Below are 128,223 nucleotides of genomic sequence, written 5' to 3' on the forward strand. Positions count from 1 at the left end.
TGTTCGTATCAATGCTACTATGTTTGATCTGGATGACTCTTTTGCTCGAGAGTAAAAAAAGTAGGATCACCTGAGGCAAATTCTCTTACAAAAAGTGTTTCAAAATTTGACCTCGTGACTGCGTTGTGGTTCTTTTTGAGAGAAGATCCCTCTGCTAGCTAGTCAGAGAAACTCAGACTTCACAAATATGATAACTCTAAGTTACAGCTGTACAGCTGATATTTGCATGGCTTTTTGGACAAAGCAGATATCTTACTAAATAGCATTTTGAATCTAATTTAAACACCTCTAAAGATAAATTTGTATGTGACCCAAAATTCATCATGATTAATGAAATATGACTCAATATATTTAATTTAACAAAGGAATATAGCAAGTTTTGGGGTTTTAGAGTGGGCAGCAGCAGGAAATGGTATGTTCGGGATTGTCCACTAAAGGTGGCCTTCATACTAAGATTAAGGAGACATTAGAACCTATTGTTTTGTTCTGCATCTTTTATATGTTTTAAATGAAATTTGCTTCTTGATCTGGCTCAGCGTCAGAAACCGCCTTTCTAGTCCAGCTTGGTAGAGATTATTTTCTGTTATTCTTTCCTCTTCCCTGTCTATACAGCTAGATTGTATTAAGATCCTTCCACTTCTTTTTCTGCAGAGCTGTCTTTACCATAACTTCATCCAAATCTCTCATTTTAGCTTTTATTTTACCGTGTGTTGCTCTTTAGCTCTTGCAACATGCCTGTGTCACAGAGGCACATGCTTCCCCCCTAAAATGGGTTCAATTCAAACAATTTATTAATTTCATCATGCCACTTCTCACTTCAGATCTCAGAGCTGGTTTTCATGCACTGTCATATCCAATTTAGGGCTCTAGGTCCTTCAACACAAAGACACAAAATTACTGCTGATTTTTAAACTTTAAATTTCCTGGTATTTTGAATTCTAAAGTTAGGCTTTACTGAACCATTAACATTATTTTTGTTTCACAACAGAAAGGACAGGGGTACAAAACAACATTAAGATGGCTTGCGATAAAATTTTTCATAACCACTAGACCAAGATATGAGAAAGTTACTGATTTCTGAGGTATGAGTTCAGGGTGGGAAAATAATGACTTCCTGTGAATCAACAATATTATTATAAAATTTGAACATCCCAAATGTACTTAAACTGTAATCCTTGTCCATGAGCCTATCTCAACCTCCTGTCTTCTCACTCCCACTTTATCCTATCACATCTAAAGTTAGACTGTTAGCACTAGAGGAAGAGATCACACCTTTCACATATCTCTTTTCTTTTTTTTTAAGAGTTTAGCCTATTTTTGTTTGCCCTATAAATAACTAATAGCTAGTGTGGTGCCAGGAAAGGAAAGAAAAAAGCTACATTAGATCACAGGGCAAAATAAGACATCAACAAACTTAAAAATAAATATTTCCTTTACAAAATGCAACCACTCTTGGAAGAAATCAACGCATCCAGTGTTCTGTGAATGAAATCGACCTTTTCACTGTAGCAGCCCTGTTCCTGACTAAAGAGGCTGCCATGCCATGCAAGGGCATTTGGGGCACCTAAATGATGAGGCAGACTAGTGCTATGGGCTGAGAGCCACCTTGCAAGTCACTGGCAGGCAGTGCCCGCAGGGCCAGGGCTAGAGATGCTCTGTAGGCTGCCAGAACTCCCAATGGTGATCAGCAGTGACCCCCACCAGAGCCCAGTGGGCTCTGTCAGATGAAGGTATGCACAGCTGTGCCAGCACAAGAGGAAAGGGAGGAGCAGAGAGGAGTGGTGGGTCTGGAGCTGCTCACTGTCATCATGACTTTCTGCTTTTGTCAGCAAGGTAAGTGGTAGTTGAGCATCTCTTTGTTCCCAGTGTTAGCCCAGAGTCAACATATCACCAGCTTTAATGACTTTAAAAACACATTGATATTCATTCCCCTTAAGGTATTGGGGTGTTCAGCTTGTAATCTTACCTGATGTGTTTCCAAGCATTCAGCCGTACAAGCCTTAGCACTGCTGCAACTTGTTTGTCATTTGATGTAAAACAACTAGTTTTATTTTAATGATGCACTATTGATTTGATTTGCCTTGAGTTTTCACTGTGCCTCTTTCCTTCCCATCTAATACCTACTTAAGCTTCCTGTTTATGATATCATATTAACTTTGCCTAAGATCAAATTCTTTTAAGTGTTGTAGTTTTCTTGTCTTATCAGTAGCAAAATATAGATAAGGAACATGAACCACACTGGATTCCCAGGACAAATGTAGGAAGTGAGGAAGTTAAACACCTTCTCATGAGATCAGAAGAGAGTGTTGTCAAAAACATCTTTTTAGAAAAACATCAAAATGTATGGCTACCTTAGGTGCAGCAGGACTCTGACTGTGTAGAAGCATGCTTGGAGCTCCAAAATGCTTTTGCGAGCTTTCTGACCTGGAAATGCCGCAAAACACCAGTCAGTCCCAAGTGACAGCAGGAAGGAGAGCACAAGAGAAATTGTGTTTCAAGATGGAAGAGATTTGGCATTGTGGTGCCAAGACCATCAGTGTTCTCCACTGCAGTTGTGATTACCAACGTATTGGACAGTAGTTTATAATATCTCCATCTGTATCCTCAGGATACATTTGGTAGCTGATAGCACTTTTTATCCTCTCATAGATGACTGTGCTGTATTCATACCAGATTTATCTTGAAGAACTTCAGAAACTCTTCTTGTCATTACTAACATTGGCAGCATCCCAGTATTTCACTTTTGGTGAATGCTACCAGTGAATCTTCCACTGGAACTCTCAGCTTCTTCTCTGAGTGTCTTCCACATGTACCACAGAGGACTCTAAGCAGTCAGCTCATCTTTCTTCACACCCTTTCTCACCACAAATTAGTTAAGCCAAAACACCCAAAATGTGTAACTAGTAGCTACACCAGATAGTAGCCATCTATTTTTTCAGAGAGTTAGGGACTCTGGAAGTTGGGTAACATTTCAGCTGCCATCTTACTTCCTTTCTACACAGGCAGACACAGCTGTTTGTGGTTTTTCTCCCCTCCCTGCTGTGTTAATCTACTAACACCTGGCAAGTGCACCTGTAGGCATTTCTGAGACTGAGGAGCAAACAGCACTGAACGTGCTCACTGAGCTGGCTGAGAAAGAGCACGGTATTACTTAAAAATAGCATTTGAAAGTGGCAAATGCAAATAACCCTTCCTCAGGCTACAGGTCAAGTTGAGGACTTTTAATTTAGTCTAGCTCTGTAGGATCTGTCCCCTAAAGAATCCAAAAGATCAGAAACCTAGAGATCTAAGAGAGTGCTTAACTTCTCAATAAATACTGCTATTCTGAGCTGCCTGTGGACAATTCCTTCCTATTAATAACTAAATACACTCATGAAAAAGCTATTTTCTTTCTTGATTAGGAGGACACCAAAGGCTTTCCCAGAGTTTGAGAAGTTGTGCATGCACAGCACCAGGACAGCCCCCAGCATCCCATGTGTGGGATGGCAGTTTGATTAGGAGGGATGGTTCAGAAGATGGTGGATGGAAGCTGCTGAAACATCAGCTTGAATTTGGCTTCATTTCAAAGAGCTTTTGCCTTTAGTTTGGGGAAGGCTCCAGTTCAGAAGCCATGAGTAGCCCAGAATTAGGAAGGATACTATTTTAGAGAGTTAAAAGGTGTTTAGTTATTGTCATCGACTGTGCAGGGCTCAGCACAAGAATAACCTGTCTACACTTTTCCAAGAAATGTGTCATCTAGTGCCCTGACAACATGTGGGAGGCCAGTGTGATGGTTACATTTCTGATACTGGATGTACGCACTTGCTGTGGTACCTGAGCATGCAAGGAGGAGAAATAAAAACCTCAAACATCTCACTCACTTCTGAAGAGATGAGATCCCTAATGTTAGGACTGCATTTACAGGGCTCTCTTGAAAATGACCACTGTGGGTAGGTGAGGGCTGCATGCTCTTTCCAGGATATCTCATGGGGTGGAAGGGAATAAGCTCCCTTGAGGGAGCTCCTTGAGGAGTAAGGGAGAAGATGCTACTTTGATTTCTCTGCAGGTGTTCTGAGACACTGCTGCAGAGTTCAGGGTCTGTGATCCTTCACCTCGCTTTCCCGGAGTATAAAGGGAGAGTATGAATTTTCCACCTCTTGAAGCGGCTTTCGCTAGCATTTGAAAACACGTTAAAGATTAAAAATAATTGCTGGAAAGACTTTTATTTAATATTTAGTTTGATCCTTTATGGAAATTTACTTTTGTGGCCAGTGCTTTGCCCTCCTGAATATTAAGGCAACTGTGGTATATCTCTGTATATATATATCTATATAGTTAGTTAAATATTGGGGTATACATCAATATACCTAAATAAGCATTCTGCTGAAGTCCATTAAATGAGATATTCCAGGTGCCTGATAATTAAAAATATTCTATTAATTTAAATACATGCACTTGTCTGAAAAAATTTTAATTAAATTCAAACCAACTGATTGAAGCTCCATGTGACCTTCTCTACTCTTTGCTAGTTTAAGAACTTTTGTGCCACTTGCAAATTTTGACCACCTAAGAATTTTTTTTTCCAGGCCATTCTTTCAAAAGTCCTATCTGGAAGCTTTGCAATGTTGACACTCCCGAGCTATCCATGTCTTACCAGTGGTTTATATTGCTTATTGTTTGCGCTACAGTCTGTATAGCTCTGGCCACAGACTTTAACACATCTGTAACACATGCTGAACATATACATAAGTGCAGGAGAAAGCCTCTGTCTGTCCACCATTTCTCTTTACTAACTGTCATGGCTTTGAGTTTTTTTCTCAGCTCTTCTTTTGTTTCTGATTCAAGACAACATTTTTTGTCTTCTTCTGTCAGTGCTAGTGCCTTCCATAGACCACTGAGAGCACATTCTGTCACAGTCTTTTTCAGAATTTTAGTGTATTTTATGAACCGATTCCTTTCTCCTTTTCCTCTCTATTTCTTTGACAAAGTTAGAAAGTCCAATGCCTTAAGGTATGAGGCACATCAGACAGGTGCCTTGTAAGAATGGTTATAAACATGCAATGTTGCACAATATTACCATGTAAAACAAACAGTTTATCCCTCAGGTCCATCTGCTTCAGTGGGACTCCAGACATGTCAGTATGACAAATGTGACAAGCAATGTGGCATGTAAATCCCCACCGCCTTCTTTGCAGTGTCTCATTTTGGACAATGGCTGAAGGTGTAAGCAGCTAAAGACATTGCAGTCCCTCTAAAGAGGGAGTGACACAAAGCCCTTGGTGTGCCCTCCAACCTTGTAGAAGCTTGAACATGCATCTCAAATTTATGACTCGGTTTCCCATCAGTAGTAATTGTTGTAATTGCAGTCCAGGAGCAGTAGTTGCTATGTTAGAATATCTGAAATGGTAAGTCTCCTTTCACCGTCAGATGTGAAGCATGCAAAGGCTTGAAAGAGTGACTCACTGCAGGAAAGCCGATAACGTGTGTTGACTTATGGAGTTCTACTAAAGAACTGCACTTCCTTCTTCTGCTACCTGAACTTTATCCACAAACACGAGGTCCCAAGCCAGATGTCATTGTGACAGAGATGTTAATAGTAATTGCAGATATTACCAAGATTATTTTTTAGCATGATTTCTCATAATTACGTCGTAAAAATCCACATTTTCATCTTTCCCTACATGGTAGGGATGTCCAAGCAGAGTTGTTTAATAGCTGTAATCTCACAGTAGTTTGAATGAGCATAAGGAACAGGAAACAACAAATTTAAAAGAAGAATAAAGCAAAAGTTAATCATATGCTGGAGTGCTCAATAAAACATATTTGCTATTTATATCTCTTTTCTGAAGTAATTTGCAAGTATTCAAAAATTAATGCTCGTATCACTCATGTGGACTGAGTATAAATTTCTTTTCAGAGAAGCAAAAGTGCAGACTTGTCACTGTATGGTGGCTCATCAGAAAGGTCTTGAGTTTATTGTGTCCCACCAAAGCTGGTAGCACTGGAGTGGTTTGGATACTTTAGCTGATGGTGACTGAGGTAGGCTTGCACAGACAATGCCTATCCTCTGAGAGTGCCAGAGGCTTGAGCCAGCTGTCTGTCAGTCATACACCGCCAGTAAAAGATCCACTTTAAAAACAGGATCTTCCATTAAAAAATAACTTCCATTTCCAAACAAGCTTTATGTACACAGCCTTATCTAAAGAACTCCAGATTGCCCCCACTTTGAGGTAACAGACAAAGAAACCTTAGCCAGGGCCACATCTCAGCAGATGAAACAAGCTCCCGTGTCATAGGTGCTGCCCGCTCAAGGAGGATCTGCTCTGCATTGAACAGGATCCAGAACCTGTAAACACATGGGGTAGATGGCTTGTGCATGCCTTGAGGTACAGAAGAAATGTCCTTCTCTTCTGATACTATGGTCAAAACGGTTTTTCCAGGCAGCCTTCATCCAGATCCATCTCATTCACACATGGAGGAAAAAAGTGATTTCATGGATTCTTTTATGCCCTGTCATTTTAATGTAGTTAATTCAAAGTCTGAGATTCCTTTTTCTAATGAAAGCTTCTTCAGGCCCTAGAACCAGGTGTATATTTCCAAGCAAAGAAAGTCCATCACATGAATCTCTAAGTAGAAATACTCTTTGGCACATAAGCCTTAATGGCAGATGTTTATCATTTCACAGTTTTTGCTGCAACACATTGAAGTACATTGGATGCTCTGTAGGCAGGAGATACAGTTCTGTCTTTTGCTTTAGTTATTTCAAGTTTACACTAGAATTCATATAAAACATATGTAGAATGAATTCATTATATCTGAACTCAGTGTCACACTGACTAAATGTTAAGAGAACAAGTGCTGCATTTTAACCCCAGGTTTCTTCTCTCTCATGCCGCTATCCAAAACATGTTTAACCCTTGTCTGTTATTGTCCTTATGTTTGTAGAGCATAGTGTAAAACTCTGAGGTAGTGACTCAAAGTCAGTCTTTCCAAAAGAATTTAATATTTCTTGAAGATGACTTTGTAATTTGGATAAAAAATATACCCATTTCACAGAGAATCTCTACTGCTGTGAGAGTAAAGGTACTTTCCTTTTTTCCATCGGGCAAGACATACACCTGGTTTGTGCTTCCCCATGTGCCCCGTGCCAGCAGGAATTGCTGTGAAATGCCTACGTTGTGTTAATTTAGTGATATGATCTGTTTGCCATCGAGGACTCCACATGAAAAGCAAGTAGTTATGGCTCAGTTTCTGTTGTTTAAAGAGGCTGAGAGTTCTGTGGTGTAAAAGTCAGACCCTGGTATACATGAAATCATTGATCGGTATTAATAATGCAAGTTCAGCAAGCAATATGTGAGGATCAATTAATTTTTAATTTTATAAAAACAGAGCAAAATTCTCCCCTTTCCCCTTTTCAAGCAGAAAGTCGCGTAGCAGAATAGGTGGGGAAAAAGGTATTTACCCGGAAGGTTTGTAGAGAATGAAGCTTCAGAGAGGTGTTTGCTGGTGACTGGCTGCCTTGGAGAGGAATCTTATGACCTTCAACAGAGCATGAAGAACTGACAGTAGCCCCTGGTGAAGGGTTTTCAATTGAGACTGGGCTTTATAGAAATTCATAGGAATTTTGGTGGATTATGCCACTGGCTGAATGTTCCCAAGCTATTCTTGATACCTCCTTGTTTCCTGATCAAATGGCATGTTGTTCTGCATGAGAAGGAAGAAGACAATAGATTAAACTGTTCAAAGGTTGGTGATAAGATATTCTTAGCCATTAGTAACTTCTAGTGCTCCAGCCTCTTTGCAAACTACTACTGTTTACCTGCAGGATGCTTCACTGGAGTTTATATAAAATCTAAGTTGTTCAAAACTTATAGAACTGTAACTGTGTAATATATTATTGTATATTGTAGTGTGTAATATTTTAATATTTCTACTTGCAGAGCTTTACCTAATGGTGTTCAAGCTCACACCAAGGGAAAATATTTATTTAATACTTTCTAGTAGTAGGCACATACAGTCTATGTATCTTGACAAGATGGCAATCAAGGAAGGGTTTGGTTTTTATCACATAGACTGAGCTTTCACAGAAAAACTAGCATGTTTAGTTTTGTTAAACTGCTTGAGGTACCTCAGCTTTTCATTGAGACCATCGGCACGGAAAATTAATTTCTCCCTGGCTGAATGCCTAAAGCTACAGTCACTGATTTAGTTGTATTTACCCAAGGATTAGATCAGAAATATAGGGACCTAATACTTTTCTAGCAAACTAAACACACTAGAAACATGATCATGTTTCATGAGATGAGATAAGATTAAATTCTGTCCCCAAAAAGAGCAACTTTTCTGATTAAGAATGATGATTTCAAAATCTCTGATAGCTAAAGCAGTTTAGAGCAAACTGAAATGGCAAGGACATGGCTAATGTTCCCAAAACAGAAGTCTCTGATTAGGAACAATTTGGACACATAAGAAGAATGACAGAAAAGCTGATGAAACTGCACTGGTTACAGGCCTCCAAAAAATCCTCCAAAGATACTACCACAGAGCCTCTTCCCATCTTGTGAAGGAGTAGTAGTGATAAATTTGTTGAAGACAGTGCTTAACATGCATCCTGTTTTGAAGTCTTTCTCTGCTAAGCAGGAGTTGAACAGATCATTCAGGGTGAGCTAGAAAGACCTAATTTGGCTAAAGCACTGTCTAACCAAATTAGTTATATCTAATCACCGTTTTCTGTAGTCTTCTCATGATTTCTTTTTCTTCAGAAATACACTTATACCCATTTCCAAAGAGTTTGTAGATATCTCTCTGTATTCAGGGCAATGATGGCATGTTTCTTTGCTAGATTTGGACTCCTTGATGACTTCATCTTGTTTGAAGAATTGTTTTTTCTTAAGATTTGTGACCTTATTATTTCCCATTCCCTCTCTCTTTTCCTATCTTCTTTGTCCATGAGTGCTTTCCCTTCCCTTTCCTCGATTTCTAGGGAAAAGTCCCACCATGTTCTCTCTTTGGCCTTCTCAGTGTGTGTAGCCAAACGTTTCCTGAGTACTTTATTAAGCTCCTGAAAACCATTCTTTACTCTCTAGGTTATGGCATGATCACTTGTTTTAAAACCCAAGACTTTTTCTTTGACTTTGATAAAGTATCCGCCTTACCAAGAAATTAGTATCCTCTAAAATATATGCCACTTTGATAACCTTTGCCTTACTTGCCATGAATAAAACTATACCAACAAAAATGTGTAAGCATTGACAGCCCCTTCTGAGAGCTCCTCTCACTGCAGACTGATTGCTCCCTGGTATGTAACATTTTGCAGTGCAGAGCTTGGTGTGCTCTGCGGTCCCTGGTTCACACAGGAGACTCAGGTGGGATCTCCCAGCCACAGTAGTTTACAGCTGCTCTCATGCTCTTAAGAAGAGCAGGCTTGAAGGGAGTGAAGTGCACACAAGGAAGGCATTTTTGTTTAAATCCTAATCAGCTAACCCCCATTTAAAAGGTTGGCTATTTGTTTTATTTTTTAATCTTTCTACATTCCTCTTTTCTTCCATGAAACCATAAGTCCTGCATTTGACATCAGCTGTTACAGGGAAAAGAAGTTCATTAGTGCTCCAAAAATCCAAATTAGAGTATGTGACACACTGGAATTATAAAACAAACATTAAGTAATGGCAACCCTGTCAGTTAGAATTACAGCCCTTCATAGTTTTGGGTCTTCTTTACTAAAGAGAGGTGATGTCGCAGTTCATAAGAGAAAAATGAAGGGGGGAAAAATTGCTCTTATTTGGTCCCCTCAACTTCATCTGGCTTTGAAAGAGTAACATCAGAGCCCAGCATTTTTTTGGGTGGATATTGGAGTATGCTGGTCATGAGCCACCAGAAGGGTGCAGGGCAGAACAGGGAGCAAGTGCTGATTAAAAAATAATTAAAACCAGTTTTCTTGCTCTACAGCATGTGGAGCTGGCCAAAAACTATGAGTGAGTAACTCTGTCTACAGAGTTTTTTGGGGGTTTTTTCCCTAATTTTCATTCACCTTTTGGATATCTCAGGATATTTTAAAATTCTCCTCATCCCTGCAGGCCATTTCTTGAGCTTCAGGTTGGTTTTATTTATGGTATGTGGAGAAATCACAGGGACTCTGTAATGTGTCAAATATCACAATGGACCAGCATTCGTTATGGCAGATAAAAGCAGCTGCAGGTTACTTAAGAGGGTGTGTGCAGTGTAATGGAAGAGAATTCGACCATGGAAAAAAATAGCCTCCAGTGTTCCATCATTAAGAGGAATACATTAAAGCAGCTGCAGAATTAATAGCAGGAAATTCTTTCTTTATGATCCATGAAGTTTTCAATCTATATTATCCTATTCTTCCTAACAACTTCTAATTGCACAAGTGAATTTCCCCACTTATTAATTTTGCCACATAGTGACTTACAATTCAGAGTAAATTGCCTGAAAACAAAATTCTGTTTCATTTGACTGAACCATAAGAATCAGAAGACCACGGATTGAGTAGCATTCCCAGCAATTATGTATTCCTTTACTGCAAACAGTGGAGAGAACAACTATTGAAACCAGAGTTTGTGGCTATGGTGGTCAGAATCCCACAGAGATAGTGGTCGGCTGACACAATGAGCATACGTTTCCTCCAGAAAAAAGACCACTCACTTCCCATGAGACTGCTCTTTCCTTACTGCTGTGCCATTTGCTAGGCTGACAAACTTGTAACATTTTGTGGGTGGCAAAATGATGTCATTTTACTCAACAGCTTGTAGTAATTTCCACTCCTAACCCTTCATGAGAGGTACAAATTGCCAAAGAAAAAGGGCTATAAGCTTACAGATGGCAGTATCGCTTTTCTTTTCCATTGAGATCACAATATCCTTCTTTCTAGCTGAATGACAATTGGGCTGTCACTAAAATTACATAATGCTATGTCCCCTGAGGGGTTATAGTTTGGGATTCAAAGGACAGCTGTCAAAATACAACATACTCTATTCTGAGTTTTAAAAGTCTCTTAGGGGGTTGTACATATGTGTTTGTCTTTTTTTTTTGTCTATTTTTTTGTGGATTATAGGTAGAGTTAACAACTAGATGTAAATGAGACAACTACATTTACAAGGTAACTTAAATGATACACAGAAGATACAAATGACACACTAAAATAACTAGCGTTTGCTGTAAATTATGGAAACCAAAATCAGGGCTTATGCAAATGGCAGCACCCACCCAGTGGATTTTGGCAGCCTACAGTAAAACGGGCTTTCCTTTCTTTTGTATGCTATCACATCATACAATATGTAGTAAAATCTGCTCTGCTTTTCCAGGTTTTGTCTGGTATCTTGAAGTCAGCTGTGCTCTAATACCATTCACTAGTGTATACTGAGTGCCTGCAAATTATTATGAACAAGCATTAAATTAAACATTCTCAGTACAGTCTTGGAATGTGATTGGAGGGGAAAACCCATGTAGTTTTAGAAGATTTCAAAAAAATTTCACCAAACAAGAAGGAAAAAGAAAAGGGGGGGAGAGGAAGGAAATAGATTGGGAAAAGCATCTTGTTTTGGTTAATTGTTCTGGTTTAGCCCTGGTGGGTTGCTGCCCCCACACAGCTTCTTGTCCATTCTCCCTGAATGGGATGGGAGAGAAAATCAGAAGGCTCAGAGTCAGAAAACTCATGGGTTGAGATAAAGACAGTTTAGTGTGTAAAGCAAAATATATATGCACAAGCAAAGTAAAATAAGGCATTAATTCAGTACTTGCAATTGGTAGGAAAACGTTCAGCTATCCTAAACAAGTTGGGCTCCATCTTGTGTAATGGTGACTTGGGAAGACAAATGCCATTAGCTCTGAACTTCCCTCTTCTCCTCCCTTCTACCTTATTGATGACTTTTATTGACAAGCACATCATGTGCCGTTGTTATATCCCTCTGGTCAGTTGAGGTCAGCTGACTGAACCTGACCTCCTAGAGCAGGCAGTTCTACATTCTCCCAGTCCCTGTGACTTGGGCAGTGTGACTGGACCACTTGCAGGCAGACCCTGGAGAGGCCAAAATCTGCCCTCCTGAAGGCCAAGGTAGTGAGCTTGCTGTGCACCCTCCTTGCTGCTCTAAGGAACTCCATCATTTCATGGTCACTGCAGCCCAGGCTGCCCTTGAGCTTCACACTCCCCACCAACCCCTCCTTGCTGGTGAGAACAAGGTCCAGACATAGCACCACTCCTCGTTGGCACCTCTGTTATCAATACATTCCAGGAACCCCCCAGATTGTCTCTGCCCTCTTGTGTTGTCCCTCCAACACATGTTGGGGTTGTTGAAGTTCCCATGAGGGCCAGGACTTCGGACTGTGAGGCTGCTCCTGCCTGTCCATAGAGGGCCTCATCCACTCCGTTCTCCTGGTTGGGTGGCCTGTAGCAGACCCCCACTATAATGTCACCTGTCCCTGCCTTCCCTTTAATCCTGATGCATAAGGTCTTTGTTGGCCCTTCATCTGGCTGTAGCAAAGTCCTTGAAACAAGGGAAAATATGAGGGAGAAATGGAAAGCTGAGAAAAATTGAGCAACAGAGATGCTTCTGAGGGTCATTTTCCCTGTCTGCAAATAGTCCTCTGTTAGTTGATAGTACAGAAGAGAAAAAAAGCGTGGCACAGAGGTCTGTGCAAGTCGGTACACCTGTTTCTGAACTCTATCAAGCAGGGCAGTCTCTTGTAGATTGCTTTGGTTTCCAGCAAGAAAATCACATTTATAAAACCCTAGACAAATTGAATGCATGCATAATATCACCTTTTCAGGTCAGAGTCACAGAAGGGAAGTAATTGTCTGTGACATGAATGGAAAAGGAAACATCTGCAAAATAGTCAAACTCTTAGATTAGATGTTAGTCCTGTTTTAGAGTTGCATTTAATGTTGGGGTTAAAGACCACTGAGATGTAAAAGTGTTAGAACATTTTTGCTGCTTGGCTGTGTGGGAATGGATGAGAAGATGAATGATTGTTTTTATTTGCCAGTCTGGTTTGTGCAGGGGATTTGTGGGATGGTACTCAGGCATGAATGGGAGCTGTTGGCTTGTTTAGTCTAGCAGAACAAAGGCCGAGAAAGGATGCCACTGCTACCTCTAAATACTGTCAGAGGGGAAAAGAGTATTTCATTGAAAGGACAATGCTGGCACAGTACTGTCGTGGTATGAATGAACTATAAATAAATATAGTCTGACTATGAAAAAGTTTATAATCCTAGGAGAGGAACTAACTTTCAGAATGATGTAGGCAAAAAAACCCCAAACTGTCACGTTTTAAAATAGAGCTAAGGCAGTTTACATATAGGATTATACAATACTATTATCTGACAGAATAAGGACTAAAATCCATCCACTCTGAGGTCTTTTCTAGTCCTAGGCTCCCTTTGTCCTACAAAACATTTACATCAGACCTATGCAATGCCCAACCTTCCTGAGTACATACTGCCCGCCAAGGACTTTCTTTGGCCAAGCACAACATGTGAATAAATAACTTGTTTGTCCTGTTTCACCTCTGCTAACCAAACCATCCCCTAGGAATAAGCTGGTGCTTCTCAACCAGGAGGTGGTTGCATAGGGAGTTAAGAGGAGGTGGGCTTCGTTTGAGGGATCGGGATTATTTTTCTGCAAAGATTTTGAGATAGATTGTGCTTCCAAAACTGAGGTTGAGATCATAGAGGACCTTGGGAGATGCTATATATGTACAGAGGCTGTAGGATTCACTGGGAATCATAATCAGCTGGGACATTTGACACCCAAGGATTAGCCTCTCTTACTCATAAACAGTGCAGGCTACTTGCTGTGGGTTGGTAATTTTCTCTCAATTAGGAGGTTAGTTTAGATCACCTGTTGCAAACATCAGCTACCACCTGCAGCTTTTTTTTTCTGATGCTTTTTCCCCTAGATGTATGTTGTCACTCAGAATGAGCTGCTGTGAACTCTGATCAGTGAGGAGCAATTGCAGCAAGCATAAGCAGTGACTCTCTCCTGCTTTCTCAGCTGCTCCATAGTGGGACAGGCATCTGGAAAGTTCAGTTCCTGGGTGTCAGTCGTTTTCATCTGGGCAGAAACCTGCTGATGAGCCAGAATTGACTATCCTTGGGAACGTATGTGGGGCACAGGAGGCAGAGGCTGCTTGGCTGGAGAAGCAAGAGGACAGGTGATGTTGGGGTAGAGTATGGGTGCAAAATAAGGATAAGGAGGATTACAAGGTGGAAAATCATAACAAGAGCGAGGGAATAGGGTCTTTGTGACTGGCTGAAGTCTTCTGCATATAACCCCATATCTGATGTGCCTTCACCTTGTGTGATGGGACATGGGTATGGCTTGGGTTGTGTGAAACCTTTTGTGGATGTTCTTCCAAGTGGCCTTGGAGAGACAATTGCAATTACCACCAGGCTACTGCAAAGCTTCTTCAGCTGTTCTTCTCCCCATTCTTGTTGTATTTCCAATGCAGTTAATAGAAATAGGAGGAGGAGAGCTAAAGAGAAAGTTTATCAGCCCCAAAGGCAGAGGAAGTAGGGAGCTGGAGTGAGGTGGTGGACAAACTAATTGAATTTTAATCAAGATGCTAATCAGCAAGCAAGAAACAGTAACTTACATAGGCAGTATTAATCTTATTAACACTTCATGGAGAGGAAGGAGGTATTCCCAGAGAAAAATTTATTCTTATTGGCAGTTTTGATCTAGCAGTACTTTTTGCTAATTGACAAGAGCTTAACTGTAAACTGTTCATCTTAGGAATGTTGAACTGTTATACTCATGTTTCTACTGAGAGTGATGCTGTATTTCTGTCCTTTTTATGTAGTATGTATCTTAGATGGAAGACTTAAATTCACATATTCATTAAAAAATATTTCAAAATAGCTTTTAATTAGTCTATTTTTAATTAAGGCAAAGGGATCTTTAATTTAAAAGTCTATTTTTAAATGTGTGAAACGTACAGAGGAAAAAAGCAGACCAAAAATACACTCAGGGAAAAGAAACCAGCTTGCTTAATGAGAGGAGGTTCTTTCTGTGGTTAGATGGCTCACCTGATTGTATCAGGTCACTGTTCTCCCAGACCTGAGAATCAGTTATTCTCGTTCTCTCTGATACTGCCTTTTTATTTAGGGCTTTTGTTGGATTTTTTTTTTTATATGCTGAAGAGAAGAAATAATCTGTACTTGTCTTTTTTTTTTTTATTTTTTAATTCATGATTAGTCAATCACTTAGTTCGAAGACCTTACTGCTTTGTACTTAAGGTTATCGATATGTATTTAAATTCTGATGATTAGCTACTCTTCTGAACACTCTAGGTTTGTCTTTTTTTTTTAGCTTGGCAATAAGTGTAGTTTTAGTTTTTTGTAGTTGTTTCACATATACATAATAAGGAGTTTTGGAAGACCAGTTTTGAGGCAGATAGCTTCTGAAAGTAATGTAAAGGTTTTGAAGAAAAGAGATCTCTAATTTTAATTGTTAAGTTGGGCTTTTTTTAATAAGTGATTCTTGTTGGCTCTAGGAATGGTCTTTGAAAAGATACTGTAGCATAGAAGTGAGCTGAGTGACCAGAGTCAGCATAGGCTCTAAGCAGAAACCCGTCCAGGAAACGAGGTGGGTGTTGCACGATGAGTACATGGGCAGCACACCCAGGTCCTTCCTTGTGTTAATCCTGTGGAACAGGTGATGTTAGAGTGAGGCATTCAGAGAGAAGATGATGTGGGGAAGGAGTTTGGAGGACGCAGTTTGACATGAACACTACCTGTCTGGGCACATAAATGCTGCGAGCAGCAACTTGTCAGTGAGCAGAACAGTGCCAGTGTCTTGCTGGTTGTGAGTCCTGATATTACACCAGCACGGATCTCTGCAGGTATAAAGGTCAGCCTTGTGTCTGTGTGTATGTATGCATGACGAATTATTTAGTCTCCTGACTTTTTCGTAAAGATGTACTTTCCTGTTAAGTAAGGCGAGTCTCTATTATCCACTTCACTACCTCCAAACTCAAGGACTTGAAGTTAAAATCTAAACTGAAAATAACTAAAGTTGAAGGAATTATAGGAGTTCTCTGGAACTTCCAACACAAGAAAGTCAAGGACCTGTTGGAACGAGCCCAGAGGGGGGCCACAAAGATGATCAAAGGGCTGGAGCACCTCTCCTATGAAGACAGGCTGGGAGAGCTGGGGTTGTTGAGCCTGTAGAAGAGGAGGCTCCAGGGAGACCTTGAAGCAGCCTTCCAGTACCTAGAGGGTGCGCACAAGAAAGCTGAAGAGGGACTTTTTACAGGGGCATGGAGTGATAAGGGGTAATGGCTTTACAGTGAAGGAGGGTAGGTTTAAGTTAGATATTGGAAAGAAATTATTTACTGTAAGGTTGGTGAAGCACTGGAAAAGGTTGCCCAGAGAAACTGTAAATGCCCTGTCCCTGAAAGTGTTCAAGGCCAGATTGGATGGGGCTGCCTTCCATTCCACACCATATTCCAGCTGTCCAGAACCACAGGCACACAAGCTTGGCAACAACCCACCTCACTGAGTTGGCTTTTCGTTTAGTGCCTTCAATTCTCTATATGTGACATCACTCCTTTCAATGTATGCTACTCCTACATTTCAGGTTTGGCTTGAGCTTGTCATGCTTTAAGCAAAACCTTCTGGTTGGGACCCGAACACATAGCAGAGGAAGAGGTCTATTTTCTCAAAAGGTAAGTTGGATGTCCCACCCCCGCAAGGGCCCAGGGTCAGCTTGGAGCAACCTGGTCTAGCGGAAGGTGTCCCTGCCCATGGCAGGGGGGTTGCAACCAGATGTTCTTCAGGGTCTCTTCAAAGCCAAACCATTTTGTGATTCTATGAAATATAACCCCCTCTCCTGCGTTATATCAACTTGCAGCTATCTCATATTGATTATCTTTTCGTATTATTTGCTACTACTATTATTATTATTATTATTATTATTTACTGATTATTGTTAAAGACCTTGAACACCCTCAGCAGTGTGAGTAGGCAAGAAGTGCAGGGCAGGAGAAACAAGGGATAGAGACCTCTTCCCAGCTGGGTGTGGAGCTGGGACTGAGGACCTCATTGGCCGGGCTTTCTCCCAGAGGCACAGCACGACTACTGATCGGGCCAGTGACCCCATGCCTGCCTTTTTATCACTGATTTATTGTAAAAAAGCTTCATCACAGTATATGTGCATGTCTATATACAACAATTTTTTTAAAAAAATTATTTTAAGCTTTAATATAAACCTATCAATCAACCTAATCAATATATTATATAAAATAAATATTATATGTTATATAAATAATATTTTAAGGCCTTTATAAAATTATTTATTTCCACAAAGGGGTGTGTACGCATATAAAAATATACAATTTGTTATGATTAAAAAATTTAATATAAATTTATAGATCAAACTAATTAATAAATGATCTAAAAATAGATACGTTATATAAATAATATTTTAAGGCCTTTATACAATTATTTTTTCCCAGAAACGAGTATGTATATTAAAAAACATAAAATTTGTTATGATTTAAAAATTCAATATAAATTGATAGATCAATCCAATTAATAAATGATATAAAATTAGGTATGTTATATAAATAAAACAATATTTTAAAGCCTTTATAAAATTCCTTATTTCCAGAAAGGAGCGTATGCGCGTGTATGCAAAAAAAGTTAGTTGCCATTTAAAATTTTTACATAAATCCGTACATCAGTCTAAAACATATGTAATATAAAAATAGACATCGTGTGTTATGTAAACAGCATCTTAAGGCTTTCAGAATATCCTTTATTTCCAAGGAGGAGGGGTGCGGGTGCGTGTGCCGGGGGTGCCGGCTTAGAAGGAGGGGGGCGGCGGGGCGGGGCGCGGGGGCCGCGGGGAGGCGGGGCGGGAGGCCGGTGGCGGGCCGCCGCGGATCTGCCGGGCTTGCTCTCACGGCGCTGCCATTGGCTGCTCCCGCTCCAGCCGGGTGGTGCGCGTCTTCTCCCTGCCGTGATCGGCACGTGCTCTGCGGCCGCCCGGGGCGGGGCGGCGAAGCCGGCCCGCCGGAGCGGCGGCGCGGCGGACCCCGACGGGGCGGACTTACAGCGCGGAGATGCTGACCGGCACGGCCCGCCGCCGCCGCACTTCGTCAATGTTCTTCGCCGTGGTGCGGTACGGGGGCGGGCCCGGAGCCCGGCGCGGCCCGCCGGCGGCGGCGCTTCTCCAGCCGCCTCTTCCCCGTTGACGTGGCGGCGGGCGGCCGGGGCCGGGCGGGCGGCTGGCGTGGGGGCGGCGGGTCGCGCCGCCCCGGCGGGCGGGGGGCGCGGCGGACAGGCGGGGAAATGGCAGCCGGGGGTGCGGGGCGGCTGGGGCGCGGAGCTGCCAGCTGCAGTGTGCCCGGCCCGGGGCCTCGCGGCCGCGCTGGCGCTCCCCTGACAGGGAGCTCCACCAGAGTTCAATGGGGTTGGAAAGGTTTTGAGGTCACAGAGCGCAGCCGATCGGCGCCGGAGCCGCCCGTGGCAGCCGGCAAGTCGCCCCGCGTGAGGGGCCCGCGGTGGGAGCCGCTGCGCCGGTCGGTGGGGCTGGGTCAGCCCCGGACCCTCCCCGGGCTCTGTTTCACGCCGTTCCTCAAAGAGACCAAGAGCAGCTGCTGTTTGGCGACCGTCACTTACTTAGCCTGTGCCCCCCCCAGATGCTTTCATTGCAGACTTTATGTTCTCTGTGCAGTCATGAAATTTAAAAGCGAGTTTGCAAGTGAGAGCTGTAACTATAGTGCTGTGTCCCCAAGGCCGCAGGTATCCGAAGGAGAGCTGGGGAATTCTCAGGTTTGCAAGAGACCTGCTGGATTTCTGTCCTGGACTGGTACATTTGGCACAAGAATGGTTGAGAGGAATGAGGGAACAAGGCTTTGCTGGATATTCCTGGTTAAGAGGACAGTACTTCTCATCTCTGGGTCTTTCTAATGATTGTTCGTGGTCTCTTTTCTTCGCCTCTTCCCCCACCTTTTTTTACCTGACTTACTGATATCCGGTAGAGGTTATGGAGAGTTTTGTTGTTAGGGTTGTGTGGTTGGGTCTTTTTGTTGGTTTATTTTTTTTTTCTCCCAAGTTTTCTTTAATTTAGCTAAAATAAGAGAAAAAGTGCAAAAGTTATGTTTTGATCCAAAGTTATCTGTTGCTACACAGTGCTGTTTAGGTATATGAGAGTCTTTTGAAATCAACAGCAGAAAAGCATTTTCTTTCAAAACTGAGGAACTATTTTTGTTGTTGTTATTAACATTGACTTATTTATGCCATGTGAAAATGTTAAGTGAAAGCTTCAAAGAGCCTTTGTTCTCAGAAGATCACAAAAGTGGAGGGATGCCTGACTTGCTGGTGAAGTGCCTGAGAAATGCCCATGCAGAGCAGGAGTGCTTCTGTGGTTGTCCACACTTTGAGTGTTTCATGGGCACCCCTAAAACCAGATGAGGTTTTTTTTATCCTGCCACACTGTAAGAGACCCTGTGCCAAAAGGGCTGTTGCAGAGTCCAGTGTATGCTGCACATCCTCCATATGGATCAAAGGGAGTGCTGGCCTTGCAGATTTGGATCATGCTGTGCCTTTGGGAGGGCTAAGGATCTCTGCCCAGCTTAAGTGTGAGGGACCTATGTCGTTTCCCAGACTTGTTGAGCCTTCTCTGGATGTTCTTTTCATCCTTAGCAAATGTCCTCCAAATCTCTGTGTCTTGGCTTCAGGGCCCTTGGTCTAGACTCCTGGCTGCTGACAGGCAGCAGCAGGGCCAGATTTCAGGTCCAAGGGGAAGAGAAGGACAAAGGGAACATCCAAGTGCCTGAGAGAGGTGCTTATACACACCAGTAGTTTTATTGTCAGTGGGATCAGGGGGCAGCCTGACAGACCTGGAGCTCTTGCCCCAGGGTGATGTGCGAATCTCCTAATGCTTCTCAAAGACTGCCCTCTGTAATTACAGGGGAGAAGCCCTTCTTTTCCAGATTCTTGGAAGAAATGTTGCTGAGGACCTCACTCCCAAATGGTGGCAGTACACATGTGGTCCTACATTTGTGCCAAATATTGCAGGATACTCCAAGAAGAGAGCATTCTGAGTCATTTGCTATCAGATGTCATAAGGCTTTTATTCATAAGGCTGCCCCACTTGGTAGCTACCCTTGGGGACAGAACGATGAGCAGGTTACTATCTTGGTGGCACAAGATATTGAGTTTTTCGCCATGCCAGTTGCGTCTCTACAGAGGAGCGAGAAGGTTCCTGGTTCCTCAGTTGGAAGGAATCTGAAATGAGTAGTTTCACTACGTTATTTTGACTCATACAGATCATTTCAACATACATTCTTTCTTGGTAAGCCTCTGGAAGTCTGCAGAACTGCAGCAGACGTAATCACCGGAGTTCATTGCTGTTGAATTGAACTCTGTTGACTGGATTTTACCTTAGCTGGATTCTTTTGTCCAGAGCGAGACTGGTCCTGTGCTTTTTATACCATTATACATGTCTACATTTTTAATTGGATAAGGATTTGTGCTATATCTTGCTGTGGAGCTGCCCTTGTTGAGTGCAGAGCTGAAGCTCTACTGGTGGCTTCCAGAAATGTCTGTCCTCCCCACTGACTGCAGAGGGCTTATCAGTATCTGCAGATTTGATACATACCCTCCTTGTGTACCTGTACATCCCTTCTTGTCCTGGCCCAGGAACTCTGCCATCCAGTGTTGCAGATGAGAAATGCTGATACTGTGGGAGGAATGCTGACCTGTATGAGGCAGAACAGCCTGGTACTCTGTAGGTGCTGCTACAGCAGAATAATCTCTGAGCACGAGCACTTGTGGCACACAGTTGCTCAGAATTAAAATGGGCGGCCTGTCCTACAAACTCTTACAAATAATGTTCTTCCACCCATACCTCTTGACTTTAGTGGTGTACAAGAAGCAGGGTTTGGGGTTAGTTTTTTGGTTCTTTTTTTTTTTCTTTTTTTTGATGGGTCTTTCCTGTGGCCTTGTTAGTCTCTTTTGGATCTTCATTTGTGTTTGTAAACAGAGATTATATGCTTGCAACTTTCTAGCCCATGCAGGGAGGGAAGAGCAGGACTCATCGTTGATGCCCAGCTCTCCATCGTCCCCATTGTGGGGACCAGCCCCAGATGTGGAACTGGCAGCTCCTCTAACCCCACTGATGTAATGTAGAGTAGTAGCAGTGAAAGACTGTTTATGTACCTGGGGCTGCATCCATCACACAGGCATGTAATGTTGCATGGTCTTGCTCTTTTTCGTTTTGATCTCCTTGGTTTTATATATTTTTCAGCTTACAAATTTCAGAAAAAGTATTTTGGGGAAATGTCTTGTATTTCCTTCTGTAGAATACTGATTTTATTTTTTTTTCTTCAAACTGGGAATGACTAACCTGTCAATTACTGATTCAGATAGGAACATTTTTCCTGCTTTATTTCTCATTTCTAATTTCTAATCCAAAGAAGGAAAGGAAAGGAGCGTGTATATCAGAGATCACAGTGCTATGTATGGACAAGGCAGCTCTGTTGCACTTAAAACACAGTGGGTTAATTACTTGAGATTGCCTTACCTAGTTTTCCATGCTCTGTTCTGTAACACCAGCCAGTATTCATTCGGTGTATAGAATCACTGCATCTGCTCGGGGAAAGAACCAAGGAATGTAAAATCCTCCTCTTAATTCAAGTTCCGTGAAAGAATTGACTAGGGAGGGACTTTATTCAGAAGTTAAATGTTTAAGAAATATTTTATTTTAGTAATAATACATTGTATCCCTTCATAATAACAATTCAGAATAAGATGCCATAGGAGGTCGTATTCCTCCACATAGTGGGAGCATGTGTGACTGACTGACATTCTTTATCTTAAAGTAAATCTCAAGATTTTATTTTTTTTTCTCGTAATGGTATCAGGATACGTGGAAAGGTGTGAATCCATGCAACTTTTCTACAAGTGTATTCAAAACCATTTGTATAAGTGAAACTGTTTCAAGTGGGAGCAACTTAAAACAAAAAACCAAACAAAACTGGACAGCCTCACAGGATTTTTCTAGAAAGCTGGGAGAATGACAGTGCTTTTATTAACAGCCTCACTAAGTTCAGGGAGTATTCATAGGATTTGTAGTGTAAAAGGGTAGTAGCAAGAAGTTATCGGATCTTCCTGATTTTCACTTGAGCTGTGTTTGCAGCATGCTAAAGTTCTTAATAGTATTTGCTGTTGCTTATGTAACAGGGCTTGAGAATGGAAGACTTCTGATTTAACTGATTTAACTTCTGATTTAAAAATTTATTTTTAAATTTATCAGAATTACTGTTCTGCATATGACTTTTCCATAGATTCATTTTGCTCTAAACGTGAGCAGCTATTAAACAGTATCTCATTCCTTCTGTCACAGGTGTGGACACTGTCAGCGTCTCCAGCCAACTTGGAATGATTTGGGAGATAAATACAACAACATGGAAAAACCACAAGTCTACGTTGTTAAAGTGGATTGTACTGTAGATATTCCACTGTGCTCTGAATTTGGCGTACGAGGATACCCTACGTAAGTATAAAAGGATGTCTGCTCCTATTTTTCTTTTTCAGTTTTCCATGATCCTCTGCCAATTTCTTGAAGCTAACTTCTAAGCTATATTTTTGGTGGATTTCTTTGTAGCCCCTTGGATCTGATATGTTCATTTTAAGCCTTTTTACCATGTTGCCAAGTAGCATGTGATACATACTACTGTTACTCTTTCATTGTTTTTCAAGAAACTCTTTTATGTCTTGGACAATGTCTATGTTTAAATGAAGTCCAGAATTGTCCTTCTGTTTTCTCTGGGAGTACCTCTTTCTCAAGCAGCAGTACATTATACATCTGTGATATGCATGATAGAGCTGGTTTCCGGTAACGGTACTTTTAAAAATAATTTGTCACCAGTTTGTCAAAACTCTGCAACATTCATAATTGCAGGTGTTCTGTTAGATTTTTAGTGAACTCAGTACTCATAAAATGATAAATAGTATTACTTAGCAAAGCAGTGGTGATGTTGTACAGACTTTTTTCTAGGTAAGTTTTCTTACGTTGGTCTAGAAGAAATTAATTTGTATTTTAAGGTGGTTATGCTTATCCTGTTATAAGGGATGTGTGCCTTACTACCTCAGCTTTGGTAGGCAGAACATGATCTAGAGTATCTATGAGAGGTTGGTGCTTTGGGGTTAGACATGTGTGTTACCTTTCTAACTGCCAGGAAGGAGCAAAAAAATATTTTTTTTTCACTTGTGTCTTCTTTAAAGCTTCTTGCAAAAATGGATGGGATCCTTTCAACTGCTTTATGAAGTACTCATCTTAGTGGGGATAAGTGGAGAATGTAATAATTTCTAGCCCTTGCACAGCCTGTATTTTTCAGTTTTCTTCCCTTTGCTCACTTTGTCCAGCTACAGCCTGAACTTTTCATGCGCTCCTGGCTGCACCCACTTGGATGCAGATGAGTATGACTGAGTAGAAGTTTAGAGTTATTAATAGCAGAGTCCTTGTTGAGATAGGAATTGTCCTTAAGGGCAGTGTGTGGCTGAGTTCCACAAGAAATAACTTTTCACCAAGAAATAGTGCACATTACAGCTCTATTTTAATATCTCCAAAAGTGAGCATTTGTTGTCTTGCCATATTTGAATAGAGTAGATTGTGGTGCTGCTCCTTGTAAAACAGAAAGAGTGGCAGAGATTTTTAATAAGGAAAAAATCAATGGATGTGTAATTGCTGCATTTTTTTTCCTCTCTCTCTTTTTAAGGTCATTGAATATTTATGAATAGTTAGTGCTTGCTTTCACCTACTTGAAAAGTATAAATAACAAGGCAGTCATCTGCTAGTCATAGAAACATAGAGATGAAGGGGAATTCATGATATCAATTCTCTTCCTGTCTGAGTCAGTTTTTAACTAGTCTGTTTTTAAAAACGTCCAGCAAGGGAAATTTCACAGCTTCCTCAGGCACAGAGGTATTGTCTCAAGTCCAGGATGTGCTGATCCCTACACTGCTTTTCCAAACACCTGTCAAAGGAAAGGCTGCATCCCCTTTTCATCCCCTGAGAATCAAAGTGGCTGAGCAGGTCCCTCACTTGTTAGTACAGTTGTTTCAGGATTATTTCGTGCTGCAAAATAAATACTGTCAACCGAACCAGAGAAAACTTAACCTTGTTTGAAGAAAATAAAGGTGCAGATAGTTTTTTATGCTGTTACCCTTTTTTTTTTGTTAATTTTGAAAAGTATTTCCATGAGGTGTGTTTTAGATGTTCTTTTGTTTAATATTTGTTGTTTGCTTATTATTTTGACTTTCTGTCATCACAAGGAACATTCAAGAATACCTTAAATAGAAATGACAGTGGGAGTTCCTATCTCTTTTGCATATATTTGCATTATGTGGTTTTTCAACACTTTCATATGTTCATTTTTTCCGACTGTGGAACAAGAAGAGAAAGAAAAACATTTCAATAAACAAAAGAAGCTGTACAAAATGACAGCTTGGCAAGGGGAACTGAGGGCTAGTAATTGAAACTCTGATTTTCTATAAAAAAATAAGACTAGGTCAGAATTCAATATTACCCCTTTATCAAATATAGTTCAAATTTTAATTTAAATATTTAATAGTAGAAACTTTATGTAGTTTATGGAAAAGTTTTGATAAAAATTATTAAATGTTATAATCATGAAGTCTGAATCCCTATAGGCAGTCACTTATCTCCTTGTCCTATTGACTTGCTTCAGTGTGTTTTTAATCAGTTTAATACCGCATGAAAAGTCCTACATTCCAAGAGCAGTTGGGGAACAAAAGGTGAGAAAGAAATCTGTGGGAAAATAAGTGCTAGATATTTTTCCTTTGGTGATGAAGAGAGGTGAACAAAACAAAATGGATGCTTTTTGACCAACTGAAATCGGATTCGCAGAACTAAATGCCGCAATGTTTAATTTGCTCTTGCTTATTGATCGAAGTAATATTGAGCTATGTTGATTTTTAACATGGTATTTATTTTTTGCTGTTTTAAAAATCTCCTTTACACGGGAATGAAAAAATTCTACCCATGACCCTTTAAGCTGAGGGAGATGTCTGATGCTGATGTTAATAGTCAGGAGATCTGTTACTGCAGCCTGAGCTGCATTGCTATGGATTAGCAAAGCACGTTGGCTTTCTAAGAATGTTTCCTGTGTGAAAATTTTTGCCTCACTCTTTTCTCACATTTTGATCCTTTAGCCTAAAGCTGCTTAAACCAGGACAAGAACCTCTGAAATACCAAGGCCCTAGGGACTTCCAGGCACTGGAAAACTGGATGTTAGAGAAACTAAATGAGGAACCATCTGTAAGTGAAAAGGAAATAAGAAATGGAAATACTCTTTTCTGCAGACTTGCTTATCTATCACTTCTTTAAGTTAGGTTTCATTTTCCAGGAGGAAATTGCTCCAGAGAATAGAAGTCAGGTCACAAAATCAATATGAAACAGCTTACACAATAGTCAGAGTAGTAATTAAAACTGTCATCCTGTGACCTGACCTCTGTTTCCTGTATTTAAAACTACAGTACGTAATGCAGTTTTAATGTTTATAATTTTAACATTTTAAGATACAGTTCTTGGTGTCAATTCAGTTGACATCTGTAGGCCATAATGTTTCTAGAATAAGAAAAGCAATTTACCTGTAACGCATTATAAATTGCATTTGTATTGGGCTTACTTACCTCTTCAAACATGGATGCCCTCTTCAGCTCAGTTACTACCTGTTAATGTTGTAGCCTAAAGAAAAGGTTTAAAATAATTGGTTAAATAAGATAAGCTAATACCATCACTAGGAAAACCCTTGAGTTTAGGGGTAGTATTCACATATAGTAGCCAAGCCTTGCCTAAAATGAAATTTGTGATTGCTGTTTCTAATCAAGATAAAGCTTTATGGATTGCTGAACCACAGTTAGAATGTGATTATATTTAAACAAACATTGTGTTTTTAATAATTAAACATTAAATGCTAAACTATTTTAAGAAATGCACTTTGAGGTTCTTAAAAAATCCTTTCCAGCTCTAACCCTAGTGTCTACAAAGTATTCACTTGATATTGCTGAAGTGCCAATGAGTTTGCTGTAAGTTATACATATGAAATGTTTGCTCTGTTCCCATTGTTGCTGTCTTCATGGAGCCATTAGGTAGACAGCATTCCTTCTGGCGTTAGGGGAGCAGAAAATAGCTTTTGCACTAGCTATTTTTAAATAACCCAAAGACCACTGAAACTGGTGCCATGGCAGATGTGGCTGATGTGAGATGCTATGGAGGGACTGTTAGGTAATTTAAGTGTATTGCTGTGTGGTGATGTGAGGACTGCCATAGCATGTGCTCTGTGACTGTACTACAGCACAGTGAAAGACTGTTATTCCACTGACTGCGATAGCTCTTTTCTGTGTGGCAATCTTTTTCACATTTTGCTTTCAAATAGTTGTTTGCTAGGAAACATTAGATACCTAAATCAAGCTAAATAAGGACATTGCTTTAGGAATTTAAAATTTCAGGGTACGGAGTCTACAAGACTGTCACAGGACAGTGTGATACAGTAATCAAATGTTGTGTATTTACTGTACAAGAGAAATAAAAGTTAATTTTTTTCATTAATAGGATCCAGAATCTGATGTGGAACCACCTAAAGCCCCAGAACCGAAGCAGGGAATGTATGAACTCTCAGCAGACAATTTCAAGATGCACATAGCAGAAGGTAACTGGGATTTTTTTATAAGAGAAACTTGCTTACAGAGACATTAGTAGTGAGAAGTCTGTACCAGGAATGTTAGTTTTCAAGGGACCTCCTTCACACCATTGTTTTCCCATAATACCAAGTGAAAGAGGATGAAACTACAAAGTGTGTAAAAATATTACATATTGCAGACCATGAGAAAGTTTTAAGTATGGCACTCAGAAGGCAGTAAAATCACGGCCCTAATCACAGGGGCTTGCTCAACGAAACTGTCTCTCTTCCCAAGTTCCTTATTCAGTCACAGCCTTGCCACTTACTTTGCGTTTTTGCAAGTCCCGTTTCCTCCTTCCCTAGGAGCTGGCTTTTCTTCTTCCCAGACTGTTATTCTGGATAAGTATAATCCACCCACTTCCTCCTTACAGCCCCCATCCCACTCCAGTCTGACCCTTTATTTGATATTGTTTAGCTTCCTTTCTCCAGAATTTAATATGGGCAAAACACTTCACCTGTTTGGCCATTTTAAAAAATATTTTGTCTGGAAGCCTTAAAATTAAATCCAGGAGGGATACCTAATATGGGAGATTTTAACCCCACATGGTGGGTTTTTTAGAGAATGAGCAAAATCTTACAATTCAAGCTTTGAGCTGGCATACCACCAGATGATCTTACTATCTCTGTCTGTTATCCAAAAAGCAAAGGCTGGATTAAATTAAATGTCTGTGCCCATCTGATACCACTAGTGAGGTAGATACTAGAGCTTCTTAAAGTAACCATGAACTGATCAGAAATGTTTTCAAGTGTAAAAGAGCATTTTGTGCGTCTAACTTAAAATTTCCCAGCCTGTGGGGCTTAACACAGAATGAAATCAAAATTCTTAATGGGTTTTCCTCTAAGCCATCAGGGAGATGCTAAGCATTTATCAACTTTAATATCTTCTCAGATTGTAAAGTTCAGTGCATATACAAATGTTTTAATATTTTTATTGTAATATTTTTATTATGTATCCATTGGCCTTCATAGAGGAAACATTCTCATGGTCATATCTGATGGTTGAGGAGGTTTAGGATAATCTATAAATCTGTTGTCCTCTCTTCACTTCAGTTACAAAAAGTTCAGTGCCTAAATTTAATGGGAGGCTTAGCAGTTACACATGCAAGGTTGACTTTTGCTCTTTTAATTTGTTTTAACAGAGCCTTGTCTTGATGGGTGCAAAAATGTGCAGCATTTTGAATTAATTAATCTTAATTGAACAAAATGACGTATTCCGGTACTTTGCAATTAATATTGTACTAATTTAAACTAAACATTAGTAGGAGATAGCACCGAGACTTTCCTCTGTGTAAAACACCACAAAAACCTACTAAAGGCAGCAAATTCTGAGTAGTTGACATGAAAACAGAAAGAGCAGGACAGAAAAAGGAGAGCAGAAAACTGAACAAAATTTTTTAGGTAAATCATAGACTGAAGCATTTCTTAGGAAACACCATTTTGTTAAGTTGAAGTTTATACTTTCATTTATGCTGTTATATATTCCTTGGTAGTTCTTTCTATGCTGTAACAGGGCAACTGATTGACATGGTAGAATTAAACACTGAGGTAAATGGTTAGGCTAAAAATATCAGTTTTAATATCTCATTTGTTGGGTTGAGATTGTGAAGCTGTTTGGATTTTCGGGAAATTTGGCAATGCTGTGGGACTGCATACAGTATTGAAAACCTAATTGCTGAAGTATTTTGTCCTGGCCTTTGATTCACAGTGTTTCCTATCTTTAACTCAGGAAATACCATGATAAATTTGCAGGCTGAGATTAGTAGCTAGTCTTTAATTGCAGCCAAGTTCATTCCACATGAGTTAAATATTTCTTTTTTTTTTTTTTTAACTTAAAAGGTAATCACTTCATCAAATTCTTTGCCCCTTGGTGTGGTCACTGCAAGGCTTTGGCCCCTACCTGGGAACAGCTGGCTCAAGCCTTTGAGCATTCGGAAACTGTCAAGATTGGCAAGGTAGGTGAAGTGCTCTTAGTTGAAAACGTGGTTTGTGTCAATGAATGTTTCAGCCTAGGATCATGCTTTTTGTGCTATGATTTGCAAATAGCAACTGTTTTGTCAACCTTTAAATCCTTTTATAGTCATAGTTTCTATTTTAATTTTGAGGGTTTTTTTCTTGCACATCTACAGTTGACAGGACTCCCTCATTTTCAGCAAGGACTTGTTACAAACACAGCTTGCTCTCTGTATTTCAGAGAACTCGGAATGAGGCTAATACTTCAGATGCAAGGAATAATATTTTGAGACTTGCTTTTTATTATGTGTCTGCTTTGTCAGAATTTGCTAGACTTCAGTATTTATTTTGAGAAAGTGACTTTTAATTTGTTCTTTACAGCACTGGGTTCCTTAGCAAGCTTTAGCCCTACAGGGCTCCTTAGGATGACTTATTTCTTTGTTGGTTTGGGGTTTTCTAACTCTTTACGCCCATAACATTTTTAAAGGTTTCAGAAGGTCCTACACCTTAAAAATTGATATCTTGTCCTGCTTTACTATTTCTCTTAGGGTTGATAACCAGGTTCTGTGGTGTATTTACCATGGGAGCTTGTTACTTGTACGTGGAGTGACTTCTGTGCTGAGGTATGGAGGTGGTCTGGCAATTGTAGTTACTGGCTTTATTTGCTGACCCATACCTAAGTCCAGGTGGCTCATGATGGGAATCCCTCTGCCCACAGTGGAAATCTGACTGTGCTCAACTTCCATGTCCTTAAGCTTTCACAGTTGTTCCACTGATCAGAAAGACTGCATAATAGCAGTGTTGTCAGTACTGCAGAGGGACTCTCCCTCTGCTGTCTCCCCTGCCTCTGCCCTCACAGCACTTTCAGCTGTATTAGGGGTGATGAGCTTGACTTTTTTTTTATTCTTTATTTTTAATACTTTTGAAAATCTGTCAATTCAGGTATGCTGTAGATGTACAGAGCAGGTCCACACAGTTGAACTTTAAAGGAGACATATATATATAACCACAGTTGATCTTCAGAGAAGACATGCATACATACATACATCTCTATATATATACATATATATAATTTTGAGACCTGGTGGATATAAAATTAAAGAATAAGGTATCAGAAGCTATTTCTCCCTTATTTGAGACCTTTGTTTGCTGTCCTAAGAAATCTGTGCTCAGCTTAACTATTTTTCTGAAGTTATCATTCTCTGGTACCTGGAGAAAAATAAACAAAGAATTTTCAAAATTTCTGTTTTATTTAGTTGTCTGTCGTGTTCACAGTTCATATTATGGAGAGTTGTTATGTAATGCAGCCACCAAGATTTGTCTTGATGCCTAGGCAATTTTATGTAACTGTATACCTTGTGAAAATATTTGAAACATGTCTTGGCTAAGATTGTAAGTCTGTAAGTAAACAGGAAACACAGCTGTTTCTAAGAAAGTTGAACCATGACCTTCATCTAATCTGCAGGAATAGTGTCTTAACACTGTTTAATCTTTAGAATTGATCTTCAGTGATCTGGAGCAAAGTGTTTCTAATGTAAAATTCAAAAAACAAGTGCTGTGTTGAGCAAAGGCTGCAATGCTTAAGTTATCTTTTTTTTCTGCTTCAAAAAAGATTATAAACTAATAATGTTACAGATTGGTTTATGACGTATTAGAATTGAATGTTGCTATGCACTTGGAGCTTCCCTTGGAGTAAAGTTAACTTTCTAGTAGTTGACATGTCTTCTGAAGTCTTTAAAGAGTAGTCTTTCAAAAAATGGATGAGCCAATGTGTCTTTGCTTTAAAGCTCTCTCACATTAGTGTTTTGTGTCTCATTGTCCATGCACTGATTTTATTAGCTGAGAATACCAAGTACTTTTTAATTGAAATCTTTAATTATGTCTTCATTGTTCTTTGTAACTGCTATTACTTCCTTCTAGCCATACCTCTCTCCTAATCCCTCCTTAAAAAAAGAAAAATCACACACACACAGAGCCTCTCAATTATACAACCAAGCCACTGTTTGGAAGGCAGACATAATCATTCTCAAGACAGTACTTGGTACTGAGTTTTGCCAAGCCATGTATTGCTTGTTCCTGTATTTTTCTGAGATTTTAAACAAGGGAGGCTGTGATGCTTGTTGTATGTTTATTTTAGGCACTGAATAGTTTTGGGGTTTTTTTCCCAAAATGTAGGTCGACTGTACTCAGCATTATGAAGTCTGCTCTGAAACCCAAGTTCGTGGTTATCCCACACTCCTCTGGTTTAGGAATGGTGAAAAGGTAAGTCTGCAAGTTCAGCAAAAGATCACACCATTTTTTTCTGAATAATACTTAGACTGTACTTGCATTCTGGAAAAAAAAGATCAAGTGGGCATATACAAAAGTCTGCTTGTGAGAGAAATAATGTTGGAGGTTCAGTTGGATACTAGAAGAGGTAGACTTTGTCTGCAGGTAAAAGTTAGAGATTTTTGCTCCTTGTGTTTTGCAAATGACTGGTATAATGTTCATAAATCTGAAAGCAGTATCTCCAGTTACGCTACTGTGTGAGAGAATTCTGGGTTTACTTTATTCTAATACTTTATTTCCTGTGGAACATAAAAAACATAACTGAAATAGAAATAATAATAAAGTATGTAATTTTCACAATGTGTATCAGAAGGTTGCCCTCTGTAAATGTTGCCCATTTGCTGAGTGATGTCTAGAGATGCAAATTTTCCCTCATAAATCTGAACACTTCATATGACACTGTGAGTGAGAATCCTGTGGGCCCACTTGACGTTTTTCCTTGCAGCAGTTCAAAGAATTACAATATTCTGAAGTTATGGGGAAATAAAATATTTATAAATACCATGTACATGAACAGCAGTCAATAAGCTAAATATAAATTGTAGTGTTATTTATAATGTATTTCACAGTTTCAAGATTAATTAAATGTATTCAATGGATATTAAAAACAGGTCCACAAGAGAGCCCAGGACATTACCTGCTAGGTTGGGGGGGGGGTTGTTTTTTTGTCCCATTCATCTTGCATTCATTTTTGAACATTTACAGTATTGGAGATGTAAGTTTTGCTACTTAATCCAGTTTAGTGGCTGTTGCTTGTGGCAGTTTTCTGGCACTCTGAAGAGAAACTGGCCGCAAGGACATACCAGTGCATGTGAGGTTTGCTATGAGCATCCCTGCAAGATGAGGCATTCTAGGGAATTTAAATGAAGCAGCACCTGCATTTTTGAATCCCAGCCTGATTCACATAAGAAGTATGTGGCCTTGTTACCTCTCGAGCAGCAGTGCCTGGCACATGTCAGAAGCAGGACTGGAAGCTGAGGGAGCGCTCAAATCAAGCATGGTGGCATGTCCAAGGCAAGAGGTTTTCAGTTAATTAAACTTTTGTCTTTGTATGATGTGAGTTGGAAGAATATAGTGTTCTGCTGGTTTTTTCAGAATGGTTTTCCACCTGCTTTATTTTTATTTTTCAGACAGCTACAGATGGCAAGATACTTTGCCAGAACAATACTCTCTTGATATAGAAAAGTTAGTTTTTCCTTGACAAGCCAGATAATTTTCTGACCCTTTCTAATAATTGACGTTTGAGTTCCTCAGAGTTATTTGAATCAAGAATGCAGTGAAAGAAAAAAATCACTGCTGTTGTGTTTGGTAAAACTGAAGCTTAGCCATTAGTCTAAGCAATGTATTTCAGTTCACATCGAACTGTCTTTTCTCCATTGGCAGTGTGGTATTCCCTGGTGACATACTGCCACAGCAATCACATGTTCCTCCATGGCCTGATACAATACATTTTAAAAAACACAAAACAATCCCAAAAACTTTCCAACAGTCTGGCCCAGAAATTCCCGAAAATCTCTGGCTGCTGTGATACTGTTAAGTAAGGGGGAGAACTGCTTCAGTCATCCAGCCTTGTTATCCATGATACCATCATCCCCTTTGTCATAATTGAAGTCTGGTATGACGCCATCCCTTTTGGTTAGATGGCACAAGAACCCTGGGAGGAATCAATGGGTGCTGACCTTGCCCTGCTGAAATGGATACAAACCAGAAGGTACAGGCTTCTTGCATCAGCTTATATTATTTCCTTAGTCACCTAGAGCCAGTGCAAGGAAAGAGGCCATAGTTACAAGTAACATTATCAATGACAAAAAAAGAAAAATGTGTAGAAGGAGCTCCAAAGGTATAGGAAAGTTGAGATGTCTGTTCTTCCTTCCAGTGTATGGAAGCTTGTATGTTGTTTCTTGAGTCTTCCTGATCTGCAAGTGGAGATACATCTTGTTGCCCATGCCTCCTGGGACCACATCTCAAGAGTTCTATCCAAAATGGATATGTAGTACCTCACAGATAGATCTTGAACAAAGAAATAAGTATTAATTGTCACAGAGAGCCCTGAGGGCAATCACACAAGAGCCAGGTTGGAGAGGGCCAGCAGTGGATTTGAGATTAGAAGCTGCTCACAAGTGCTCTGATTTCTTGTTCTCTAGAGTTGTGAAAGTACCTGAAATATGGGGAAGCATCTAAAGCAAACTGTGGCCTCTCAGAGATCTGGCTTTATGGTTGACTGCTTTATGTGCAGGTTAAAAAATGGGACTTAACTTTCCTGAGAGTGGTGGTGTTGGAAATGTTTGCCAGCAGCAAGCACCTGTTGTCTCTTGCTTCCAGGTGAACTTAGGTGCCCAGAGTGTACTGCCTTACTATTTGGGTTTTCTGGAGATGTGTGACAAGTGTGTAGGCCAGAGGAGTACCTGCAGTCTGGCAACATGCAAGTTAAGGTTTTCAGCCATGTCAAAGCACCAGGTAGAGCTCACGTGGTAACAGAGACCACCACCCAACAGGGGTGGATGTGTTATTGTTCATTGCAGTAGCTTTAGGTTCAAAAAAATAAAAGCTTGAAAAAGCTGACTACAGTGAGAAAAGAAGGTCAAAGTGGAAAAGTGTCAAAAATTTGCTTCTACGTTTCTAAAATACCCTTCACTTCAAGGAAATTTTAGATTTTTCCCTTTTGCTATAGAAGAATCTAAGGTAAAACCTAAAGACATGGAGTGAATGGAATGTCATGGAGAGGTTTAAGAACTAGATAATCATATTAGTAATGTGCTTATACTTGGCAATCTTATGTTTTTCTGGTAATTATTTATTTGCTAGATTAATTGCATATACACAGTTGCACAAACTATTTGATAATTGTAGGGTGACCAGTACAAAGGGAAGAGGGACTTCGATTCCTTAAAAGAATATGTGGATTCCCAACTACAGAGCTCTGGTAAAGAGCCACCAGCAGATAAACCTGCTGAAGCTCCACAGCCACCTGCAGAACCCACCCATGTTGAGGTAAGTGCTCCAGTACTTTGCAGTGATGTTAAGTGTTCAGACTGTTTTAGCAACTTGTCCAAGTCTTCCATGCGTTTTTCTCTCTCTGATAGATTGATGATTTCTGGATGTAAACTGTACCAAATATTTTCTTGGTTATTTTTTTAGTTGTTAGTGAGTGGAATCAGATCATAAATCCTAGGGATACTTTTACTAAACTGATGAATTGGAGAAGGAAAAAAAATCTGGCTCCTTTTTTATGGTTGCAATAAATTCTTTAGATAGAGTGGCATAGATGTGGTCTTTTTGGTCCATGGAACTGCTGGTCTCTATGACAGCATATTTCATCACTATAGAGATGAACATTTCTTGCAAGATTCTCACTTGAACCAGGGATATGGTGCATGCTGCTAAGCCCCTAAAAGAAGCCAGGGTCCTATACTTAGTGACTATCTGCAAAAACAACAAACAAGCAAAGATTATGAAGACCAGTCTAGATATGGTAAGGTAATGTGTCCTGTGATAAGAAAAGTCCTTGAGGTTGGAGACTTATTCTAATCTTGGTTGTAGGAGCTACAGGCTTATAAAAGTTGCCAAGACATTGCCAGGAATAACCTTTGCACAGTTGTACTTCTTGTAATTTTCTGTCTTTTGTAATCCCTTTGGCATTTCATCTGCCATTTTGTGAGATGAATGAAAAATTGGCGAGGCTGATTTTCAAGCATAATTTTTCATGAAGTGTGGAAAACGTACTTTCTGCCTAGACAATAAGGGACGGGAATTTACACTCCCTTCTGATGTAGAATGAACTTAAGTAATTAAGCATCAATAATATTAATATAAATACCGTTTATATGTAGCTTCTTACAGGAGAATATTACCTTTCCCAGTTGATTTTTCCAGCAGCATTACCCATCTTGCATAAAGTGGCTTACCAAACATTATAGACCACATAGATTTGTAATTTTTGTACCCTTCAGTTTTTGTTGGTTTTTTTTAGTTGACCTCATAGTTGGAAGATCCTAACAAGCTGGTATTAATACAATGCAGAAAGTAATTAGTCGTCTATTTTTATAGAAATAACACAAACCACATGTGACGCAAATTCCCACTTATGCCTTGCATTCACCAGCACACACACAAACAGGAAAGGATTGTGGAGGGATTTTTCTGCCAAATAATAGTAGACAGACACAGTGTAGGACTCAGCTTGTCCTTACAACTTCACATTGCAGCTTTGGATGCCACAGCTGCCTGGTCGCTCATTTTCAGACTCCTTGATACTGGTTTTGTTTTCATGAATTCTGAAACAAGAGGCCAGCCCATGTAGCCAGCAAACACTGACTGCATTTGCTATCAGCTGAACAGAGCTGGTACCACAGGCAGCAAAAGCAATGAGTTCCAACTCCAAATTTGTGTCCCAGTGTTGAGCCCCTACATAGATTCCCCCATGTAGGGAATGTACATAGGCCAAGTACTTGCCAGCTGTTTTATGGAAGCTGTACTTTTACGTCCATGAGAATTCTCTTCCAGACATTGCTAAAATCATTCATAAATGATCCAGGTGGGTTAAGGTAGTGTGACCAGCAGATGCTCAAATTATGTGATTGCATAAGATGTCTTCTTTGAAGAAACCAAGCTAAAATTGAGCTTTCTGATATTAAATTTATTTTTGTGGTTATATAGTTCACATCAATATTCTGCTAATAATCTACAGATTTTTAAAATTTGTTTTACTGTGTGAATCATGGGGAAGATGTTACTTATGGGGTTTTTGGATTTCATATCTTATATTGTAAATTAAGTTTGGAACATCAGTTTTAGATATCCATTTAGGAATTTCAGACTGGAAGAATATTTATTTACTGCTCACTTTTTGCTTCATTTAATTATTTGTAATTATTAAATAATTAGAAAGTATAATTTCTAATTTCTAAATAATTCTTTAGAGGTAATAACACTTCAACTTAATGAGATAATTTCATGAACTAACGGTTATTTAGAGAAATGTTTAAAGGTGCTGGATAATTTGTAATGTCAGATTTCATTGTGGCTTCATAAAACTTACTGGGTGATGCGATCTTGTTTTTTCTTCTCCTTTCATTTGAACTTGAAACTTTTATAGGCATGACATTTATTTACTTGTTTTTAATCCCTCCCACCCTTAAGGGTTTCACACAAAAAATGAAGTTTTGGTTCTGTGCTCTCATATGAGACTGTAAGCAATGTGCTGTCTTCCCATCATTCCCTTGCTTCTGATGTTATCAGGAGAAAAAATTGTTCCTGGCATCCATAGAAGTGTGATATTATGACGTCCTCTTGACAGGCAAATCTGTGTTTCTGGTAACAGTTTTTTCTGTGTATGCAATGCAGAGATGTAGTGGACAGGGAGAACAGCTGTTGAGACATCACTAGTGTGCCTTGAATACCTCATTAAAATCTCAGATGGCTATTAAGTGCCTGAAGCCAACTTCTCTAAGGGCTGTTCCCTGAAACACAGTGTATTCAAATGAAGGTGATTTTCTACAACAACTGAAAATTTGGATACAGGCAAATCCCCTGAAAATAGGGAAGTTCTGTTTCTCCAGTTATGGTTGAGATTCAGTGTGAAATACAGTTTTCTCTACATTTCTCTAGGGTAGGAAAGTAGCTGAGAGGTAAAAGTGAGGTCTGCTGCTGCTACTCTTGTTTATATTACTAATAATATTATCTTTTCCAGTTTCAGTTTCCCTTTTAGGTAGGTAAAAGCTAAATTGGCTGATGTTGTATACACAAGAAGTTTTGACCTCTTTTTCTCTCTTTTTTTTTCTTTTTTTGGAGCAGGCTGCAGTGCTCTCTCTCTCTGAAAAAGACTTTGATGCAACCATTGCTAGAGGGATCACCTTTATTAAATTCTATGCTCCATGGTAAGAAGTTTGCACCTGTTGTTGCTCAGGATTATTGTTGGTCTAAGCTGTGAGGGCATTAGTCTCTGTAGGTCTTGGGAGTTGTGTGTAGTACGGTATTTGTTGTTGGAATCTAAACTGTGAATTAACTGAAGAATGTGTGTGTTGGCAAGAGTTACAGCAGAAAAGCTCAATCTGGTTTTAGCTCTCTTGGGATGCCTCTCTGTGGAAAGGCTGACAGAGATGCTTTACTGTGTCAGCTTCAAGGTAATTCTGGGGAACAAGGAGAGTGAAGCTTTCTGTGCAGGCTCAGCATGCTCCTATCCCTTGATTAGGATAAGGTGAGGGGAGTGTATCTCCAGTGTTGAGAAAGGAAAGCGTGCTGGCTTTTGGGCCCTCTCCTACCACAACCAGCCTCTCTTGGAAGCCTCCTTTAAGCACCTGAGTTTTGGTACAGGCTGTTGAGCTATGGATAATTGCCTGTTACTCTTTAAACAACTGCCAAAAAACTAATTTGCACATGTGACAATTTTAAGATGTTCTTAAGAGTGTAGGTTCATGTAGTATGTTCTTATAGTGACCCAAGGTAGAAGTGTCCAATACAGATGGCGTAGGTGTAGACACCCAATGGAAGGCACTGGAGGGGGAAATAAAGTAATGTCCTATCTGACATCTGCCATTACTGCTATATACAGCAGAGCCTGGGGCTCCAGCTGGGGTAAGACCTCAGTATTACAAACTCGTAGTACAAATATTTCTGCCTTTTTCTTACTGTTCCCTTTCTGAGAGAAAAAGAAAGTTTAACAGTTCTCTTTCTGGTTTATAGAATTCATCTTATTTGTGCCTGCATTGAATTTAATGAAACTGGCATGCCATCTTGCTCATCCATTGCCTGGTCTCTTAGCCAACAGAAGGAAGCCTAGTGTAGGGGAAGAGATTAAAATGAAGCTGTATGTCACTGTGTGGAAGATAACACATCTCTGATTTCATCACTAGCCATCCCATTAATGTAGTATATAAAATATAAAAAAATCTTTTGTTTGAGGTGGTAAAAGGCCCCATTACAAAGCAACACAAGCAAATGCAACCCATATTTAAATGTGCTCAGGCTTATCAAGATATTAACTCTGACAGTAGGCATGCATGTAGGCAAGAAGTACTGTAGGCAAGAAGTACCCAGGAATGTTTCATTTTATGTAAGCTCAATGATGCAGTCTTTTCCAGTGTTGTCACCCTTTTCACCACAGTGTGGTTTGCTGCTTGAGAGCCATTTCTATGCCTTCTCCCATCTGAAAGATCTGCTTTTGGATGTGAGCAAGGATTTTCCACCACTTGGTTAAGAAATACCCTACCCACAGTGCACACACCCCTTCACGTTTTCTGCTCTCTCCTCACTCCCTTCAATCCTGGGATTGAATCTGTGCCTGTGCTGCTACTGCGCCACCAGCAGAACGGGCTGGTAAATTCAGTTTGCACCTGTGCAAAAAGCAACTCCAGTCTGATTTCTGAACCTAGGGCTTGTTGGCATATCTAGGAGTTCATTATCTGAGAAACTTTTTCTGGAAAATTTTGAGATAAAAAACGCTCCCTTATTGATTAGTTTTTATTAATAATACCATCTCTGCATCTCATGAGATTTTCATGGGATGCTGCCATATAGATCAATGTTGGATGGCAGGCTAAGAAACAGTGGTGGTTCAGAACGTAGAGTCAAGTTCTTAAACCAGTGTGTGCTCCCTGGCTGCAATGCTCAGAAAGCTACTGTTTAGCAAAATGCTTCCTATATTTATATAGCTGGTATCCCAGTTTTAGCTCTGAAAGTCAGGCTTATGTATACAGTTGTAGTACTCTCCATATAAATGAAATTATTCTCTTCCAAGTGGATTAACTTATGTAGGGCTCAGCAAACACTATTATGTTGCTTGCTAGTTCTGTCTTTCAGTTAGTTTTGGATAAATATTAATGTTAACTTGCATAGTAAGCATAAAATCACCCTGTTCTAGTAGTTTTTGTGCGTGGTCAGAAATGCTTTCATACTGTCACTGTGTATTTACAAGGTGGTTTAAATATACACTGGCTTGCATTAAGAAAACTTTTGCTGAGACATCTTTCATTATTTTTGTAAATGCCCTGATCCGGCCTCAAGGCAATTATGGGGCTGTTTTAATAATCCAATTAAGGTGCAGCTGGGTTAGAACAGAATGAGCAATGCAGCTTTAAAATCTAAAGTGCTTTGGGAATTCTTCTTGAAGGCAGTAAGAAGTTCACGTTAGGAACTTGGCTTAGCCAAGTTCAAAATATAAACAAAATGAATACTTTACTATGCATTGGTCAAGGAGGCCGTTAAAAACTGGAAGAAATTTAATCGGGAAATTAAAATATCATTTAAATAATTAAACTCGGGCTACGTAGCTTTAGTATAACTGGCATATGCTACCTGAAAACTTAATTTGTACTACAGACATTCTGTGCCTTCCTAAAAGCATGTTTGTTTCCAAGAGATCCCTTTTTTTTTTTTGTTCCAGTTAAATATTCTCTGTGCTTGTCTTTATTTGGCTTCATATTTCTTTGTGGGGTAAAACGTTAATGCACCGACATCTAGAATACCATTCTAGGCAAGACTAACAAAGGCCAGAAAGTATTTCAGTGCTTAACTTAAATAAAATCACTTGTTTTCTTAGCTCATTTACTGACATAATAGTGCAAGGGACTTGGAGGGCCAAATCATTAGCAGATAGGAAAGGCAGCTAGTTAAAGCAATTGCAGTAAGACAGTAGAGATAAACTGGAAAGTGTATCTGCTAAACAAATCTCCCTCTTTTGTTTCTAGGTGTGGTCACTGTAAGAACTTGGCTCCAACTTGGGAGAATCTTGCCAAAGAGCAATTTCCAGGTTTGACTGATGTCAAAATAGCAGAAGTAGACTGCACCGTGGAACGTAACGTCTGCAACAGATTTTCTGTAAGTGTGGAAGATCTGAAATGAATGGGATAGTATGGTGTACCAAATGTTGGAGGCTCCAGCCAAACTGGCTGCTGCAGTCCAGGTGCCTGGTGACCGTGCTGTTTGTCAGCCAAAAAGAGGCAGTTCAGAACAGCACCTGCTGACACCATTTCCCTCCTGGACTGTTTGTTCAGACTTGGTCATTCTCATTATTGGATAAAGCTGCAGAAGTCACTATTTTAAGAAGCCTCCCTCTGTGAAAGCACCAAGGCAGTCTCTTGTGGTATCTGATGGAAAGTTTTGTTCCTAGAAAAAAAAAAGTCTTTCGGTGCTGGTAGGCAGACAATTGAAGACAGAGCTGGAGCTGCTATCCCAAGAGCCTAGAGGAACATGTATTATCCTATTCACTTAAAACGTTCAGACATTTCAGATTGACATTGGAAGTTCTGCTGTTGGTTTGGGTTTGTGTTTTTTTTAAATTAAAATGGCCTGTTGTCTCAGAGGGCTTCAGTTGCTTTTCATAGTCGGGTATATATGAGTGATGGATACAAGTCTTAACATTAATAAGAAGTTTCCTTTTTGTATGTGTCTTTTGAAGGTACGTGGTTATCCTACACTTCTGCTTTTCCGAGGCGGAAAGAAAGTCAGTGAACACAATGGAACGAGAGACCTTGAATCACTGCATAGCTTTGTCTTGCGTCAGGCAAGGGATGAACTGTAATAAAAGTCTAGATGCTCTGCCCCTGGCTGTCTTTGTACAGTGGCTGAGGGATTTCTATCTTTGCTAATTTTCAAATAGTGTATTTGGGGGGTGGGGGTAGGGATTGGGGCTTTTTTTTTTCTTTGTTTCTAGGATATTGAATGTACTAAACACTGGTATCTTCCCCTTGTGTGTGTGTTAAAGACATACTACCCTGTGTGTGAAGGAAAACTAACAAGTAGCTACTGTGCAAATTGGGAATATTTTCAGCATTGATAGTATTACTGCATTTCTGCATTCCTGCAATGAAGTGTAAATGGTTTCCTTTGAGACTAAAATACATTAAGAAAACCAACTAAAGGGCAGCAGTACAATATTTCTGTCTTCAGGTTAGATTTGGTTAAAAAGTAATCCCTACAAATTGCTCACCATTACTAGAAAGGCAAAAGTTACAGCTGCATTGACTTTTGCCTCTACAACTGCACTTAAATCCTATTTGTGTTAATATAGCTGCTGAAAAGTTGAAAACACACACACCTTTGGAAGATACCAGGCCCCCGGGAGCTGGTTGTTTCCTGTTAATCCTCTCAGCATGGGAGGTCTAGCCATAATGAAAGTGATGGTACTGTAACATGTGCCTGAACATTACTGATGCCACAGTGTACACGTGTCAGGTGGATTTTTATAGGTTGCTGCCATCCAGCTCCAGAGGTGCAACTATGCTCTACTTCTATAGAGCCAGAGTGAATAATAGGTGCTGTTATACCTGCTCCGTTAATAGTAAATGATCAGTTAGACTTCCAAGCTGATAATGTGTTTCCTTGCCTGAATCCAAACTTTGTGCTGACCTGCTCCTTATTCGGAGTACTTAGAGAACAACAAGTAGTACAATATTTAATATTTTTTCCATTCAGCTGGTCTATAGTAGTGTAAAATAGCCCCCCCCCCCCTTCTTGAGCCTTAACCTTTTTCCGAGCAGTAAGCATTGATGAGTTTGAATGCTAGGGCCACACACTTTGTGGTATCTTGGATTATAATATGAATCTATTCTTTGGTGCATAAGATGTTCCATGCTAGATTTAATGAAAGCCAAAGAATTTACACTGCAGAGACTGTCATGATACAAAGGCAACAGCAAACCAAGGACTGAATTCTGCTGTCTCACGTGCACAGAAACTCATGGAATGAGGATAGCTACAGGCTAATTTGACTAATCTGTCAAGATACTGGGTTTTGTCCATCGTATGGAGTAGGTTGGGTTGTTTTTCTTTTTTATAAAAAAAAAAAAGGCAAAGCATCTATGAACTTTTAAACCAGTGAATTTCTCCTGGTACTTCACTTCACTGTCTGTCCAGAACTTTTGATTCTGTTCAATCTAAAAATGTGTGAAGGTGAAAAAGTCACAGTGAAAGCTAAGTGTTGTACAGGCAGATGTATTGGAACAATATGTATACTTCTGCCTTACAGGAAGCCTTTATTACGTTTTTAACAACTTTCTAGTGAAGCACAATCTCATGAGTTTCTTGTATAAAATCAAAGTGGTACAATTGTTTACACTGAGATTTTTCTAAATAAAAACTTTTTAAAAAAGCAGTCTTTCTATAAATGATACAGAACAATGAATATACAGTGACAAGTGCAATAAATTATAGCTTGTATTTACAAGAAGCCTTTTAAATGCAAGTAGAGGTAAGTGCATTTAATACAAGTTTAATATTGATCAAAACAATTTGCTATTAGCTTCTGCTAGACAAAGCATGGCTACACTGCATATCCTTTAAACCAGTTTGTTAGTTGTGTGAGTTGAATGGAAAAGGTTGCAAATGTTGTTGACATTCTGTCTTCCTGTAAACAAACTGTCCAGCTAGAGAATGAATGGCTCCTAAACTTTTACATCTGAATTACAGCTTTAGAAGTGTCCTGACTTCCTTCCTGGGCAATTGGTAGTAGATGAGGCCACGTCATGAGGGGAGGGGAAGGAAGTTGCATAAGAACAAGTGTATAAAGTTGTACTGCTCAGTCAGAGAGTGAACTGGCAAGACCAGCCAGGGCCTGAGTTCCTGGTAGTGTTTCTAACACATGGTGCAGCCAAGCCATCTTATGCTTGCAGGATCAGAGTTAAACAGTGCTTGGAGCATAAGAGAACTGAAACATTTACTTTGGCACAATTTTGGATGCTTACTGTCATGACAGCTGTCAGGAGGAGACTAACAGCCTAGGCATAGTAGCTGGTCCTTCTGGGCAAAACGATCTTGCATGAGACATATGCTCTACGACCAAAGTGCCAACACTTTCTTTAGCTTCTCTGCCTCTCCCCCTCGTCTTCCCTCCCCACCCCCAAGAAAAAGACCTCACTTTTTTTGGGTGTTGTTAGCCCATTTGATAAAAATCAGCATATGTCTAAGCAACTGCTAAAGGCCAAGCTGCTATGTGAGATTAAGACCATCCCAGCCAAATAAAGCATGTGTGGGCATATTGCTGCTGCCGCTGAGCTGAGTAGCCACTGTGGCGTAGGGTCAGTCTATAAGAAGTCCAGCAGTTTGTTAACACCCCAAGGGGTGGTCTCTACACCCTGTCCCCCCACAAGGCACATACGTGGTGTTCTGAAAGGTGGTTTATCACATGCTTTTCTCTCCAAGCTCCTGAAAGCAGGGAAGGTTGTATCAAAGTTCATGGTAGCATCACAGAGTCCATGTGAAGACTGTTTGTCAGTGACATCCACAAGCTCTTACTACCATATTCCTGTATTTCTTCAAGATTACATTAGAATTATCATCAAAGTAAAGAACAGATATGGCATTTAGTTTGGTAGGTGCACAGCATGGTTTGGGAACGTAATCAGGATTCATAAGATGAACCTGTTGCCAAGAAAGAAAACACAACTGAGACAATGGTATCCTGTTTACAAATTCACCTGGTGCTTTGGCATCGAGCTGGCTGGAGACTTACCAGAGTTTGGACAATGGCATGATTGGTTGCGTTCATATGGGCATTGAGTGGGAATGAGCACTCCCCATCACAGTAGTTGGCTGCGTAGCCCTTTGGAGCGATTATCCAGTCCTTTTTAGGGAAACAAACAGAACATGATTCAACAGACAACTGCATGCAATTAAGAGCAGCTGAAAATTTTCCATTAACTTTTTTCTTGAGGGTGAAAATGTGTTTTCACTGAAACTGTTAGGCTTTTGATTGGAGTTTTGGTTTTTGGTTTTTCTTGAGCCATCACTTTTACAAGGACACACTGATTTCAATGTCCAAAGAACAGTGCACATATATGTATTGCCATGAACTAAGAGAGTTTTATCCCTAAAACTCTTGCTGGGTTGCCTTGTGGGGATTGTGGTTTGGAAGCCTTTATGTTCCAACATTTCCTGCAGGTTAGGCCCTCTGGCTGAACTACCTTTCCTAGGTTGAGTCACAGCCACAGCTGGTGCCCCCTCATGGAAAAAATCACATCCATGCATTCACACAGGCACAATTCAAGCCTGAGGGAGCTCCACAACAGGAATATAAAAAACTGGTGTGGTGTCTCACAGACACTCTATCTTATACACCCTTATACGGGGACACTAGCCTGCTAAGGCCACTGTGGGAAGTCTTAGCTGTGTAACAGCTTCAGCACATCTGCCAGACTCCTAAAGGAGGGGCAGGGCAGCCAGCCTGAGCTGCATGTGCAAACAGGTGGCCCCAGTGGCACTCTTGAGTCCCATGATGGTAGGGAAGAAGGTGACTTTTCACCAAAGGGCTCATAAAAAAATTACAGCTTCTCTGCTGCTGACACAAAAGAGCCAAAGGAAAACTAAAAGCAGCAATAATTAGCAGGAGATATTTTGCTTCCTTTGGTGTCAGGCTCTGCAGGTTATCCTGTAGAAGAACATACTGGTACACTTCACGTGCATGTAATTCTTAGACAATTTCCCCTTTACCTGACAACAATTACCTGTGTTTGCTTGAATTTTGCTACAGCAGGTCTGAGCAGCCAGACACTGTTGCTGTAGCTTTGCTAGCCAGGTTTGCTCCCACGAGGATACCTGGGCATCGCAAAAACTCCCCTTCATTTTACTGTACTAGTTCACCCATAATTTGCTCCTGGTAAACCAACCTGCTTTTCATAAGAAAATCACCCTTCTGCTAGAGATGCCAGTACAGACTGTGTAATTTAATTTGTGGTTTAATGGGCTGTAAGAATAAGGGAAGTGCTCTGCTAAAAAAAAATTAATGGATGTTCTGAAGGAGATGGCAGTGCCAAAAAACTGCAGGGGGCTGCTGCCCTGCCTTGATCATCTGCCTGCAACAAGTAGGACCTGGATTCCAACTCTTGCAATGAGCCCTGCTGGTCTGTGGCCTGCCTTTGGCAGCATTGTACCTTTCTACACCTAGAAACATGAAAGCAGTGCCTTCAAGATCAGGAACTTCACAACTGGAATCTGCCTCCTGCCTGAAAGCAGGGCAAGTAAGCTAAGGAACAGGTGGAAAAACTGTTCACAAGTGAAAAGAAATGCCACTCCCAAGTACTGGAGAACGGAGTCAGCAGGCACCCACAGTTGCAGCTAGTGGGCTGGAGTTGACATAAGTTACAAAAAGTACTGTCCCATTAGCTGAGAGGACTTCCATGTCCAGGGGCAGCACCAGGGGCAGCCCTGGCATTCTGAATTATAACCAGGTAAAAACATTAGCTGACAGAAATGGGATCTCCCCTCACAAAAGGGTTGAATGAAAGAATGAAAGAAAAATTTAAAAATTTTAAAAAAGAAAAGGTGAGGGCATTCTTTGAAATGTGATGTTTGATTACACAGTGGCCTGGTCCTAAATAACTTACTCTAAACAACTTTCTGGCCTCATGGTGTTGCAACTAAACCCAGTCTTCAGTCTACCTACCATAGGCAGTGCTAATGGTGGCGCAGGGATGGAGGATTTCAAACAATGGCCAATTTCAAACAGTGGCTGAACACTACACACAAAAAAATTTAATTAAAATCACTGCTTATCATCAGATTTTTTTTCTTATCATTAGAGGTTCACAGATATAAACCCTTGCCCGTACTGTGATTCCTGTGAGTGACAGAGAATGACTGTATACTTGAATCTCATAAAGTATCAAGCTTCCTCTGGATCTTATCAAATGTCACAACTATCAATATTTATTTGCCTTGCCCTGTCACTGGTTTTAGTGAGGAGGCACAAGGGACATTTTAAAGCACAATGGCAGACTCAAGTGGAATTACCGTGACACTGTTTAGATAACATTTCATAACAAAATGTCTAGTTTACCCAGGGAGAAACATCACACACCTGCCATCCCAAGTCTTGGAAGCTAACGTAAAGCTCATGCTTTCTGCACGCTGTTTTTAAGTCACTGCTGTTGTAATCTGTTAAAAGAAAAAGAACAAAAACAAGAATTTAGAAACTAAAACAGGCAGAGCATTGCTGGAGGGCACAGCTGGCCAAATGTGTGCGTGCTGTGGGCTCAGCAGCAAGAAATGATGAGCTCCCTCAGCAGCCAAAAGGATAAGGGTGTTGAGGGACATCCAAAGCAGGGCTGAAGCTTTTAAGATGCCTTTGGGAATGGAGGAACCCAAGTAACAGTGACTCAGTTATAATTACTTCAGCTGCCTTCAAAGTGCTTGTAAAACACCTCCAGTAAAACGACTTCTTAAAATAAATCTACTCCTTCAGCCTGGCACAGGTGACATCCCCACTGGGTGCTCAGACTCACCCCACTTCCTCAGCTGCGGTTTCCAAGGTGTGCCGCCCTAGGTGGTGAGCTCAAACCGCACACACTTACTGAAAGAATTACAGCCCCAGGAAGGTTAATCGTCACCTTGTTTCCCTGTAACAGTTAGCAGGAGTCCTTAAACAGCTAAGGTGTCCCATAGGCAGGGAAGTCCCCGTCTCTCTCTGTCTTACCCCCAGCCTTCCCCAGACATCACCCCATCCACCACCTCCACCCTTGGACCTTTACAAACCATGCTCTGAAAAACCTGTTTCTCCTTTCCATAAGCTGCTTATCTGCAGATGACACAGAACTTGACATGCTCTCACCATTCACTTGCTCCTTAGTGCCAGTACTTCACCAGAGTGGGAAGGCAGAGTGCAAAGCCCTGACCAGAGACCTTCTCCCTTGCCATGACGCAATGTATGAGGATGTTTCGACCATGCAGGAGCTGCTCCTGATGACCCCACAAAGTGCAGCTTTTGACAGAGAGTGGAATTTCCCATTTATATTTGGAAAGAGAGGTGGCTCCACATGTGAACACCTGGAACCACAGAGGAGCTGAGCCGTGACAGAGGGGCCTTTCACCTCCATGTGGCTGCACAAATCCAGCCCTGACGGGTGGTTGCTGATTTTGTCACACCTCAGGTGGCTGCTGGACCTCAGCAGAGCAGCCACAGAAACCACCTTTGCAGCAGAGCAGCTTGGCCACCAGCTACAGCTGCTGAACCCGTACTGTGCACTCGATGGGAAGCACAAGAGGAAGAGATGGCAGCAAATTCAGCCGAGCAGTGTGGGAGCCCATGTTTTCCCCGTCCATGTTTTTCTCCCATGCCTTTCCACAGGGGCCTCCTCCTCTCTCACACACCTCATTTGCAATTAAAGGCGCTTCTGTCAGCAGGCAGATGTCACAGGCTGATGTGCCTGCCTCCCATTGCCCTGGACCTTTTGGCTTACCAGCCCCCTGGTGCCCCTAACATGGCTTGAAAGGTCACCCTTCCAGTGCAGCTTCCCCCAGATGCAGCAGCTGGGATAGAAAAATATTTTTAGTGACTTTTTCCTTGGCTCTGAATAAGCCTTTCTTTTGCTTCCCTCCAGCACCCCCCCTAAGTTTGGGAACTACAAATGCAAATATTTATTCAAAAGAAAAACTATAATACTAAAAGCACATCCAACTGACATTAAGGGCAGCACAGCAGTACAGCTGGGTACAGTTAACACTGAGGGCTGAAAAAAACCCTACACCTCAAACCCAGCCTCCCAACCACCAAAGATTAGAGAGTTGTTTTTAGAAGCAGCTTGGGTTTTAAACTCTAAGGATTGCATTTCAGACTTTCAATAGCTTTGCTTCAATCACGGATTTAATCAGGTGAGCAGAGCTGGTTAACAGCCTGCTGCAGTATAAACATTCACTCTTTCAGGAGCACGCGGTAGCAAGGATGGAGGAGAGTCTCTCTATTTGAGCTTTCCACTTTCAAACCAGACATACCCAGAAGAAACCAGGGTGTGGTGGGTTTTTTTCAGATGAAGCTTTTCAGTCCCTGGCTCAGCCCAGGAGCAAATTTCTAGCATGAGATGTTTTGAAATGATCTGGTCATAATGAGGGGGAAAAAATGAGCAGAAGATACTTTTAGTGATCAAAGGCTTTCCTTTAAGTACCTGAAAACACAACTTCATTGTTCTTCAATGGGAAATATGTAGTTTGCTTAGAGGAAACCATCTGTATTTGGGAGTTACAGTGGAGTTGATCTATTCACAACTGAGTGGGCAGAATGATGCTACATTCCAAATCCAGCTATAATTTACCCAAATCTGCTACAGGAAAGGGGAGAAGGCAAGGGAGGCAGGGAAAACAGGAGTAGGAAGGAAGGCTGCAAGCAATCACAAGTTTAAGAAAACACAGGGGTGGGAAAAAAAAGCTGCTTAACAAGCTACATGAAGCAGAACATGTTATGAACATGTCCTCTCTCACACTGCCCCCAAAAATTTGCCTCTGCTCACTGGTTGGAGTCACCTGATTCACACTCTGCATGGAGCACTGGCTGCTCTTCATCCAAGGCAGATGCAGACAGTTCTATCTTCTCACTTGTCCAGACTGAGCCTTTGCTTTCTGAAACGCCAGTATATTAAACATCCCCTCTCCCTGGATTTGCACTCTTCCCTCACCCCCAAGATCCCCTGCCCTCTTTTCTTGTTATGTGTTTGTCTACTATGTCTACTTCATGGAAGCTACTTTAGCCCAACTTCAGGGGTTTTACAAACCTTTAAGCAACCTTAGCAGTGGCTTTCTGAACTGGAGAAAAAAATGCAGCAAAACAGATGCACATAGTCATGACCCACTCCCTACAGTTAGGGGCTCAGCATATGCCCTAGAGCCACGTACATTGAATGTGCATCCAGTTATGGGCCTGGAAAAAGAAGAATACACACAGTCAAGGGGTTTTGGCAGTGAGCTAAAGCTCACTGAGCTACTGAAGTTGGCTTCCACGACACAATTTCTCCAAAGCCTGGAAAGCAGCATCAGCTACCCCAGGCCAGCATGCTCAGCTGTTTTAGCCCAAATTGCCATTTGAGGTGGTTCAGCAGTGCAAGATCCAACTGGCAAGAGGCAACAGGGTTCATGTCTCTTCCTACCAGCCCTGCAGCAAGGAGCCAGGAGGGCCAAGAGCAGGCAGCTTGCAGCAGGGGGGATGCTGCAAACAACTTCCATGGGGCCAGTTTACACTGCCACAGCACAATTCGTGAGGATTGTTTGCCAGAAACCCTTAAAATCTCTCAGAGTTTAGAGAGCTGCTTTGGGAGTTCCTATAGGCTCATTGTGGGTTTAGCAAAATCATCTCTATTTTTTCCTCTGAACATACCAATTCAGAAATACTAGCTTGGCATTTACAAGGCACTGCATTTAATCATACTGCAAACTATTTTGTCCAAAACAGAGATTTAAAAAAACTCAAACCCCTAGTTCTGCACTTAAAAATAACTCCCAGCACAGTTAAAACAGCACAGTTAAGATGGCTTGTCCCTGCAGCTTGTTTGCACTGAATGTTGTCTGCTTTCACCAGGCCCCAAGTCTGACTTTCTGCGAGCACAGATGTTTCTCTTAAGGCTGGACACTGGCATGTGTGTTGCTGAAAAGGGCAAGAGAATAGCCTGACCCTAATAGTCTTCCTCCTACAGATACTCATGCACTAACCCTAGATTTCCTATAACCTCTCCCACGTTAAGTGCTGGCAAAGAACATATAAATATTTACTGAGGTCGATCCGAATGAGAACACTTGCTGCTCCCCAGGTGCCGGTTTACCAAATTCCACCCAGTAATTAATTGCTTCGTGATTCAAAATAGCTTTGACAGAGGTCTCTAAGGCCAGCCCCTTCTTCTTGGTGTTTGACTTTGGTGATTTTCCCGGATAAAGCTGGTGTAAACTGATCACACACTTAATAACAGCCCACTTCACATGAAAGTGATCTGCTTGGGTGGGAAGAAGGGGAGATGTTGGGCTGACGTGAACCCCCATGTGAAGGCACAAACAGAAATGCTGGCCACACTGCTCCAGTCTGCATCCAAGCACTATGCTGAAGGGAAGATTGGCTGCCAGATAATGAAGTTTGTTAACAAGATCCTTGCCATCACAAAAGCATTTAGCTTTATTTGCCTACAGTGTTTGTGCATACTGCCCTTTGTGATATTTGGTTCCCGTACACGTGGGGAAATCTGTCTGGTGCTATGCATGTCTGCTGGAAGGAAAGGCCACTTGGAGGGCCTCTTCATTTTTCATGGAGCACCTCCCACCAGTCGCAAGGGCCCTAGGATGGCTAAAGAGAAGGACCTGAAAAAGAGTTTTGCTTGAGTTTCACTCAGAGCAGCAAGCACAGCCCAAAGTCAGGCGTTTCAATGCTCTCCATCAGGAAGCGCTGATGGGAAGAGATATGCCTGAAGGCTGACTTGCAGAAGAGAAGGATTATCGCCATCAGACAAAGAGATAGGCCTGTGCAGAAACTGTAAATCATGGAGGTGGCTGTATGGCAGAGGGTCACCATCTGTTATGCTGAAGACAGTCCCCATCTCTTCAGTTAACCAGAGGGTCAGTGTGGAGTCTGAGAGCACAAGCTCAATCCACTGCAAGATTCAGCTGAGTGAGGGCCTCCAGATCTTGCAGACAACAGCAGAGAAACACCTGCTCACTCCTCCCACCCACCTCGTTCCTCCACGTCCTGGGCCAGAGTTGGCATGTGATCTTCTGCCTCAGCAGGTGAAAATACTTCCTTTTCTTCCTGCTTGTCCTCCTTCTACAGAAGAATTGAGCTTAGCTCCAGGAACTCTATGTCAAAGCAGTTTATAACCGTGGGGGTTATTCAGTTCTGCTTTATACAAGCCAATCATAATTACGTGTTTGTAATACAGGGAAATAATTATTCTTGGCAAAAAAATACAGATCATTGAGAATCTTATGCTACGGCCATAGCCTTAGTATCTGAGCTCTTGGTACTGACTGCAGGACAACAACTGCATGTCAAAGGGAGCATAGTGGAGTCCCTTTCCCCACACACAGCAGCACGCTTTCACCTAACCCCCGGTTCACCAGATCTGGTACCAGCCCAGCAGCACACTTCAGGCACTCAAAACTGCAGAACTTGAAATTCTTGCCATATTTAGACAGCAAATGGGGCTTTTTAAAACATACTGCCCCAAAACAACTCACAGGATCTTTAGGAAAAGGGGTTCCTTTTTGGACTGAAAAAATAAATCCCTGTGCATTCACTAACATAGAGAAAGGAAGTTTTAATCTACCAAAAAACCCATCAACACCAAACCACTGCCTTGCTCTCAAGGAGAGAAACTGCTCTCAAGCCCTGGTAGGCAGCAGCAATTCTAGCTTGAGGAAGAGCACAGAACAAAAATTTGACAAGACGTAAGATACAGCAAGAGAGGAAGATGCACACATGGGGAGATGCAACCCAGTTCTGCACCCACTTTGGGTCCAGATGCATCAGGGCACCCTCAGAAGAACTAGGCAGCCTTCAGGGTAATCCCAGGGCCGTAGATGTAGACATCCTCACATTTAAAAAAGAATTATTAAAAAATCCTGTGATCTCTTTAATGCTAAAAACCTTTATTGGTCATTGGTGCCTCTTGGGCTGTTAAATCAACCACTTCTTAAGGAGAACAGAGTCTGAGAGTCATACACTTACAAAGGAAAACAAGCTGATGTAGTCTCTCTTTTCTAAACACAGAAACCAACCAAATATACATCTTAATTTTAAACTCCTCTCCCTTCCCCTGCGCTTAACAGTCTCAACTATACCTTATTGTCTACTGAAATGCCAAATTCCAGGTTTTAAATTAAAGCTGGCTTTGAGCTAGAAGAGCCCAAAAAAACCCTTGAGATCAAAGAATGCCAGCTATTTTTTCCCTTTTTTGTCATTTTAGAATTTTATGACCTGATGTGTGGTGTAGTCAAGAAAGCAGCAATGTAAAAATGTCCCTTTTTGCCCAATGTATCTGCTCCCTCTGGAGCTTTAAGTCACTTTGCCTGATTTAAAAATATGAAAATTTTGTTTTAGCAAACTCATCACTCAGGAAAGTAACTCAGTAAGAAGCCATGATGCCCAGCTTTAAATCTGCAGTTTGGAGACCTGAAGGAAATCAGGACCAAAGCAGGTCTCAGAAATTTGGCCCCACAGAAGGTGCTGGCAGAGGGCTCTCATGCCAGATTAGATGGTAACTCCTCCAGCAATGCCATGCTGGCAGTGGCCAGCCTCCCCTGGGGAGGCCAGGCTGCAGGACTGAGTCTTTTCTCCTGCCCTTAAAATCCATGAAGCCTTATTTCACACTCACACTGGCCCTTGCACAGCATGGCATGGGAGCCCATAGTCCCTCACCATGATGGGCTGTAGCAATTTGGCTGAGTCAACACATGGCCATGCACAGACCCTGGCCACCAGCCCTGGAAGGGCTCCCATCCTGGCTCTGTCCCCTGCAGGCTCCCAGTACCATGGCCAACATGGAGCAACCTCAGGTGCAGCATGGCTCACCCACAACCCAAGCATTCAGGAGCAAGTGAAAGCCTACAGATTCACACCAGCTACGTTTTGGCAGTGCTGGCTCATCTCCCTGTGCTGCGTCTGGATATAGACTAAAAAATACAACTGCCTCTCTTCCTTGGGGTATAGACATTTCTAGAGACGGGAAGGGAAGGGATCCTATTGGAAATGAAGGGGGCAGCATAAGCAAATTAATCAAGTAAATTGGAGTAAGCTAAAATGTTTCAAAGGAAAGAAGGTACTAAATGAAGAAGGACTTGTAGCACTGTGATGGAGGGCAGAGTGGCTGGAAAACAGGTAAGACTTAGAAGACAGAAGACTCTCTCAATTTGCATAAAAATTTCAGAGTTATTGTATTGCCCCACCAGCCCACAACAGCACTCATAAGGCTGCTGTAAAACACCTGCAACATGCAACCTTTCCACAGTAAACAGGAAAACTTCTTTGCCTGTCTGGAAATATGCTTCACCACATATACACTGATGCTCTCACAAGGTTAAAAAAAAAATCTCGAGCTGTTCTACCACCTTTTTTCCAAAGAAATCTGAAAGAGGACTCTGCTGGGAATGCATATGTGCAATACCATAAATCTCAGTGTACACAGAGATTGAGTCTTTCAAATATTGCACTTCACTTCTAGGGCATAATCCTAGACAAATACTGCATAGCAAACAACCTACAAGCACAAGAGTTGTGGCTAAAATATCTCATCCCCTTGAAATAAATGGGCGCAACTTCACATGGGGGTCTGGACTCCACCCTGGATTCAAGAGGACTCCTGTAAGTCTATTACGTGAGATCTCCTCTTCCAACCCCTTGCAGATGTAACCTATTACCCCAGGGAAGAGCATCCCACCTTACAACCCTCTTCTTGCTTCTTTCAACTCCAAAGCAAATGAAAACCTTACAAGTCACCCCAGCTTGTGCTGCATGATTACCTGTGTTACATGATTACCTGTGACACTTGACACCCTGGAAACGTCTTGAGTCTGGGTGGAGCGGTTCCGACTCTGCTGCCTGCGCCTGCTTGTCGCTGACCTAGTGGTCCGTAGGTGAACTTCGCTCACTTTGAAGAAGGCCACCATGAAAGGCTGTTTGTCATAAGGGCCATCTCGCCCTACAAGGCCTGCTTCTCTAGGATTTACACTGAAACCTTCAAACCAAACAGTAAAGTGAATGTTAGAAAAAAGAGTGCAGGTGGATTGCTCCTTTCAGCATCACAACATCCCCATAAGCAGTGTCTCTTTTCTTCTTGCTCATACTCTTCTTTAAACACTAAACATTCCTTTCCTGCCACCACGGCCTATGGGCATTGTTACGACAGCACTCCATCCTGGACAAGAGACTTCATTGCAGCATCTGGCTCTTTGGTATCCCTTTGGCATCTCTATTCCAGTTTAGGATTTTTGTACTCTGTATAACTATAAAGTTAAAAAAATAAACTCTCTATTTTCTCTACTCTGTTATAAAGAGTTATATACATAGATATATACAACACAATGCCCAGATGTGTCACGAAATTAGTTCTGCTGCCTGTGAAACACAAGAAGCAGACGTGAGATTAGGAGACCTCTAGGGAAAGCAGACGGCAAAGGGATGGTGTGCTTTTGTCAGGAGCAGAGGAATGGGCTCTCAGCCCAACTGGGGAGGTAGAGGCTGGTACTAACATTTCCTCAGGGAAAACAGGGGACAGCCCCTCTACTCTTACTTCACATCACAGGTGTACCAAACTCCAGCATGAAGTGACAGAAAGAAAACAAAGTTGGAGACTACCCCAACCCACCTCCACCAGCTCATCCTGGTACTGTCTAGAGATACCTGACCTCACTTATGTGGAAAGACATGACCATCGTGGGACAGCCAATAACTGACAGCCCACCACTTATGCCCTCAGACGCCCTGCTCGTGGTGTTGGCTAGAGCTGCTTAGGGTGCCCAACCCCCACATCCCAACTGGGTTCTGTTAGCACCACTTCTAGACAACATCCAAGGGACTCAAGAGGTGACTAGTGTTACCTGGCCCGTAACCTACCGTCCCGGGTCACCACGCTCAGCTGCAGTCCCATGTTGTGCTGAGGGTTCATCACCCACATGTTACTGGTTGCAGTGACATCAAACTCCAGCCAGCCCTCCTCTGATGCCCACACTGCCCGCGTGTCCAGCAGAAACAGGTCAGAGGCCCTGCAGAGGAGAAGCGTAATGAGAAGACTGTGGTGTCAGCGATCTTCTACCCTGGCTTTTGCTGTTACAGAAACAAAACCTGAAGTAGTTATAAGTTATGTTAATAGCTAGGAGAAAAAAGAAAAACACAATGCCCCAAGTCTGCTAGTGTGTATCCAGAGTTTTGCCATGAGATGCACATGCTTTCACATATGAAATTCAGGATTACATTTTCTAAGAGGAAAGCCACCCTACTCCTCAGGTCTGTCCACTTCTCCACCAGCAAGGGATTAGTAAGGCTCTCTTCTTCTTGAAGAGTGTAATGCTAACCCTGGCAAGACAGTGGTCAAACTACCAGCATGTCCAGGCATTCGATGGCTTTTGTCATAGGGGTTTCATGGTATCAGCCTGCCACATGCAGGCCTACCAAAACTGACAAAAAACCCCCTAAAAATCAACTAACAGCCAAGCATCAAACAATGAAAGAAAATGAACCTCTAAAGGGCTCTAAAGACATTGTTTTAAGGCTTATCAACCAGGATTAGAGTGCCTTGTTCAAAGGTTGCTGGTGCTGCACTTCCTTCAGCTTCAAATGCTTTTAGGTCTATACCATTTTTGCAGCATCAAATACTCACCCAAACTCAGGTCAGTGAAGTCAGCTGCAGAAGCACACAGAGAAATCCCATGTACATGTTCTTGCTGTATTACAGGCATAAGTTTCCTGTCAAGAAAGCTGCAATTCCTATCCTTAACCTGTGGCTATCATCACAAAACAGATACCAGGTGTCAATCCCATCTTCATCTGTCTTTCCCTCCTGCACCTTTTTTTCTAACAGGAACAATGGAAATGAGAAAACAGAGTACCTGTCCCTCCTACCCATCAAAGGTTAACTTCAGAAAAAAATCATTTTGATTGAGTTGTATTTTATTTTTGGCCAATTGCTATGTCATGCTGCCCAGCAGCTTGGCTTGCATGAGATCACACATGGAAAAATAAGCACTTAAGTATATTAGGGCTCCTAGTGTAGCTATTTTTACAGCATGGAGGCTTTCCTCCACCTCACTGGTAGCTGCACACTCTGTGGTTGACTCAACAGCCTTTCCCACAGGAGTCTTTGCCACCACTCCTCCAATGGAACAAGGGTTCAAGCTCAACTCTGACCTTCACCTCCAGCAGCAGCAAGCAGCTAAGGCTGGCCAGCTGCTACATGTTTTGGAAACCTTAAGGTTGAGAGATTTGGGCTTTCCCAGGCAGAGTATATAAACTGAAGTGTTGCTTAAAGACAACTGCAAGCAGCAGCTGCAACCACTCGTTCCCTCTCCAGTTTGATGAGAGGAATGAACTGCTAGATCATTCCCACCTCTGAACATGACTTACACTTCAGGCCTCTCCAATGGACAATATCTGAAAAGGGGTTTTCCTAGCACCTGTTCTGACCTTCCCCCTCACACCAATTGCTTTCTGATCTCTGTAACAGGGTAACTCTGTGACAGAGCTACTCTAACTGCTCTCTACAGGGAGCTCTGTAAGAGTAAATGCTCCTGAACACTCAAACACATGGGAGTAGTCAGGTCTACAAAAACATGAAGAAGAGGCTGGGAGCTTATATTCCCATTGCCTTGCCCTTTGGAAAGGCACTTGGACAGGGGGGAGCTGTAAAACCAAAATGGGCCACATGGCATCACGTAGCCCATTCCCCTGAACTCCAGGCAGGGTCAGCTGCATCCCTATCATTCCCAAAAGGCATTTGCCTCACCTGATCTTACAGGTTGCCAGCCTCCAGGGCTCCATCATTTTCCCAGGAAATTGAATGGGTTTCACTTGAAACATTTCATGTTCTTTTTTTAATTTTTTTCTTTTTTTTTTTTCCTCTCCCTCTATTATCTAACTTAAATGTCACAACAATATCCCCTTCTTATTAAAACAATATCTTCAGTCTCTCCTTACAAGCCATGTTTTACAGACTTTGACTATTCTCATTGCTCTTTATCGACCCAGCTCAGATCAAGATCTCACTGATGCTGAGTACAGTGAAAGGATAATCTTGATGTGTCTCACAGACTGTGCCTCTACTCATACATCTCAGGATATGATTTTGGCTTCTTCACAATACTCACACTGTTAACTCACGTTCACCTTGTGATCTACTATAATCCTTAGATTCATGCTGCTGAACCACAAAGGACCCAGTCACTTCCTAGGGTGTATTTACATTACCGATTTTTCATGTCCCAATGAAATTGTCCTTTCTCCCAAATCACATTCCCTTCCCACCCCCCCCTCCCCTGCCCCAGACTGAACCTCCACCATTATTAGATCACTTAAAACACAGACTTGCCTTTCTATCGGTGTCCCCCATTTTAGTGTCCTCCACAAATATAATAAGCAAACTGTCCAACCAAAGTACAATCGTACCAAACAAGAATGATCCACTTTATCCCAGTCTTTCACATTCACTTTGGAGAGATTTCAATTCCTTCGCAGCATGAAATAAAATGGACAACTGGGTTTTCCAGTCCAGTTAACTCTTTGCAAAAAGTCTCATACAGGACTGATTTTCAATCAGCTCTGCTATTCATAGAATCATAGAATCAATCAAGTTGGAAAAGACCTCCAAGATCATCAAGTTCAATCCTTGATCCACTACCACCGTGGTTACTAGACCATGGCACTAAGTGCCACATCCAGTCTCATCTTATAAATCTCCACGGACAGTGAATCCACCACCTCCCTGGGCAGCCCATTCCAACGTCTGATTAATCTCTCTGTAAAAAATTTCAACTGATTTTTGCATTATTTGACTGGATGAAGCCAATGCTGAAGGTTCACCCCACAAGTACTTTAGGTCATAGTAGATGTATAGGTAACACATCTGAATACTTTCTGTTTAAGCCTGTTTTTAATTAATATTTGTCACCCAAACCTCACCACGCTGCACAGAATTGCATATAGTTTCTTACGAGTTTTTATTTTGGCATGAAGGTTTTAAAAGAATATTCAGCCATCTATTTCCAAAGACAAAATTAGGGAGGAAAGAAAGAATTTACTCACATAAGAAAGAATTCCAACTATTTAACTGAGAGCCTCTAAGCACTTCCTTTATTTTTTCCAGAATAGAAATCTTGTACGTCCCTCCCCCTTTAAGAAAGTCACCTCAAATTTGGCCAAGCAGTAAGTACTTGAAAATTCCTGCCCAAAAAGGTTTAATAGAGATTCAGAGCTTAGCAACAAAGTTCTCTGGACTTCTTGTATTCAAGGAACATACTTTCCCCTTCTTTCTCCCTTGGTAAACCAGATACCATGCATCACCTGAGGGGAATCTGCTCTTTCCTACAAGCTATGTGTCTGAGAAGACATATCCCTGCTACTTCTGCAAAAAAAGCTGTATGGTGTCTGATCTTGGAACAGAGACTGGGAGATCTCCCAAGCTAGCCTTTGGTCAAAGGGAAAAGGGAAAGGACGTCAAAAGGAAAGAATATCTCATATCTCTCTCTCTAGTCAAAGGGAAAGAATATTTCATTAGATGGGGAAAGGTGGAGGATTTTTTGTAGTCATCATTGCATCACATGCAAGGAATAGATGGAAAGACCCTGAATAACAGGAAACATTCTGCAGAGAAAAGGGAGTAGAAAGATGTCCACCACACCTCTGTGAATTAGGCCCATTATTCCCAACTCAGCATCTCTCTGCTTCTAGAAGTAGTTGGGAAACTACTGGCATCTTCCCGCACTGATGGCTCCCAGAGGGCTACTCCTGCCATTTGTGGCAACACAGCTGCCAACAACCATGCTGACAGATGTCAGTGATGAGAATCTACCACTTCCACTCTTGCCCCAACGTTCAGAGGGAAACACACATACGCAACTGCACTTTTTTTCTTCACCCAGTTCTGCTTTCTGAAGACTACAGAAAACCCATTTATTCCACTCCTCTCCTAATAGGACTGCAAAAGAAAGACAGGAAACATGAAAGCTAAAGCTGCTGCACAGCCTTATTACCAGTCCTGATGCTGGATTATTGGCTGATTTTGGCAGTGACCATTTTTGCCAACAGTGTTTGCTTAGCAGGTCCACACCCTATGGCCCAACCTATTACAAAAGTTGAAGCGCATACAACAGACGAGCAGGGGTTTCCTGCAAGCCAAAGGGCAGTGCTGGAGAAAGGAAAAAATAAACATCTGAAAGTGGCAACTAACCTACTGGAGGAAGTTGATCCTCACCAGTATATGCATGACAAGAATAAGGCCTTACAGCCATGTCCAAAAAAGAAATAATTTAGGAAGCAGTCAGACATCATGCTGAAGAGCGCTAAACACAAGTAGATGCAAGCCCACAGTGAAAGAAAAATCTAAGAGTGGACAAGAAGGTGAGAAACAGATCATATACTGAGCAAGCCACATAAAACAAAGTATTGAATTTCTAGTCATTAAGTGATGACATTGATCCCGTGCAGTGAGGCAGGCAGTGACCCTCCAAGAGGAAGCATGCAACTGAGGACATGGTCATCTTAATGGCAGGATATTTGAAAACTTCAGCATTTGAGAAAAACAGAGGCAAGATGGAACCCGAGGGAAACAGGAAGGGAACATGAGGAACAGGAAAAACTAGAAAAAGAAAGGCTGGAAGAAATGTTTGAGCCAGCATCACTGAGGAGACAGGAAGAAGCATAGGCTGAATAAAGCAGAGTCAGTCCAAAGGTTGCATGCCCAAGCAACCTCAGATGTCAGAGACATCACAAGACCTCTAGCACCTCCACAGGTCTTTAAAATTCAGTGTACAGAAGATAAATTTCATCACCAAAACAGGCAGTTTCTTAACACTCTCTCTGCCTAAACCTGCCTCTGGGTTTTTACAAAGTTACTGCCATCTCATTGTCACTAAGGTGCCCAACAGCCTCATCTTTCTTTTCAGTGTGCTTAACCATCTGCATGAATTCAGTTAATGATTTCCATAATAATGCTGCTGCAGGCATAATATGTATTAATCTCAGATTATTAAAGGGAAACAAGTGAATGGGAGAAACTGAGGCCGTGAGCTTAAACAACTTTCCTGATACAAGAGAGGATATTAAATACAAAGATTCAAATTAGAAACTCCCAACTCGAAACAGGAGTTCTTTGTTCTGGATTAAGGCCCTAAAGTATGGACTCAAGTACCCGGAAATAAATGGGAGTGTTTCCATGGCCTTCAGAAGACTCTGGAGAAGGATGGAAAAGCAAAGGTCAACAAAGCAATCACAAGTGGCTGCAATAAACAGAAAGGAGAACACAGTTTACCGGAGAAATATGGCCTGTGTAATTCAGAAGGCAGGATTTAGCTCCAGCGTCCTCAGAGAGTGAGCCGATTTGTCAGATATAAATATCAAATATAGCTACTATTCTTAACGCCAGCATCCCAACCATGTACTCAGGGCATTTACAGGCGAAAAAGCTTGCATTTAACTTCAGTGCTTTTCCCCCCTCTAAGATAAATATTTTGTTAACTGAAACCTCTGTGTAAACCTTTCAACAAAATGTCTCTAGGTGTTAATTCTCTTTAATTGAACACTAATTAGATTAGAATTCAGTCAAATTAGTAACCAGGTCAAGTGGTTTCTCTTACTTACTATACTTAGTGAAATGTTCACATTAAAATAATTTTTCTGTTCTGGATACACATTACAACATGGAACTTTGCTACAGGAAAAACACCAAAGCTATAAAAAGCTAAATTTAAAGAAGCATCTGTTGAACTAGTTTTTTTAGTTTCCCACCCTCCCTGGTCTTCTTTCCCTGACCAGGCAGAAGTTTTACCAGGGAGACAGTGAGAACAAACAGAAATCTCACCTTCAAAATGACTAAGTTAAAGGTCTCGCATTTTAATTGCATATCTTGGAACAACATTTTTGGCCCAACTTCAAAGCCTGCAATTACCCAGGTGTTTAAAGGATTGTTACGCATCAACAGCCATTTACCAAAGCATTAATTACTATAAGTCTCTAAAACTTTCCTCGGCTGAACCTTTTTGTTTACTTTTCTTCAAAGACAAGTTGACATAATAGTCTAGACTGCCTAGCAGCAGTTTCTCAAAAGGGAATTTTGCACAGAAGTGTGGAATCTACATTTTAATTAACGTTCTTTCTAAATACTCCTCTGCCCGCCTCAGGATCAGAATCTTTAGTTTGCACTGACATCAACTTTCTGTAAAAATTATCCTATGTATAGCAAGCTAGCAAAATTATTCCACTATCCACTATCGAAGGACATATAAATCTACTCGCAACTGACTCAGTCTTAGAGAGTTAAACAGAACTCCACTTAGATAAAACTTTGAAATCGCAGCCTTTTCAAACCTCTGCATCCACCATCTTGCAGTAGATGTAATTCCTACTTCGAGTTTAAAAGTATTACTTACAGAACGAACTTTATGTGGAGCTCCCACAGGATGAGGTATTGCCAAGAGATGCAATACAAAACCTTAACAACTAAATGACCAGTAGTCCAAAGATTCAAATGCACCACACAAAATTTAATTAATCAGTGCTCCTTTGTACAGAGACCCACGGGCAGGGAAATGCCAGCCCCTGGAATGAGCTGCCATGGAAAGCAAAGGCAGTCTCTACTGGAAAGCAAAGGTAGTCTCTATTGTTTCATGAGAAGTAAGGCTCAGTTTAACTATCTTGAAAAAGTTATGCCATCTGTGGGCCAGAGGACCAGGAGAGACATGCACATCCTATAAGAGCTTCTTAGAAACCAGGAAGGAAATACAAAGAAATGTCAACTTACAAACGAAGTTCCTTCCAAGGTGGAATAGAAGACCATCAGCTGGGCACTAATTTGCAAGGATTGCCAGCCAGCAGAGGAAAAAGCACAGAATGGAGATGCTGGGAGACACTCTGGAGGGGGTTCTGCAATTCAGGACAGAGAGAGGAAAGCCATCCTGGATGTATCCAGACATGGGGACACACAAGAAGGGATAGGTACGCTCAACCTCACACCTCCACTTCTCTCTCTGAAAAGAGTTGCCCTGGGCTGAAAAGGCTGCCCTTTATCACTGCATGCCTCATCCTGGCTGCAAAATCTGCAAAGGCAGGGGGTTAAGTCTTCCAGACTCACCGGAAGAGTAGCAGGGTGAAACATAGGTTTTAAGGCTGAATGTGGCAAAGACTGGAAAATCATAGCCTAGACCTACAGGATGTGGTCTCCCTACACCAAGACTATGGGAAGTTCAGCCTACAGGTCTGTGATAATCCCCAGAAAAGCCAATACAGATATTTGAATGCAAAGGTGTCCCCCTATTTCCAGCTTAAGGTCTTGAGCTCCACAGATCTGAGGAATGAACATTTTACCAACAGGAGCGGTGAAAAAAAGAAAAAATCATCCTAAATCACAGGGATAGGAGATATATTTCTTTTTTTTTTAACTACAATTCTGTAAGAAAAAGGGGTATTTTAGCAGTACTGAAGGCTACAGTACTTCAGAGTTTCATCCAGAATAACTTTGACTTTCAAACTACTCTAAACCAACCAGCCCAAACCACAACAAATCACACACCCACAGTGGAAGCTGAATTGAGATGTGGGCAGACACTTCTCTATAGCATCATGGAAACAGCTCTATCATATACAAATATATACACACTATATACAAATCTGACCCCAACTTGAAACAGATTGATGCTATCTTTGTCATTTGTATTACACAACCCATTCCAAAACCCAGTTGAGGACAGTTATTTATTTTCTAAGCTATAAACACTGACGTTGAATCAATTTGCCCTTTAGGTTAGAAGCTCGGACCACATTTGTATAAATATCCTGTTGCAAAGAGGAAGACTTTATTACCACTATAACTGGCAGCTAAAAGCCAATGAGTGCCTTAACCCTTTAGGAATTGTGTTCAGTAGAAGAACATGGTCCCCAGGCAGTCGCTCTGCAGGGCTCACTTTTGTCCACACGTGTCTTATCATGTAGGAGGAATCTTTCTGACCATCATGTCCTCATATTTCATTCTGGGTGCAAATGAAACTGTTTAATAAACTTTGACCATTAAGATACTGTATCTTCCTTTGATCACTAACATAGGCCACTGTGTTTTTCATAGATCAGTTGTTTGGACAGTGTGGGAGTGTTCTGAGGTCTGCATTAGCAGGATATTTACACTTGAAAACATACTGATGATCCAAACCAAGGACTAACATCTTTGATCAACCATAAACTGCCTTCCCTAGTCCTGACCTGACACCTCTCTGGGTGAGAACATGGAAGTTTCAAGAACAAAACTGTTTAAATAATGAGCTGTTTTCAGGGACAAACTCATTTCTTCCCTTCCCTTGTAAAGGTCTCACTTACACAGCAAGTGAGACTTCTGAGACCACTCCCAAGTGGTATCAGAAATCACAGAGGGCTTTGCTGATTCTTCCACAAAATCCGTGCTACACTTTAGAATCAAGGCAAGCTGCAGGGCTTAGCTGTGCATTGGTACTGCATAAGGTTCTTGTTTGTGTAGCTCTTGCCTGATGAAACTAAACAGTCTGTCAGATATGGCCACGGTGGGACAAGCACCTGGAAGCTGATACCACTTGTCCTCCTAAATTGGTGCTTTGGCAAACATCCCTGTTTTCTGCATATTTCGAAGGGGGAAAAAAAGAAAAAAAAAAGAGAGAAGAAAAAAAATCCCACCCTAGTGTTCAAACAGCCTAGTCTCTTAAAACTCTGGGCGGTCAGAAGCTGAAGGGCAGCAACATCCGGCAGATGTATCGCCTGTTCCCTCTCCCAGCGTCAGCCCCTACAGCCCACAGCCTGTTTCAAAACCCAGAGTCATCCCCCTCAGAGCAAACCAGATGTCACCTCAGCCCTATTTGGTGAAGCCTCTTTTCCACACAATCCGAAAGGCTCACCACTGATGGCTGGCCACAAGCTTGACCCATCCTGAGGATTTCATTAATCTCTTTGCATCATCCCACTGACAACTCCAGCAGCTTGTGTTATGACAAAATGTGGCCGTTAACTGCGGTTTGGTTAGAAAACAAAGGCCTAGTTTCTAGGCACTATTTTTCTTACCTTACAAAAGCATGGAAGGAATGGGGAGATGAAAATATTACTGACACAAGTGAGTCACTATTAAAAATGTTTTCTTTTTAAAGAGAGAATGTACTTAGACCACACTGTCCTCAATGTGAGTTTCACTGCCTGGAGTCCTCACAAGTATTTTTTTCTTATTTCTGATATCTTTGAATGAGGAGAGGGTCAGATTTCTACCCAGAGGTTTTATGCTATTTCAATCACCATTGATCTCTGATTGGTCATGTTCTCTCTGCTTACACTCCTGTCTAGGAGACACTCTCAAATGGGCCCATGGTCCTTGCTTTTAGCTTTTTCTACAGTGGCAAAAATCAGTTTGATAATTCAGCAACTGGTAGAAATTTTAGCCTCAGGCTTGGTTCTGTTTTTAGCCACCAGGAACAGCCAGCAGTGCCTCACAATTCCGTGCAGCAGCGCACATCTGGGCTAGAGTCACACGCTCATGTTTTTACTGTCCAGATGAGCTTTTTTTTTCCCTTTGCTCAAGTAATACTGAATTAAGCCACTTCATTACACTTAACTGGAGCCAAGGGATACTTCCAGGCTCTGAGCTTTGGTGAAGATTTGTATTTACTAAAGCTTTCTCTTATCTCCTGCCCTGCCAAACTTTTTTCTTCGAGAGAAGCAGGCAGGTTTCCTTTTTTTTACATATATGTTCTCCAAGAGGTGCCTGCTGTCTTTCTCTTGTAGACTGCTGGTTTAAATCCATACATGCAAGCTGCCCAATTAAAAATTATTTGCACCCAAAAGTAGTTTAGTAGTTACCAATAACCACCTCAGACAACTGTTAACCTCATAAAATCCAAGACTAACATGGTGTCTTTGAACTTTTTCTGAAGACTGCAGATGTTCACTGAACAGGCACCTTCTGCAGCCTTTAGAGATGAATTTTCCTGACCAGAAGGAATATTTGCCAGCAGAAAAAGATGAAAAAAGGTGCTACATCAACTCCTCTGTCTCACCTGCTATTCACCAGCTAGACTTCAAGATCCGTACAGACTCTTCCTTATGCAATAAAATGTCATAAAATGTCAGGAAATATCAAGCTCTTATTCAAAACCATTAGCCCAAAGGAAGCATGACACAACTTTTTTAGTAGAGTTTTTTCAAGTTAAAGGCAGCTGTTATTTTCTGGCTCAGAAGATGTCTGCTAAAATTCAATGGAAGACTTACAAATATTTAGCAAGTTCCTTCAAAAACCAGTGCACTCTTTTTCTTATAATTTAACCTTCCAGTGTTCTGAACAGGAAAAGAAAACATTGCATTCCAAATTAATCCACTGAGACAAAAGGGGGAGAAAAAAGCATTTGGGACTTTACCCCCCCCCAGTAAAAGCAAGTAAGTGAATTGATGATCAAAACCCAAAACGACTCAGAAGAATATAGTTCCTTAAGGCACACCAGAAGAATCTGAGGCATTTTTCCTCTCCATGCAGAGATATTAGTGAACAGCTAAATACCACTTTTTAGTATTTGTTTTCAAGAATGTTCACAGGCCAAAGTCCACGCAGGACACCAATGAGGGTGAACATTTGAATCTATAGCAGCAGTAGCCTATGAGTCAGACCTCAACTGACCATAACACTGAGCAATAAGCAGCTTCTACTATCTCATTTTAACTGTCTTTTAACACCTACATATATTTAACATAAAAGGGGTTATTTATATGTATATATATATGCATATATATACAGAGAATACAAACCTATGCATGTATTTATACAGAAGCACATACATTTTCATATGTGCTTTTATATTTTACCCGTAAATGAAAGAGTCCTTTAAGCTGAAAGGAAAAAAGGGTAGAAAAGGGCATGTCCTTTTTACAGCTGCAAAACTCTCTGAGCCATATCTTGCCCACCTCTGTGCGGATGATGTGACAATTCCCACAGACTCATCTGAAGCACAAGTTGCTTTAGCCAAACATCTCCCTCCTTCCCCCCAGTAAAAATAAATAAATAAAGAAGAAAAAGAAACAAAAAGGGAGCCTTGAGGGACTGGATGAGTCAGAGGTTAGTAATGAACTACAGACACTCATCCCTCGGTCAGTGGTTCACGCCTAGCCCATGTCAGGAGGGACAGTGAACTGCTGGCAGTCTGGATCTGGAGGAAGTCACTTTATGATTCCCAGTCCCAACAGTGGGATCCCCTCAGCATGGCCGCCAGCAACGGCAGAAGGAACGTGATGGAAGGGAATTAAAAGACCCAAAATACTTGCCAGCTTTGGACAGAGACCACCCTGGTGGTCCCCACCCAAGCTGCTGCCTCTACTCTGTCCATAGGGAAGTCTCTAGCACCCAGTGATGTCCAGCACATGCAGGTGCCAAAGTGCCCAGTGCCAAAGGATGCACATCACAGCTTCACAGACACAAGGTTGCAGCATCACTGCTGCACACAGTCATTTTCAGAACAGAGTTTGTAAACTTGTTAGGAATGGGGTATATTAGGGGCCGTATCCTGTACTTTATTCTCTTTCCTGCAATGTCTTATTTGCTTGCTCAGTTTACTCTGAAAAAAATGTTATATAAACATAAAAGTTGACAGTTCTCCTACTCTGTGCCCTGCTTTGGTGACCGTCACAGAGCAGAGTATCAATTGCTTCCATGGACACTTGGCAGAGGTTTTCCTCCAGCTCCAGAGGTGGGATCTCTGTTTATGGAATCTAAAGAAGACCAACACTTGCCACTTTTTATTCAGTGTGGTTCTAAATGAACAATACAGCTAACATCTATGAAATCTCCATGACCGTCTGGAGTTCCATCAGCTCCTGATGTAACAAGTGGGCATTGATGTTAACATCCTAAGCAGCAAGAACGTTACTCCTGGAGGCACTCCAGCAATTTGCAACTCGAAGCACAAAGGGAAGCACAACACTGATCTCTTAAAACTCACACCTTCTTCCCCATCACCTATTCACCCAAGTATTTCTCTCCATTTCCCCAGAGGCCACACTCCCCATAGAACAATCACAAGCTATTTAATCTTGCCTTCACAACTGCCAATCATGAAAGGCTCATGGTGCCCCAAATGGTACCAATGGAAAGGCTGGAGAAAGAAGGAGCATAAAGGAAAACATCCATGAAACCTTCACAGAGAAAACAAATGGAGCTTTTTTTTAGCACTGCTGATTTCTTTTTTTTTTTATGCCTGTAGCAGAGGAACAGTTACAGTACTGACAAGTAATGAAACCCTTTTGTACCACCGCATTAATCTGACATTTAATTGACCATGTATTTCCATCTCTTAGCCTTACATGATTCCTCCATCTGAAACATTACAGGTTTTAAATTAATCACTCCATTTACACTTGTTTGGATTTTTTGTGTCCAAGTTTCTATTGTGCCTCTCTCACTTTTGCCTCTCTCAACGCCACTGAAAGTCAAGGAGTGATTTTGTACCTGCATATACAAAATGCATGCTGAATTTTCTTCTGCTTTATTTACTTTAATTTAAGTCCAGCTGCGAGCAGGTCAAGTTTGAACTAATTACCAGTATTTTTCAAACAGGCTATGCTTTTTATGCTGGTAGGATTAAGTTGAAAGGCGGAATGTGTATTTCAGTACACAAGTGCAATGCCAGCATTGGTTTAAAAATCTACTGCTCCTCGTCAGATTCTTTCTCTATTTAAAGACAACACAAAGGTTGCAGCTAAGTCACACCCCAGGCTACAATACTGTGGACTTTCTCTGGCTGGGGTCCGTTTGCACTCTACCATGCCCATTTCCCATAAGGAAAGGACCATGCAATAACATAACCCTGTTAACATTAACAAACCTGATATTTATTTTCAGTCCTCTCAACATTAGTGCAAAGCTCAGCCTTCTCCAGGACAGCAGCTGGTGGCACAGAGCAAGGCCCTCCTGCATACCTGTTCTGATGTTCCTGCAGCACTTGGTAGATGCTGATAAGGAAGGTTTGGTTTTTAAAGCTTCCTAAAACGCAGTCCTTGTAGATTCGAAACTCAGCGGCTGTGACGGCCTCCCCCTCAGGAATCTGAGACAAATTAAATTTGAATTCCTTGTGGTGCCGCTGGTGAGGTGTGAACTCCTTGTCGTACTCAACTGCAGATGGGAAAAGGAAAGGAAAGGAAAAAAAGGAACCATGACTAAAATTTAACAACAAAAGGTTTCCACATGCTGCCACCAAGAATCTTATTTTTTTCTCCAAAGATAGCCTTGGCAAGTGCCAGGAAAGCTTATGCAATTAAAGCCCTAAAAATACAGTACTAAGAGAAGATGAATGTTCCTCTTCTCTAGCCAATTCCTTTGGGTTTTTTTATTTTTTAGAGAAAAGTCAGCTTTGACAGGTGAAATATGACCATGAATTTTGCCCGTGTAAAACTCTGAAGCTGTGACCGCCCCCAGCATTTTCCACCTGCAGATCTCCACATTCTTTACAGCATTTCCGTAAGTCTCACAGCCCTCTTCCAACAGAGGAGGTAAGTACTTCCATTTTGTTTTAGCACATAAAGGCACAGACTAAGCCATAGCACCAGGTCAACCAATACCTTAACTGCCCTAAAATGTGCTGTTTTCTGGCTCCCTGAAAAGCCAGAAATAGCCACTGGACCACCTTGTGGGTGAATACAATCAACATGAAATTTATTTTAAAGGGTTAAAGCTAACCAGAGCTCCCCTTCCTTTTGCAGAAGCTTATTTGAGAATGAGAGAGCTTACGAGTGACCCCTTTTGGTTTCTGGTCTTAGACTTCCTCAGGTACATTCTCAGCTATAGGATTTAAGACGGACGCAAAACAGAATTCCTTCTTTATGCCTCAGGATTTGTGTTTTCTCTTTTTGAGGTTCTCTTTAAAAACTCTGCTCCTAGTTCCACTCTCATATTACTTGATTACATCTTGGTTAGTCTGACTTTGATTAATTGTTTGTCATTTTTTTCTAATTTTCTATTAGAAATTGCTTAAAACGTTAACATATTATTAAAACATACAAAATTACATCCAAAAAACTGTTCCCACTAGTGCAATTGAAGGCGTATATGTCAGTGACAAATAACTCATCATTATATTATCAATAGGAACATGAGTACATTCAGAGGCAGCAAGGGAAGAAGAAATCCCTTTTCATGTTTGTCTTTGTGGTCACTTTGTTGTTCCCCCCAACTTCATACATCAAATTGCAAAGGCATCCATGAGCCTACCCTCACAACATCCCCATGAGGTAAGCAGCAATCTCTGTTTTACAGCTGGGATACTGAGTCACCAGGAGAGTGACTTGTCCAAGGGCAGGTGGCAGAGGCTTGCAGCGGAGCCAGGAACGACAGCCAATGTGCTTGAGGTTCATCACTTTACCCACAGGTTACCTCCCTGGAGAGCAGACATCTCCCAGCTGCTGGAAAGAGCCTGTGGAGACTTTCCTCTCTACCTTTCTCAAGTGCCTGTTCCTCCTCATTCCTCAGTCCCTGTTTTGTCTGTCCTCTCCCTTTCTTTTGGCAGCCCTTTCATGTGAGCTGTCTCATCTGGCTGGGTCCACATCCTGGCTCCCTGCAAGACAGTTAGTCACATCCTTCTCTTTGAAGCTCGCCTGGAAATCTTTTCACCTCTGCATGACTGCTGTTTAGCATTCTCTGGGACACCACACTTGGAGATGGTGTGTTAAGGGCTCCCACAAGGCAAACAGGCAAATCCTCAAACTGCTGCCAGAGTCAGATGCCTCTGCCAATTTTGTCAGTCTTGCACTGCATCCGTCTGAGCAGCTTAGATGCCAAACAACTCACAAATGCAAGTGACTGACCCTGTAGCTTCCAGAAAAGAGGTGGTGACACCCAGCATCTCGTCAGAGATTGCACCAAGGCAAATGATGGCACCACTCAATTCCAGTGCCACCTAGGAATTATCCCTCTGCCTATCAGTTATGGGTGATCTGGGCTTCCCTTTGAAGCACCCGCCCCTGCTTTTAATAGGGAACAACTCTGGCAACACCAGACTGGTCGTCGTCACTTGCACGTACATCCTCCAAGAAGGGGCCTGAGTTGCCTGCTTATTCCCCATCCTGAGGAGAGTCCCATGGGGTGCATCTCCCAAAAGAGAGTAGCCACATACTTCGAGAAACTTGCAAGCATCCAACCAACGAGAAACTGCGTTTGGCTGCTTGCAGCAGAATGACATGCCCAACTTGGCCTGTTTACTTGCTGCTAAAAGACGAGAGGATGTAATTAATGGTGAGGGAATGTCTAAATCCACGGGTTTGCAGAGGCACACATATGAAGCAACAGTTCTCAATTTAGAACTTGCTACATCCTCACTTACGAGTGCAATGACCAGCTGAAACCCTCATCCCCTCCCATGCTGTCACGGGGATGAGTTGACCTGCGGGCGAGGTGCAGCAAGGCAGCTTTTCCCCAGGCTCGCAGATGAGGATGATAAAGGAGAGAAGCAGGAAGAGCAAGAGGAAGGACACAACCAGAGTAAGCAACAGAACTCCATCAGGGCGCCAGAAAACTAAAGTTACACCAGAGACAGCAAAGGAATAGTCGATCCTTCCTGTCAGCTATTGCCCCACATCAAGACGCAATGTGGCCTCTCCAAGTGCAGAGAAGGGAGAGCCTGGAGCCGTCCCACACAGCACAAGGTTCAAAATGAGCCCAAACATCACTGGTTTTTTGTTCCTTTCTCACCTCAAGTCAGCTACAGTGACCTAATTTCCACTCATCTCCACTAAAAAATACACAGTTTAAAAGTGATATAACCGAACTCTAGTCCTTTAAATCAGTATTTTCCCATACTCCTCGTCAAAAAAGTCAAACACAAGCCACAGAGGAAGAAAAACCCACCAAAACATCTACCATAGAGCATGACAAATAGCAGCAGGTATGATGCTTGACTCCAATTGCCCTTTCCCAGTTTATAACTTGCCTGATATATTTACAATAGTATTTTCCTGTTTTTTAAAACTTTCTTCCTTTATCCCTGCCCTTGTCCGAATATGCCACACAATCACAGAAGCTGACTAAACTGATTACAGGGGAAACATTCTGACTGATTTCGTTATCAGGCTTGGCAGAATAAACAACCTGAAATGCACAAACAAGGAAACCTTTTTTTAATCCTTCAGATTAAGCAATTCAGCTTTTTCTGTAATAAGAAAAGCACATTCATAAAGAAATACTGTTAAACTGATGGTGTCGTCCTCCACTGTGATCCATCCAGCAGCAACCCAACAACATCATAGGATGGAAAAAAGACTACATTAAGCATGTATGAAGCAAGTATAAAAGTTTAACGAGTTGGAAAGCTTTTCTGGCTATGTATCTTCCCATGATACAATGGAGGGTGGGGGTTTTTTTCTTTGTGGGAGTGGTGAGATATTTAAGTTCTATATACTCATTGTCACACCATCAAGTTAATAATCAACTGTTTTCATTCAGCAAGACAGCTTAAAAATATAAAATGCCAACAGTTCTTCTCTGGGAGTTCTTTTGCTCCCTGGAAACTGTCCATTTTTAACAAAGAAGTCAAGTTTTACAACAGTAAAATTTGGAAAGGCAAGATTCAAGATGCTGGTTCCCAGGATTACCCAGTCTGTATTGCTATCACGTTACAATGCATCATATGACCTCATATTCAAAATACAGACAGAATACACCAAAATGCAGGGCAACAGCAAAAAGAAGAACTCATTTCTCAAGCTGCTTTCCAATCATTATTTTTTCCACATGAATTCTTTCAGGTCAATCTGACCAGTGACATGTGAAATCCAAAGCTAATTTCCGTCTGAAGGTGGACATAAGCATGTCCCAACTGCGCAAAGCTCTTGCAGGGAGAATCAGGCAGCTCATAGCTGGGTCAGGTTGGAAGGAAGCAGCCTCTCCCCACAGTGCTGGCCGGAACGTCAGGACCAAGCCAGGCAAAACTAGGGTTTGTAGGGTGATGACACGAACTACAGCCATATAAAACTCATGGTCATGATTTGACTACATTATCCTGAACATTACTATTCATTTGCTGGAATAAGTCCTTGGAGACTACAAAACCAGGTATGCATGTATCAGGGGGAGTTCAGAAAGGAAATATCAAACAGATTTTAGCCCATCATGGGTGTATGTGGTTTGAGCCAAAGGGACTGCCCACTCCACCATGCAGGTCTCTGCCCCTATCCTGGCTGGGGCTGCAGCTGCTCCTTTGCTTGCGATGCAAAGGAGGTGTGAGCTGTGGACACCAGGAGTACTCACCCCTGAGTTTTCATTACAGCTTATTTCTGAGCAGAGTGGATGAATGTGCAGAAACAGTTAACAGAAAAGCCTGCCAGTAGCTCTTTACATTCCCCTTAACAAATATTTTTAAATATTATACAAACACAGCACTATTGTTGAGCAGTTAAAAATGCAAGAATGGCAAAATTAGGGTTACTGTGGTTTTGAATTTTGTGTATTCTAATTCTAACCCAGTGTTGCAATAGCCAATTTCAGCACAAAATGTCCTTGGTTTAAAAATAACATGCTGCTTACAATGCTTGTTACTTTAAAAACACTGCACAGAAAAAAAAATTAATTAAGAAATTAACACATCTATTTTGGTAACTATACCATTCTACTTCCATTTGACTATGTTGCACACACCTTGGACCAAAGGAAATGTAAGCCTAATGACAGTCATGGAAATAAACTCTTCTTCTGCATAAGAATTTTCAGCATTTCTTTTAGGATCTAAAGTAAATTGGTATGCAGAAATAACAGGTCAACAGCCTTTCCTGTGGAAACACAGTTTTCACTCAGAACGGCAGCACCGTCATGATACTTGCTGATTTTCTCCAGTTCTCAGCTGTTAAGAAAAGTGTTAAGTCAGGTGCTCACATGAGAGTCAAAATGGTGGCTTAAGAAAGTCTCTAGCTCACAGTCTAGGTAATAAAGCCAAAAAAATTAACAGGTAGGCTCAAAACCTATGGCTCCAGAAGTAATTTTTTTAAATAAGTTTTCTATACAAATAATTATGATTTCCATGACAATCTGGCTACTTTGGAGGGCACAGAGGAGAAGGGTCGCAAATAAATGAGAGACGAATATTTAGAATGGTACATTCTGTATCCATCCTGACCCCAGCACAGGTGAAACTTCTGAAGAATCTTTTGCATGCCGAGATCTTCAATGGTGACTTGGTTTTGCAGGACCACTGCTACCATGCTCCAAAAAAAGTAACCAGGATTCATACCCTGCTTATGCAAAGTGAGTTTTGCATAAGTGTTCATGAATTCAGTTTGAGCGCAAATGTAAGCCATTCCTACTCATTTCTTCTCCACCTTCATACCTGATCCCCCCTCTAATAAAATGAGAAAGCACCTGAAAACTAGAATTGTTAACAGGAGATTCACCACAACAGCTACATAAGCAGCACAGAGACAATTTCTCTGTATTATGTCACCAATTTCTGCACTACGTCAACAGCATTTATCACATCTGGAGCAATGAAGCAGTGGATTAGGCCTCAAATACTTTAAACATTACTGCAGCTCCAGCAGTAGCCTCTAATAAATGGACCATGTGCATATATGACTGATCTATTGCTGTAACCTTACATCATCAGAATTTCTTCAATAGTAGCTGACAATACTTCGCACAGAACAAAATTCAAAATTTATGTAAGCTTAAAAAAAAACCCTCAACCTTGGTCAAAGTTGCTGTAAAAAGAAGCAAAAGACACTAAGAATGTAAGGGCTTGTACGTCCAAGCTGAGGGATGTCCAACTTCAGTGCAAGACACAGTCGTCATTTGGGTCTTAGAATTTGCCTCCTATTTCACAATGGATTTACATGAATGGGGTCTGCAGCACATCCTCTGAAGAGATGCCCACAATATACCTGAAGGCTTCTCTGTATTTTCTGAATCCATCAGATCAATCTAAAAAAAAGACAACAAGTCTCCCAAACAGTCCCACCTCTGACCATTTTCTCCTTACTGTAAAGACCCAAAAAAAGCAAAACTTTCCCATTCTCAAAGCTAAGTTTTATTAACAAGCCATTTCACAAGTAGTGGGTAAGGAAATTCTTTAAAAGAGAAGAAAGTCAGATAACACATTAAAATACAAGGTGTGAAAGCAAACCCTTCCCTGCCCAACATGCACAAGAGTGGGGGAGATCCTTTCTTCCCATCTTGCTCTCACCCCAGCAACTTCAACTACCTTCTATGATCACAGCAACTCTACACAGCCTCTCAGACTCTCCACGAAAAGCCTCTTTCTTTCCATCACCCCAGCTGTGGGGACAGATTCATCCCCTACATCAAGTCCATTGCCTACTGCTCCTGCTGCTGCCCTTCTAGGTGCCAGGTCTCCCCAGATTCACCCACTTCTGAAAAGCAGAATGAGCAAAAATAACTACTTCCAAAAAAGGGGTAGCCCCTCTGCTTCCCAGATGTGTCCCCTGGATTTGCAGTACAGCACCCCCAACAAACAGATCAAAGTTTGTTCTCATAGGTAAGAGCATGTAAAAGGTCACCAGCCCTTAGTGATGAACTTTTCCCACACACAGTTTTTAACCACAAAAAAAAGTCATACTTATGGTTCAATCTGGCATTGCACCTTTTCTTGATCCCTCTGGGTCCAGCTGAGGTGATCTAGAGACAAGGACTGGCTATGCTACCATAAATCTAATGCAGTTGGTAGTTAATGCCTAGACACTTCTAAAATAATTAGAAGATTTGAGGCCAACAAAGTCCAAAAGGGTGCTTTCTTCAAAACAGCTATAATATCATCTCTGGCTCAACATAATTTAAAGTGGAATTATTCCACTAACTTCAGTGGAGTGATAGCAGTTTACATCCAATGAAGACCTGGCTTTATGCTCCACAGCTGTGAGTGCCAGAAAATAATGACTCAGAAAAATAACCCATCATTAATCCAATCCCAATGTAAGTACAGAGATTAAATTCAAACAATAGCAAATCACTCTCTAAACATAACACTCTACAGAAAATCTTCAAAGGAGGAGGGGCTTTTACTTTTGGACAAAAAATACAACTGAGCTCTTCTTTGTTTCTTTGTGCTGGGAATCAAGCTGGAATCAGTTTGTAAAATCAGATTAAAACAGTTGCACAACAGCTTCCTTTCAGGATTCTTGAATCAAAGGCAGTCAAAAAATCAAAATAATGCACTAATCAAATATATAATACTCATGGGACACCAGAAAGTACTAAGAAGGCATTTTCACATTTTCAAGATGCCTACTGTATGGCCAGTAAAGCTTATCCACTCTGCAGTGGGAAGAGGCAGCAGTGGGACCAGCCTTGCTCCGGCACATGAGGGGAAGAGTTAAAGCAAAACTGAGGAGAAGGAGAGCCCTTGGCAGAGTGCTCTGGGGGGAGCTAAGCCCATGAGGCTGACTGCAGGCCACCAGCATCTCTGCCACCAACACTGACTTTTGGGCTTCCTGTGCTGTCCCCTAAGCAATAACAGAGATCACTTTGCAACCGCTACCACAGCCACCTCCTTCGCTCCTTCCCCACAGCTTGCAAACACAAATGTTAACAAAACCAGCATTTTCTTTCCATATGCTGGCACATATGGCAGGTCCTTGCACTGAAAACAGTGTCGTATCTTAGGAAAACAAAACATCTTTCTGCTTAAGAGATGCCAAATTGCTTTATCAAAGGCACTACTGTTTGCATTTTTGTGGCAATATTAATGCAGTTCCCACTGAGAAGTTGATAAAGACCCTGACTGCAAAAACATCCCTCTGAAAGAAGTGATCTAAAACTATTTCTGTATTGTGTTTCCAAATAATTTATGATTAGAATAATATTATGCTTTCCAAAAAAACATTTCTATTTCACAGCCAGGTTTTATGCATGCAGAGCCAGCTAGCAAGGAAGAAGGCGATGCTGTCGGCCCATCGGCAGGGACACACCATCAGAAGTGCTTTGCCATCTCTGCACGTGGTGGGAAGAGGGTCCTCCTACCTCTCCTGTTTGCTTCCTTGGCTCTACATTCACTCCTGTGTCCTGCTCGTATCGCAACCGCCTGGGACACTTAGAACCACCCATGGAAATCTTCTGGTAGTGTTTCTCACCCTCCAGGTTTGCCACAGGTCACGCTGCATTTCCTGCTGGCATGGCCACTGGCAAGCAGCTCCCTGGAAGCACAGTTGCCCTGGGTGCACCGACTCGGTCTGGAAATGTTTTCAGGATTTTTTAAATGGTGTATCAGTTGCTCAGCATATCTCATATCATCTCTCAAAATTATCTGTCCTTCTGCAGGAATTATAGGCAGTACAAATCAATTCACTTGCAAGCTTGAGCCAAATTTCAAAACGCAGGTTGTGCAAAGTGGGAAAGTTTTTTTTTAATTTCTGGGCATTTACCTCTGCTTTTCTCACAGATGAGGTTTTATGTTTATTGGTACGACTGTGAAACAACCAGCAGCAAGTAGGAAAGCAGGCAACACAAGAATGTTTGTAATTTAAGTTGCATGCTTTCATTTTGTTGAGCACTCATCTCTTGGCATCACAGGCAGGTTTCAGCTTTTCATTTAATAGCCCAGTTGAGAAAGATATCTCCTGAACACAATGCAATCACTCCCTGTAAAAATACTGCCCAGAGTGCTTAAGGTTTTATAAATTATTGAAAAGGTTTAATCCAGCACACTCAAGACACCAATACAGAGAAGAAATCAGCCCTGCTTCAAAGTTTTCCATGCTGACCCAGAGCCTACACCACCACTGTAATGGTATTGCCATTGCTGACAGGACTTGTGACTCCAGCAGACACCATGACATGCTGTTGCCTCACTTATTGTTTAGTGTTTTACACAGGGCTCCAATTTAAAATGACTGCATTAAGCAGTGTCCAGCCAAAAGACCACCAAAGAACACGGGCTTTGGGGACCTGGCAAGGTGCTCTGTGAGAGAGCATGAAAGATACCAGATTTGGTATCACCCAGAGAAAAGAAGACACAAGAAAGAAGGAAGCACCTAAGGAGGGCGGAAAGTGACAGCAGGGATAAAAAGAGTAAAATCATGGTCTGGAGATGCCACAAGTCCCCAACCTTTAACATGACTACAGAGCAAATGTTCTTTGGGACAGTCAAGGTGAGAAGATGTCACAGATCTGAAGACTGAGGAGAGCAAATGCATGAAGTGCTCGAAGAAACACGAATTGTTTTAAAGATTATCACTCCTGACCGTGTATATTTGTTCAAGGAGCAGCACGGTTTGGAAGTGAACACCCCCTCACTGCATCCAGTTACTAAGTGACAGCTTGGCACACTGATCTGGAGGAAGTGCCTCCAACATGTCACCGGGACTCTCAGCCACCTCTAGGGTTGAGCATCATCAGAGCCTTAGGACAATTCTCTGTGCCAACTGAAAAAAACAGAGCCTTGGAAGACATTGAGCAACACAGAAATACCAGAGTACCCCTGCTAAACCTGCTATCTCTCTTGCCACTCTTCTTATTTATCTCTCCTTCCTCCCTGTCCTTCTGTCCTGGCCATCTTGACATGGTTTGGGCAAGACTCTCTCAGGCCCAAGAAGTTGAGAAAGAGAGTGAGGGATGAGCGAAGAGAGATGGAAGAAGGAAAAGGAAAGTCTCGCCACTTCCAGCAAAGGCCTTCTCCAGCAAAGGCAGATGGGCTGTGAAGGCTCTTAGGACTCTTACTGTGCAACCCCAACATAGCTGGGGAGCGCTCAGGAGCAGCAACCATGAAAACTGAAAAAAACAAGAAACAGAAATCCCAGAGTATTTTACAGCCATTACAACAATGTAAGTGTCCCTCTTTCTGAGGCAGTAACATCTTGCAAAGCACTCTCCCCACACTTGCCCTATATCATATTTTGTTTTCACCATGCACAGAGTCAACCAGAGGGAGCTCCTGGCAGGCCTTGATCATAAAAACAGAGTTCTCCTGCTCTACCATACCACTGAAATCCCATTCTTTAATCTGTCCATTGTCCATGCCAGCCGGGTGCAATTTGGGAGGTGACATTTTTATCTCTGAAATCTCATCTGCTGTTGACCAACATAACAATGCTGCAGAGAGCCAAGTAGCCATCAGGCATTTAAAAATTTGCAGCCGCTGTGGGCGCTGTGGGCGGTTGGAGCAGAGGTCACAAAATGGTCATTAATAGTTTTACCTTTCAGCCTTTCAGCTGCACAAAACACAAAAAGGAAAAAAAATGACATCACACAGCTTTAACAGTCTGCTTAGGAGTAAAGAATTTCACCCTTTAAGAAAAAAATTAAACTAAGAAAAAAAACCTTGACAAAAAGCCCTAGTTTGACTAACAGCTTTGCTCCAAGCCTTCCTTTTTCATTATTTTTTATATTCCCATATCCCACAGTGACCAGAAGCATACTTGGAATGTCTCTGTCCATCTGATAAAGCCATCTGCAGCTGCAGCCCTGCACCAGGCCTGCGGGGGGGACACAGCTCCTCTTCCTGGCTGCAGAGCACAGTACCCAGCCTGGCCGAAAGCCAGGGAGATGCAATGCTTTGAGAAAGATGGGAGACTCCCAGTCAGGGTAGGAAATCTTAGGGAACAAAGTAAGACTTGAGGAAAAGCACCATTAAAAGAACTATTAAAAGAACTATTAACAGAGGATTTGTGGAATAATCCTTAGTTCCACATAGCTGGCTTGACTTTAATACAGTAGCAAAGCTCGGTAATTCACCTGAAAAACATCCAGCAGGAAAAGGGACAGACTCTGCCAAGTACTACTTTTTTTTTTTTTTTCCCCTTTCTCCCCAACCCCCCTCACTTTCACCAAATACCCAAAACAATCCTTGGGCTATAGGCATTTAAAAATCAAAGTTACATACAAATGGTCTTAAAGTAATAGCATATAAATTGACCAAAAGGCCTCAGGTTAACAAATAGGAAATTAATAAACCTCATTAGTTTAAAAAAACAACCTGGTATATTGGCATTTCTGGCTTTCAGTTTATCTTGACCCTTTTCCTTAAGTTACCAGGTTCCTGGAGACAGAATTTAAAATGAACAAAGAGAATGTGTTAAAATTCTCAGCAGAGCTGTTTGCCCATGAATTAACTTTTAGACATTTGGCTTCTATATCTTCATTCTTTGCAATCATGTCCTGGCTGTTTGGCCATCCCAGCATTTCTCTGCCCCACCCAATCCAGCCTTGTCATCACTGATTTTATTTTTCCGCTCCTTCTCTCTTAGTAATGCCCTCCTCTCTTCCCTTGGTCACATGCATTCCTTGGAGAAAAACATCAAACCTCTTATGACTCTAAGGATAGATAAATATATAGAGAGAAATCAATTTAAATAAATACCTTCAACAAATTCCAAATTTTCATCTTAAAATACATCTTTTATCTTTTGTTGTGCCTGAAGTGTTTTTAATGTTGTCAACAACTAAGTTGCTCAGACACAGATTTAAGTTTATGATTCAGTTTATGTTTTAGTTTATGACTTTATGCACATCAGTTAAATTTTTTTTTTCCTTAAGTCTTTTAAAATATATTTTTCTTTTTTAAAGTTACTGTAGGATGGTAATGCTATAGATCTGACAGTATTGAAAAGACTCCACGGAGACAGCTGCCATACCTAGTCATTTTTTGTGTTTTCATACGAAAACTATCAACCATAAGAAAGTTAGCATGTTAGCACATCATGTTAGCACACCTAAACACTCTGTCTACAAACATGTAGACAGAAGGGAAATCTGACAAGCATCAGACCCTTTTAATGCACATTTACTAAATCTTTTTCATACTTGCACACTAAGCCACCCTAGCAAGTGGGGTTGTGGCTTGCTCAAGTGAATCTTTTTACTGCTGTTCTCTCATAGACACAGCAAGACTAAAGTTTTATCTAACGTTTGCATGCCAAAAAAAAAAGGCAATTAATTATATGGCATGTCCTAGTGAAGAACTTCCTCCAGTCAAAATAGGAGAACAGGAACTTCGATGTTGTATAATTGATGTTATTAGCTGCAGCTGCTATCATACTCAGAGAAATCTCCAACTCAGAAACAGCAGTGACAAAGTGCTCCAAGATGAGTAATAATATGCTTGATATTAAGGGAGGGGGATAAAAAATATTCTAAAAAATGTGCTCTCTGGTACATAACACTCTCTTAGAGAATTGCCAGGCAGAAAACACTGCAGGACACGAAAAGAAAAACACACCACATTTAAAGTGTTGTCTCCATTAAACTTAAATTGAGGGGGGGAGATGTAGGTTTTTGTATTTACCTAACCTGTGTGAATGTTAATGCTCACATGTGTGTTGCAACAAGACTGGGGACTTTGAAAGCTCTCATCAGTAGGTGCATGAGCAAATATTTATTCTGATCCACTCCAACTCTCTGTGGTTTGTAAATCCCCAAGAAAAAAAAAAAAAGCCTGCAGAACAAACCAGTCTAGACCACAGATTTTGGCTACTTTACACTAGCTAGAAAATTACAGGAAACATGCCACCTAAAGAAGGGATTATTTTGTGGACTTTTCTGTTTGTTTTCTGAAGACCTCTGACTACCTGATATATGTGCACTTGTTTGGGTAGCTGAAGAAAATTCTTTCGAGCATGCTTTAGAACATAATCACTGCAATATAGAATTCCACATGCTTGATGTCTTGGTGAGGTGTTGATGTATATAACCTTGCAGACTCTTCCTGCCCCACGCTTTTCATCTGAAGACATTAAAAAAACCCCAACCTGGATAATAATGCCTTTGTATTTCAAGATCCTGAAGAATTTCTAGTAACATTATGTTTCACCCTGGTATTCAAATGCATGGAAAAAATCACTTGATATCTTTCCATCAGAGGAAAATCTGAGCTGGAAGATATTTTAGATAGAAGGCTTATCTTACTGGGGATAGCATCCATTCAAACTGTTAGAAGATCTTTCCATCTAGCGTTAAAAAACTTTGTCTACAGGATGAAGACAAAAGTTTCTGCCTTCACCATGTGGAAAAAATCAATAGTTTGAGCAACTCTGCTTTAGGCTGAGCCAGAAAGCATCTGAGTGAAACAGACTTCTCAGCTTCTACTGTAGGAATTGAGATAAGGCTGAGGACTTAAAAAAAAGTTAGTAAAGAAAAAACGTTTTCTAATAAGTACTTCCATTAGAAACGCTTTTCTCATATTTATGCTCTTAATATTTTTGATTCTTGATTTTTTTTCCAATTAGGGAAAACAAAAACTGAATAATAAGATTTTTTTTAGTGTGAAGAAATACTTATATTCAAACACAAGATTTTATTCTATATACAAAAAAAAAGCTGATGCTCAACAACAGCAAAAATGATACAAACCTTTTTGAGTACATATTTTAACCTCACATTTCTGGCTTAATTTTATGAAAAGTTTCTTTCCTCTGCTATTGCCTTTCTGCAGTTTCTTCAGCAGAGCAGCAGAGGAGCTAGCTGCCCTGCATCTAATGCATTGCTTGTCATAGGACCTACCCGAGTTGCATTTCACCCAAAATGCCACTAGGCATGGGCAGAGGTCTGATAACTGACAGCTTGACTGACCTGAGATAAGGTTATTACCACCTGTGATTTACTACAGTCATACAGTTGATTTGGCTCAGTGTCGCAAATCAATCCTGTTTAAGTACTGTGGGATTACTGAGTGTAAACATCAAGGTCTTTAGACAGGTACCTGAAGCAGCAGGATTATTTACTTCTTTAAAAAAGTCAACTGTCCTCTGCACACAGAAAAAAGTGTGACGGAAAGCTTTTTAAGAGACATTCAAATGTGATTTCTGGCATGAGAGCTCCCCTTCCCTGTCTCTGATTGCCTTCAAGAGCGTCTCAGCACACGGACTGCTGCTGCTCAGCACCTTCCACGGAAACAACCTTCCCATGGGCAGTCGGGTTATTTGAATGCTCTGCAAATTAAACAACCTCCTTTTTGCTTTCCTCATATAAAGCTCCTGACCCCTACAGTAAGTCCCAGCTCCCAGCTGTCCTTCAGGCCGTCGCCACCATTTTCACTCCACAGTAGTGCTAGACCATGCAAATGCTATTCCAGTCTCAGTGTCTGCCAAAGCCTATGGTCACTGATCTCATGGCCCCTTGTAAAGCCCACTCCTACACTTTTTTGGATAAGATGCAAAGGAACAGAGTGAAGGTAGAGTCTCTTTTAACCTCCCTCTTCTATCTAGTATTCTATATACAGCAGCTTTACATTTAAGTTTGCAAGGGATCTCCAAACATTCTGAGATTTAGCCTCCTCCTCCCTCTTAAAATCCATTTTAAAAGTCACATCGCTTTCAGAATTGATGGCATGGGGAAAAGACAAATATGAGCCCGTCTATCTATAAATAAATACAAGTTTAGATGGATTTGCTAAGGCACTTTAGTTTTGGTTACATTGCTAACAGTAAAATGTGCACTGATAAAGTTTCTCAATTGATACGTATTTAAGGGTGGAATCGAGTACAAGCTGACTCACTTTGAATAAAAAACAGTTTTGCTATTTTAAAATAAAATACATCTATAAATGTCTCAGTGTGAGCAACTTTATCCACATTACAGCAGGACCTCAGGAGTCCTACAGAAATAGAAACAAAACATGAAAATGGATACAAAATAAAAAAAACTGAGAAAAATCTATGTGAGTTAAATGCCTTTGCACTTACTATCTGCTGATATAAACAAATAGCCAACTCTCAAGTTAACATTCTGTGCTCCATATTCATGGTGTCCTGTATGCAGAAGCCTGCAGAGGAGGCTAAAGCTGCATTTCTATATGGCTCAGGTAAGTCTATGAGATGTATTTTCACTATATTCTTCCTCAAAAACTTCTATTTCTTGTACATGCAGCTTTAATGTTGCATTTTCTGACATAGAATAGTTTTCTTCTTAAAGAAAAAAAAAGTTTCTGCAAGGCTGCACACTCTTAAATAACCAATATGGGCTGAATCAAAAGACTTTTGGACAGATATATATTATATTCAGAGTACAGCAAATATTACTTCTATCCCTATCTTTCATTCCCTCATGTCCAACGACATAGACCATACAAGTCTAAACTTACTGGCATTAAGGAACAGCAAGAAATTGCCCCTCAGAACCCCTTTCCAGTGCAGCCTCCTTTGCTAAGAATGTTATGGTCTTGCTTCAATTCCACATTTCAAGAAGCAGAGCTTCAATAGGGAATATTACTGAATAAGCAGGTTTTTTGTTTGTTTGCTTGTTTTTCCTTCATATTAGAAATACTTTACAAACTTTATGGATACCATCACAGCTTAGATGCCTTACAGGGAAGCATTAAAATATGAAGGTCACAGGAATACACCTAGTGACCTTGGGATCCTGGGATTATGACAGGGCTAGAAATGGAGCTTCCATTTTCAAAACCTCAACACTTCCAAATGGATGCTGTTTAACATCAGACTGGAACCAAACTATCACGAAGTGAACCAAAAATACTGAAATTATGGTTTTATGAAGCAAAAGCTTTCATGCTAACAGTAGATAAAAACTCAAGCTTGCAAGAAAACAGAAGACAGTAGATGAAAATATACGAATGCCCTAATTTCACCTCCATTTATTCTGAAGTTGTGTAACTGATTATTCGTTTAATTAAATCAGCCTGCTCCTGAGAAATACTTCTGTTTCAAACAAAACTGTAGTTTTCAGCAGAAAACAAAATTTTATCCCAAAATGCCCAGCCAATCCCATCTGTGACCCTAGCTGGTGCTAGGTGCTCCCTAAGGTTGTTGTCCTTAGGGGAGTCCCACCCCCACAGGTCAGCAGATCACCAGAGGTGCAGAGATCTGTAGAGGTCAGTTCCTCCAAAACAGCACCAATCCCTTGTCCAAAAAATTTAACAGCATTGTGGTGGTACCATTGTACTTTCCAGGCACTGATATCACAACAGGTAGAAATAAAATCACCGCCACTGAGACAGGCTAGACCTTTGAGATGCATGGAGCACCATGTTTATTTCTTCCTATGGATACACCCAAAAGAAGTCCTTTCCAGAGACACAGGTAGGGTTTTTCCAGCAATTTAAGCCCAGCTTCACAAAACCTTGGATGATAAGAGGGTGGATCACAGCGCTTGCATCATGTTGCATAAAACCGCCCATAACAGAGGGCAGAGCAAGCTAAGAGAAACAGGTCAGGGAAACCGACTAGTTTCATCAAAGGTTTCTGCTTTATCAGGTACAATCCAAAAGTGCACTTAAGTAATTTCAGGTAATTCACAAAGAACTCAGTTGAGTTGAAACAGTTATCAGAAACACAAAAGGTTTTGCCTCTGTTTGGGCAAGAAGGCTCAATCAAAACCATACCTGACACTCTTGAGTTATTTGAAGTACTGCAGTCAAAACAGTGCCCAAACTAAAAGCTCTGTAGGACAAGTTATTTAAGTGATGTAATAGCCACATGTTTCATAAAACTGCAATAGGTAGACTCATGAAAACCTCTTTCCATTCTTAAGCCATTGTTAAGAGCCTTGTGAAAACCCCTTTCCACAAAGAGACTTCTCTCCGAGTTATTTTACCAACTGCAGTTTGCGTTCCTCCCCCCCTCCCCCAATAAATACCTTGGAAAGACCTTGAGAAGCCAGAATCTAAATTATTTTGCAGTTTCCCTCACAATGCTCTTCTCTCTACAGGATGAAATATTTTGCTGGCATGCGTAACAAATCTATATTTTTAATACCAGTAGCATGCTGGAGAAGCAAGGCAATTTAATGCTGGAAAATATTCTACTTAATTTTCCTCATTTCCCAATAACATTGGCTGAACTTTATTTGGCTGTTCACTTGGACTAACTCACGACTGACATCTGCTTTTTGGTCTATGTAGGTAATAGAAAGTTTCCATATATTTAGAGTTCATTTTGCATTCCTATAGATAGCAGAAAACTGTAACAATTTTGCATTTGCAGAAAATAGCATTCACTTCACAAGGTACAGCAATAGGCATTCAGAAAGACTAGAAAATACATGATCAAATACTGCATAATCTACTTAGCTCAAAATCTATTTCAACTCTCCACTGTTCATTTAGTATGCTAAATTTTTATCTAGGTTACAAATGTAAAAAATGTGTTTTCAGGCCATTTCCTAATTTTTCCTGCAGATGTAACTGTGTTTTATAACCAGGAAAGGGCTCTGCAGCAGGTAGCATAATCAAGTACCAATGCAGGTGAATTAATAAAGGAGTGAAACGTTCCCTCTCATTCAATCGGCATATGCAATACCATAACCACCGATGAGCTACAGTTCCTATGTTTCTTTCTCCTGCCTACTGGCTGCATCTTTGCCATGACTCAGAATGTCATGTGCACGTGGGCTTTGCACCCTCCAACTGAGTTGTTTCCTTACAAGTGTATGATCCCTTGCTCTCACACACACACTCACTAAAGCAAAAGTAGCAGGACAGGGCATAAATGCTCACATTCAGTTTGGTGATGAGAGACTGGTAGTAGGCATGTCTACACAGAAGTTTGAATTCACTGTTTTCTTGTATGTCGAGCTTGCATTCACATCATAAAGCTCTCAGGTCCTCCATACCACCAGCTATTATCTAGGGAGGGACACAGCTTTGTATCCAGCCAACACAAACAGTGCTAGACTAACTCCATCAGGAAGGGAGAAGCACCGCCATGGCAGACATACTTCATTCATGTCTCTTGCCTCTCACATAAGAGATCAAGACAATTTTTTAAAAAATAAATTCACATAAAGTTAAATCTTCCTTCCTTCTAGTTACATGGACCAGAACAGTTGCATATTACATTGTCAGAGACCACTGGTCTCTGAGAGGAGATGATTTGTGGCTCTCTCTCTAGCACCCTGAAAAGTCAGAAAGAGAAACAAGTCACTGGGTTCCCTCGTCATCTCCAGCATATTCACCTGCATCACCAGGAGAGCAGTGGCAAGGAATGAGAGTTTTGGAAAAATGAACTTCTTCTGCATGTTCAATTTAGCTTTGAACAGTTGCACAAGGAGAAAAAGGATTTTTTTATTATGTTATATACATTTTTATTATGTTATATAATTTTTTTAATGTTATATACAAACTCAGTTGAAAAGCACATCAGACAGAATCAATAGAGCTGTGAAAAGCTTCTGAGAGTGAAAATGTGAGTTTTGGCCTCTTTTACACATGGTCAAGGCTAATAAGAGGACTGATGCTAGATAGAGAAGTTTGACTAGCCACACTAGTGTTCACACAAGCTCAGGGTGATTGGGAGGTGCTCACACTCTGCCAACTCTGCAATCCCATAGCGTGCTATGAGTGCCAGAACATCGGCTGGGAGCATTGGCCCAGATCCCAGGGGGGCATCCTTAACTTCTGAATGCAAGTTTTAAGCAAGCTTAGACACATATGACGTGTTGGAGTTGAACGGGGTTAAGCCACGTGCCTAGACTTAGCCAGCTTTGAAATAAAGCTATTTAAGACTGAGACTGTTCAGTGCAGTATTTTCAAAGCTTTATGCTACTACACTCAAAGAGCTGGGGGTGAAGTGAAAACAGAGAAGACAAATCTCCTTCCATAGGGCAGCTGAATCCGAGGCTTAGATCTACAAGTAGTTTAAATCCCCAGGAAGAACTTGCAAATGCCCAGCATAAACTCCCCATTCTTTGTCTATTGAACCTTTTCTTTTTTATCTGAGCTTTTCCCAGCTCAGATGAAGCCTCAAGTTCAGATATAAACCCAGCTCGCCAGCTGCAAAAGCTTAAAAGAGATACTCACAATAAATTCCTCCTCAGGGGGAAAAAAAAAAAGAGATACAAATCTCTTGCCATTGGCTTGCTTATGGATTCTGAAAATCCCTAATGGGTGGTGAGTGGGTTGTGGTCAGTGGTCAGCAGTGTCTCCTGCACATACATGCTTTCTGTGAAGCCCTCCAAGGAGAACAGTGGTTGTCTGCATTTGATTTCTGAACCACATTTTCATTCTTGTCTGCCTGCACCTAACCACAAATCAAAACCAACATCCATGCTGCATATTCTTTTCCCAAATTGAAAGCTACTCTTCCACTTTTCCTCAGGACAGGTCATCTGCTACAAAGCAAGAGGGATGCAAACATCAGGACCACCACCTTTTTTGGAGGGACTGACAGACAAATTTGCACTTGTAGGGACATCGATCTATTTCTATCTGCAAAGAATTATACACTGAAACCACTTCTGACAGCCCAAGTTAAACTGCAAAGAAGAGGAGGGTAGAGATGGAGTAGGGGGCAAAGCCCTTCCCAGTGTATGGATCAAAGACGACAGTGTATATCCTGTCATTGCTTGAAAGCACTGGAATTTTTGCCAGATTATATGTGGTTTTAAAAAAAAAAAGGAAAAAAACCAACAAAAAAACCAAAAAAAGACCCTGTGCTTTCTTTACTGTCTCAAGATTTCAGAAGTTTAAGGAAGCATCAGAAATAATGAGAAGTGGGTGATACTGATTATTGTGGTTCAGCCAATTGTCCAATTTCTCCTGTCTCTCAAAGTAAATAAAAATAGACAACTCTAGTGTTGGTGGTGAGGGGGAAATATCACCGTCTTTCTTAGTCTTTCTGTTTCCTAAGAACCAATGTTCAATTACAAAGAAATAAAATTCAGACCCCGAGTCTCAGCTGAGGTATTTGTTGTACTGAGTTCAGAGTAAAAGACTGTGACACACTCTCTTAAGCTTCAAGACACTGAAAAGATCCAAAATAAAGATTTACAAGATTCATAATCGTGTTTTAGAAACATCCCTCCATTAGGCCTTGCTGATCAGAATACTTCCTTTGATATTCAACAACAAAAACCATGACGGGACCTCGACAGACGATACATCTAGAAGAACACTGATCTTAAATCTTAAGACATTTAATTAACTGTGCTTCCTTTTACTAACCCATTTAAAAAGTAAGCCACAAAGCAGTATACACCAATTTAACTCATCTTCCCACTGTTTTATACAGCCACAAACTCAACGCTGACATAATCTATGCTTTTCTGAAATAAATGTGCCAGTATTCCAGGTTAAAAAAATGAAGAATGTTACCATCATAAAAATTTGTTCCTCTTAAGATTTTATACTGCAGAGACTATTGCATTCCTTTAAAATTATGACTAAGGCAAGTTGTGCTCATGCCACTCCAAAAAAGGCAGTATATTAAGCAGTTACTTAGCCAGTCTTTTCTGAATTATTAAGAGTCAACAAGGCATGATAAACCCTTACAAAAGTAACATTGCTGACAATATGGAAGAAGACACCAATTTCTTTTAGTGACACATTTTAGACATCCACCAATGCCAAAAGTCACCAGAGAAGCTGTGTGGTATGTTGAGAAGCTCACAAAGGGTTTTTAAACTGTGGGCATTAGGGGTGCACTCTGTCTGCTATTTTTGCCACTAAAATTGCAATAATATGGGGTAGAAATCTCCATCCTTCTGCGTAAGGGCTATTGAGGGGTTTGGTTTGGTTTGGTTTGGAGGTTTTTGTTGGTTTGGAGGTTTTTGTTGGTTTGGGGGTTTATTTTTGTTTGGGTTGGGGTTTTTTTGCTTTTGTTTGATGGGTTTTTTTCAGTTTCAGTATAGGATAGGAGGAATGTAGAAGGTAAAGTCAGAAATGGGAAGCTCTTGGGGGAAAAGTAGCAGCACTTTCTTGCCTGACTTAAATTGGACACTTGCTCTCCTCTCATAGCCCAAGACTGACATGTTTGTGTAATATAATTCATCTTGGCAACCTTTGAGGATGCAAGAGCACAGACTGCCAGGACCACTCTGTAAAGAACAATAGCATTTGAGAAAAATATGTTCTTCTGGGGGTTTTTTGAGCTCTCCATCACCAGCAGTAATGGCCCACTGTATTCCTTGAAATGGCTGAATATCAAGAAGTCCCAGTTACAGACATCCACAGGGTTAATTTTGTATTCTCAAGGACTTCAATTTAAAAAGTATTAAACATTAATGGCTTGCAATGTTTTGAGCCATAGCGCTGACCTGACCCATTAAAACAGAGCAATCCCTATGGGTGAAAAGCGTGTAGTCTTTTTAACCTGACACTTCACACTTCAGCAGTAATGAGACTAAAACCCAAATGAAGTCATGTGTCGCTTTGACTGGAGACAAACAGAGCTAACTCTGCTTTACTTGATGACCTCCCATAGTGTGGGAAGGCTCAGCCTGGAATTTTTCACATACATATCTTAGGCATTGAAGCTCTTGTGACATTTTTCATTGTACAGTATTTTATGCTCTCATTTGAACCCTTTGATGATTCTCTCTGGGATTTTATTTTGCCTTAAATGGTTCTGCAAATTCCTTTTTGAAACAAAGACTGCTAAACTCGCTGTTGATGCCGTGTTTGTTTTCTTTCGTCATAATGAAGTCTCAAGTAATTGATTCATAGTCATTCTCATTACATGAAAACTTCAGCATGACCCTCAGTGGGAAAAATCTGGTTTCATTCCAGAGCATCTGATGCATCTTCTCAATTAAAATGCCATCTATTTTGAACCATTTAAAACAGAGATAAGCTATGAGAAGAGAAGGAACCTGTGTAATGCAAAAAAACATTAGCATCTCAATGTCTGAACTATGTAAAGTTATCACAGGGAAACAGTTATGCCCAGTCTCCTTTTCAAGCTAATTACCGCATAGATAATTATCTCATCTGCTGAATGGATCCAGAGCCTTTCTCATACCTGTATATCAGTATATGATTTCATAATCCAAAAAACATGAGGCATGAACTACACATTGTTAGAGACATTTACAATGAACTCATTTGTAGCAGTCTGGCACACCAAGGCAAAGTGAGTCAGCATCTGACAAAGGCCAGTTTGTTGTAAAGGAAAATATACATTTCTCCCTTCCTGCTTGCAAAGCAGGAAAATAATAGGGCACTAAATGCCATGGACGGTTTAAGAAACGTGAAGTTTTTATAATCATCACAGAAAGAAAAAAATAAGAAGCCCTCCGTGACAGCTTTCACTAACACAATCACTATAGTATCCACGTTGGCCTACACAGAAGTGATGGAGGAAGCAAAACCCAGTGCAAGTGAAGCTGGTTAACAGATTTCTGATCAATTAATTGAAAACAGTGAATATTTTCAAAAAACAGTGCTTTTGAATGTTACAAATAGGTGCACGTGGCATAATACGGTCTGTGCGCGAGAAGGTTTCCATTGTATTTTTGTTTCTTTTAAATGAAGCGAGCGAGGCAGTTCTGCTCTTCTCCTGATCCAGAGAGGAGTTTCAGGATGATCAGTGGGTGATAGCAGGCTCCCCTGCCCTGAAAATCACACATTTTCCCAGAGTTTGGGAAAACACTGCCAATCCTCCCTCCATTACTCCAAAATGTTCCCTGCTTCACACGACATTAGCTAAGCAGGCTTAGAATTGTCATTCAGAGTTTAAACCAGCAAGGCAGACCAAAAAAAGGAGGAAGGCAAAAATTTTGTTGTGACAGAAACAAGAACTATCTTTCAGATGAATTAATGAATCTTTGCCTATTGTTCTGTGAAACACTCAGAAGACAGAGCAGTCAGCTCCCCAACCTGATAGCAAACAGAAATGGCTTCTAGGAGTTCAACAGGAAAGCCAGAAGAGGGATGAGCCAAGAACCACAGGTTCAAAGGGCAAGGTCCCCTGTGTTTCTTAGGGGAGATTATATGATTTACATTAAGGTCAAAAGGGAAGCCAAGGTCTGAGCCACAATCCAAATTCAGATGTTTTTCTGGAAGCCTCCTTTTTTGACACAGTTCAGAGTGTTTCATCTTATCAGAAGAAAGCTTGGGAGTCTGCCTTGATGTTCCCAAATTAAAAAGTGCTCAACTAACCACATGTCTCACAATTTCTCTTTTCCTCCTCCCTTCAGCGACAAGTTTTTCCAGGAACCTCAATCCCAGCCAGCAATAAACAAAGCAGGAGTGGTACCAATCTATTGCACCCTGGGAAAACACAGAGTAACCAGCTATGAGGGTAGTCTGTAGCCCACATCATGACCTCATGAGCTTCCCCCAGCACCAGCCTAGTATTAGCGTACCCAGGCTCTGCCATAAACCCACCACCTAAGCTCTTCATGCCAAAATGGGAAGACAGGTTGTAACAGACACCTACAGCTACAGCAGTACAGGGGATACCTCAACATCAGCATCTGGCATCAGCACTGAAAACATGGTTTGGAGGAAGGTCTCCTCCTTCTGAAATGTGATCTTAGCATGTCCAAGCAAAGCATGTGTGCTATATCTCTGCAGAACAATGAGTACCAGTCCTGGGGAGCATAAAAGTGACCCATGCGCTTGAGGGCTAGTTGCCTTTTTACAACCCTGATGTATTGAAAATTGGAAAGATTTCTTTTTTTCCTTGGGACTTTTTGTGTGGGAGGAGGAAAGAGTGTTTGTTCTTAGGAAAAAATCTGTAACAGATTTTTGATGTAAAAGACTCTCGAGCATTTAATAAAGTGGAAAGTTAGTCTTTTTTGGGGAAAAAACCACAACATTTATGGCCTTCACACATCTGTGTCAAAGCTAGACCTCTTCAGAAGTAAACTCCATGTCCATCAGTCAAGGATTAGGAGATTATAGGGAAGAGTGGGGCAAAGATTATTCATTAAATCTCTTGATTACCATGCAGCTACTACAATTCAGTGTTTATTAACAGTATTTTCAGAGGTCATGCCTGAGTGCAGCAGAAGACACAGGTGTCATTCCCCAGCATGGGGCCAGGACACAGGAGAGGAGGTGTGACCACGGTGTCTTGCTGCATTCTCTCCTTCTCAATCTGCAGAATATAAAAGGCAAATGGAGACAACTTTACCCCCTGTTTAGTCTTATTCTGCCCCAGGTCTGAAAGATCCTACCACATTAGAGGAAAAGCTCCCCCAGGATGTGCTCTTAACCATTACTAGGAAGGGGAAGGTACAGCTGATGCCTGCAGAGAGCACCACATGGGGTGTGAGGAGATACCGTGCCAGAAGCCCAGAGACAAGACCCAAAGTTCTTGTCTCAAAATGCTCCACATGACACATAAACACACTAAATGCCACTTCAGCTCTCAGCTAGATCAAAAGCAAGACAAACTTTTGGGCACAATGAAAGAGAAAGCAAGTAAGGCTTTATCATATGATTCCAATCACAGACAAGAGGCCTTTCAGCTCTCCAGAGATTAGTTTGAATGAGCAGAGTAGGTTTGGGGTGGAATAACTCTCCACGTCTTAGGAAGTTAATCTGTCTAATTTTGGAGGGGGTTGGTGAGGCGGCTCTCCTCCTCAGGAGATAAGCTGCTTTTATAGACTTGGCAATTCTTACAGCTGCCAGGGGTATTAACAAGGCTCATACACACAGTGTGATCATCTCCACTTTCAGCAAACGCAAAGCTAGAGCTGCTGGCAGCCCCACTTTACAGCCATCACCCGACCAGCAACTGACAAACCACTGACAAACAGGTTCCCGAAGCAATACCAGATTGTTTGCATTAGTTTACAGGAGACTTCCATTTGTGGTTTTGTGATGGGTTTGGTTTTTTTTTTAATAGGAGGCAAGGAAAGTTTCAGCATTTCCTTCAAGTATAACTACATTTCTGACATGTTAATTGCTGCTCAGAAAGCCTCCAATTAGCCAAGCCTAACATCATTGTTCTCCATGTCTATCACTGAAATCATCATTTCACGCTAATTAAAGGAGCCCCTCACCCACCTGATGAATCAGGTTAGGCTCCTTCAACACAAAAAAACCTTTTGTGGTGGGTACAATTACTTGAGGGATGATGCTGACCCTTTCACCAGTTGGAACAAGGCTCTTCTTTCTTGAACAAAATTTTACTGACAGAGAAGGTCTCCTTTCTGCCCCTGACAGAAAGAATATAAAATTACTTCAAGAGCATCCTTGAATGTCATCCATCCCACTTGCTGACTTGACTATGCTCTATGAACAAAATCCTGCGTATGAACCAAATCCCCCAGTTTGTACTAGCATCTGAAAGGCTACTCACACCGGAACCTCCCCACATGGTTTGTGTCTTGCCATGCTCCTCATAATCATCTTTCATTTACCAATGACCTAATATTTTGGCCACATCTTCATGATACGATCTCTGAACCACGGGGGTTAGAGACAGTAGCAACATGGAGGTCTCTGCACACCACGTTCCCACACCTCCTCTAAACAAGAATGACACCTCCCAACATAATTCCATCCCCAGGTGCTGCTTCCCAGGCGAAAAGATTCCTAAAAAGCCTGGATGACAACTTTATGGAACAGGTTCTAAGACAGTCAACTAGGAAAGATGCCCTCCTTGATCTTCTGCTTGTTAACAGAGCGGATCTTGTGAGTGGAGATTGGTGGCAGGGCTTAGGGTTGGTCTCGATGATCCTTGTGGATCCCTTCCAACTCATATTCTGTGATTCTGTGATTCTCTGTTGTTTCTATCACCATTTTCTTTCCTCATGTGCATGGCAAAGTGTTCCCAGGATGACCACCAGAAAGAAGAGTGACCCTATTAGCAACGTCCATGCGTGTCAGAGGATTCAGTACATTGTCCAAACACAGCATCTGCACTTACTCGGTTTGGATACCCTCTGTAATTAGGCTATCAGCAAAATTTTTCCATGACCTCTCTTTAGTTGCCTGAAGCAAATAAAGCCCCCCCCAAATGCTTTTGTCTCCTGCAAGTTCTCATCAGTATCTCTTGATCCAGATTAAGATAATCCTCAAACTAGATCGGGGTTTTCGGAAGCTGCTGTCAAAATACATAGGGATTATTTTTCAGCAACATATCACCATTTCATAACTTGGTTCCAGTATCTGCCACAGAGAAAAAAAGGTTCCTGAACAATGCACATCCATAAAATCTGTTTGCGTGCTAGAAGTCACTCCAGGGAGGTGACTATCTTTGTGTTATTCCTTCATTACTGTTGTTGATATACAGAGCAGCTGTGGAAGGGAAGTGAGGTACAAAGTCCTAATATTTATTTTGTCTCTTCCAAAATACATGTAATGTTTTACTCTAAATCGCCTGAACAACAGTAGCGTAACAATAAATTTACATTCTGGCTTTGTGCTGGACTTTTTCAGACATTTCTTAAAACTATCAGCAAGTATGTTAGAAAAATAAATATGTAGGCAACCTCTGGCTGGGCAAAATCCATTTGTACCTTGTCTCAGTATTTAATCATAGTAGATCAGAGCATCAAAGCCCAAATTCTGTCCCTCTTTGCCGCGGGGGTAGTTGTGCAGGTGCGTCTGAAGGTGAAATTTACTCCTAAAATGTTGGTGAAGGGGAAACAATTTTCCCTTCATCTAGATTTGCTTCTTCTCAAGAAGCACTCAGACCCAACCAGGTAAAAACCAGTTTCACAGTGTGAGTTCTCACAGGTTTCTCCCTAACAGGTTTCAACATCTCAAAAACCAATGACAAAGAGCTCAACTTAGGTCTAGCAACATAACAATCAAAAACAAAGCTTTTAGGGATGTAAGAAAACAAAAACAAAGCATTCCATAGCAACTGCAACCTAGGTTTGAAAAGCACAAACATCTGGCCATTCTGATATAGGTAAAAGTAAGAAGGATGACAAGGTGAAGCCTTAGTCAAGGTACACACCTTTCTTCTGCAAGTGGGGGCAGTTTGACCTATGAGAAAAACTATTGCTAAAAAAAAGGGCCTGCTACAGTTAAGGCAAAGGAAAAATGACCCCATTAACTACAGCATCTCTCTGGAACCCCAGATTTGGCTATTGTCCCAACAAGACAGTTAAGGAACAAACAGCGTAGGCACAGGAGAGCAGCAGGAGCAGCACACCTTTCCACTTGCTCTTGGTGGTACCAACAGCAGCAAATCCAAACTTCTCCTCTTCCCCTCACACCACTGTCTTCAGACAAGGGTGTTCAGATCCCCACAGATCATGGGGGTGGCAAAACTTAGCAAAAAAAGCAAAACCAACAGTTTCATTGAGAAAGGCATGAAAAACCTTTAGCTAAAGAAGGACCAAAGAACTACGAATAAATATAACACATAAATATACCACAGCATATTTACTGTGAGTTGAAGAAGTCTTTTATTTTCCTCCTCCTCCAAAGGCTCATAAGCAGAAATGAGACAACTTCCTACAGGTTAGTTAAAGGCAGCATGTTCCTGCACAAAAGGCAGGTGTTAGCCTGGTGGTATTCCTTTCCCCGAGCCTTGCACCTGAACCGCGGGGAATGCTGTGCTGAGAATGACTCCTTCAGCTCACTGGAGAAGCCTAAGCAGAAAATACCACTGTTTAATCATGCTCTTTCCTATACGTGACACACCTGCTTCCTCCTGTGACTAATCCCCTTTTCTGTTGTGGAAATATCTGGTTATGAAGACAGCGTGGGCACAGAGAGGCAGCTGACAGCCTACGGCACTTGCTGACAGTCCATAAACATGGGTAATGGGAAGACTGGTAAGAACAAATATGCTGTCCTTCAGTGACAGCATGATTAAGTAGAGGCTGCAAAACACTGGGTCTAACCCAAAGGCCAAGAAAATGAACAGAAGTTTTGCTGGACAAAGATGCTGATGGCAGCCTTAGCGAGGGCTGAGTGACGCATGCCTGGGGTGTCTCCCTACCTCGCCACTTGCAAGACCCCTGCCACCAAGGATGATCACAGGAACCCAGTACCTCCAAGCCAAGCCACATGGGCTCAGTTTCTGGTTCTCTTAAATCTCACTCTACAGAGGGTCTCATTTGAAGTCTGGGTAAGTGAAGCAAAGCAAAGGAGAACCCACCTGCCTGCAAGCTGGCTGCTGTCACAGAGAGCCTGTGACTGAAATAGCTCCAAGACAAACCACACCACTTTCTAGATTTCTGTTACAGGTGGAGGGAAGAGGTATTTTGCAGGATTATTTATGGGTGGGATTTTTAAGAACACCTGAAGCCTTTCCAATGAGGTCTCTGCAATCCCAGTTGACAAAAGCACTCATTAGTTCTCACCTGTGCATGTTCTATGTCAAAAATCGTAATTCAAATCCTACTTTACTTGTGACCCAAGATACTGTCTTCGATGTTCACGAAAGCACATGCACATTTCACACACAATGCAACACAGAGAGTAAAAAAAGTAATATTCCAACTTGCTCTGCCAAATGAATGTGTATATAAAACGTTCTCTGACCAGACAATCAGGATGATAGAAAAAGCTCACTTAACACACCAATAAAAAAGGCAGTCACAAAAGAAGCACCAGGAGTTTTGCTTTCGTTTCTTTTAGCATTGTTAAAATGTGCTTATGCCAGTTTTTAAATATTTTTGCTGATCTCCCATTACTGCCTGGAGGCATCTCTCTGAAGAGTTCTTTCCTCCCCATCTCCAGTAATATTCTATGTTAAAAATAGTGGGTTTTTAAATATAAAAACTGAATTTAAGATTTAGTTCATTGATCCAGAGTTGCAAAAACTTTCTTCCTTTTCTTAATGACAGTAACTTCATTATGATGCAGGTATGCATTTCCAGCAGTTTCCACAAAGATTTCTCCTTACTGGTACTGCTGTGCTGAAGCATGCCCTGAATGGTTACAAACATTTCATCAGGAGTTTATTCATTCTCAAGAGGAACAGTGATGGGAAGTGGTTGTTCCCAGTTCAGGTTCTGGAAGAAACATCAATAACTGGAAGCCATCTCAGGAGTCCTTCTTGCCAGCCCCAGTGGAAAGGCTCCTAAATAGACAGCAGGGGTGCAGCCATCATCTTCTCAGGTGGAGACAGGAACAGCACAGCAAAGTGTGCATTTCTGCTGCTCATTCCAAATCTGTCTCACAGGACTGCTGAAGAGGACCAGGTAGTGGTTTAACACTCCTGTATTACAATGCAACACCTTCATTTTTCCTACAGGGCTCACTCCTGCCAGTGACATAAGTTGCAACTTGCTTTTAATCAAAGGCAGAGGGAGGTCCAGTAGTAACCTGGAATCATCAACAGGTCAAAGCATATATAAAGTCTGGTCAAAGATGCCTAGTGGGAGTGTTAATAATGCAGAAATTTTTTTATTAGTGGTCTGCCTATGTTTCTTTGCAGACTGAACCGCTGCCAGTTGAGGCTGCAGCATTTAGGTCCAAGATTCCAGCAGACATCTCTCCAGGAGCTCTGCACTTGTACAGGCTGTCACCAGGAGATTTTTCTACCATTGTAACCTTCATCTGAACATAGTTGTACAAATCCAACTGTGAAAAAATACTAAGGTGTAGCAGCAAAACAACAAGTTTTATAGTTTAAAATACTGCTTTCACAGTTTTTCTATGAATTTGGGTTTTTTTTTAATGTGAATCCAGAGACAACAGAACCCACTGTGCTTTACCATCTCCTTCTTCCCATTTCCTCTTGGCTTTTAGGTAAAGCTACTTGTTGTATCTAGTTTTAATTAGATGGTAAACTCTCCTAGGCAAGGATTGATCCTTATGTAGAGTGCCCTGCACAACAGGAGAGGACCAATTCAGATCAAGGCTTCCAGATGTCACATAAACCAAACAAAACGATATGTTCATAAATGTCAATGCCTGGAGTAGCTCTTAAGGGGTAAAAGGTCAGTTGTGTATGCACTTTTTTTCATATATTTAGCCAGGAAAACTGCACTTCCAGTTTTAAGCCCATAAAAGCGAAGGTACTCCCTGAGAATTGCTTGATGACGCAGAAGTGGCAAGATACACATAATTTTCTTAGCTAATTAGGATGCATACAACCAACATAAATGAAAGATACTAGAGCACACATCAAGCTTTAATAAGCTTTTGGAATCAAAGTGTTTGGAAATGTAGCTTCCAAGTTCATATTTAATATGCTATAATGTTTCCAAGAGGGAACAATATTTTCTGCTCTAATTCTATTATGTAAAAATATGTTTTCTCTGCCAGTAAAGCATATGGGACAGTTCTTCTGTTGTTAATAACGAAGTCATTCAGCACAGATTTTCACATTTAGTATTCTGAAACTAAGCCCTTTTTGGTAAAAAACCTTGGCCAAAAATAATCCTAAACAGAAGTGAAAACAATTGCTTTCCCATCATCTTCTCTAAGGGTGAAGTTCCATACAGTATTTTTAAATAGTCACTGAAACACAACCATCGTGGTTGACAAAGTTTCTTAGCGCAGATATTTCACTGAAGTCAGCAGTAACAATTCTGTAAGAGGAGAGGTTGCAGAAAGAGGCTCTCAGGAAGATGCATGGTTATGCTTCTCAAGCTAAAGAGAACAGAGCAGTGCTCTCATCCAGTTGAACCTAAATGCTTCATCAGTGCATGAATGCGTCAATCCTCCAAAATGGTATTCACATGCATGGTTTTTCAAGTTGTATACATTCCACTCAAATTTCAACAAGTCTTTTCCAAGTACGTAGGTTTTATGGAATTCAAACCTAAATCAGAAGCAAGCAGGTTTCCAAGACAAAGAGTAGCTCTCTATCTAAGTTAGCATCTGGGCAGGACTGGTAAGTCTACACGAACTCAAAAAAGAAATCAGATCTCTTATTTATTAGGAATAAAGGTGTCTCACTTTAGGATATAAAATAATTCCAACTCTTAGTGTTTAATAAACCTTAAAAAGCAGTTTTGTCCTAAAGAACATCTTTACAAATGTGAAAGCCAAACACACCTTTCTAGCCTTATAATGTTTTTCTTGTCACATTACTGCAAATGCTGTAATAGTGAAGAAATTACAGGAAAAACATGCTGCATAACTTACTTGTTGTTGCCAAACTGCCTCTCACCAAGCTAACTCTGAAGAGTTTACTTCAACAGCAGATAAGCTATGAAACAAACCAACTGCTACAGTAGAAACAGAAAAGAGCTCAAAGCTACTGCCAAATATCCAAAGTATGGAAATGAGTTAACTAGCAAATGCCATCCCTGCTCTTGGCCCTCTAGACTCAGCAGACAAAGTAATGGCATTTCATTTTGCATGACACCATGCAATTCTGTCATGTTCAGCTTGAATCCACTTAATACTGCATGGCAGATGCAGATCACTGACAGTGACATCGAAAGGGGAGCCCTAACAGAAGTGATGCATCTCCACTGCCAAGAAAAAGCGACTTTCATTTTTGACAGCTTAGCGGAAAGATGTTTCAAATGAGAAATCACCCCCAACCACTTGCAAAGCAGCAGCCTGCTCAACAAGTGAAAGAGAGGAAGGGTCCATCTCTGATCCAACTGTGTGAGGAAACTGGGCAGCAGGCATGGAGGAAAGATGTGGATGTCTCCACAACGACTACTTACACATCATTCTCTTTCACAGGCACTCTGACCCCAGACCAGAGGGTGGGTGCCACCACATTCCTGCCTCGACCCTCCTATCAGAGATCCTTGCAATCCTCTGACTCCCCTGCTGCACAAGTACACACACACATTTGATGGCAACATTTGATGGCAACCCAACCCATTTGATGGCATCCCACTCCACTCGTTTCTCCCCTGCCCCTAGACAGGCAGGACCACCAGCAGTGGTGCTGCCCTCTGGCCCTGCTGCTCCTCTGCCACAAGGCACAGGCAACCTCTGCCGCACCCTCTGCTGAGGATTTCCAGAAATAAGCCAAAGCAGAAGACTAGCCCTTCAGGCTCCCTGTCACTTCTCTCCAGGACAGAGCTCCCTGTGAGCTTGCATAAAATCCACTCTATTCAAATTTGATTTCTCAGTGCTTCTTCCTTCCATGCCAGAGCTGCCCCCACTCCACATGTTCAACAAGAAGCCAGAGCACGGTGGGCATTTACTTTGCAAGACCACACAGTTAATTTCACTCAGCATTAGGGGCAACCAGTTGAGCCCTTTTATAAAAGAATCGCACAAAATACAAAATCATTTTATCACTTATCTCTTTATCCAGTAAACCCTTTGGTTTGGCATCCAACCTTCCAGCTGCTGCTCTGAGAGCCTGCACTGAAAAAACCTTATTTCTCAGAGCTATAAAGTTGTCACAAGCAATTATCTACCCAGCCCAGACTTGACAAAATGATGACGAAAGAGCTGACAGGACCCCAGGTTAACGAAGCCAGGCCTGACTCTCAACCAACCAACTCCCAAAGCATTCCCACGTCCAGGAGCCATCTGAAACCTGCTGTTACAAAACTTGAAACAGCATTCAGAAAACAGGCAGCCCTGCATTTACTGGCCTCACACAACTGAAGCAAACAGGGCTGTAACAACCCTAGAGGCCACTGGCAGCATTCGCTTGCCCTGTACTCCTACAAAGAAAGGAACTGCCATAAAGAAAAATTAAAAGACAAAGCAGCAGATGGAACATATTAATGGTTTTGTGAACAAGTTAAGAAACAAACAACTTTGTTAGAGAGCAAGTGGAGAAAGGATTCATCTTTGGACTTTCCATCCCAAAACAATCCACAGAAATCTGTCTGCTGAAAGGGAATATGAATGGGAAAATGTCCGGCTTCTGAGCCAAGGATTGGTTGCAAACACCTGGGGATTTTTGTCAGCTGGCCAAATAGGCCACTTTGGCTTGTTTTCATTCTTCCTTCTTCCCACTACCTGCAATCAAAAGGTTTTACTTCAGTAGAGGACAAATCTCAGCACACCAGGGAACACCAGGGGTGGACGGCAGCAGCAAGTGTGCACTGCTCTCTGGGATGGTAGACAGGGTATGTGCCTCAATATTTTAATCTGGGGAGCTCACTTAAAGACCTCTAGTTGGACAAAAGCTATTCAGATGGCATGCACTCAAGGCAGAGCATGGCTCCAGCCACCACAGAGGGACCCTGGCATGACTGACCCTTGTCTCAAGTGCTTTTCCATCTTATTCCCAGACCATTTTAGGAGAAGCTGCAGGTACATTGGCTTGTCCACTCATAGCCAAGCCTCCAGGGCCCCATGCCCAGGCTTGCTGCAACCTGTTGAAGTGAGCCCCCCTCTGCAGTAGCAGGTGCTGCCCGGGGCTCTGCCCAGGGCTCCGTGCAATGGCTGTTACCAAGGGAGTCCCTGCCAGGGTTGTGAGCCGGCAGCCTTCCTCAGGGACTTGATAAATAAAGGAAAAACAGACGAAAGAAGGGAAAAGCAGCTGTTTGGAAACGAACTGTAAAAACATCTGTAGTGCACCACCGACCGCTTCTGGCTTTAGCCGCAGAGGGTTTTAAAGGGCCATGGAGTTGCACTGAGGAGTAGGACTAGGCAGCCCAAGCAGATGCACACCAGAACCAAACGGCACCCCCAAACAAACAGAAACAGAGGAAAATAGAGCTGTGCCACCACGTGAGCCCTCTGCTTTCAGGGCTAGGCAAAAGAAGGAAAGAGGAGTTCAAATAAAAATAAGGAAAAGTCCTTAATAACACTGTACTACACCTCCAACAGCCCCTCGCAGGTGATGATCTTTTCGGCGAGTGGCATCAAGAGGAGATTTAAAGAGGGCTTTGCAATGTTTTAATCTGCTGCTGGAAGGCTGGCAGCTGCACTACTGGAAGTGGTTAGTTCACACAGAGATGAACTTTGCTGCCTGCACTTGACTAGCTGACAACATACCAAAGAAACATTAAAATCAATCTATTTGGCTTTGGTGCATATCATTCCAACACAATTTTATGCATTTGCTTCAGACTTAGTCGGAGGGGGAGAAAAAAAACTAAGAAGGTTCAAGGGTCTAAGTAGCTCAATTTATTTTTCAGTAACTAAGTTACCAGAGACTTGTAGGGAGATTGTATTTATTTTCTGAAGGAGGCTCCAAGTTGGCAGAGAGGTCTGTGGAAGTACATATTTCTTCACGTTCTCTTGATCTCAGTGTGTGGAGATTCACTTAACAGCTGTTTTATGTGCAAATATTTTTTCAGGCATGTCCTCCCCAACCATAAACAGATTTTTAAAGGAAACCCTCTTAAAAGAAGTTAAGAGACAACAAATCTCTGAGCCAGTTCTCACTCAGACCTGAAGGTGAGAATTGACCAAAACCCAGAGGGTCTTCACAGCACAGAAGATTGAGGGGATTTGGGATTTTGTTGTTGTTGTGGGATTTTTTCTTTTTCTCTTTCTCCTTTTTTTTTTTTTTTTAAAGTATCAATACTCTAGTGGTCCTTTCAACAGAAAAAAACCAATGCTCTGCCTTCTGCACAGCTGTACTTCATTCCTTTTTCTATATATACATGCATTCATATGCATTCTCATGTGCAATATCTATATTAGGTCTACCTATATTTAATCTTAAAATACAAAACCAAAGTTTTCTGGCAATGCAGAAAGCAAGAGAGACAGTCATCTTACACAAGCTGAAATGAAATCATGTAACCCTTTGTCTGCCACACAAACTGGGCACATCAGTAGACTGTATGCCTGTGTACATACAGACAGGGATGAAGAGTTCTGGCAAGGAAGGCAAACCCCTCCTACCATTTTCTGGGGCACAGATTTAATACAGAACATTTTGGGCTACTGTTTATGAACACATTTTAGCATTTACAAAAACCACTTAAAAGTTCTACATCATACTACTAAATTGCTTCTGCTAACTTTTAAGTTCACTAGAACAAGAAAGGATACATAGGCTGGGCTTCAAACCAAATACGTAATTTGTGACTCTAATGATAAACTGTCAAGAATTCCACCAAGAAATAAAACACACAAAACTGTTTTTAAGCACCTAAAGGAAAAAAAATTACAAAAAAAAAACAGAAGAGGAAAGACAAGCCATACTTTGAAGGGAATGACAGGCAGCACCAGAAGAACCTCTGAAGCCATCCTAGCTCTGACAGGGAGTCTCACAACCTGTATCCTTTGGTGGAAGAGAATTTAGAAGTTGCTGTCTGCCTTTCTGCTTCCAGTATGTCATTCTAGATATCACATCCTCAGTGGCTGTTGTTGGCCCCTCATTGTGCTGAGTGAAGTGTCTGTGAAGCCAAGCTCCAGGTCAGATCTGCAAAATGATCTAGCTAATAAAACAGAAGGAAAAAGGTTGAAAATCAGTATTAATGCTGATGCTGTGGATTTCCAGTATGGTGAATCCAGCTTTAAAACTCCTACTACCATATAAAAAAAAATGTGATAAAGAACCAAGATACAGAAAAAATTTCCTCTGATGGTTTAAGCTTGCTCCACTCCTTGCTACCTATTCAACTTTGTACTAGCAGGCAACTGGCCAAGTCATCTGTCAGTCTATGCCTCCCACAGGCAACATAAGGCCAACATAAAAGCACCGAGGTAGAATTAAGTCCCATGTCATCTGTTCACAGCTGATCCAGATCACATCCATACTGCAGAGTGATCCGGTCTGAGACAGGGACCTGGGGTCAGACCACAGATCCACAGCTGAGTCATTGCCTCACATAAATGAGAAGGCAGGACAGTTCACAAAGCCTCGATGAAATCTCCTTCCTGCATTTAACAGTGCCATTACCTCTTCTGTCCCAAGCTGTCAACCAGTAATTAGGATCTTGCAGGTTGTTTCCATTAGGAGATGAAATTGGAGCCAGGTACAGAGCTGGCAGAAAAACAGGATTTCCAGTTGTCAGGAAATTTTCATTTCTTTTGAGCATGGTTTTGGGCTAAATTGGATGTACTTTTTCTGTAGCTGGTGTTCATGGTTAAGATCCTCCAGCAATACCTGTGCTGGAACTGGGAACACCAACAGTCCCAGCACATCCTGCCACATCCTGCCCCATACAACACATTTCGCCTGGACTCTAGATTTAGCAGCAGCTCAGCAGCCCAAGATATTTCAAGTAAAACAATTTAGTGTCAGCTAACTGGCAAGTCCTCCTTGCTCCTGGCAAGTATTTCCTCGAGCTAATACACCTGATTGACAGAGAATTTATCCATACACAAAGTCCTGCTGTGCTGAATAGAGCAGAGGGCTCTGCTGAGCTCTTTCCCAAGTGCCTTTCACATCCCATAAACTGCAAACCAAACTTGTATCATCTATGTTTTGAACACACAGAAGTAATAAACAGTCAAAACAAAACTCAGAGTCCAAGATAAACTGTCAGAAGTATCTAAGAGAAGTGTGTATGGAAGAAGTAAATCCTCTACCTTGGAATCCCATCCGCCCAGTGAGTAAAGAGGAATGAAATGTTGCAGACAGCTCCAAGGTGAACCAGAGAGAGTGAAGGCAATCCATATCACACCCTCTTTTCCTGACAGTTGCTATGAAAGGTGTCTTTCCAATTTTCAACTAATGAAAGGAAGAAAAACAGCAAAAACCTCTTGAACTAACGCTCTTTATTTAGGTTGAAGTACTCCCCCACCCAAGAAGTGCTTGGTGGTTCTCAGGGTTAGTAATCCTTCAAGGATTCAACCAGCCGACGTTACTCCATTTTTCAGTCGTCAATGAGTAGCTTGTGAATGCCCCAGATGTGCTAATTGGAATAACTGACTCCACTCTTTTCCGCAATTAATTTCCAGGGCCTATCAGCTGCAAACAGGCAGTTCACAGCAGCAGTTCACTGCCATCCCATTGATTTGTTCAACGGACACTAAATCTGCAGCTCAATTTCATTCACATATACAACTCTACTAAAATCTTGTGCCTCTTAGGCTTAGCATCAGCAACATGGACATTTTATAGGCTAATGGATAGGGTTGTTTCTCTCTCCTGTTTTTGTCTACCAGTTTTCCAATACAAATAGTTTCTAATTCAAATTTCCCTTTCATTATCCCATACTCAGTCAAGTTTTAACCCTTTCACCAATATCCTGCCAATGTACTCACTTGTTTGCAGACAACACTTTAGAAGGAGGCAGAAATACAGTCAAACAAATTTATTTTGTAAGAACAAGTATCTGTGAAACTTTTTTTCCTTTTATCAACTCCACATCCTTCTATTTAATTTGTCAACATAATTAAAAAGCACTTCTATTAGTAATAGCATGCATCAACATGATTCAGATTTTCCAAATATTTAGAATCCATGTCCCAGCAATGCCAGTTTCAGTATCTGTCTCTCATGTAAGTAGATTCCCGATTTGTCTACTCAGTTGACTGCAAAAACCAAAAAAAAAAAACAAAAACAAACAAAAAACCCCCACAAACCAAGTAAATTCTTGCAGGATTTAAAAAGCACACAGAAACATAGCATTACCCCCCAAAATACAAGGCACAGTGCATGGACCAGTGTCAGTCAAAGCAGCCCCATTGCAGGACCACTGCTTCGCAAAGGTGTCAGGACTGCGTGGTGCAGCCGGGTGCTCAGCTCCTCTGTCTGCCCTGCATCCATGGGTCACTGATGACCGTGGGTATTATTACAGTCTATGCTGGCAGTTGCTTTCTGAGTCATTTCAGGACTTTCTAAGTCAGTTGTAAGATCTCCCTCCGGCCTTGAACCAGAACTTGGCATAAAAAAACCCTGAACTAGGACTGGATACTTTTATTCAAAACAAAACCAAACCTTGAAACAGATGTTTGCACTCCCCGCCCCCCCAGTTGTAGGTATGTCCAAATCAAACAACCTTGCCTCAAATGGTTACCCCTCGTTTGTGCTCTCATAACTTAAAGCCCACATTGATAACAGGTCTACTTTTATTACAGGTCTGTAGTTTACCACTTGAGTATCTGCCCAACTACAGTAGCAGTTAATGGTACCTACTATTTCTCATCAGAGTAATACAACTTGTCTGGTGCACAATCTGTCCAGCAGACCAAAAGGAAGGGGGTTCCTGCAGCCACAGTGCAGCTGATGACCTTGAACCACCAATACTGCACTTCGTCTCATTTTCATATTGAGGAGTTTTATGAGTCTTATAATACACTTATATTTGTTTTCACATATTCCAAATCCTTGAGTCAGCCACTAAACTAAATGCAACTCCTCTTGGTATTAAATGATACATATGAAGGTATCTTTCAAGGCTTCTACAGGAAAACTCAGAAGAAAAAACAAGACCCAAAAGCAAAGAACAAAAATATTAACCAATTCTTCTTTTCAGTCAAGACAATAACCTGATCTTTGTTGCTCATTTCTGCTCTAGAAATACACAAAAAAAATGAAGGCTGGCAATCCACTCCCCGTGGAAAAGGCTGATGGGGGCAAAAATCACAAAAACTGGTTGTGGGCTCCTGACGGTCCGCTCACAATTCCTGTCCTGGAAGCAGGCTGCTTTAAGGCAATACTTGAGCAAAGCTTCTCAGAAAAGAAAACCAGCAACATGGAAACAAAGGGACAATTTCCAGTAAAGTGTCCCAATACTGCTCTATGACAAGCTCAAAAACTGAAGGATCTGCCTCCTTTTCATTTGTTTAATCAAAACACAGTCAACAAAGGCTGATGCAGGGCTGAGGCTGATCCTTCAGTCTGTGATGTGGCACTTAGCAAGTCACGCTTATTTACTTACATGCATCAGCTTAGCCCGTGTCAAGTGAACAGCCACCTCTTGGACCTTCTGGGTCTCCAGAGAACTGTAAAGTGCTCTGGAGAGAAAGTATAGCCACAAGCAATCACTTCTGTTGATCACTGACATGGTTCATCATAAAAAGAGATAGGACACAAGACCTAAATCCTTTGCTCGTCTGCATGATGATTTCACTCAGGAGCTCATCCTGGACGCAAGCAGATGTCCTTTTAGGTGTAATCTCAGAGCCTACTCTAGGTTGAAAACCATCATTCCTTTCACCTGTGGTTACCTCTGCTCCTCAGTTTTTAAACGTATGAACCCCGCTGTCATGAAGCCAAGGGATGGGCAGCATTTCCCCAGGGGTTTCCACCATCATATTGTTGATCAGATACATGCTGCTTGCACCACAAACTGGAGAGCCCTAACCAGACAGAGTCAGATTCATGAGACCACAGAAACAGCTTTAATAGACCAGACCAAAGACTCAGGTAACCTAGCATCTTGTCTCCAAAGGTGGCCAGTAAGAATTGTTTAGGGACAAACGTAAGACGAGAGACAACACGGAAGGATCTGCCCTGTCACGCAGTCATCCAGCCATCAGAAACACAGCAGCTTCCTGGGCAACGCAGAACATGACATTTATCAGTTACCAACAGATGTATTACCTCCATCCTCTTTCAAATCATTCATCCCTCTGGCCTCCATAAAATCCTTTGGCAATGGCTTCAATAACACAACACTGATGTACTACAGAGGGAGTCTTGGGGGGGAAAACAGGGAGGAAGGGAGGGGGAAGAAATCACACTTCTAGGACAAACAGAATGGGGACTGATAATAAGACACACACAGATAGACTGAAAGCCAACAAAAAGTTGGTAAAACAATGAATGCATAAGAATGCAATTAATGACAAAAACATGTTCTGAGATAAAATCTGAGAAAGACAGTGAAGGAATTTTTTGAAGAACTGTGCAAGAAAAAGTTATGAAAAAAGCAAAGTCAGCAACATAAAATACGCACGACTGTATGAAAAGAACTGATTTTTCTATTATTTTTAAAGAGAAGCAAAAAATTTGCTCCGAAGTACTACAGTCTGGTTATTTCCTTTGCACTCTACAAGCTAACCTTCAAAAGATGACATGTTTTACCCCTGATATTATGCAAAGTGCATGAGATGCATGTTTTCTGCATAATTTATCCGGACTAAACAGTTTAATTTATGCCCACTCTGGTTCTTTCATTATAATCCTACTCTCACAAAAAAAGAAGTGGGCAATGATTATGCAGAAATCCACTGACAAAAAATGGATTCGAGAGACCAACTAGGTAGCTCCAATCGGTAAGTTGATCTCACAGCAAGAAAACACCTCCAAAATGAAGTTAATGAAAAAGGAGATTTTCACGTTTAAAACATTTTCTTCAAGCAAAAATGTCTGGGGGCTCTTAAAAAAATGAAAGAAACTTTTACAAATATCCACCACATATGCCAGTAAAAGGATGGAAAAAAGAATCTTAATGGAAAAGACACTTTATTCTTTAATTTTCTTCCTCTTCCATTTTTCATTTCTATTTCAATAGAAAGAAGAATAATGTCCTTAAAAAGTCCAAACCATAGCACTTTAGCTCTTTTGTTAAAAAAACTAAAATGTTAATTTTTTAAAAAAGACTGACAAACAATAATGCTGAAACTCAGCAATGCAACTCATGACAAGTCATACTCACACAATACCAAAATTGTTATTTATCAGAACTAATCAAAAAGACACCTCTCACCTCTAAAAGTTAGAAGGAGGAGGGTTATTTTGAAGCCAAATTGCATCTGCTTACTGCTGGTAGCTACTGCTAACTCAGACTCCAAGCTGGTGGCTCCCAGCACTTCCAGGAGAAGAGGAGGCAAGGAAAGGTCAAGCCCAGCCCTTGCCCTCCATCCACCTGCTGCAGCTGGATAATTCTATATCCATGGTAGGGATGCTCAGGCTGGTGCTGGGAAGGGGAGGGGACCACCCTGGCACCCAATTCATCCCATCCACCCAGGAATCTGTGCAGAAATATTCCCACCTACTGTTATCTGACTCACCTGTTTCACCAGCCCCACATTTCTCTTCCCTCCATCCTTGACCGATCCAGGGTCCTGGCCCCAGACTCTGGCCACCTTCCCCACTCCAGCCTGGCTTACCACTGGTCTACTCTCATCATCACCAAACATAAATGTGATTTACCGTCTGAGTTCTCACTGCCACATATTTCGGAGGAATCTACAAGCATCCACGCTTGCCCTGGCACCTGCCATCTCTCACCCATGACGGCTAGCAGTTCATCAGTGTGAACCACAGTGTGTAGGAAGCTAACCGAGAAGGCACACTGTGAACATTGGCTGGACTGTGGTGGAGATGAACTGCTTTCTTCAAAGTTAAGAACAGGAGGATCCAGAAACAAAGCCTCAGAATGAAACCTCAGCATTTACGTAATCAGAAAACAGGAGGCTTAAATGGCAAAACCCAAGACAGTAAGGATGTGACGTGGTACACAACCTCCCACACTCGTCCACAAAAACACAACCATCGCAGAATTAGTTGATCAAATTACAAGCCCTTGCATTGCTGAACAGACAATGTTCCTCCACCAAGGCACAGACTGTCTTCAATTGCTGCAGAAAGCCCTCAGCAAAGAAACCCGGAGCTGAGACAAACATCAGCATTACTCTAAGAAATGGAAATGCATTTTCATTTCCAGGCTTCTCAGGCAACTTTTGACCATTGTTCCACCCACCTGGTCTCAGTGACTTCACAGTATGGACATCAAAATGACTATTCATAGGAGGAAGGACAGAAAGCCCATCTAGCAGATGAGGGAAGAATGTGCTCCTTTCACCTGCAGGGAGTCCATAAGCTCCCCTGCAGAATATACCACCAAATGCAAAGCCATCCCTACAGCCTCTGAAGATGGCCACAGTAAACACTGTGGGCAGGAAATGACAGGTTACCTTCACCTCAGTGACTCCATGTCACAAACCCCACATGAACTCTTGTCATCCTTCCAAAAAAATAACTTTAAGGGGAAAGGTTCCTTTCTGCCTATGTTTGGGCTTTGCACTGAAATAAGATTTCCTTGCTCTTCTCCCCTTCAGCTGACCAACTGGATCCCCTACCCCCATGCTCTCCAAAATGTGGAGTGATGCTGTGTATTCTGCTGAGATCAACCATCTGTACCAGTCCATCAACTGACAACAGAAACGATCCCTCTGTTCTCCACTGAGCAGAGAGTTTAAAACATCCATTCATGAGCAGATATCCAAGTTCTAAACCCTGACATCACCAATGTCTCATTTTACTTTTCAGTTTCACCAACCTAGAAATTATTTCCATGTACACATGCCTTCCAGGGACACGGAAGCAAGATTAGGTACAGAAGACTATTCCGTATATACACAAATAAACTTTGTCCAACTCTTTTCCTAAAAGAGGAAAAAAACCCATATAGATCCCTAAATGCGATCTGAAATTCTGTCAAATGCATATTCCTGTATAACTGAAGCGCAACACACTGTATTCTAAATTACTTACTTAATGTGGGTAGCCACATATTTTTCTGGTAATCTCTGTGCATTTTGTTTCTCTATCCTCCACCCCTTTTGTTATTCCTGTCATCTTGTCATGTCCTCTTAGCATTGAAGGGCAGAGCTGCCTTCTCTGTTATGTATTGGTACAACGCCCAACACAGACTTCTCATTCCGAACTCCCAGCCCTGCTCTAAAAGAAATAGCAATTAAACCCACGAATAAACAGATAAATTTCTGAAGAGAATATACAACTTACATAATGACACAAATTCACAAAAATGCTGGTTTCGTGTCAGTCAGCACTACAGACACCAACTCCCTTGAGAACCTCCATATTTTATAGGGCTTTTTATGGTGCGCTGGGACAGAAGTGAGAAGATGACAGCTTAAAGCCAGCTCTTAACCAAATGCAGATTTACCTATGGAGCACAGACCAATAATTAGCAAGTTACATTAGAAAACAGCTGGGGAAACAAAATGAGTCTTGGTGCTAACGAAACCTCAGCTCACCTGAACTTAAAATAAAACCCTTCAAGAAAAGACTCTTCAGTTAGCCATCATTTTTTTTATTACCGGTATGTAGGACACTCCCTGCTACAAATTCCTGCTTCTCTGGGTGGAGACTGATCACTTCTGAGCCATTTCTTCACTGAGTCTGAACCACCCACATCTACCAGGAACATTTATTGTGATGAATAGACCTATTAATACCAGCTTTACCCCACCCTATACTGCTTCAGAATATGGAAACTCAATGGATGTATCTGGTTTTGGTTAATATGCCATGACTCTCAAGTTTTACAATGGGAAGGCAAAGGAAACACATTATGTATTTTATTGTAGTGTTTTGGCACATTCTCCATCAAATGGAAAATTCAACTTATCAGGGGTGTAATTTACAGTCGTTCCTTACCAAACCTTACATCCTTCTTCACCTTTTTCCACAAAAAAATACCTCCTCCTTCATTCCTTGCCTCCTTGCCAGGACAAGCCAAGAGCAACCTTAGGTCCTCCCAAGCTCGAGTAGAAACCACATCCAAAATGACAAGGAGTAGACAACAGCATGCAAGGCTTCGTATGGCAAAATCTTTTAGGAGCAGTTTTGAATGTGGCATGGACTTGCTCTCACCTCACCTTTAAAATCCTGGCCACAGCTAACACCTGTGAACTCCAGAAATTAAATGCTAATTTAAAAATCAAGGTTATTGAAACCTGAGGAATATCCTATGCAGGGGTCCCTGAGAGGAACCACACACAAAAAGGCAATGGCTTAGATTGCTGTGAGCTATCCTACAATTACAGATCACAATTTATGGAGCAAAGAATATAAAAGTAAGTGAGACAGGACAACCATGCTAACAACAGAGCCAAGTCCAGGCAGCAGAAGTGGGGAACACACTGAACTGCTTTCATTATGAGGCAAAGGTCAGGCACACTAAACCTAAAAGGAAAGAAAGAAAATGCAACAGGCTTTCAAACCACATACACCTCGTTTAAAGTCCAATTCCTCAGGAAAACCAAAGAGTGAATTTCTTCCTCTATAGGACAGCTGAGGCTGCTACAAGGTAGGAATCAAATACCACTTCCATCACTACACCAACATGACTTTTGGACAGGCATCCCCATAGCCTAGGACCTCAGGTGGGCTCTGTATAGAAACCCACTCATCAAAGTTCCTTATCTGCCTGTGGTGCTGGAATAAACCCCTCACTTTTCTATGTTTCCTGGCATGGCAGGAGATGTTTGAAGGTCACCTCCTCAGGGAACAAGGACTTTTTGGCAACACGTTCCAGAACAACTTCATTTTCACCATTACTAGTGTGACCGAGTCCTACCTCTGCCTCGCAGCAAAACAACTTCCTAACTGCTTTGGCAACTCTTGCTCCTCCAGGTAGGAAGCAGCAAACACTAAATGCAGAGAAGGGCAAGGAGGAGCCATCACTGCTCCACATTTCAGAGCCACAGAGACCAGCCAGGACCCTGGATCAGGGGAGAAGGAGCATTGCAATGACTCTGTTTTCTCCAGCACATCTGATAGTGCCATTAGCACAACTGGCTCCCAGCCACCAAAGTGAAAAAAAGAGCAACTGGATGCTGACGAGGAATGATCGAATAAAAATTTAATGTCTGAATAAACAGAACAGAACATCTGGCAGAACGACTGTGGTCCGGCCACACGTACTGATGGGTACCAGCAAGAGCTCCAGTGCTGCTCAGCACTGTTGCAGTGCGGAGAAGCCTCAAGCTCAGGCTGGTTCTAATAGAGACCCTGTAAATAGTTTTGGGCCACTTCTTGGCAGAACTCTTCAATTTATTGTAAACAACTGGCACTCGCCAGAGGGAACTATTGAGAGGCCCATAAAAATTGAGTTTCCTCTCATAGTGTCAAGTGATGAAGTAGTCTTCGCTTCCTGACCTCAGTCATTGTATAGGGCTACCGCCTGCTGTTACAGAAAGCTGCTGTGTGACAGTAAGCAAGCTGACACCTAACTGTTAAATTCAACCAAGTGTTTTAATTAAGGGAAGAGTGTCTTTAAAATAAACTCTTAGTAGGTTTTGGCCCACAGTCAGGAAAGCACTTAAGTATAAGCCTTAGACTGCCCCTATTCAGGAAAGCACATGTTTAAGTGCTTTCCTGAATGCAGATATATTCCTGTCCTGGGGCCTTAAAAGTGCACTAAATAATAAAATTTATTGCAATTTGAATTCACTGTTTTCTTGCAATATTTATTTAGCTGTTTTTTATTAAGAGTAGAGTCACTTAAATTTTGTATCTATTTAACAATCCTCACTGCTTGCTGATTGCATTCCAAGAGACAATCTGTTAATGCTGTTTCAGTTAAACTCCAGGGTTTTTTTCCCTGCTATCATGAAACTGTCTCATTTTCTTAAAAAAACATCCCAATTACACAAGTTACACTTACACAGGGCCACAAACCACTTGAAATAATTTGCATGGATTTGGAGATCTTTGAGTCCGTTCTCCATTATATACATAATAAGGATATAAAGTCAAACTTCATCTAAACCAACAGTCACGTCTGGGATGTTCACTGAACAATGACGTTGAGTCACTGCTTCAACAAATATTAATGCACATATTTTATACCAATATAAAGGTCACAAGTCAGACCACAAAGACAAATTTCAACACAAGCAGATCCTTTCTTTTCAGCCAATACACAGTACCTGTGTTTTGCATCTCTCACAAGCTATTTCCAACACCTTCGTACTGCAAACTTTAGATTTTCGTAATAGAAAGCTGATGTTGTTGAGCAGGAGGGGAAGAGAGTGTGAGCACAGCATATGTACATCCACACAGCTCCACTCTCACAGCAACGAGGCACCATTACTAGTGTTTACATAAGTCTGAATCATGCAAACTAGGCAAGATGGAATAAGAGGTAAAATAATCAAGAGCTGCATCAGCAAGAGCTGTGGTTTCAGTCAGCTGTTAGCATTATTTTTACAAAACTAGAATCTCTTAGTCATCACCCTTCAAATTCACTTGCCTGCACAGGCGAGAGCCAGGACCCTCTCCCTAATGCAGTTCATTCCTCCTTCCCCAGTGTTTCTCCTCTCCTTCATGACCATGAAGTCAGGTGTGTTTAGGGATTGGCTGGATGTGACCCACCTGTGACCAACTGCTGCATTTGCTACAGCACTGGTGGGGTCTTCCAAATTTTGCTTGTGATTGTATCCAACATTTTAAGAGTTGGCTTTTTTCAGGGGTCTTCCCCAGTTGTGCTTCACATGAACTTCAGCCTCACATAATCAAGGCAGCTTCCACAGCCCAGCTGCCTCAGAAAGCACTCCCACGGTTTTTTTGTCCTCAAGTACAGCTTGGGTTTATTCAAGCAGAAAGGGCAGAAGTAGCAATGTGTGCCCTTAATGCTACATAGAGTGGCAGCAATGTGTGCTCTTAATGCTACATACAGCGGCAGGCAAACCCCCTGCAACCCAGCCGTAGATGGTCTGAGTTGCTGGATAATTGACTTAAAATCTTGAACTGAAACCTGGGATGGCAGAACGCATGCAATTCTGATACGGATTCCCCTCTTTATCTTGCTTCTTTGCATCTCAGTTAGTCTGAACACGCCCACATGCTCAGAGGAGCCCAGCCTGCAGCAGAGGGCAAGGCAAAATCAATGGACACCTCTGCTGTGACAGCTCCTACACTGAGCACATGGCAGATAGTGGTAAGACAGCAATAAGGAGAATCCCATCAGAAGATTGTGGCAGAGCACTGGCAAAGTATTCTTCAGCAACAAGCTCTTGTTTCCATGATTTTCTGAAGTGACTCTTCCCACCTTATCTTTGGGAATTGATACCAACATCACGTAAGTTCCCACAGGCGGGAGGGCAGCAGGGCAAGAAAATGTGTGACGTGGAGACAAACCATGAATACCAGGAAGGAGAGAATGAGCATCTCCTTCCAGGCCACTGTGACCCGGGCTCAGTACACAGTCCCTAAACTCAGCTGTGGTTTTGTTTATACATGCTAAGGGCAGGTTTTGCTGTCCTTACTCCTCAAATAGCATCAGTGAAATCTATGGGACTCTGCAGACTACAGCCTTTTCTCTAGATAACTGTTGCCTCTAAATCTGGCACAAGGCGGCACTTCCAGCAGGAGAAACACATTAGAAAGCCACTGTTTGATATCAAAGCCTTCACAGTTTCTTAACAGTCCTTTTTTTTTTTTTTCTTGGTAGCTTTGTAGAGTTTTAGAAAAGTTGTTAATTTCAAAATAATATGTTTATTTTACTATGATATTTCTCTCCTTAACTGCTGGGAGGATCTGTAGTACAAATCCAGGTTTTCTTCCATCTCAAATTGGTACAGTCCAAAGCCAAGAATACATATGTTGCTAGCTGGAAAATAAAGTGCCCTTGATTCCTAACTTTATTTTGGACAGTTCACTACAAGTTATTAAAAGCCAAATTCAGTAGTGAGAAAATATATATAGCTTCAACTGTTTTGTGTGGGTTTAAAGTACTATTTGCATTATGAGTAAGAGATTCAATAATGCATATATTTACATAAAAATAGTTTCGACATTTAAGTTAACTTCTTGCCAAGCTGGTGCAAAAATGGAAATGTAAAAAGCATAAGCACAGAAATAAGCCCCTATGCTGTAAGTCTGCTATTTACAGGTAACTTTTTTTTCTTGGCAATAATACCTGAACGATATGTTTTATAGCACTAGACCTAGCCACTCTGAGTCAATTTAGTGTTTATGGAACATGCCAGACTGACAGTTTGAGATTTAAACTCTCCATGCCAGCGAGAGTTGAGCTGGGGTAGGGACTAGGAGAGTTTCCAGAATCCGGGCCACTGATGGACCCTGGTTGTGCTCTGCAGACACGACAAAATCCATGATGGCACTAGTCCAGTACACGGTAATATGAACACCCAATCATTTTTCAAGCCCCAAGAGGCTTCTGAAGAGGGTGGCACAAACATGAGCTGCCCGAGAGCACAGAGTGAAGCACCTACCACAACTCAAAGCCCCAGATGGCTACAAAACATCCAAAACTTTCGAGCTGAAGCTGTTCAAAAGACCAATAGAAAAACTGGTTCTATCTCATAGAAAAATTTTATATTACACAGCAGATGTAGATTACCTCTCAGAGCTTCTAGGCAGCTTGTCAAGGCCCCTGGGACAGGACGAGTGGCAGAGAGCCAGGAGCTCATGGAAACGTGCCTTGTAACTGCAGAGAAGCCAGGTTGTCTGTGTTGGTGTCATAACCTCCCAGCAACACATGTGCAACCAAGCTGGCCAAGGACCAAGCAAATCGCTTGGCAAAAAGCCTTCACAGCATTGTCAGAAGTGAACCCTCACATGGAGCGTGTAGACCCCGCTGTCTCAGCTCCCCTCAGTGCACTACATACGTACAAGCATGTCACACTGGAAGGTTCCCTAACAACAACTCCTCTGATCAGACATTCATGGTGATTAATATTCTGTCTCATCTATTCTCCACTATCTTCCACCTGAACTATCTAGCACCTTTAGCCTTCTCTTTTGTCAGAGCCAAAGAGGAAAAAGAAATCTCTTTAACCCTTGGACAGGTGATGCACAGTACGATGTCAAGTGCATTACTCAGCTGCGTTGTGGCAAGCCATAGGAGCCCTACTCTGCTAGCTCCAGGGATGACCACACAGCAGTAACAAAATAATGGATGCGATGGACAGAAGAGGTTAGAAACCATCTTTTCTACTACAGTAACCAAGATCGTTCTTTACTTCTTTTTTTCCCCAGAGCAATTAGTCAGCTCAGGGATGTCAAAACACATAACCGGGCCACAAGACAAATTACAGCATAAGTGCTGCTACTTTGCCAATGACCTAACAGGCTTGGCCCCAAGATTTCTAATGTTTGCAGTCTCACGTTCCTTGTTCAGTATTGCAGTACTTCTAAAGACATTTTAATTAAGATGAAGCGACAGGCAAACCTGCCTGCGTGGATCCCTTATATATATAAAGGCATAACAAAAAAGCCCAGATGACCAAATCAATGACACATCGGTATGAAAAAGAGAAATATAAAATATATGCAATACATATATATTCATCAAGCCTTTGGTCACTGATTCAGACCTTTTTGCAAAAGTTCATGACAACTGGCTCATTAATACTCTGTCTCAGCTGAACGGTCTGGCAATCAAAAAGCAATCTTTACATTCTAGTTACCCTACGACATCATAAATAGATGAAAATATATAAACAGAAACAATTAATCAGAGCTGAGGATAGACTCGATCCTTATTGCAGCCTCATATGTTACATATTTTTTTCTGCCGTGATCTCACCAGCAATGCATCACTGTTTTTAACCACTCTGAGCACTGATTCTATGTTCAGCAGCTGTGTTTGTTTACAGGGCTAGAAATTAGCACAGGACAAATGGACTTCATCCAACTGAAATTTTATTTTGGCATTTTCCACTACATTTGACAATATATTGGTCCTCATAGACCACTTATGTATTTGCCACTGACGCTGACCAAGGAGAGTGCATAAGCAAAGATGGCACTCACTAATATTGCACAGGGATACTTTTTTATTGCTCCAAACACAGGCTCCCTAATAACTAAGCACGGTTCAGATGCTTGTAGCCAGGAAAGTCCACTACTGTATTGTCCATTCTTTTTTTCACTAGGAACATAAGGAATGTCATCATAATCCATCCTGCACTTTGCACCCTGCCAGTTCAGTAAGAGTGATGAAATGCAATGATATTTTATATTTAAGGGACCTGCCAGTGCCCTTCGCACTTGTGATCAAGCTCCCAAAGTCAATTCCAAAAGACTGTAAACCAAATTCAGGTAAGTCAGCCCTAACATCATTTTCCATTTCAACATTCATAAGCTTTTTCATAGGCAGGTATTTAAAACCAACAAAAGAGCAGCCCTATGCCCCTATGTACTTTTCATCTCCTTGACCATTTCCTTAGCACAGCATTGGGGCATTCTTTGGTTTGATCTAGACTAAACAATTAAAGCGAAGTTACTGAATTCACTGGGACATGGCAGCAAACACTCCTGCCCGAGTTCTCACACACCTGAAGGTAAGCATAATTTTAAATGTTTGCCCTAGTTATTCAGAATACTTTTGTAAGCGACCCCTATTTATGCTAGAACTCACACAAGAGATAAACACAGCATGCATTAAGTTGTAGTTTAGAGACTGTTTATGTCTTCCCCACTGCTAAACATACACTGGTTCTATCTTAAAAAAAGTATTATAGAAAAGCTACCAAACAGTCTCCTGGGCGCCAAACAATCTCTTCAGGCAAATATCACAACTATTCTGTCAATTAAACCAATAAGCTCTGATCAAGTACCTCTCTAGAGAAAATCAAGTTAAAAGTACTACGGAACTTCTTAAAATACACATTTTATTGGGGATTGAAAAAGCCCGAGAACATCCACAGGACATTTTGGTTCCAAGGGACTGCTTCTCACTACTTTTAACTTTGTTTTGAGCAATGAACTCTGATAATTTAAAATAATAGTGATGATGATATTCTGACATCACAAGACGCATGAAGAACCCTGTCAAAGTAATATATTGCACTTTGCCATGTAATTATGTTATGCTGGAGCAGAGTGTTGGAAAACTTAGTATAATCATTAGCAAAGCACTGAATGTTTTGATTGTCAGACAGGTTGTATATGATGCAAATATATGACTCAGAAATGATTTCACATAAACATTTTGGTAACAGTAATCTGACTCATAGCCTCCAACATAGAAAATAACAAGCTGCACAAAACATCTGTGCGCTCTGAGCAACCCCAGCTTGTAGCAACCTTCACAAGCCTCACAGCACAGAGAAACCAGAGGGTCCTCCTGCCCCTGAGGATCTGAAGCTGAGAGGCGTTAACATTTATGTTCCCAAAAAGAGTCAAAGAAGGAGTAAAGGAGGCTGTCATTCCCACCAAGGATCCCCGACAAAGAGGTATGATACTTTACAGCATCTGATAGTCTGCCCGGTGGGCATTGCTTGGTTTAGGTCCACAATTTACGGGACTGACATGGGAGGAATCATTTGTTGCTATTCCACCCCAAAGCTTTGCCATGTTAAGTACGACACAATGCACAATTCTTCTTCTATTTATTTTCTCATTCGTTAGGAGACGGACAGCTTCTTTCATGACCCCTTTCTGAAGACAAATGTGCCGTCTTGAGTGACAAGAAGGATTTACCATTTGTTATTTCAGAGGAGGTTTGCCATGTTTATTCTGGAAAGTGCCATGAATTAATGAACTATCTCTTCAAGCCTCAGTGCATCAGAGCTGCCAGCTCTCTGGCTGCCAGAAGCAACAGACTGTTTTGGGACCCCATAAAATTGTTTTTACTGAGACTAGAGATAGCAAAAGTATCAGGCAGACCCAATCCCAATAGCTCATGAAACATAAAGGAGTCATTATACCAACTTCAGCCGTTACACTGCATTTTTATTGGGGGCTTCTCAACAAAACTATCGGTTAACTCAAAAGAACATCTACTATTAGCTTTCCTGCAGCACAGACATTACCAAAAGTCAACCAAACCTTTACTAGGCTATCCCATAGTTTCAAGTGAAATGTGCTAGCCTGTGACCACTTTCATTTTTCCTATTCAGGTCCTCATGGATGCCAGCTCACAGGCATGTACAAGAGGCACACTTCAACACACATATTAAAACCAGAGCCTGTGCACATGCTCATACTACCATCCACTGCACCTGGGTGTCTCTTGTGCCATTCAGTCGAAGACCCAAAAAGAAGAGCTGCAAAAGCCATAACTTAGAGGATGCAGTGGACATCATACAGAAATGGATGTCTGGTGGTTATTCGTGTTCAGACAGCGCCCACAGAGATAGAGGCATTACTGATGTTCAGCTGCTCACAAGCATGTCTGAAGAGCCAAATCCCTAATGGAGCATGGTTGCAGAAGGTGAGAACCTATAGTCTCCAGCTGATTCACACTGCAACCTGAAAACAGACAGGGTTCAACCAATAAGACCCTCCTGTTTCACCAACTCCACAAACCACTGGAGGACCTGCCAGGTCAGTAACAAAGCACACAGTTTCATGGTTAGATTGCAGGACTGGAAGCAAGAATTTCAGATCCAGTCATGCTCTCCGAGCCTCAGCTTAGTTATTTGGAAAATGAGTATAATAGTGTTTTATGTTCGTCAGAGCACACTGGGAGACTTCAACACTTATGAAGTGTTCTGAGGTTCTGAATAAGAGACAGGGTAGTATCTTTATGTAGTCTAGCAAGTAACGAGCATTACACATCCTCCAGAATGGAACATTTTTGGACAGGACAGCTGCTACAATCATTAAAGTGTAAAAACTATCAGATGCAAGAGACAAGACACAGACACTGCAAAGCGAAAATCTATTGTAGTGTGTTAAACAAATGTATTTTCTCTCCAACTATCTTCCATAATATAATAAGTTGGAACTTTCTTAAAATATAAGAACTTTTTTTTTTAAGTCTTCCTTCTTTTCTCTTCAATCCCTTCCCCCTCTGCCTTTTTTCCTTTGTGGGTTACAAAAAAAAAAAAAAAGAAAAAGAAAGAGCAAGCCAAGAGATTCACAATCACCAAAGCCTGCAGAACGTACAGTGAATTTTGGCAGGACATGCATGTTTATCCTTTTCATATGCTGTTTAAATTATTCTTATAAACAAGTCATTATCTTGCATAGCCACTGCTTGGTCCCTTTCATGTCAAAGATGTTTGATGTTACAATAATTAAGCAAAAGGGTCTGCATGCTTGAAATACTGTCTCAGGATGACAGTTTGTGGGCAAGAGAGGCTGCTGTTTCTCTAAAATGAAGGGGTTTTTTGCCAAGATTCATCATTTAAGATGAGCACCTGGAGTCTGTACTTGTGGATCAAATATTTGTGCAGATATCAAAATATGAACTTCAAACCAGGCTTAAATTTTAGAACTATGCTCCTACTATTTTTGCATCAAAATAGTGCACATAAGTCAAGGCTCACAGAGAAGCCTCTCACTGCTTGCAGGCAAATGTTTTGAGGAACCAGGCCAGGCATTGTGATGAAGATTCAGGTACATTAAAAACTTAAAAGGCCTCTTCCTGCACCAAGAAGTGTGTTTATCACAGCTGATCTGGACCACACCACCAGTGTGGGCATACGATGCAAAGAAATGGTGGTAAGTGATAGAGCAAATGCTTTCTCCTTTTTTCTTGCAGAGCATCTGGTGATTCGACCTCTGCTCATCTGGATTTGGCCGGAGGGAGCTTGCGCCTCTGTGACACGAGGAATTAAAGCTCTGACCACTTCTCTACTCCCTGATACAGAACCCTAATCCAGACACTTTTAACACAGTTTGAAAAATATGGAAGTTAGGCTGCAGTAAGTGTTCATGTCTTAACAACTTTGTATTATTATAGGGCTTACAAAGACAGACGCAAACAAATATTTTGCATCTTGTACGTGCTTGTTACAGGTTCAACATTATTTGGAGAATTTTATTCCTTGTAAAAGGACTGGAATTGACTGCTAACAGCTTTACTCTTCAATCTTTCTCTCTCAAATGGTTTGGAAAGACCAGGAGATTCAAGGATGCAAGAAGACACATCTGTTTCACACCAAAGCTGCTGACTCTTTCCTCCCTCCAATACCTCTTGGCTTACGGGTCCAACTATCACAACCTGCCCACGCGCTCTAAACAGTTCTCATTTTTTTAAGTGCTCTTTGTTGCCTAGTGTGGAGTTAAACACTTGTGCTTCAATAGACATTATGTCACCCCTTAGCCCTTGTACAAACAGAGTGTCTAATACCTTGACCACATACACCACATGAACACAACGCAGTAAGCGACAAGATAAGAACACTGCATACAGTAGTACTTCACCATGAACATCTGTGTGAATGCTTTCAACATGGCATATTTTACAGCCTGCACTTAATAAAGGAAATTGTGGCTCTCTATTTGACAAGATTTTGGGTTAATCAAATATATATATTTATATATTCTTTAAAAGAGGGCTTCAAGTAGCCGATTCATACTGCACACAACCACTAAAATACACAGAATAACACATCTTTGGAATACTGTTTGAAAAAGACTCATTTACTATCAGGAAATTCGACTCTTCAGAACAAGTGTTAACACAGTCTTGATTAATTTGTAAAGCTATTCAAGCCATGAAGTACATCTGCACATTGAGTATATTTCAAATACTGTGCTTCTGTTTTCATTTTCAAAACGTTTTTATTTATACACTAATATTTGACCTATGAATGTTCCAAGTTTATATGGAGCCAGCTGTTCTAAATTCTGGTTATACTGAGCATTCGTGCAAAACATCAGGTGATATCATTGGATATTTTTAAGGGGAAAGTTCACAGGAAAGCAGTTATGTATTCTTGTGATTAACACCACATTGGATCAAAACAGTCATGTCTAGGTCTCTGAAAATACAGCTACTATTTTAGTTAGCAGAACACTTCAGCTCTGTCTACATTATCCTTTTTTTGCCAAAAGTTCCCACTGTTGCTAGCACTGATTCAATTCTGTCATTGTACTATGATGAACACTGCAACATAAAATAAAAAGAGTTGAAGGCAGCACTGTCAAAATCTTTGTGCCCTTAACAACAAAACAAAAAAATCTCATTACATCACCAAAAAAATCCCCAACCAACCCAAAAAACAAACAAACAAGAAAATCCACTCCAAAACTCTACCCAACACTATGAGACTGTTTCTTAAGTAACTGAAAGTTCAGGAAATGCCAGCCCCAATCCATAGCAGGTTTTAGGAATCAAAGTGCATTACGAGGTATTAAACACCCCTGCAATCCCACAGGGACTCAGTTTCTTTAATTAAGTTTTTTTTCTCCTCAAACAGCCCTATGGCAGCTGCAGCCCCATGCCCTTCCCAAAGCCACTGCCTTGGGAGCCTTCTCCAGGTGCAAAGCAAGGGGCCACAGGTGCCTCTTGGAGGTGCTGCTGCCAGCCACCCCTGCTGCATGTCCTGCAGCCCCACAGAAGGCAACACTCCTCATCCTCTGACAACCATGGCTGGAAAAAAGGAGAAAAGAAACAACCTGCTGAAGGGTTTTCAGGCACATCTCCTCACTCTCAGCATATCATGGCTACAGAACTCCTGTCCCAAGTGCCCTAACGACACTTAGAATCACAGGTGGGTTGGGCTGAAAGGGACCTTCAAAAATCATCCACTTGAAACTCTGCCATGAGCTGTAGACCAGGTTACTCAAAGCCCCATCCAACCTGACTTTGAACACCTCCAAGAAACGGGGCATCCGCAGCTCGTCTGGGCAACACGTTCCAGTATCCCACCACTCGTGTTGTAAAAAATTTCTTCCTTATATCCAATCTAAACCTACCCTCTTTCAGTTTGAAACTGTTGCCTCATCAAACAGTTGTGACCCAACACCAGCCTCCAAGAATCAGGTGCACAGAAGACAACTTTCCAGTCCTCCATCTCCCAGGCTCTGAGGTCTGATGCTTGCTAAAAGAAATGGGAATCTCTCAACCATGAGCCATTTTTTTCATTGGGGCGATAGTGTTTTCTCTCTGTTTCACACTGCTATATGAATGGTCAAACATAAATGCTAAATGATTAGTAGGGGGACAGTATTTCACTGCATAACTGAGCATCTGCCGGGATACAGCAGAAACACACAATGGGACTGTTTACATCCCAAGTAACTCATACCTTCCTTTAACCCACCACAAGTTAGCAATGAGGCAAGATGACCTAAAAAGAATCATGCCTCTGGGGCATGGAAAGTCTAAACACCACCTTCCTTCCTCCTAAATCACAAACACCACTTAAAAGTTTATATTTAAAACTATGAGAGAGAGTGTCATCGCTGCAATGCACCAGGCTAGACCCAGCAAGGATCCGCAGCTCCTTGGCAGAGGTACAAACCTGCAGCAAGCAGTCCCAGCAGGAGCTCAGCACAAGACATCCATGACAGCTGCCCTAGGGATTTTCTGCTAAAGCTGTGTTGAGCTGGAAGAAAATTGCCAAAAGAAAACCTTTTTAAAAGAAGTGACTTAATTTCAATTTTGTTTGAGGAAAAGAACTAGGAAGTTCTGCTCATATTTAAAAAAAAAAAAACAAAAAACACACCTTGGTTTCGAATTCAAAATGCAACTTTTCAGTTATTTACAGATAAAAAAATTGGCTTGAATTAATCAAGACTAGTTTGGCAATAGTAGCTTTTTACAGTTACAATAAATTTTTGTTGTTGTTGCTGTAAAAAAGACTTGAACATTTCACACAAATTTAAGACTGTAAACTTTCAAGCTCTGAAAAGCTTTCACAAGACAGAGAATATTCCTACTAATGCCACACAGTCTGGTTCCAGTAGCTTAGTCCAGATGACAGTCAGACCTGGATACATTGCTTACACAAACATGATCCTCCACTCATTTCAACAGTATAGGTTTTGAAGAACAGCTTCTCCAGGAGCCACAAATCTTCCAGGGCTGCTGGCCAAAGGCAGAAGGATGACTATAGCCCCCCAAATTCCAAGTCCAGAGGAGCTGAGGACTTCCAAAAGACCATTTGCCCTTTTTTTAAATCGTGTCATCAGGCAGCTCACAAGCAACAACTACTTCAAGGAGATGACATAAACAAAGACCTCAAGCTGCATCAGCTGAACAGCAAAAGTCAGGCTGCTCTTTGACACTTGGGAATCTGTCTTGGCATTGAAGCCTACTCTACACGGTTTTGCAGAAGTCAGTAAAACTCATTCCCATCATCAGCTTCATGATTTCTAATACTGGCCTGCTCTGGACACACACGGAGGATGCTGCTCACATGCCGAGCAAGCGAGGCTGTACACAGCCAGCTGGCAGCACAGCCAGATCTGCAGCATCACACACTCTGGTTATTCCCTGTGAGTAGATGTCTTGACCTTTACAACACGTGGCCAAGAGTATAAACAGATGGGATGACAGTATGAATGGTACGGTCCCATCAATCTAATCACGCAACGTCCCTGATACATCTTGGTCACCTAATTTCATATCCTCCAACAACAAGCATCGTACCCAGAAAAAGACAGGTGGCCAATCAAATCCTTCAGGTGAAAAAAATTCACCTGCTTTAGAAACGCATGTCAGGATCCTGAAGCACTTCCTCCCTCCTGTGAAAAGCCATGCAGAACAAAGGCATATTGCTTGCGCCTAAGGTGCTACAGATTTGTGCAAGATCATTCCTAGAGGAAAATCTGGTAGGTGACAGCTGCCAAAAAGATGAAAAGCCTGTTTGGAAGACGTCATATCCATGAGGTGCTCCTTTATAGGCAAAGGGAGAGAGTATTTGTACAGCAAGTCCTACATTTACCTCCAAGCAGCTCCCTTGCACTGAAAGGGAGCACCCATGCCCCAGCAGACACTTGAAGTCTTGCAGAGAAGATAGTGATTGCCTGAAGTTTGGAAATTAAAAAATAAAAGAGGCTTTTCACCATGGTCCCAACTCAAATCTTGTGGAAAAGCTTCAGGGCTCACTACAGGGCTGTCTGGCAAACAGGTGAGCTTCCCCTCAACCTTTTGCATGAAGTCCTCCCAAGAGACCTGTGGGTCTTATGATAAAAAGGAATTCTCTCTCTCCAAAAGTACAGAGATACAATGAATCCATGCTATTAGTCTCCTGCAAAAAGGTACTCGGTTGAATAACCAAGCACCACACCCCAAAAGCACACTTTTTAGGATCCTTATCTCTGGAGGGTTTGATGGGTTCAGACTTTTCCTGCACAGCTATCCAGCTGCCAACAGCCCCAGATTTCAGTCATGGCAGAAACCCACAAAGACTGCCATTGAATTCCTCATTTTTGATTGTGGGAAGCACATGGCTTTTTTTCCCTCTCAGTGTGGATGCCAGGAGAGGAAGGCATGGGTGAGGACCAGAACAGGTTCTTCCCCGTTTTGACGCACAATTGTTCAACAGCACCTTTAATTATACAAGAATAATTCTGGATACAGTTAAAGTAGCAAAGTCTTAGAGAGTCTTATTTTCTGCTGCTACCCATGGCATGCACTACTCTGAAGACATCAGCCAGCAAAAGAGAGGATGAAGGGCAAATCCCCTTCATATCAGCACTGATGTGCCTAAGAAGACCAGGGAGACTTTAGATCTGCCACAGCCCCAGACCCTAGTCTGCAGTTGGGTTTAAGCGATGACTCCTCACCTCCCTGGAAAGAGGAAAAAGGTGGTGGTTGTGAGGAATTTGATACGTCTCTCACTAAAATGGTAGTAAAATATAGGGATGCTTGACAATCCATCTGCCAATCCAGCATCACCGCCTCAAGAGGGATCTCCATACTGACCCTGGGTTGTTTCACCAAGAGGAGATAACCCTGTCTGGTGCCATGAGGAAGGTACCTTATCCAAACAGGAAACACTAACAGTACTGTGTCAAGACATGCCACACATTTATACCAAGGCTGTTCCTACAAGGAGAGCTGAAGAGCTTCACAAAAACACCTGCTGGCCCACAATGCACTCCCCTGCCTCCTGCCCTCAGCCCCACAACCCTGCCATAAAGCCATTGCCATGACACAGACGCTTGGTACCCTGTTTGGTCAATGAATATCAACTAAAGAGATCTAACATGCAGATGTTTCCATCTGTTCTAGCTATCCAGACTTCCTATGTGATAAATGAAAAGGAACAGGCACTTTTTAGGTGCCTCATCCTAGTGAAAATACACAAAACAGACACTTCTAGGATCATCTTCCCAAAATAGGGACCAGGTTACCAAGGACAGACTGTATTTTCTCTCCAAGGACATCACCACCTTTGAGACCGAGACAAGCCTGCACAGCCTGAATAATTCAAGACCTCACTAAAGTCCCTCAGCTTTGCAAGACCTTGACAAACAGGACTCATACCTTGAGCATATAACGAAATGCAGCCTTCCCCAGGCAGAAAACACATCTGCTGCATCCCCAGACTGAAGGATGTATGTTGGTCAGGAAGAGCTGGAGCACTGTGCATTTAAGATCAGCTGTGACTACAAGCTAGTGATTCCTTTTGGGCTACGGGGCTGGAAAAATTAAAGAACATCAACACCTGCAAACTTTCATGACTAAGTAGGACTTCTCCGCACAGCTGACCTAGATGATGGCTTTCCAGTACAACAAGATGGATCAAACTTTTGTCTGATTCTGTGCTGCAGAAGCAGTATCAGTACCTGAAGGCCAGGTCACCCACACTGACTTAACACCTACACAGCCTCATACACCTGCACCTGATATACTCAGGTTAATACCACACACTCCTCATCCTGAGAGAACAGGAGTGGAAACAGAAGTTCTTCAGAAGTCAGTTTGAAATGAACAGAAATAACTATAGGAATGGCCACATGCAGAAAACCTCAACTAAAATAATTCTGGAAGTTCTGCTTATAAGCAGACCCCAGCTGTGGGTTTTCAGGGTTGCTTGACCTATACTTCATTGGAATAGTCAGTGTACTCAAGATCAGGAAGTCTTCCCTGTCTGCTGTGATCCCAGCATCTTTTGCTGCATTTCTGACTTCATCTAATAAGCTACTTTGACAGATCGCAGGCTGGCTTTCTCCCATCACAACTTCGGTTTCTATACTGGAATATAACCTTAGGCTTCCTCTAGTTTTCTGACATGAATTATTGTTTAATAGAAGAATAAATGTCAATACAAAAGTGAAAGACCCCAAAAAATCCCTGATATGTCAAAGAAGCTACAGAAAACAGCCAAACAGCTATTCAGTCTCAGCCCATCAATTTGCCAACACTCTGGTAACAAACAATCACACTAAATGACATTATGGTTTATGACTTGGAATTTGGAAGTTTGATGAGAAATTTCTGCAGTTGATTCATGCTTCCTGAGACTCATAACTAGCATTTCAATTACACTATTTTACTACATTACACAAAAAATTTTCCTTGTTGTTACATAAGTGTCTAGATCCAAACTATCAGAACTGATTTGAATCATATGGGGGGGTGTATTTTCAAAAGAAACACATACTTTTAGGTCTACCATCTAATACTACTCTCCCGGCACTTTATAGACAGCTAAATACCTTCTGAAACACCACATGCTCACACTTCTCCCTGAAATCAGCTCTTCAGGGAACCGCCTAGCCCCTTACAAGCACCTTGTTTCACATCCCTCAAATAAAGCATGCTGTGGGGATTGCTTACAGACAGCTACAGCCAGCACCACACTTCCTAAATTCACAGCTCCAAGTATAGGTACTAAAAGTCCCCATGGCAAAGAACAGAGACAGCAGCAACAGCTCTGTGTATTTAAAGGACAGAGAGGTTTGGTGAGGTTGGGAGAGGAGAAGAACAGAGGCAGGTGTCCTTTGGACTCGAAACCTGTACAATATTCTCAGGTTCTGAGCTAAGCACAGACCATGCTGGCTTCATTGATGGATGATTTCAGGATGTCTCTTTCAAAAGCACCAGAGCTCTGAGATGTCAGCACCACCTAAACATACCCAAACTAACTTTAAACAAGGCAACTGAGACCCTGACAGGTACACACCCACATTATGTGGTGCCAACAGGGCTTTGCACTGCTGTAAGGGCTGAACACCTAAGACAGTTCAGCTGTGCCCACACGAGTTGCAATCACCTCGGTTTCAATGTAGACAAATCCTTCAACAACTATTCGTAGCACTTCTGACCTACTTTCCATCAGGTAAAAAAAAATCAACCAGCTCGTTCTAGATACATACAGCACTCACAAAGTTTTTGAGCACATGTACCCATGCTGGGAGCTCAAAGAAATTTCCTGCTACAGTACCATATCCCTGCTCAAAATGAGTAAACACACAACAAATTGTATTTTTTTTTAAAATGAGACAAGCTGTTCACAGGTGGTGTCATTCTGGCACACAGCTCTGGCAGCACTGGTGAAAAGGCGGTTTTCAGCTGACCAGCTAAGACATTTGAGCTTCACAGGAATTCCCTAAAAAAAAAAGAACTGCAATTTGCCAACTGAAATATTTTCATTCTCCACATTAGGCTGAATCTAATTACACTGTTTCCTTACAATTGCATAGTATTAAGGGCTCCTCTAAGTAAAAAGCTTAATGGCTTTCCTACTGAAATGCCCACCCTGGAGCCCTTCACATCAGTATCTCGCTGACAGGATGTTTTGAAGAGCAGGTTGAAGTCTAACAGAACTTATTTCAAGATTTCCACATGATACAAATTTTATCATGTTCCTGGGCTCACTCACCAGAATAACCTACACCGAGTCACATATTCATCGCCACACTAGCTCTGAACCCCTTAAAAAGAAAACAAAAAAGAGAAGATGAGGACATCGTGGAGTAGGGTACATGTACTTTGTTCAAGCCACAAAGGCATCTCTGCGCTGCTGGACTTTGCGCAGAGCGAGCCCAACCTGCGCTCTGGCATGACCCCAGCTCTACTGCCCAGGAACCACAGCAAGGTGAGTTTAATTCTGAACGGCGTACTCTGACCACTACAATCAGAACAGGGTCAAAGAGACTATTAAAAAAATATTATTTTCTCTTCCTTTCCCCCCTCCCCTTCCCTTCAAGGTTTT

General features: G+C 41.5%; 2 protein-coding genes across 2 annotated transcripts; one reads left to right on the plus strand and one right to left on the minus strand.

The window, feature by feature from the left end:
* The first annotated feature begins 18,774 nt into the window (after nt 1-18,774).
* On the plus strand, nt 18,775-42,076 carry TXNDC5 (thioredoxin domain containing 5). The gene is made up of 10 exons (XM_008934490.3): nt 18,775-18,915; nt 22,350-22,499; nt 25,181-25,286; nt 26,583-26,679; nt 28,546-28,661; nt 30,835-30,921; nt 33,838-33,978; nt 36,781-36,863; nt 39,672-39,801; nt 40,382-42,076. The coding sequence occupies exons 2-10, from the start codon at nt 22,411-22,413 to the stop codon at nt 40,502-40,504; spliced, it is 972 nt and encodes a 323-aa protein (XP_008932738.1). The 5' UTR covers nt 18,775-18,915; nt 22,350-22,410; the 3' UTR covers nt 40,505-42,076.
* BMP6 (bone morphogenetic protein 6) lies at nt 41,931-107,891 on the minus strand. The gene is made up of 7 exons (XM_018077684.2): nt 107,810-107,891; nt 67,328-67,520; nt 54,272-54,420; nt 53,196-53,393; nt 45,776-45,852; nt 43,433-43,543; nt 41,931-43,341 (listed from the first exon to the last, which is right to left on the minus strand). Exons 1-7 carry the CDS (start codon nt 107,889-107,891, stop codon nt 43,192-43,194), a joined length of 960 nt encoding a protein of 319 aa, XP_017933173.2. The 3' UTR covers nt 41,931-43,191.
* Nucleotides 107,892-128,223: the final 20,332 nt, after the last annotated feature.

Source organism: Manacus vitellinus, unplaced genomic scaffold, assembly GCF_001715985.3.
Source record: "Manacus vitellinus isolate BGI_N305 unplaced genomic scaffold, ASM171598v3 scaffold_39_pilon, whole genome shotgun sequence".
NCBI classification, from domain to species: domain Eukaryota; kingdom Metazoa; phylum Chordata; class Aves; order Passeriformes; family Pipridae; genus Manacus; species Manacus vitellinus.

What these genes read in the sequence shown, in the direction of transcription:
- TXNDC5 (XM_008934490.3), top strand. Translation starts at nt 22,411, where the DNA reads ATGGAAAAACCACAAGTCTACGTTGTTAAAGTGGATTGTACTGTAGAT. An exon ending in GGCGTACGAGGATACCCTAC is followed by an intron (nt 22,500 to 25,180) that starts GTAAGTATAAAA and finishes TTGATCCTTTAG; the next exon opens with CCTAAAGCTGCTTAAACCAG. An exon ending in AAACTGTCAAGATTGGCAAG is followed by an intron (nt 28,662 to 30,834) that starts GTAGGTGAAGTG and finishes CCCAAAATGTAG; the next exon opens with GTCGACTGTACTCAGCATTA.
- BMP6 (XM_018077684.2), bottom strand. Translation starts at nt 107,891, where the DNA reads ATGGGTGAGAGATGGCAGGTGCCAGGGCAAGCGTGGATGCTTGTAGAT. An exon ending in TGGCAGTGAGAACTCAGACG is followed by an intron (nt 67,521 to 107,809) that starts GTAAATCACATT and finishes TCCCATCTGCAG; the next exon opens with TTGAGTACGACAAGGAGTTC. An exon ending in CAGGGTGTCAAGTGTCACAG is followed by an intron (nt 45,853 to 53,195) that starts GTAATCATGTAA and finishes TTCTTTTAACAG; the next exon opens with ATTACAACAGCAGTGACTTA.